At 33.0% G+C, this 144179-nt stretch overlaps 8 protein-coding genes across 8 annotated transcripts; 6 read left to right on the top strand and 2 right to left on the bottom strand.

Annotated features, from left to right (window-relative positions):
- The first annotated feature begins 33801 nt into the window (after nt 1-33801).
- Nucleotides 33802-36666, top strand: LOC143923298 (uncharacterized). The gene is made up of 4 exons (XM_077446908.1): nt 33802-34165; nt 34271-34365; nt 34517-34665; nt 34753-36666. The coding sequence occupies exons 1-4, from the start codon at nt 33987-33989 to the stop codon at nt 35041-35043; spliced, it is 714 nt and encodes a 237-aa protein (XP_077303034.1). The 5' UTR covers nt 33802-33986; the 3' UTR covers nt 35044-36666.
- Nucleotides 36667-39384: 2718 nt separating this feature from the next.
- On the top strand, nt 39385-87166 carry LOC143909526 (putative ATP-dependent RNA helicase DHX35). The gene is made up of 15 exons (XM_077427559.1): nt 39385-39535; nt 41404-41457; nt 41534-41793; nt 82540-82725; nt 82807-82947; nt 83029-83212; nt 83371-83468; nt 83548-83788; nt 83863-84004; nt 84079-84198; nt 84274-84440; nt 84523-84650; nt 85947-86175; nt 86259-86415; nt 86788-87166. The coding sequence occupies exons 2-15, from the start codon at nt 41418-41420 to the stop codon at nt 86900-86902; spliced, it is 2208 nt and encodes a 735-aa protein (XP_077283685.1). The 5' UTR covers nt 39385-39535; nt 41404-41417; the 3' UTR covers nt 86903-87166.
- Nucleotides 76352-80081, top strand: Cpes (Ceramide phosphoethanolamine synthase). Its single transcript, XM_077427572.1, has 2 exons — nt 76352-76598; nt 76686-80081. Exons 1-2 carry the CDS (start codon nt 76403-76405, stop codon nt 77714-77716), a joined length of 1227 nt encoding a protein of 408 aa, XP_077283698.1. The 5' UTR covers nt 76352-76402; the 3' UTR covers nt 77717-80081.
- Nucleotides 86970-97347, bottom strand: LOC143909539 (uncharacterized). The gene is made up of 3 exons (XM_077427577.1): nt 97098-97347; nt 88704-88835; nt 86970-88626 (listed from the first exon to the last, which is right to left on the bottom strand). The coding sequence occupies exons 1-3, from the start codon at nt 97131-97133 to the stop codon at nt 88495-88497; spliced, it is 300 nt and encodes a 99-aa protein (XP_077283703.1). The 5' UTR covers nt 97134-97347; the 3' UTR covers nt 86970-88494.
- A 22399-nt stretch (nt 97348-119746) lies between these two features.
- Nucleotides 119747-120757, top strand: LOC143909579 (vasotab-TY2-like). Its single transcript, XM_077427627.1, has 3 exons — nt 119747-119821; nt 120155-120319; nt 120397-120757. The coding sequence occupies exons 1-3, from the start codon at nt 119794-119796 to the stop codon at nt 120426-120428; spliced, it is 225 nt and encodes a 74-aa protein (XP_077283753.1). The 5' UTR covers nt 119747-119793; the 3' UTR covers nt 120429-120757.
- Nucleotides 120758-125719: 4962 nt separating this feature from the next.
- LOC143909076 (vasotab-TY1-like) lies at nt 125720-127817 on the top strand. The gene is made up of 3 exons (XM_077426974.1): nt 125720-125774; nt 125901-126059; nt 126142-127817. The coding sequence occupies exons 1-3, from the start codon at nt 125747-125749 to the stop codon at nt 126171-126173; spliced, it is 219 nt and encodes a 72-aa protein (XP_077283100.1). The 5' UTR covers nt 125720-125746; the 3' UTR covers nt 126174-127817.
- Nucleotides 127818-128252: 435 nt separating this feature from the next.
- Nucleotides 128253-128980, top strand: LOC143909822 (vasotab-TY1-like). Its single transcript, XM_077428034.1, has 3 exons — nt 128253-128304; nt 128424-128582; nt 128665-128980. Exons 1-3 carry the CDS (start codon nt 128277-128279, stop codon nt 128694-128696), a joined length of 219 nt encoding a protein of 72 aa, XP_077284160.1. The 5' UTR covers nt 128253-128276; the 3' UTR covers nt 128697-128980.
- Nucleotides 128981-136341: 7361 nt separating this feature from the next.
- Nucleotides 136342-139433, bottom strand: LOC143923302 (uncharacterized). Its single transcript, XM_077446916.1, has 3 exons — nt 137471-139433; nt 136964-137261; nt 136342-136910 (listed from the first exon to the last, which is right to left on the bottom strand). The coding sequence occupies exon 1, from the start codon at nt 139237-139239 to the stop codon at nt 137605-137607; it is 1635 nt and encodes a 544-aa protein (XP_077303042.1). The 5' UTR covers nt 139240-139433; the 3' UTR covers nt 136342-136910; nt 136964-137261; nt 137471-137604.
- Nucleotides 139434-144179: the final 4746 nt, after the last annotated feature.

The following is a 144179-nucleotide window of genomic DNA, read 5'->3' on the forward strand; positions in this document are numbered from 1 at the left end:
CATCAGTCTGAATGCTCTGAAGTTCTAGAACTACCTATGTATGTACATAATTTCAGCTCCAGTACAGCTAAAACTAGAGACGAAATATTTTCATCAACAAAATTATGTACCTTCGAATTTGTAGACTATAAATAAATTGCACACGACTTGCTGTAAATGTATCTGCGCATTCGTCTGCAACGATTTCCAATAATGTATTGTCTTGAATATCAATTTGATTATCAAGCAAAAGTACAGTTATAGATTACCATCCTGCAACGTTCCAGCAAATTTTACTCACGTACAGAGTGCCTTCTTCATTTCCTTCAAATTCCAACGGGTACAATAGGTAAATACCGATTATAGTACCAGTTTAGAATATCTTATATATTCGCATACGCATAGGTAGGAATTGAGTAAGAGTGTTTAATGATCTGCTTATGCACATATGTATGTAGATTACAATTGTATCATCAATTGAAGCTATTGACTCACCCAGAAGATGAAAGCTTAAGAGAGCTTCTGAAAGCTTCTGAATAAAAATTTATAGACAGCAATTTGCTGGTTTGACACTTAATATCTCAAAATTGTTACTTTTATACCATGTCTTAGAACGTGACGGTAAATGTATTATATATCTAAATGGTGACCCGACAAAGCCGCGCACTAAATTGCCGCGCCGACAAACACGCGCAGAACAATCCCGTCAATGCTGCACCGACAAACCCGCGCAGAACAAAACTACAAAGTTCTTACTAGGAGAAAAAAAGGTGTATTTGAAATAAAAAAAATTAAAAGAACTAGTACGGAAGATTTGGTATCTTTAAATGTATGTAACCGAATGCAACTATTTTATAAGGACTCAAAATATTGAACAAAGCATCGGACGTACTGAGCTAAAACTACAACTTTAATAAAGCTTTATGACTAAAGGGCGGCTAGTCGAGTTCCTTTTGCAATTAACAATAGACCGTTCCATTAGTGTTCGAAGCAAAAGAGCAAAAAAGCTTGTTTTTTCTAAGGAATTAACAATAGTGACCTGTGCCAAAAGCAAAGGCGTTAGCCGAAATCTATTTATGACGATCTCGGAAAATTTAAATTTTTGCCTTTTGTCGGAATTTACTTTATATTCCGTAATAGTTCGGCGTTTTTGATACTTTTGAAAAAAATATTTTCATTAAAATCGGAAACTTTCACGAAACAAATATTTTTTTATAATTTTGTGAAAAGTAAAAGTCCCCAATTAAGCTCTTGCAAAACTTTTTTTTGTTAATGTTGCGTCCACGTGACTCTGAAGTCTAATTATGATTTAGTTTTTATGTATATAAAATATAATATGTACATACATACATATATAGTATGTACATATTATATTTTATTATGCTATATTTTATTTGATATTTTTACTTTATCTGTTATTATTAAATGCTATTTTTTATGTATGTATGGATGTATTTATGTTTATGTTTAATTGTTATTTTGTTTTTTTTCTTTTTTGTGTTATATTTTTTGACCATTGTGGCGCTTTAGGAATTCCTGTTATGCCACAATGGTCTGTTTAAAATAAATAAATAAATAAATATAGTAATTTACTTCTCTCATGTGCGTATATGTCTGCGCGGCTTTGTCGGGGTGCCATATCTAAATGTTCTTTTACTTTCTTTGAAGTATGAACAACGCTTACAAATCTGAACGCCTCACATGAATCATCTTCATCATAAACGAACTATGAATAGTCCCAAAGGTACAACGTCCAGACCGTCGGCAATCCAATTCAAGTTGGAATCAGTCACATCGTCGAAAATAAAAAAATCGTCTGGACTTATGGAGAATGCGTCGGACGACTGTTGGTTTACCTTTTCGTACTTCCTCTGGACATATGTATCTCGGATGGAATGAATAAATTCGTCGAACAAAAGCAAATCGTCCATAATAAGAGTCTGACCCAAATTTGGAGCATCTATCAATCAAAATCACTCCGATCAGTTACCGTTAAGTGGTATCGTTTAGATTTTGTAGGAAATTGCAGATGTTTATCCGCACTCCATATGGAGCTTGTGCGTTACATTAATATGGCCAAATTGACGCAGGTACCGTAAGTACAAACACAATATAATTAATGAAAGTTGCCTATGGACTTTCCATTATTTTTATAAACCGTCAGATTCAGTTCTCGTGGTTTGGCCTACTGTCGGGCCTGTGATGAAGTGGGGTTCTGATCTAATCACTTTAACAGGCGTCAACAATGGGTCAAATCGATTCTGGAAGATCGACATACTCACTTGCATAATGTAACTCTCTGGTGGGAATCGAATCGAGTTGACCCGTTAATTGTTAATAAAAAGTATAAATTGTTTTATCGATGATGTGACGCCATCACAATTCTCACACTATGTGTATGATTAACTTGTACAGGATGATCTGGAATTTGTCTAACTTTGCTCTACAATTTACATGCTATATATCGTTTTCTAGGCACGAGTAAGCAGATGTTGAGCATGTGTCATGCAATACACATATGGGTACGCATTGAACTATTTTTGACCTTTGTTTATTTTGAATGTACTTTCATCTCGGTTATGATCTCGTCCTACGCATCACACATTCGGCTCTGGGCTTCGTTACAATCTGTCATCTGCTATTTTTTGACGTTGACCAAAAATCACATTGCGTGAATGAGCTCCGGACTATTGTAGACGCGGAATAGAAATAGACTTTGATTTAATGGAAATAGCCAGCAGTCGGCTTTCTCAGAATCGGACTAGAATCTTCGTGCCTGTGTCTTGTATCTAAAACTTAAAGAGTGCCCGTCACTGATCGACACTAGACTAATGCGAGGTTTACAGATCTGAGGCAAAAACATCAAGCAAATCAACCGATGCCAAGCGGTAGAGCTTTTTTGTAAATAATCACAAAGGCAACAAGAACAACAAGCTGTTGGTTTCGAAATAATAAATACGTAAATACACGGGAACGGTTTCAAAGCACATATGAAAATCAGTCAGATATCTTGCTATATATGTACATATGTAACTATAAAAGAGAGGAAGTTACGATCGAATCATAGAAAAGTTTAGCTATAACCAAATTAGGATCATGAGTCATGACATACATCTTTACTGAGAAGTTAGTTAAAGCAGTAATAAGTGAAAGTAAGAAGAGGTTTGTAAAAATAAAGAGTGGAACTTGAAAGATTCCATAGCTAGCATGAGATTATAGAACCCAACCAGTTTTGGAACTTTGATCATATTAAAAATAATGAAGCATCACCTTTACACGTCACTTTATATACAAAAAAAAACGAGCAGAGCTTCTATGTTATGTATAAACAAGGAGCACGAGTCTGAATTTGTGTAGATAAATATGATAATACTAGTCACTCCATGCTAAAATAATACATATAAGTAAATATATATGTCATGTTTGGGGATTTCATTTATCGGTTAAAAGTAAATAATTTTTCCCATTAATGGTTTACTGGTAAATGAAAAAATAAATTAGCTAAAATGGTGACTTTCTCTAAAAATAATATAATAAAAATACATGAAGTCTATTCGCAATAATTAATAAACATTATTGAAATTTATTACGCATTTGTTACGACTTGGTTGGTCTGTGTTGCCAGTCTTAAAGCAAGCATCAGTGTAGCCACTCACTCACAAATGCATCAGTGGTGCTACAAAATAGCTGTCAAACTGACAAAATACTCGCTACTCACTGAGATAACTTATTACATTAACTTATGTTGTTAACTTTGCAATATATCGTATTCGTATAGTCGAAAAAAATGCTGCTTAGACTAAAAATATTGCTAAAAATTTTAGTCATTTTGGACATTTAATATTGAAAATAAACAAATTCCAGACTACCTAATCCACCATACACCATTTGCATCGATTTTATAGGAATAATATGCCCGTAATTTTTATTATTGCAATAATAAACCGGTAATGCAAACCCCATTTGTGATACATCTAGGCAATGATACAGTTAATGAGTAAAACTAACCAAGATTAGGAGTTAACTTCAAGGCCTATGTTAAAGCAAGATTTGCTAATACTAGGCTATTAAGATTAAAGGTCAACATTGAGTTTTTCTGATGAACACTCCCATGCTAATTATAATATTATAAAATAAAATAAATGACCCAGCGTAAGAAATGAAGGTTCAGTAATACCAGACGACCTTAACCTTCTGAATGAAATTATAATATAAAAATATCATAACGTTCAAGGTACATATTGTATTGTGGTGCTTCTTTATATATGTATGTACATATCGTATATTGGGAGACATGCAATCGACTTTGGAACACCGTGTACACGTATTGCATACATATGTATATATACGTGCACATCAAGTGCTTCTCGCTGCACTTTCAGAACAAATCACAATAACAAGAACGACTGTTACGATTAAGCGTAGCGTGTGAAACCAATCGAGAAGTCAAGTGACAAAATGCACATACGAACACCATAACGACATGCATTACACATAAAACTACATAGCATAATTGAAAACGATTGGAGCGATCATTGTTTCACGAGCGACGTCAATAATACGCCATAGATGAACGATATGTGGGTCAATATGATAACTGCCGCACTCGGAAATAATAAACTGTTCGATCAATCGACATGTTCAGCGCCAGGCAGATTCAGAGGCGTCACTTGTTGGAAGCAGTTGAGTATTCTCGACACGAGAATTCGTTAATTGGGAGATTTTCCATACGCAAAAGTGACACAACAACGCGACTCGTTTCGCCATAATTGGTCAAATTGTGTTCCCCCGACTCTGCGATTGGTCAAATAGGAATAGAACGAGATTCGAGCCTAGTATGGGATTCGTAGTGATGATGCAAGTGTAATTGATATTCAAAAGTATATAATCAGCAAGAAGTGACAAATGCTTGGTAGCTAGTCATACATACATACATATGTACTAGATTGATATTTCTCACAATTCGCTTACACCTTGAATTAATACTACATTATGAATTCATTACTGGTGGATAATTTTAACTGTTTTGCCTCAATTTAACACTGATAATTTTAATAATAGATCGATATATTTATGGTAGTTTTTTCTGAATCAACTCGATCTAAAAGAATTAGTAAAACGGTTATTAGTTCTAAGATCGCAATGAAACCAGAAAATAATTCGAAACACACACACGAAACGATTAGTCAAAAGATTTAAGGTCGTAAAAAAATAATAATGAAAGATAAGATATCTAAATATAAGGTGCAATTTTTATTTTGAACGTGTAATTGAAAGAATTTTTTCATAAAAATGGTAAATGAACGTTTATTATTTTATCTATGTATGTATTTGTATAATCAAAACTTAAAAGAGGAGACGAATAAATTGGAAAGGAGAGACTTTGGACGATTGAATGCTGTTTTTAAGTTAAAAAATAGCCTTTTTGATTACTATGCCCAGGGGTTACGATTCTGCATAAATTTCAGTGCACTCAGAGAAACACTGGTTGTGGTTATGATAAAATTAGTTTCTAGAAAACGAAACATATGAGGGTGAGACGTATGACGAAAATAGCAGATCTAGTAGAGAAAGTGAAAAGATTTAAATGGCAATGGATGGGATGAATCACTAGAATATTAGATGGGCAATCTTCTAATGGCACCTAATATATAATTTATTTATTTAAGAATACAGGGTCAACGAGAGGGGGGGGGGGGAGCCGGGGCAAAGTTCCAGGGCCTGGACTAATCGAGGGGGCCCGTGTCGGAATTCGTACTTGTTATATCATACTTTCTTATTCAATTATTTTAACAAATAGCAACCAACATGAACGATATATTTCTAATAGTTCTGATATTTTTTTTGCATATTAAAAATATATGTAAAAGATTTTTTTTTAAGTTTGTCTGAGGGCCCGGGATTCCTGCTTGCAAGGGATTTGTTGATGCATAATGTTATCATATAAGAATATAATAAAATAATAACAAATAAGATAAAAAAAAACAAAAACCGAAAAGAAATAGTAATAACTCAAAATAGAGGAAAATAAACAATAAAAAAAGATGAGAAAATACAAAAAATAAACTGGAAGAAGAACTATAAAACTCATTTATTTTAAGGAAATCAACAAGTTTATTTTTAAAAAGGTTGAAGTTACAAATTCAATTTGACCCGTCAATTTGAAAAGAAGGATTATCATATTATTTTGAAGTAAATATACTTTTGGATTGAGAGAGTATGAGCTCTCATATGAGGGTTATTGTATTGATTTTTATCATAGGGCAAACGACGCTAGAAAAATGTAGCAGTCCACATACCTACATGTACATACATACATATGTAACTTATTGTAAGAAATATCTTACAATAAAGATACAAGTGAACTAATAGCACTTTTCCTTTCGAGAATGCAGTACATGGTGGGTTTGATTGAGCAAAACTACCATTTGTAGTAGAAGAAAACGAGGCAATTCTCAACAGACGGACGTTCCAGATTGAAGTCTCCTACGTTGAATTCTTCCATTTTCACCTACACGTTGTGCCCATGTTGAAATTAATCTGCGGCGGCCAACAGTCTGTGGGTCGTTCGACGGAAATCGAAGTAGCATTTTTAATTGTTTCCAACGCAAAAGGACAAAACAGGTATGCATGTGTTAATAAAAGAGCGACGAAAACGAGCAGGTAGGCGCTTACGGGTCAAACGAGGGGCCGAATATCACTAGCCCATCCATCAAAAAACACTTAAAAAACCCTTGAAGAAATACAGAGAGAGGTAGAGTTTTTTAACCGTTTACATGTTGCAAAATTATTCATCGCACCTTTCGAGCGGGAATTAAAAGAGAAAACCTCGTTATCACTGTTGTAATGGAAGAAAACTTGAGAATCATCGTATGAGAGTGTTTACATTGAACGCTGCAATATAATGAATTTTATTACGTGTTTACTTACGCACTGTCAATGTTGCATCACACGCTCTATAAACTCTTCAAGCGAAGACATAAAGTACCTGAAACGAAATAAAAAACCAATTAATAATTAAATTATTATACGCAAGTTTAATACTACATAAATATAACGTACAGAATGTTGGCACGCGAATAGAATGAAGTTGCAACAACTGGTGTAATTCAATATTTGTCTACAAATGAAGTCGACGTTTCTGGTTTCTAAAGTCGTATTATACATATGTACATATATATAGTTCAAATATAAAAATAGGCATTGCATTGCTTTTAAATATAAAAAAAGACGAATTTAGATTATGTTATAATTAAAACCACGGGAGGTTATCGCATGCGAATAAAGAAATATCAAACACATACTTTTTATCTACATATTTCGAAAAGTGGTTGTTTTAAAGTCAGCTTGGATGAGTAAAAAAATATTTTGTAAGCGATGGTGAATTGAAGGAAGCCAGAGTGTATCTGGATGTTCTCTGAAATTCCTGCGGTTCAGAATATCAATATTTAAACATAGATTATTTTTTTATTTAACGGTCAAGATCAAAAAGAGTACCGAAATAAATATGTACTCAACGTTTTGGATTAAATTCCTAGTTATAGCGATAGATAAAAAGTATCTATATGTAGTAAACAGCGTATCCGCAATAATATTGAAACAAAATTGATTAAAATGGTTAAAATCGTACATATTTTTTTGAATTTTTTATAAAATATGTTACATATACATATTGTAATATAGGCTTACATTCTGGTGGAAAAGTTTCTCATATACATATGTACGTGCAAAGATTCAAATTGCTGTAGTTCTAACTATCAAAACTAGCGAATTTTGCATAACTAAAATACGAGTGAGCTCCGTTCATGTCGGATGGTACTTGCAAATTTCTCATTATTCAAATTATATCTAACTGCCTCTATCATGTACGATCTAAATTTGATTTCTTATTATTATATAATTAATACAATTACGCAAAGTAATTACATCCCTAGTCTTGAATCTACTGCATATTATTAATATGATATATAGATTGAAAACATTGTGACAACCCCTGTCACTCTACTTTTCCACTGTGAATGCCGTTATAGCATTTCCGTCATATGTACATTTTTTCCTTCGCAATTCATCATCAAAACTAAAGAGTTGATAACAGTGCATCTCAATATTGTTACTGCTTCACCCAATTCAACCAGAAAGGTCGACTATCATCAACATAATATCGACATTGTCATCGGCCAGTTATGTAAATATTCCATTGATGACAGCCAAACTGCACTCTGCAGACCTTCTTGCAAAAAATGTTAAGATTATTGATGCAAAATAACAATTGCGAAACACTAAAGATTTTATTAAATCTATTGAATAAACCTTTCACTATCACTTAATTTTAATACGAAAAAACAAATCACAATTCTTAATCGATTTTCAATGTGAATTTTCTTCACAATTTTCGATAATTTTCACAACTCATAATAATATATAATAAGAGTAATATATACTTTTGCATATTCTCAAAGATTAATTCGAAAGATATTGTAACGTAAATTTTAGGTGATTGGTGCCAGTCGACCACTGGTTTACTAGCACTTATCACCTGATTTAGCGTTCGCGCCAAAAAGCCCTCACCGTATGAATAAACCGTATACAACAACCAATTAGATTTCGCGACCGATCGAACAATGATCTATGCTGAGAGTATATATTTAAATGCTGTGTATGAATATTCGGCGGATTTGTTCCGTGCTTCATTCGGAGCTGGCTGGCCGACGGACCAAGAACAATAAATTACCTCTACTACTATTCGCTGCGTCTTTCTCTCCGATCTCGGAAACTATCTACACGTCCAACCTACAATATTATGAAATAATTGCTTCAAGCAGGACCGAAAAAAGTCAAGCACTTGAAAGAGAAAACAAAGAAAACGAAAGGTACAAAGTAAAGACAAGACCACCGCGGAAAACAATCTGCATGTGAGAACGAACCAAAAAAGGAAAAGAAGGGCAAACACGAAGCGAAAGCACATAATCCATCGTGAGGTAAATAAGAGAAGCACAAAATTAAAATAACGACAATGAAACGTTATAACCAAGTGTAAGCCGTCCGGCTCGAGGCATGTTTACGTAAGTCACGTGGCATGAAAACGAGTGAAAAATTGCGGAAATTTCCCCCACAGATCGATAGCAGATTTCTCCCATCACTATAGACATATCTAGAGATAATCAAAACACCGACTCGAATCCAAAAGACCAACATCGAAAGCCAATTCAAATCGGAGATTAGTCGGTGAGCCCTGTCACGTAACATTGTGTGTGGTCCTTACAAATTGAGTTGTGAAACTGCTCACAAGACCTATCTGCTCTCGCGACTGAACTAATCTATCATTTTCGAACAATGCGCACATGCGTTGCGTTAAACGACCATTTGATAAGTCTTGGTATAAAAAATTAGGCGTAACGCTTAATTAATGTTGCCCAAGTCTTACACCTGAGAACGAGACGACCGAGTGAATTGATTATAAGATCGCATAGCCGCAGATGTTTGCAAAAATTGATTCGAAAGGAGCTGAATCGAAGTTTGCAAGAGTGTCACTCAACTATAAACAAGTAAATAAAGCGTGATCGGAATATTTGATTCGGCACCAACGACGTACTGAAAGAGACACTTGACAGCATTAAACTAATGTTAGAATCAAGTAGGGCAAAACGACATATCCAAATACATACACTACCTTTGATGTACTGGGTATATTATCTAGCGCTCGATTGGTGAGGCCTTCTAATGGCTTAAAAACCACACTGATGTAAATATGAAGGATTGAAATGTTTTGTCAAATCTGGTTTGTAGATTATGTCTTTGTATGTGTTAGAAAAAGTGGGAGGCAAACTGTCTAAAACCTAGCTGAGTAGAACCCTAGTATGGGGCCATACCCATGTAGAGCTCATTCGCGACAACTTGAGCTCTTTTCCTGGTAGAAAAACTCGCGAACGAGCTCTAGATTGCTGAACTTGACTGAATGTGTGTATTGTATTTATGAATATCCTTCAAATTCCAAAATTTAGTGTATACTAGTGGAGTTATCAGACCTTACTCGGGCGAGTGGAAATTTGAAAAAAAAAGTTAAAATGAACTTGTGGTTTAAGTTAGAGTACCAAAAGATAGTACATATACCAAATTTCGTGGTCTGAAGTCGAAAACTACCAGAAAAACACACTGGAGGTATTTTTATATGGGAGTCCTTCGCTCCAAAGCTCCGAACTCCTCAAGGTTCTATGTAATTCCTTTGATAGTTACATATGCCTACATAAGTCATAGTCATGCACGATGACATACATATCATCGCATGGGTGTTGGCATATTAAGTTATTAAATAAATAAAAAATTAAAAGAAATGTATCGTCGGTCATGTGTTCGAACCCCACGCGGTCGAATTTTTTTCAAATACCTATTAAATATATTTAATTGTTTGTTTACCGACTCCGACTTCATCTTATGATTCGACTCCGACTCCAACTTGAAACATTTGATGATCTTTCGAAAGCCAACTGACTATACAGACGTGTGACACAATGGATGGACCAATAAGGTTAAATAGTAAAACAGGCTACTGAATGCAAATATGAACAAAAATTTGTGAAATTTAAGATTGAATATGCTAGTTAGGGTTCAGGTAGTGACCCAAGTTGAAAAGAAAAAAAAGGTGTCGAAGGTGGATGCAAAATCGGTCAATTAGCAGTTTTTCGCCTTTGGCGGTGTCAAGACGCTTCGGGAAAAAAAATCATATTTTATTTCACATAAGACTTTTTATAAGACAATTATTTTATTTTAGGTGGTTTTTAAAAAAAAAACTAAAAATCACTTGATATACAATTTTTTTATTATTAAAAACACGTGAACAATTGTAGTATAAACTAGTAACGAACAAAAAAAGGTTTATTAATGAAATAAAATTTAAATAAATACTATAAGTCTTACGTGAAATAAAATATGATTTTTTTCCCGAAACGTATTAACACCGCCAAAGGCGAAAAATTGCTAATTGACCGATATTGCATCCCCCTTCGACCCATTTATTTTTATTTTCAACTTGAGTCACTACTTGAAACCTAACTAGCATATTCATTCTTAAATTTCACAAATTTTTGTTCATATTTGCATTCAGTAGCCTGTCTTACTATTTAACCTTAGTGGTATATCCATTGTGTCACACCTCTGTACAAGCCAAGTATAAGAAAATTAAAGCTTGTGTACGTATTATATGAATATATAACGTCTAAATTTATGTTTTTTACGATATATAAACCTCAATAGATACAAAGATATATGTATATAGATGGGTATTCAGATACCAAAATGAGCAAAAAAAGAGAGTTGTTTTGGCAACTGAAAGGTTCATATTACATATAGCCGTATAAAATTCAATTGTAGTCCTAAAAAGGCGATACGTTCGCTGAAATCGAGGAAAATTCACGTCGCCAGCGAATATGTACACAAAAACATACAGTTATGCAAGTGGTAGTCGTCATCGAGCGTGCAAGGTCGAAAGTGGTGAAAACACGTTCTTATGTTATTGAACGAAAATAAAATAAAAGTAAAGAGACCGAAAATAATCACTCGTTGTAGCGAAACTTCAATGAAACGCGAATACGTGATGAGTGGAGCTACCTACATTATTTACCGGAGTATTTTTTTTTTGCCGAAGCAGCACCTGCAGCAGCAGATTTCTTCTGGGTGCGTATCGATATAGAAAGTGGTATATCTGACTTCTTACATATAATCTTCGATCGAAGTCGAAAGAATAGATTTGAATTGGAAGACAGAAGAAGCCCAACGACACGCTAACAGCATGCTAATTGTCAAAACGAACTTGTCCCTAATAAGGTACAACACCTTAACGACAACATGTCCGGTCGTGTGAACTTGGAGTGGCCATCGGCAACGGTCATCTTTGCGTGTGATGATTACAAAGAAGCGGTTCTCACACGTTCGCTTCCCAGAATGATATCGACTTTGTGTAATCTCCAATTTGAGTTGTCCGCAGAAATTTTAACTATTTAAGAACAATTTCCAAACAAGATTGATAAAACGGCTGACCAAAGACATGACAAAAAAAAGAGAAACAATACAAAAAAGGAAGCTGAATTTACATATGTCGTGACCTCATCTGCAATTGTGACAAATGCTGGTCGAAAAATGAAGGTTTTGCTCGACTAATGTGTTTACTGTAATGAATTTGTATAGCATTTGTTTAATGCCCTAAATAAAAAAGTGCAGAATACATACATAATAAAGGTTAAATAACCTTCAACTCTATACTTTTAACATTTTAATAACGACTTGAAACTATTGTGCAACGCTCAAAGATACAAACATGGTCCAAAAATTATAAGAATCACGTTCATTGTCGCAAAAAAGTAAACAAATTAGTGATTCGTCCCATTTTTGTTTCAACAATAATGACGTGTTTGACCTAATTCTTGGGGAAAAAAATCAGTGAAAGTTACCTTGAAGTATTGAGATGCGTCGTGATTCAAAATAAGTCAGTTAAAAAGATAAGAAGTCAGGAAATATTCAAACAAGCATAGAATTGCATAACGATGAAACTAATTTAGATAACGGTTGTCCATTGCACTTATGTACATACGTAAATATAAACATTAAGAAGACTGCATGCGTCAAATGTGATAAAATGAAAACAATAATAAGCAAATGTGTTCAGCGGAATACGAGATGTCGCACAAAAGATACGTCACCAATATTATCAGAACAAAAAAAAAGGTGTCGAAAGGTATGCTGAACATGATACTTTGATCTAACGAGCGAAATTCGTGCACAAGATAATAAGACTTGACAGCGAGTGTGTCAGGAAAAGCGCACAGTTCGATTACAGTGAATCACACGAAAGCATTGTGGAATCGTGTGAACAACCTAAAGCGAATGCTCACGAGGACTAGACGACAAGTCCATGTTAGACTTACAAAACCCAATTGGTGTCTCGGAGGACAGGAAGCGTCGTTTAATATGCAAGAAGGCGAGTGTACGTGGACATGAATGGATTCGGTGAATGGGTCGTTTTCGACTCTTCAAATTTTAGCCATCTCAGATGATTACACACATGTAGTTATCTAACGGTGTGAAGGACAAACTAAATCGTGGGCAAGTCAACTCGGCGTGGCGAATCTGAAGCTGAAAGTCAATATGTGTGAACAACTGGTTTTGACCGCCCACTGGTTTTACACCCAAAATGGAAAAACTTGACACAGATTACCTGCAAATGGCGGGTGGTGACAGATGACATAAAGAAACGGTAATAAAAAAAACCACATACGTAATTTGAACAATAAAGCAGAAAATAGAAGCAGCTGGGGCAGTTTTGCGTGGGTGACAAAACCCAGAAGAACACCGCGCTAAAAGTGCGCCACCGGGCGTTTGCTATGTATGTATATCTAAAAAACAAACCAGTAAGAATGAACGAGATTCTAATTGGTCCATTTGTGTTTTGGAGTCAGATAGAACTACAAAGCAGATTCCTGAAATGGACAATATTCAACGATCAAGATCAAGACATCGTTGCAAAAAGCGTTTCACTATATGTAGATTGCTTTTTCATGGAACTATCAATAAATCATTAAATTTTACAGTCATTTTACCAGTGAAATGAGTCAGAGATTCAATAAACATATCTATATATCTGTCACAGTGAAATTATAATTTCACTTACGTTTCATTGAAATCATAACAAGTTACATTTTCACTGAGTATAAGTTCAGTGAAATCATGTCCAATTATATTTTCACTGGCCCCTATCAGTGAAATTATAATTTTAGACAGTTGGATGATAGTGCGTCGCCGATACGAATCGCGCCATCCTACATCACAGCCCCACTCCGATGCCGAATTCGCGCTCACACGCCCTCCCCGCAAACCCGATCCTGTCCATTCCCACTCTCCTCATAGTCCACTATCTATTTCCATTTGGATTTTTTTGATGCCGCATGCGTGGAACTGGATGCGGAAGCAAACACATAGTATCTTAGCAGCCAAACACTTATTTATTTAAGGTTAGGTTAAGTTAGGGTTGGTTCTATTTATTTACGATTAGATTGTTAGGGTTGTCAGTACTTTGTAATTCGAATTCCAAATTCACTGACATTGAGAAGTGAATTTGTAATTATATTGTTATATCCGTACTCACTGCTTGAGTCAGTGAAATTATAATTTCACTGACAATAACGGTTTCACTGTAACATACATATATAATCCTTTGTTAAAATCACACAGCAATTTCAATAATTGAGATGATTCCATATAAAATTAGTACAACTATCGAGAATTGCATCACGGAAAATAAATTACGAATGAAGGCGTGTCCCTATAATCTCTGGGTCGTGACCTGTGCTTCTGAAAGTTCGATCAAACGCAGTTTAGCCGACTTTGAACCCGCCGAAATATTCAAATAGAGCAAACTTTTAGAACCAGCATAACCATATGTGTGTTAAAAGTTGTTAAGCCAGTGACAGGGTAATAGCGAGCCGATAAATAATAAGGACCCACGATTAGTACGACGCGAGCACATGACGCTCTCTTCATTTAACACTAATTGACATTGTTTAAAAAGACGTAACTGGACGACAACTGCTCGCGTTATCTGTGGGTTACTCGTCTACACGGAAATGGTAGAAAACATAACGAATTTTGTCACAGTGCTTGGATATGAAACTGGGAACGTAAGGGTCAACGGACAAAAAGAAGTTGCGTTTCACGCTCCGTGAAAGTTTAACTATCCGGATGTGCGTTGCTGAAATTTTCACTTTTCCGACGTCGGAATGTTTGTGGCAGCGACTTTCAAGCAGAACTACTGCCATGGGTAAATTATAGGAACTGAAGTTGAATTACAAATGCTACTTGAAATATAAATGCAAAAATCCACATTAGCATAGTACGTCTATTCGATTTTATTGATTATGCTGTAAAATTCAGTTTATAAAAGCCATTTTGGTGCAAATTAATATGTACGAACAATTAAAACTTTAACGACACCACACGATCCAAAGCGTGTACACAAGACCCGCATTATCGCTCATTTTATTTTTATGTATGCACAGAAGATGTAATTTTGTAACTGGTGCGATACGGTGAACGACTCTATCGTCTACTATGCCACTATTTCTCAAACTTTATCAGAAAATTATTTTGTTCCACCAACTTGCAATATCTCAAGACTCATTTTCCCAACTGTTTTGGTGTATTTCGTCGTCAAGTTTGTACATATATATATACAAAATACTTATACGAAAATGATATACATACATATATGTACTTATTTTACGAGATAAACATTAACTATTAAAGAAATATAGTAAAAATTGACTTTTAAACGATTTTTTAATTGGTTTAAAGGTAGCTGAAAAATCTATGACTTTTCACAACATGTCTCGTATATTAAAGACTTTGATATTTGTGACTACAAGTCGATCGTTTCCTACCAGAGTTTTCCGATTTTTGTTGAAGCGGTTCCCCATCAAAATGTTATACATATGTCACCAATATTTGAATGTTTACAAGTTTAATACAATAGATGTCACTCAGGGGCAAACTGAAAATGGCATCATGGGAAAGTATATGATGGGATCTATCGTCTTTCCCAAATGTTAAATTATATTATATATGATTGGTTTAGTACCCAAACAATTTAAAGAACTTTGAAATATAAGATTAATACGAAAATTTGCTTATAATAAATGAATGAAAAACGATTCCGCTCTATCATACTGTCATGTATCGGCTTTCTGTATACCTGAGTTTTTCCTTCCATTGTCGATTTTGAGAAAATTTGATGGAAATCGGATTTTGAGCTTTTTTCCTATTATTCTGTATACTATAACACTAACATTAAAACACGATAATACTAAAAATAAAAATAATGTGTAATGATTAAACATCTAATAATCGTCGAGGGTATTTCAAATCATAATAGACCGTTCCATCAGCGTTCAAAGAAAAAAGCAAAAATGGTTTTCTTACGAAATTAATAATAGTTAAACCATGTGCTCCGATCCCTAGCACAAGTGTAATTATGATCACTGGATAAGTAGCTTTTAGGAAAATCAGCATTTAAGATGTATTGTGAATTTATATAGGAACAATAAAAATCATTCAAAAATCAAAATCAAATTTTGAGAAGAATGGTTACAATGAAAAATGAAAAACTTACGAAGATCAATTCAAGCTTCCTTTAATTTGTAAGAGGTTCTCTTTAATAGTCTTGCACCTTTGTATACTTAAAAATACTGAATTGGAAGATCTGAATTTTAATAACATCTTGTAAGAAGCTTTAGGAATATGTACTCTCAAAACTCTTTCATTACTGCAATGAAAATATTAAAAAATCAGAATATCATGAGTCCAACGCTCTGCTAATTTATCCATTGACGTTGCTCACATAAAAATATAAACAATCATAATCGAGATTAGAAGCGTGCACCGAAACAAACTGATGAATAAACTTCCGCTGAAAAACAGCGAGCTTTTTCCGGGAAATGACCCACCGATTTTGAGATTTGAGCTGCACCAATTCCGTCTCGAAGATTCATCGCCATCATCCTTCGTCATTTTTCCGAGTCGGTGGCGAAACGAAGTATGAGAAGCATCGCCGGATCTTGGCGAAATGTTTTATTCAGAAGAAAACGACCGTTTGTGTAACGAAGCGCGATAATGACCAAAACAACAGGATGTTAGAGGTGTTGTACCCCACAGCTCGACAAAGCCGGATACCACCATTCTTATTCGAAAAAAATAATATCACGATTGCCTAACGGTACACATCCGAAGTTGGTCACAAACACACACACACACAAATCCATAGGGTCCCGAATCATTTGGGAGAGATACGATGAAGGTCCCGGATATGTCACGTCGAGACGACCACACCCAACGGTGCAAGAATGCAACAGTAGGAAATCTATTGGGCACGATCACTCATATCACTATCGATTTAATCAAATCAACCGCATACTATTATGGACATTGCGTGATTGATATTCCAAATCGAGCTATTGCCATGTCACGATGATATTTATTTCGAGTACTAACTATCTATTGAAAGATCTATACAACTAACTTCTAAAAAATATGGTATAAAAACTCTGATTGGAAACAATCGACTTAGGGTGAAAATACACTGCGATGCACGTGGCACGTGGTTTTTTTTTTTAGATACTTTGAAACACGCGAAAAAAATGGGTGCCTTGCACATATTCATGGAACGCCCAGCACCAAAATGACCCTCTGTATCCTTGTATTTATTCTTGCTTGACAGTGATCGATAACGGTGTATCCCATATTTGAAGAAATGTAGGAGACCACCCACAGCGGAGAGCCATGCACACGATGTGCCGTTCATTGCTGTGTGTTTTCACCCTTAGAGTCACTAATATCCAAGTCTGACCAGCAGCACTGCAAAAATACTCCGAATAAATTCTCTTCAATCGAGGTGAAAGCCAGTGCTTGAGCCCGGGAACCTCTCGGTGGTTAGCATTAACGCTACCACCGAGCTATACTCTGTTTATTATTTTGTGCTATTTATCACTGCCCTCGCGCATCGACCCCTCATTCCATCCCCGTACACTCGTCCGACCGTCCAAATGAGCGTTTGAATATATGTACGTTTATTCGTGTATGAGTGTGTGTTCTTATCAGTGGTCACAGAGCAATCATCTGAGCTGAATTTTAGCATAAATTTGACTGGTTGTAATTATTATTGTTTCAAATCACCACTTTCGCCATATTTAAATTAAAGTATTAATGCTGACAGATTGAATTTATAGCGATTATTTTTTCTATAGCAAAAGTTTTGGCTACGGACCCACAACTCTACCAATTGATAGAGACCAAACGCATATAGCGTTTAACTGCGCATAAAAACATGTATCACAAACGTTGGGGCAACGGACGACACATATTGCACATAAAAGAGGGACGAATTGAATTCGGTGGGTGACATTATGCGACGAGCGAGCATTTTCCGGTTTCCGAAAGCGCAAAATGCACTTTCCGGTCTGTAGGACGCGAGTCACAGTGCGTTCACATAACAAAATGAAGTTTATGATGCACCCACTGCCAACTCGGTCAGATCGCGGAAAAAAAAGTCATCCCAAAGAGAAGGGTCACAAAATAAAAATGCGATGCCTCCACAAAAGTGGAGATCACATCGCCCACGAGACCAGTTCTCGGCCTGTCGCAAATGCATAGACCCACGCCTCGCCCCATGCAAGAAGAAAAAAGTTAAACTTCTCGGCGAAATCGCTATGTGTGGTTATGCCAAATATGAGGAATCGTGTGGGTCGATTAAAACAGTTGGGACAGGCGATCGTTGTTTTGACTGCCTCGTCAATTTGAAATGATACGAGTGAATAATACACGTTTTTACGGTCAAATTTCGTCTTCCTAATCGTGCAGACGTTGTTGGGATTAAATTCCGACGAAATCCACTTAAAATTATGTATATCGTGTCTGTCCAATAAGCGATAGGGATTTAAAGTAATTCGCATAAATCGCACGGCTCAGAATCAGAAATCACTAGATAATGATGCTATTCTTAGTTAGTTGTAGAAAAGAAATTTGTTAAATTTAATCTACAGAAGGAGACAAACACTTATAGGTCAGATAGGATGTGAATTAGAGTACTGTGATAATTTGATAAACTTGCATTGCAATTATCCAATAGATCACAAAGAAAATTGTCCATTGCGTGAATACATAGGGCTGATTTACATAAGTATATACATAGGTATGTAAAGTTGCTTCATTGTCTACATTGGACATTTAATTTTCTAGGGAAATGTTTTCCGGTTGCTTTCTGGGGAGGACTGATTAGAAAATTAGAAAGGAGAAATTTTCGATGGTGCCAATTTTTGTACGAGCCGTTTTGACAATTGAACCATTAACACTTACTACACCATGATGGATAACGAGTGACCAGGACTTTTTTTTTATTTTATTTCTCCAAATATACTGAATGCAGGGTCTTCATACTGTATGTATTCCTCGTCAAAACCTCTATGATTCGAATTATACCATTACGAAATAAAAACATTGATCAATAGCAACAGAAATAATTCCCCGTGTACACGTGCCTCACAGATACGAGAGAAGGGGATTCAATACGCCGCGCTCAACGGCTAGTGTGAGAATGATATCTGCCTTGGAGTGACGGCTCTGCTTCAGCCGATTTTTTTTCTTATTTTATATTATTCGACGTTTAATACATGATAAAATGATTTTTATAGCTAATTACAATAACTAACCTCGCAGATTTTGCACTATTTTTAACTTAAAGCACGCATTTTTAACTGGACGCTTGGCATCCAGCAAAGTGACTGGCGGATTCTAACACAATAGGGCAAATGTTAAGGGAGTTTTGAGATTCCATGAGAGTATTGCGCCACCATCACATTCTTCCCCTCTTATTTAATCGTCCAGAGAGCCGTACATACAGATGTACAGTATGTACATGATTTGTATGCAGTGTTTTTGTTCATGCACACGAATACAAAAACATTTTTCGCACAAATTAGCGCATACATAAAATTTTAAATTGCTAAAAACGAGCTCTAATTGTGATGAATATTAAGCTACTTTATTAGAAAAGCAAAAATCTAAAATAACAGTTACAGTGAACGTCCTTTGTTTTTTTTCCTTCCTCGAAAATTTCAACAAACAGTAGTGAGTTCCTATTCCACGTTTTTCACCAGATCAACTGATAGTATTTAATTAGTAGCACTTTTTTAAGCATTTTTCTTATTTAAACAGTTGCAGCACGGTCCATTGAGCAAGATCTACGCAGAAAAAACGCATTACTTGCTTATCTTATTAAGCGTTGCTAATCCACCTTGATTTTTTTTTCTATTTGATGAATAGTTACCCCATCATTTAACGTTTTGATCAAATCAACAACACGCGTGAAGAAACCAAAGAGGAAAAAAAGGACAAAGTTGTACAGCCACAGGATAGGTGGTCTTTTTGCCGAGCAGACGTGATCAGACAGCCGTTCGACGTCCACTAATCACTTGAAGTGATCGGCGAAGAAATAAGTTTAGAAACGCCTGAAGCCGAGAACGAACGTATTAAATTGTGATTATCTACCAGACGACTGAGGCAAAAAAACTGGATTAATAAAATCCCCTCAGAGTGGTTCATAATCAAAGTCGAAGAACATACGGAACGGGAGTGGAGGATCAGATTTAAAAACGTTTACGACACAAATAGAAGCACGTGACGGGAAGTGTACAAATCTGAAAAAGAAGACCAAAACTTGGCAGAGAAATGCATACTATTCAGAAGGGAGCAAGATGACTGATGATGGCCGAGTCAACACCTGGAGTCTTTCCTAAAAAAATCCAGAAAATAAAAAAAAGCTGCTACACACGAAAAACGAAGATATTGTAAAGACATGTGCAGCGAATCGTTGCACAACGAAATAAAATTATAAAAAAATAAGTATAGAAATTTGGCGGATGTGAAGCAAGCGCGAAATTTTGCAGTTAGACCGGTTATAAACTTGCGATGAAAGCACGCAACGCTACAATTTAGTATAAGATCATAATTGCTTCCAGGAACATGGGCCGAAAAGAATAATAAAGGAAGTGAATATTTTGCGAAAATTTCGCAACTCGACAGACTAAGCTTTTCCAGAAATGCTTCAGAGAGAAGAGGATCGCTTGGGTAGCTCCACAAATTGACGTGAACTCGACCAACAATGGAGTCAAGAACCCAGACCTCCGAGAGCAGAAACCTTGACCACTGTTTCGCAAGGACGACCACCACGTTTCGTGCCATTTTTTTATTAGATACATACATACATCTATTAATTTTCTCGCTCATTGCTTGGGATGCCATCGCGTGACAAGAGAACTCTATAGACATGGTAATCAATGACAAAGCATCGGTCCATTGTTGCGGAACAACCGTTCATTACTCAAGTTCACATATTATAACCAAAATACGATGTCATTTAGTTCGTGCACTAATAGCTCCACTCTCATAAGAACTATGTAGAATAGTTTGGGAAACGCGGTTTCACGGCGATTTGGGATCGACACGAATGACCGCAGAACTCGAGAGAAGATAACTGTCCATTGGCGATGCCGTGAGAAAACAATGACAATTTTTTGGAACTTGAGCAGAAAAAACCATCTGATGTCGTGAGCTATCGTAGTGACTTCCGGTTCATCGTCCATTCATTCGTATCGAGAAAGAAGAAACGTTCGTTCATTCCGATCAGACCTTCATAATGAGAAGTTGGTTCTGTGGATGCGATCCACATTTAGAATCCAGACGTGTTACCAATTATTTGAATATAAACGCGGAACTAGCCGCTGGATCTATTCGCAGACATAGGACCAGAACGCGACACACTTATAATAAACCCTTTAAATGTCATCCAAAATGTGCTCTACTGCAGTTTCGGGTGATTTGTTTGCATTTAAGATGCCAAAGAAACGCCCCCTAACAAAGGACTGATGTGATTTGAAGAAAAAATTTTTTGATTTGAAAAAAGATTTTAAGATATTTCGTAATTCTATTGTCAGATGAAATTAGATAATTCTTCCTAATGTACGTAAAGTGGATATAATTGAATTTGAAACAGCGTACGTAGAGGTTTGTTTTGTTTACAATGCGAAAAACCGGTATTGCTCACGGAACAATACGATTATTGAAAATCGATACTGGGGTAATTCAATACTGCCGAGATATGCTACTTTACTTGTATGTAACACGATCAGGTATTTGTCCTTAGATGGAATTATTCGAGAACCCGCTCCAGAGGTTTCCCAAAGCATATTTATAAGCAAGTTCAGGCACAAAATTTGCTAGAAATTTCTAAGTGTATGGACTTTTAAAAACGTTTTTCGCCCACCGTTCGCATTGAAACGCGGAAAACGAACGATAAACAATGCGGGCTCGAGTCCCACGTATAACGAGCTGGTTCAAATTGGACTTTATCAGGTGTCACAACATTGTAAAGGTTGTATTTATGGGGGGGGCAGGACCTTGATTCAGAACAATCGCTAACGTGCATGTGTTATGCCTGAATTTTGTATGTGTGTTAGCGAAACGAAGGTCGAACATTGAAAGTGGGACAATTTTCGAAGACAATAATTTCAAATCACCTCTAAGTTTCCCGCCAAAAATTTTCACCGAATATATTATATACATATATTGTAGCGTGAACGTGTAGAGGGGTTTCCGAAATTGGAGTGAAAGACACAGCTAGTAGAGTTAGAGGTAGTTTATTGATCTTGATCCGTCGGCCAGTGAGTTTCGAATGAAGCACAGACCAAAACCGACTAATATTTATATCCATCGGGTACTCTCCGTACAAAGATATCATTGGTCGATGGGCTGCGAGACCTTTTTGGCGCGAACGCGATATCAGGCGATTAGCGATGGTAAGACAACGATCCACGAGCACCAATTAAGTAATCTCTACTTCACAATATTTTACATACACAAAAAAATAGTAAAAAATATTTATTTATACTATAATTCGTCGTATTATACATATGTACATATAGGCGAAAGATCTGCTGAATGCTCTCCGCCAAGTTTTGAGTGCACATTTTTTATACAATGAGATCATTTAAGCATACTTTTACGAATGTTTTTGTAGTTGGTCCAACTGAGTCTGCGTCTCTCAAAATAAAACAACTGATATTCGCTAGTCCAATCTAAATGCAAATTGCCATGTTTATTTTACGAATTATATGTATTCTTCGCTCTCTAAATGCGTATAAAATGCCCGTTTTAATGTCTTTTTTCCATATTTGATAAGCTTTCTGCCTACTCTACATCGGTCGGTACATTCAATAAAAAGAAATAGTCTATAATTAATGTCTTATTACGATGTGCGGGCAGGAAATTGTTAATAAAGCACACCCACACTATGATATATACAACACGCCTATATATTTACGTATGTCCACATATTAAATTGAGCTGAAACCATAAGTCCATACTCACGCCGTAGAGTGAAATATTTTTTGACAGTTTTATCCGCGCGCCAGGCGTTGTTCTGTCACACGATAAGATCGCAAGTCTCAAGATATGACTGAACAGAGCAGAAAAACAAATAGAGAACTGTGTATTACAAGTTCATGGTACAAAATAGGGGGAGGTGGAGGGAGTTGGAATCATCATCCGATCCAGCAGAGCGTAGGGTAATCATCCTATTAATCGATGCACGGACAAACCTTAAATATGACATCAGAATATTTTATGACGTCCTCTTTCGATTCAGTTCGTAACATAATATTCTACGTACCTCAAACGTGGACAATAGACCTAGTAATGACAAACGGTAAATATGAAGTGCTTCAACTGGTTACCCAGGGTGGTAGTAAGTAGACGAGAATCTATGTATGTATGTAAAGCCAGCTCAACAACAAGCCTAGGCCCTACAATCAGTCATGATCTTTTTCTGTCCTTTATTTCGCGTTAAACTACATACATACATATACATATTTACGTATGCGATCAAAATATAAAATATCAATATTTGGAATGTACAAATGCAGCATATTCGAATTTAGAATATACGGAGAAAATTCAACGTTCACTTATATACATACATATATCATGGAATAATAACGTCGTATGTAATGTAAGTATGCAAATCAGAAAAAAACAATAACAAAATGATAACTGTAAATGAAAATCAAACAGAACATTGGTCGATAAGTACTCAAGTCCCAGAAAACCAATACAATGAAAGCAGTTGTAGTGAAAACTGACCTCTATGTACGTATGTAGCACGATTACGAGACTAATTTCCCAAGGATGTCGAGATCATTATTCTAAACAATAACCAAATCGTTACATCATCATCATCATATTTTACACCCATTCACCAACCACTGCTGGATGGAGGCCTCTCCAACACGCTACCATTTCTATTTTGCCTACCGTCTCTATTTTGCGCAACTCTCATCCATCTCACCCCACACATTTTCTAATTTCATCCACCGATCATCTCTCAGGTACCATTCCAGCAATTCTTTCGCTCATCTTTAGTCCATTATTCTAGCCATGTGACCTGCCCATTGCCATTTAAATCTCTTTAATTTCTCCATTAAATCAACTACCCTTATCAAACCTCGTTATATCGAGCATACAGCGTTCTATACTTTTTTAAGTGCATTGAACTTTGTGTAACATTTTGACGATTAATGTCTAAGTTCCAAATCCAAACGTTATCAATGGCAAAACACATTAATATAATTTTTTACACATTAATTAGATCTTTTTTTTTAGACAAAGTAGGATTATTAATTTAATGCACTCTCTATCCTAATTTCATACCTCTCTTTATTTCCTCTTCTTTGGTACCGCCCATGTCTATGATTTGCTCTAATTATAATATATATATATATATATATATATATATATATATATATATATATATATATATATATATATATATGTGTGTATATATATATAATTGCTGACAAAGTACTTCTACTGTTTTATAATCTAATGAAATGCTAATATTGCCATAAACCTATGTAATGCATAGGTTTATTATAATTATTTATTTATTTATTTAAAGTTTGGACCGTTGTAGCATTACAGGAATTCCTAATGCGCCACAATGGTCAAAAATATAACAGAAAAGACAAGAAACAAAATAATAAATTAGACATAACAAAAACAAAACATATATATACACAAACAACTAAAAATAATAATTATTATTATTATATATCGTTTATCGTCTTGAATTCATTCTATGTTTACAAGGTTTTTGTATTTCGTAATATTCTTTCTCGATTATGATTTTCAAGTTATGAATTCTACAAGTCCTCACCAGATAGAGTTTCAAAATTTGTCATCCGGACTGACCGAAACCAATCACGACAAGCAAATAATACACCACCACCACGTCGATCTACTCTATCGCGACGATGCAGCCTCCAGGAAGAATCAAAAAGTTCAGCATCAAAAAATGATGAAGTCAACCATGTTTCCGTTAGTGCTACCATATCATCACAAATATGTAGTAGAAACGGCTGAATTATATATCGTTACAATCACTACCGAGCTTCAACAGAAGATGACATCAGAAGATCAATGCTTGGAATACGAAACAATCGAAAATCGCAACAAAAGCATGAAAAGAAGTGGCCGACCTCTTAACACAGAGCGGGGCAAAATAAGAAGAGGAAGAACCGAACAAGAAAAAAATATGTATTACTTCGTCGAGACGTGACGAGTCATATTACGCGATCTTCCGTCAATACGTAACCGCGACCGCCTTGAAGAGCGAAATCGGAAAAAGAAGTAGGACTGGACATTCGACGATGGAGATAAGAAGACGATGCACACAAAATTAATTAGCATTTGCACGGACTGTGAGCGCGAAACCAAAACCACATTAAGCCAAAGATAGATGCATATCCTCAATTAGCGGCCGATATACGGACCGAGATGTACGACCGTGGTTATTGGCGTTCTTCACGCTTTCTATGCCGTGTACTTACACTTCATTTTCTCTAATTGCCTTTTTATTTTATTATTCTTGTGATGTATTTAGTGTTACGTTGCCCATAAACAATGTCGTAACCTGACGGAGGTTGAATCGAGGAATTCACGCATGCCTTACATCACAATATGAATACCTATCCTAAGCGTCATCTCAGTACCTCAGCCTATAAAGACGAGACTAGCTGATACACACACTCGTGGAACATATCAGTTTTCCATACAAAAACAAATCTCCATTGAGGAAAATATGTATATATGTACATATGTATGTCAGTTTCAGTGCCTCGTGAACTGTCCATCAGCACATTTGCATTAGTGGAGCTCAAATAGCAACAACGCTTGGGTTGTGCTCGCAAATGGGTTTTGTTTTTGCCAAAGATGACCCGTCCAATATGCGCGAGCTCATGACGTCATTTGATGGATTAAAATCGAGGAAAACACGTTTTGTACTAGACCCTCTACCTCTACCTCTACCTGACTTGAATAAAGTTGTCGTCGAATTTGTACGTCATCGGACAGTTTAGAATTCTCAAAAGGTTTACAATTTTATGGGTGGGACGACGAAAGATCGAACGTACCAAATTGGATTCTGTTTTCAACAGCTTATCTCCATATGTATGCATGTATGTACTACATATGTACATACATATGCACTCGTTTGAGTTTAAGATTCTACATACATATCGACCACTTACAAAACTTTGCAGGAGGATACTCTTTAATACATGCTTAATTTGATCCAATTAATTGTTGATCAGACAACCCAAAATTAACTTGGTACATTAGATGTGCAGTAAAATAAACGGAATAACAAGAAATTTTGGCTCAATTGGTGTAGAGCTTTAACTTGGAGTGCAATAATGGAACTTCGAAACGTCCCAGAAGAATTACGAAGATTGCGTTTTCAGTGGAGCCAAATTAAGACGAGTCTACTACTCGACGGGGGAGCTTGATTGAGACGTAATGTTAAAATACCGGGATGGCTGAAATAAGTTTTGTAAATAGTTTTAAAGTTATACGTACCTATGTATGTAAGTAAAACTGAACACTAATTGGACTAATTATAGGACAATAAAAACTTTACTGGTTCGTTTATGCCTTCTAACAAATTGTTTGAAAAGGGTCAAACACCAGTTTAAAATTGTATTCGCAGACAAAAAAGGAACATGGGTCTGAGGGAAACTCTACGGTTGAAAATGCACGCATGCACGCTTATTTTACATTCCACGAGCAAACCCGAAGAACATTCAAAAAGAGCAACATGTAAAATTTTACAATTCTCTTCCAAGTGCTATTTATGCTATGGAATTTAAAGGTGACATGCGACCTCCACTAGACATAGTTTTACCTAAAAGAACCTATGTTTGACACCTGTTTATTGTACCATATGTAAACAAACTTGCAAATTTGGTACTACATATGTACATAGTATACAACTTACTATTAACTTTCACTTTATATTGAAAAAATATTGAATTTGGAGTTTGGATCTTTAATGCAAACTAATAATTTAATTCAAATTAGAAAAACAATTGTTATTCGAAGCGAGTTTGTGGCTACGACAATGCGACAAGGTGCACCAAAAAAAAATGTTAGCCGAGTATAATAAATATATGATGTCACTTTTATTATCATGCGCGCCATTTTGATCAAATATGTGGAATAAAACATATTTAAATGGCAAAGAGCGAATGGAAGTCATTTGAATAAGTGACTCTCACACGTGCACAACCAAAATAGACACGTCCTCCCCTTCAGAAGGAGTGAAATCCTTCGGAGCAAAGTCCTGGGTCTTTGTTCGACTCAAATCCGAGCAAATTCCCTTTGTTTCAAGGATAAATTAGTCAAATCCAATGAACTGAAAGGCAGAATCACAATGGACGACACATTTCTGAATCATTCTCCTCTACTGCTCTTCTTCTGCTATCATGTCAGTCTGAAAGCTCCTCTAATTTGAAATTTAATTCATACGTATACTTACATATGTACATACATTACATATATGGGTTATTCGCGAGCGGCGTTCCACTTCACCGAGCAATTTCTTCCTGCATCTCGCGTAATTATTATCGCACAGTACCAAAATGCACCATAAATCAGCTCCCGAGACCGGATTTATTACGTTTGCTCTTAAGACGAAGATGTGCAATTTCATCGCAAACCTGATCGGTGACCCCCAATTTGCCTGCTGCCAGTTCTTCGAACTTCTGAAACTCGTTTATTTTATTTATATTTTACCAAATCAAAAATGCAAGTGAGCTCCGTTCGTGTCGGATGGTACTTGCAAATTTCTCATTATTCAAATTTTATCCAACTGCCTCTTTCATGTACCATCTTAATTTAATCTTGTATTTTTTTATATAATTAATATAATTACCCAAAGTAATTACAGTCCTAGTGTTGAATCTACTGCCGTTGCATAGTCTCAAAGATTAATGCAAAAGATATTGTAACGTAGTGTTCTAGAATCTAGAGATTGGTGCTCGTCGACCACTGGTTTACTAGCGCTGATCACCTGATCTCACGTTCGCGCAACAAAGGCCTCGTAGTATGAATAAGCCGTATACAACAACCAGGGCCCGCCGAGAGGAATCCTGGGCCCTGGGGAAAAAACCGAACCCCATGCCAAACAAAAAAAAACTTGTAGAATCTATAAGATTTTTTTTTAATATATCTATAATTTAGATTTAGATACATTGTTAATATGTGAAAAATCTATCAGAACTATTAAAAAATAATGTTAGTTTTTATTTTTAAGAATAATTAAATAAGGAGCCTATGTCAAACAAAAACAACTTTTAGATATATTTATAATATGCGAAAAATCTATCTAAAATATTAAGAAAAATACCTATGTATATGTTAATCGAATAAGAAAGTATGATATAACCGGTACGATTTCATATGGACACAACGAATGCGTGGATCGAAAAATAATAACATTTAGTATTAAATAAATACATACATGTATTTTTATGAAGAATAATATAAAATATGAATATTGGTCAGTTGGACGTCCTAATTTATCAGAACTATTAGAAAAATATCGATTATGTTGGTTGCTATTTGTTAAAATAATTGAATAAGAAAGTATGATATAACAAGTACGATTTCCGAAACGGGGCCCCTCGACTAGTCCGGGCACTGGAACTTTACCCCGGCTCCCCCCCCCCTCTCATCGTCCCTGACAACAACCAATAAGGTCTCGCGACCTATCGACCAATGATATCTACATATAATATACGTGGTTTTACCCGGTTTCGCTCAGTGTTTGTAATATACACCGCTTAAGCAAATGGCTAATCTAATAGTAAACATTCATTTTTTTTTTATTAAATTTATTTAAATCGAAAAAAAATAATATTCAACGATATCAATATCATCGGCATAGACGTCACGGATTCTACGACCCAAACCTTACAAAGTCTCTTTCGAAATTATATGTATATAAGATGCTGAGAGTACGCACTGTGTATAAACGTTCGACGGATCTGTACCGTGCTTCATTCGGAGCTGTATCGTCGACGAAGTAACAATAAACTATCTCTACGACGACACTCGCTGCGTCTTTCACTCCGATCTCGAAAACTACACGTCTACGCTACAATATTATACAATACAAAAAAGTACATATACATTATATGTATGTATGTACATACATACGTAATGTATGTTTTAAAAATATTTTCCCCAAACGGATGACTTACAATTTTTTTTCGCATAATTTCAATTCAATTCAATCCATCTTAATATCACATTGTCAGTTGAATTATACAATGTACACATTGTCTATATATAACTGGTACTAACTAATTAACAGATAAAACGTTAGCCGTCATGATTATTCAGAATTTCGATATCTGCGAAGATATGATAATTTTACGCATTAAAATTAGATATGATTCCGCACATATTTTTCTTTTTGTAGATTGTTAAAATTATTCCATTTTTGTTATCTATCAAAGTCGAGATCGGTTACAGTAATACACATAATACAATTCTCGGTAAATTTTCGATACAAAGCACGTTGCTTAAATTCAATCTAATCAGCATAATACATCATAATATGCAATAGCATTTTATCAAACGACGAGTAAACATATGCTACTATCGATTGACCCATGTGTGTATATTTGACTATGAACGTTTATTATGGGTAAGTAAGTGCGTTCCAAAAAAAATAAAGAAATTTAACGGTTGTTTATTACATAGGTGGAATTTTTTCACCTAACGATACTTCAAATGGGTGTTGAACTTTTCACAAATCCATTTTCAATGTAAAAGTAGTTCCAATAACGAAATTCTTAAATTGAAAGTTCTTAAATTGTCGGTTTTAAAAAGTTTTGCGATAAGAAGTCCGGATACCAGTTCTACACAGAGGTTGCACCTTGAATACATACTATGTATCTATGTACAATACGTGGTTATCAGAAACAGAGTTAATGAGCAAATATCCACGACCGTATTATTCTTATCTTAATTGAAGATGGTTTGAATAGTTCTAAGCGGGGAATCAACATAAAATTCAAACAACAAATGGCAATTCAGGTACGGTCAATATTTATGCTGATTCACATGTTACACTTTTTCAATATAATAAATAGCTTTAAATATATTTTCAGAAGTGTACGTGGTAAGCACATGTGCCTGATTTTAACGATTTATTATTTTATTTGCTGTTTCAAATGGCGATTTCAGTACAGCAACTTTCAATCTGACACATATTCATATTTTTATTTTTTTCGTATTGTAATTTATTTTTAATCTTGTTACTGATATTATAATAATTTTAGTATTTTTGAATCATCACCATTCACAGCTATTCGCCATCCAATGCTGGATACATGTTTTCATTCATGACTGTTTTGACTAACTCTCATCCATCATTTTTCTGATTTCATCCACCTATCTCCCCTGTGGCCATCCCTTTCATCTTTTACATTCTCTTGGGTACCATTCTTTCGTCTATCTATCGTCCGTTCTTCTAGCCACTATTTAATATATTTTATCACTGTTATTTTATTGTATTTTTGTGATGTTTTGTAAAGAAAGATAAACAAACCCCTGGAGTCCGTCGGTTTTGCCGCCAAATATTTTAAAATAAATAAATCTGGTCATTTTGTCACTTGAAAAATATGTCGCATTATTATATTGAAAGATAAGTACCTAACATGTAACTAATTTAATTTATAATACATTGAAGAGATTGAAGAGTAATTTCCAAGTTTCCAATATTTAGTCTGAAATTTTCAAATTTTGACAAATTTAGGTACTTTTATAATAAAATCCAGAAATAAGGCACAGCCACACTGAATCGTACGGCACGGCATGCCTAGATAGACTCCATCTGTGACGAGCGCATCCCCATGTCATTGTTAATTCGTACAATCTTATTATTTCGACAATTTTCCCCTACATTTCATCAAATATGGGAATCACCGTTATTGATCACTGTCAAACCTGTTTCAATACAAAGATAAAATATCACCAATATCACTCCAGGGGGAAATTTTTGGCCTGGATTGCCATAGCATATGTAGATCAGACGAGCTAGCGTTTTTTTACAAGGCTTTTCTATGTTCCATTTCGCTAACGATTCAGTATCTTAATAGGTTTTTGAGCTCTTTTTCCTATTATGCCGTACATTAACATTAGAATAATATAATACTATGATTACTAACCAAATTAAATTAAAATTGTAAAATAGAAAATGATCAGTAATCGGTAGCTAATAAAATAGATATAAGAAGTATTGTGAACATAATTTCGTAATAATAAAAAGCATTTAAAAATCAAAATCAAATTCAGTATCTACTATTCCTACAGGATTCCGATCGTTTAGAAACTTAGCCATTTTGCGCGGTTTGGTCAACGATGAAAATCGATTCTGATCGTAATAAACACGTCCAAATTTGCGTAATTTTTGAAGACGGTGACATTTAATTTACATCATAAGTCTTTTTTTTAAAAGAAATGCAAACATTCTTCAAAAAATGTTGACTCCGGTGGATTTTTTTTTCTTAATTTCATTCGTTTTAATCCAATCCTCAAGCAAATTTACTAAGGTTTATATCTTCGCGATAATTTGACGATACATTTTTTTCACTGAAAATACAAATACAGTATACCGGTATACAATATTTGAGAGGCGTAGCAGAAAATGTAGATAACAAATAATTTACAAAAGCAAGTTTTTTTTCGAGATAACCTCGACAAACAAGGGTTTTTATCGCAGGTTCGAGCAAACACGGCTCTGGAAACGGGGGGGGGAAAAGACATCCTTGCGAAATGTTTAAGAAACTACGGTAAGTGTACATTCCGTACCAATAAACGAATCGTAAAAGCCTAATTCAACATTCCACTAATGTAAACAAAAGGTGACGCGATCATGCAGCATTCAACAGGTTTAATCATTGAGAAATTGTGCAATACAGGTCCAAATAAGGTGCTAATCTTAGAAACTATTATACATATAAACATATTATACATATAAACATATTATACATATAAACATATTATACATATAAACTATTATACTTCAGCAATATGACGTCAATTTTGTATTGTGCGTGTTCAGGTTAAATATTGACCAATATGGCTAAATTGCTTCAGGTGCGGTTAAAAAATTGCACAATTTATCCATCGCTCTGAGCGATTTTAAACCCTCCATTGTCGATAATGATCCATTCGGGAAACATTTTCAAGATATTGAATGCGAGCTAAAATCTCACGGTCGATAATTTAGCACGATCACACTAATAGAGGAAATACAAAAATAAATCGACAATTTGATTACATGAAATTTAACAATAAAAAATAAAAGTCGTAAATTTTTATGACGAATTATTAGCGTGTTTTTTTTTTCATTAAAACTAAATTCATTCTTTGCATACATAAGTTATGATTGTTATTGTAGAGTATTTATTATATATATAGTATTGGATAATGTAATATTTTCGCGCAATAAAATGATTAGGTGTCGTAAATTTATATAAATTGAAATTGTTTGATTGCACTTAAATCTGTTTCAGACAATAATCATAAAATGTATTATACGTGAAATTATGCCGATATTATTTGTAGAAAATCGAGCTCAATATTATTTATCTGATAATTTATCATATTTTTTTTTTGTGTCTTCTATTTATATAAAACTGATTTTAACACTAAATAAAAATGGTATCTTATCGAAATTTCTTAAATATTTAAGTTTGAATCGAATCACAAAACAATTGAATCGATATAAAATAAATTAATAAATTAAAAAAAATAAAACAATTGAAAACAAGCGTTAAGAATGTAAACGTCAATGGACATTGACGTTAATAGTTTCAGAACGGAAATGCAATTGTCGAACCGTAATAGAAACACGACTGAAATAAACATAAATAAACGACTTACAATCGTGAACCGGAAGTGCACAGGAATCGAGTCTAAATTGCATCCAATGCGGGCATGGGGGTGGGTGGGGTGTAATCGTATGAGTGTGTTGTCTCGCAGTGATGCAGATGCAGATGCACCCGGTGCGCTTAGCGGCTTAGGCAAGGCAGTGCAAGTAATGGTTGCAAAGCACGTTACGAATGAACGGTAGTAATAACAAAACGCACTCGACTTCCGGTTTCAGTCAGGATTACAGCCACAGGTGGACGATTGTTTGTTTACTTTTAGTGTTGTTTATACCCGAGAGCGGGGAGATGTAGCCACACGTAACACACCGACGCGACGAAAGCACGCAGCCAACTGAGTGCGAGTCGTTGATGACAGTCTCAGAGCATCCCCTCCAACGCGCTCTCACATGTTTACACGCCGATGCCATCGCGTGTAAGCATTTACGCCAGTACATTTTATTTTTACAAACCTCCTTTTTTATAAGCTTTTTATAAATTTATCGCTACAGAACTCTTCAATATTAGTTGATAATTAAGACACGTGAATTTGTCTTGTCGTAGAGTTGTATTGTTTAAATCAACATGCAGTTAATTTCCCACTTTCTTCGGTATATGTGAAAAATGTAAAAATTTCCTCTATATAGATATCTAGATAGTAAAAATGCTTACTAAATATTGATGAAACACCATAATCCTTAATTATTTACTTTTATTAATAAAATAAGAAATCTGCAATTCATAGTATTTTTCTGTCTTTAATGATTCTCATGTTTCAGTTTTCACTGCCAACTGATATAAATTTATATATATATATATATATATATATATATATATATATATATATATATATATATTCACTATTTATTGCAGTTAATATATGATTTCAAACGGTCAAAGACTGTAGTAGTATTTCGCCTAATAATTCTAGTTCGAACTTCGTGTAATTTGCTTCGTTATGGCCACAAATGTCAAGTGCATGTCAGTGGGTTTGTTTACGGAAGTCTCGCTAATCGAAGCGGCTTTGGTTTATTCAAGCATTTATGTGTCCCATTGAATAAAATCTTTGTTAATTAAGCCTGAACTATTTATCTCGAAGTGAGTTTTCGTATATGGTTATGGTTCTTCAATCATTCCAATGAGATGATTCGTATCAAAATGGAAAGGCGCATGAAGCGCGAGCGTGCTGAAAATTGGACCGAAGAAGAGCGAGCTCTGCTTCGCAGTCTGGTCACAGATCGTATTGTAGTCATCGAAAATAAATGCACCGACACTACCACTAATATGCAAAAACTAGAGGCATGGAAAGATATTTGGGAAAAGTTTGTCCTCGATGTTATTATTATTTTAAAATATTGGATTCTTGCCTTCTGAAATATTAGCATGGGTCTTACAAATATATTTCTAATACATAGATTACTTTGTAGATTTGTTTTACTTAATCCGAGACCACGGACAGTACAGAAACTTCGAGAACAATGGAAACGAATGAAACTACACACCAAAAATCTAAAGAAAAAAGGTATGAAATTAAATTATATATTTTTATATGAATTTCACATAGATGTTGCATCGTTGCACTATATACATATGTACATATATTAATCCAGATTATTTGAAAAGTGCAATAGATTTTTATATGTACTATTAAATATTTTAGTATCGAATTTCAGGTCTTCAAGATAAAGAAAGTGAGGTACATAATATGTGTGATCAAAGTAATCAGCTAGTTCAACAATGTGGAGAAACTTATATTCCGACTGAAAATGGGACAGCACCCATTGCACAAGCAGAATATAAATATGCTCGTGATTCTATTATGGTATGTTTCTGTTTTATATAATATTAAAGTATGAATATAAATTTTAAATGTTTATGTCATTGACATGAATTGATATTAAATTTCTAGAATCCTCAAAAAACAAAAAATCTCACGTCAAGAGTCTTCCAGTCAAAAAATGGCATAGAATATAAGAGAACGATGTTAGAACTCAATAAAATTGTGAAGGAACAAATAGCAAATTGCGCGATCGAAGAGCACGAATTGAAAATGGAACAAATGAGGGAAGAACACAATTACAAAATGGAGAGAACGAAAGAAATGCATTTATTGCAATGCGAAAATGAACGATTAAAAATTGAATTAGCTAGGTTAGAAATAGAAATTAGGAAAAAACAGCTTAATGATTATGTTATATAAAAATAATTTCATTTGTATTGATATATATGTACATATATTTTTTAATTTACACACTTACGATCATAGTATTTTAAATGAAATTTATCTTTATTAACTAAAACAAGACCTCGAAAAATACTCACAAGCAATGACAATTATTTTAGGTTTTATCGATATTAATGAGAGTGATATAAATAATAGTTAAATAAATACCTATGAGACAGAATTAAGTGGACATCGTTTATGAAATAAAATAAAACGCAGTCTTCCCCAAGATATAATTAACATAAAACTTTATAGTTTTCAAAAATAAATAGCTGGTGATTTTATGATCCTAATATAGAGATTTTGTATCAATGACATGACTATATGTTTGTAGTCATGTCATTGATGTCACCGCACTTATCTCACTTCAAAATTTGGGTTATGCGTTAATACGGAACGAATGTGTTAAGGAAGGTGGATTTTAATTAATATTGATCCAGTTCGTTAATGTTGATCTAGTGTAGTGTCATTATAAATAAAATGTCGGAAAAATGTGAAATTTCTATCCAATGTGGAAAAATAATTTTACCATTGATAGTAAAAATGAAGAACAAATACGATATGAAGTTTCGTTTTGGGAAATGGTTTTGGAGCGACTGTTCCGCATAATATTAATGTTAGCCATAAATTCATTGGGATTTCGAGGTCACAGAGAAAAACTTTTGGATGATTACAATGGAAATTTTTTATCCCAAGTTCAATTGATTGCGAATTTCGATGATGTTATGAAGTAAGTAATAGATATGCCATCCGGATCAGTAATCAGTATTATATCAGTAATCAGATAGAATATTGTTAGGAAATAAGTTGCGAGATAAATTAATCCTTAATATTAATTCATCGCCTTTTTTATGCCATAATGTTGGATACGACCCAAGATATCACCAAAAAAGACCAATTAAGTATGATTATACGACACATTAATATTATTCGGGATGAAAATCAACAACCCAGAAACTTCAATGTTAGTGAAAAACTTTTGGGATTTTTTGAATTAAGCGGTCATTCGAAAACGGTCAAATATGGTGGAGGCTCAATTATGATACAGAGCTGTTTTCATTTAAAAACCCTAAAAAATGTTTTTATTTTTATTTATTTTCTACTTTTTGGGAAAATTTTGATGCTGACACACTGAAAATTGGCTGAAAGTATACCTAATAGACAGCAGCCTGTTATGCAAAGGAATCTCATGAAGTATTGAAAACAAAATTCATTAATATATCTACATATGTCCATTTAATTTTGTCTAACTTCTCACATATCTGTATTTTGCATATTTTAATTAAATACATATATTTTTTCTTTTTTTTTTGTTGATTATTTTAAAACCAAGTATCATGAATATGTACATACATATTACTGTTTTTCTTACATAAAATGTATCATAACAAGAATATGTTATGTATAATTATCTTTTTCTAAGGTGTGCACCTATGTACATAATTCTGTTGAGTTATTGTATCTCTTTTTTTAATATGTATAACATTAATTGAACATATGTACATGTATTATGTATATATGAATACTAAAAAATGTAAATTTACTATAATAAGTGATACCACATTTATGTAGGTGCTCCGAAATACAAATATTTTGTCTAAAAATTGGTTATTAATTATTTTATTATTTGTATAAACAGATTCTTGGCCATTACATATTGTTGCGTAGGGGTGGGTGGAGGATCCAAGTAAGAGGCCAAAGTCCTTTCACAGCATTTATTGGTGATTAAGGAGATACACGCACTGGCAGTGCTCCGTCCAGAATGTCTTGATATCGCCTAAGTACCGCCTTATAACGGATCGGTCACTCAGGGCATCTTCGACGTCCGATTACTTCCCTATTGTTTAGGCATGTACCCGGATATGTATTCCCACGACACTCAGTCCCACGCTATCGGTCACTTCTGAGAAGGGACCAATAGCGGCCAATTCGGTGGCCATTGTTTAGCCTACTTGCACTTAGTCTAGAGATAATCCTTGAAACCAATTATAACGGTCACACAGTCTCTGGGATGCTACTCGGCCTAATCCGATTGCACTTACTCGGCGGTGTACGTAACAATATATTCTCATTACACCGGCTAAAAACTCAAAATGCTTGGAACATATGCCCTTCGTGCACAATTACTGTTTATTTTTTATTTATTTGGTCATCATAGATGTACATAGGGGGACGATTTTGAAAACGTACATACATTTAAATGTATAAAATACATATATCGAACGTCGAATATATCAAAAAGTTCTCAAACTGGCACTTACAAAGATATTATTTATTATGCTGCCTTTTCACATTGGGCCAATACCAACACAAAACTTTGTGCATGATATATGTATGTATATAAGCAAAAACCGACGGGGGTATGAGATCAGCACATTGTGTGTTCACACTCTGGCCGTTGTGTATTCAAGAATGATTTTAATCAATTCATACCGACAAATGCATATACATATTTATTTAAATTAGTGAAAATATTAATATTAAAGAAGGTAAGACGAGCGTGCAAAAAAACTTTTCAAAATTATCACATAGAGATTAACAGACAATTGCACAACTGCCATTGAAGAATGCGCCATTATATAAATCTTGGTTTGTTATTTTTGTTTGTTTCAATAATTTGTTAGGGGCTCGCTATTGCAACGCTGTGAAAAGTATGTTCTAACGATGTGTAAAAAGTATTATTAAACCAACAAAATATACTGCTTTTTTATCCTGAGACATAATTAATTCCTGTTTTTATTCTTCGAAGGAATATCCACAATTTATCCAAAGTTGAGTCTTAGCTTATGAGACTCTCATTTAAACCACAGACGGTTTTGGGAATGGATATCGGCTCGGGGTCAATGGCAACATTTTCCGAAAAAGTTCATTTTTTTTCCTTCAACTCTGATCCATTCGACAAACGCTCAGTTAGTGATAACTGCTTCATTTAATCGGTAACATAATCTTACATTTAAATCATTATGAATAAGTGGCAACAAATTAAATGGTCAGTATTTTAATTAATTTCGGCAAGTATATAAATCAGTTTTCGGACAGTATTTTACCAACAAAATAGTCAGTATTATACTATTAAATGTCAGTATAAATAACAAATGGACAGTATAAAATTAATTGGAAATCTGACATGGTTCGGTGATTACTAGTCAAATGTGAACCGGTCACAGGACAACCGGTCGCTCTAGATCGGTCACACGTGATCATCCGTCACCGGGGTGTGACCAGTTTTCTCGTGACCAGTTTTAGTGTGACCGATCTAGAACGACTGGTTGTCCTGTGACTGGTTCACATATGACTAGTAGTCCGTTTACCATCTGACGTATATATTATTTGCATTCGCCAGAACAATTAGCAATGCCTGTTGGATAGAATTGTTTATCAAGATCATATCCACGTTGATCAAAAAGTAATACTGGCCATTCGTAAAAATAAAACTCAACATTTAACATTAATACTGATCATTTAATATAAATACAGACCTTTCATCTAATATATAATTTCGAAAGAGACTTTATAAGTTTGTATCTTTCGTTGGGACCTGTTGGGAAATTTTCCATGACGATGATTCGATAATTGTTTTTTTCGATTCAAATAAATTCGTCGGGGGGGGGGGGGGGGGGAGGGTCGCCGGATTCTGGTAAAATATATAATACATCTAATATATAATTTCGAAAGAGATTTTGTATCTTTGATTGGGAACCTCATAAGCAAAACAGTTTCTATCACGATTCGTATATTTTTTTCGATTCAAATAAATTTAATAAAAAATCAAATGAAGATTTACTATTAGATTCGCCATGTTTAAGCTGTTTATATTACAAATACTGAGCGAAGCCGGGTAAAACAACTAGTTATTTAAAATGACCACTTGCATATTGAACGATGGATACTGGTCGTTTAACCGCCTAGACGCCCAGCCGACGCTCTGAGCGTATAATAAATACGGCTGTTTGCGCCCTAAGGCGCTTTGGGCAGCTAAGCGGTTAATATAAATACTGGCCATTTCATATAAATATTGATTTTTCATATTTAAATACTGACAAAAAGACACTAAAATATTTACTAGCACAATACAATCCTAAACAAATCAGTGGCGTGACTAAAAAAATTGGGCCTGCATGCAAATGTAGGAAAAAGGCCCCCTTTAGTATTTTCGTCATTAAAATTAAATTGGTAATTAACTCACATAATTTAAATGTTCTTTTTCCTCGCCTTTAAAGTCGCAAATTTTACAATTACATCTTTCAAAGACATTTTATTCTGAAACACGCCTGAAATAAACATAAAGAATGGAGCATGGTCCTGATTTGCGTTGTTATATATGTTTAGTGTCAGTTGGTCGGGTAGCAGCGGCCAGTTTACGAGCTGCGGCGCTCACATGCCAGAGGCTCCTGTGTCGGGCTGCGCCCCTCTTTGCCGACGCCTCCGCCCCCGCCTGCGCCCCCTGCACCAGCCGACTGCCTAACAGGTACGCCACCACAATTCACCGCTCGTTTTCATTCATTATACATACACTGCACCACATTCTATACACACAACCTACTGTATACACTACAATAGAGACTGAACCGTTACACGTTTTCAATGTATCTAGATGTTCTCATTTTATTTATTTTATTTCAGTACAAGTTTTATTTATTCACTATTAATTCTTGCATGAAAACCTGTCTGAATTTCATTTTGAAATTTACCACCTAATGTTTTCTTGTTTGACGTATTAGAATATTTTTGTTTACCTATTGCTATCGAAACGTGTAATAGAAATAGTATATATGTAAGCCTGTTAACAAATACTACCGGTGTATGATTTTAAAGTAGGAAGAAATTGAAGTTATAGTATTATTCGTTGTCACTACCCATTTATCATCAGCAGTTTTTTAGTGTGGAAAAATACATCTTCATAATTAAGTTGTACGTTGAAAATATGACCATCTTGATTGTTACTATATTCATCATTATTAGAGACACGTATTTTGGGCATTTTGCTATTCTTAATTGATGCTAAAATTTGGAATAGATGCTAAATTCGTAAAATATGCGAATAGATGCTAAAATAACAAATAAAAGTGAAATTTGCATAAAATTAATAACATTAGTAGACAATTTAGAAGGGTCTTCCTATCCCTTTTTCCATTTATTATGTGAAGAAATAGAGGGGATAAAACAGAGCTTGCAGTTTACCATAGACGGTGTTTTTCCTGTCGAAACTGTTTTTGTCTACTGCTGTAAACAATGGAAGAAAGTTGGAGCTGTGGATCCAAAAGGCTGCTCAAAAAAAATCGTCTTAAAACTAGACTCGCACTCAAGACTAAATGAGACAAATCTATTCCTCCAAACATTGAGTAAACTATTCAATCCATCTGTGGCAGGTACAAAATCTAATATTAATGTTAAAGGAACAGTTTTGTTTTTTAGAAACCTGCCTTTGTTTAATGTATTAACAGAGGCTCAATGTTTGGAAGGATATCAGCACTTTTTTAGACAATTAATAGAGAATATAAAAAGTGAATCCACGCCGGATATGTTGCTATTATTGATGGCAACAAAATTTAAATATGGTGAGTTTGGTTGTGCAGCTCTAAAATCTATTTGGTGTCCCGTCAATAGTGTGGATGCTGAAAGGTATTTTAGTAAATACATTATAATTCTTACCGATCGTCGCACGAATCTCAAAAAAGAATCTGTAGAAATATGCTCCATGTTGAGTTTTAATAAATTTTAATTGGTATTATATTTTTTGCATAGAAGTACATAGAATGCATAGAATCGCTCTTAGCCTCCAAAAATGCTACAAAAACCCTGCGCGGCAGAGTTTGTTCATTGTTTGCTAAACTTCTCTCTCTTCTGATGTTCCGTCTCTCTCTTCAATGGCTCGCTTTTAGAGGATACTTTTGTTAACAATGACCATTCTATGCATTCTACTTCTATGATTTTTTGTCTTTGTATTTTTATATTCATGTTTTTTGTCTTTGTTTTTGTAATATTAATGTTTTTTTCATTGTAATTTTAAATCCAAAACATTTTTGAATTTCTCTATTATATTTTAATTGTTGTGTTATCTTTAAACTGTATATATGAATATAAATTTTATTAAAATTCATCGAAATGTTTTATTATTTAAAATTAAACTCTTCATAAAAATAGATGCATAAAAAAAATGCAAAATGAAAATGCTAAAATTGACAAAATAGATGCCCAAAATACGGGTCTCTAATCATTATAAATGGCTGCAAAGTAAACATATTATCTATAGTTATAAAAAGAAAAAAAGACACTTTTCTGTTCATTAATAATGATAGTCATTAATTGCCAGTAAAATTTTATTGTCGTTTTCAGATAAAGGCACTGTGATGAATCTTCCAATCGATCGGCCAAGATTTCTAAGACCCGGTAAGTAAGACTACTGTCGTATGTGTGTATCAGTTGAATTTGTATGCGTTTTACCGATTTAAATTGAATTTTACAGCGGATGATCCGACATATTCGACGTCCAGTCACGACTCGAACAGACCCATACTACCGGTGACCGAGAAGAAGATCAACGCTGATCAAGACAGTCACACCAATTTCGTATATAATCGCTTCAACCATCTCTCGGTCGAGGATCAACGCAGGAAACTTCCCATATTCCAGTATAGGAATCACATTTTGTATCTTTTGGAAAAGTTTCAAACACTCGTCCTCGTCGGTGAAACCGGCTCGGGAAAGTCAACACAACTCCCACAGGTATGTTTTAGATTTGCTATTTAATTTTCTATTGAATTTTTATATTTTAAAAATCAAATTCAAACGTGAAAATTTAATAATAATAAATAGAACACCAATTGTATCACATTGAGAGCTTATATTATACTAAAAACGCTAATCGCATCAGCAAACATAGTGTGTTTGCTCTTCTCGTTCTTGTATCGTTACCATCTTTCGTCGCATGTTTTATATCAATTCTTTGATATTTTTTAGTCAATTTTGTGATACTGAAATAAACTTTGATACCATAACAACTCTATAGTCATTTCGAATCGCTGTACGATTTCTCCACACATTGATAGGTCTGTGTTCTTGACCTTAGGAATAAATATCTCCTATCGTAGAGTTCAGTGGTCGGTAGTTGTACACTATGGAATAAATAAGGCATGATAATAATTGTTGATTGTATGAATCATCACACACACAGTCGTCACATCCTTCCTTTCTTTCTTTTTATTGCTAGTTCCTGTTCTGAATTAACGATTGTGACAAGATTTGTACACTTAACGATTGGGTTTTAAGTCGGTTCGATCGATTTGCATGTGACCAAAACTCGGAATTTATAAACTCTTCAGCAGCTCGGTTTTAGAGATAAAAAACATGTAAATAAAAATGTTTAACACATTGCTTATTTTACGAGGTAAACATTAAATGCTTATTTTACGAGGTAAACATTGAATAAAGTATTGAAAATATACATATATAGTAAGAATTGATTTTTAAACGTTTATTAAAATATTTTTAATAGCTTAAAAATCTATGAATGATACCAATATTTTTCGAATATTAACCACTTCAATGCCGGAGGAAAAAAAAATCGAAATTGCTCTCCAGGCCGGAGATGTTTAAGATTTTTTTAGACTTAAATCAGCCCAAAAAAAAAAAATCAATATTTTTTTATCCATAATATAGACTTAAACTTTAATTTTTAGTCATTAGTTCATTAGAAATACGCATATTTGTGTTTTGATAATAGGGCTGCCACAAATTTTTAATTTGAAAAAAAAAATTTTAATATAGAAAGTTGTTCATTATTATAATGTAGTAAATCGTTGGAAATATGTAATGATATAGGGTTGCCACATCAAAAAAAAAAAAAAAAATTTCACAAAAACACTGTTTATTAGAACTACTACAATGCGGTCGAGACGAAGTCGCGAAAGAGACTGAGGGAATGATTTTCTGAAAAATCGTTTACTAAACTCAATCAACCAAATAAATGTTCGAAGTATTATTGTTTTTCAACATTTCATTTCGACTAGTTGGAATATATATTCCATCTAACCTGATACCTAGTACTGTTATAGTTGAATTGTATTTTCAGTTGTAATATATTTTGACTAGTTGGAATATACTCCCTCTAACCCACGTAAGTTAATTCATGAAACCAGCGGCGTGGTCTAGTGGTTAGCGTATTATGCTTTCGAGCAGAGTGGTCATGGGTTCGAGTCCCACTAGCGTCCTGCTGCTGGCCAGACCTTGGTTTGTGACTCCAGGTAGATCGTTTCTTATCAGTTTACCAATTTCATTTAAACGGTTCTTGTAAAATTGGCATTTCCTTTCCTATCTCTCTTTCCAAAGCTATTCAGCGTCTTGAGGTTCATCAATTTGATTATGAAATGCTGCAAAAATTTCTGCATAGATGTCACTAGATGTTTGTATGAATTCGCATTATATAAAATTCTTATGTATATTGATTGTACATATTTTATCTGTTTAAGTGCTTTGGAGTAATCTGTAAAGGCGAGTTTCCATGTTTTATGAAATAAAAAAAAAAAAAATATGGCGTATTACATTCCAACTGGTCAAAATCCATTACAAAATACATTACAACTGAAAAATCATCTCAACTATAAGTTGGTACCAGGTTAGATGGAGAGGTTAAGTTTTCGTGAAAACGTCACTAGACTAGTAAATTGAGTTAGAAGTTACATTTTTTGTTTTGAATACATTCATAGAGTCATCGTAGTACGATACTCTTTACCATAATTCGTAATACCTAGCAAATATTTGCGTATTACTGAACTCTAAAGCATTCGCAAAAACATCAGAATTCTCAAAACACGACTGTTATATTACAACTGGCGCACATTGTTGAAAGTATATTTGCGCTTGTAGATATATCATTTACTAGTTGAATCGTATTCGAATCGTAAGCTCATTGTTTCTACTTCTATCATTTTGCACATTATCTTTGCGAACGTCATTGGAATTAACAATCGTTTAATTTATTATGGTCCTAAACTTCGTCACAATACTGTGTACTGACTAAGTCACCAGGCCAACCTCTGCATTTTTGTTTCAAATCGTCATTCTTGCTCTATTAAATGTATGTATAAGTATGAAATATAATGACGTAAGGGATAATCTCAAATCTATAACGATTTCAATGACGATACTTTCATGTAGCGAATTGTCTAAAATCTGAAGATTTATATTGTCTAATATTTTTACAGAATTGTGTTCATAGCTTATATCCATTACTAGAATGATATGTAGTTAATTTATTTTTGTAGCGAATCTGCTTATACATATTGTAAAGTCATACATACTAATATATTATTGCGCCTACACCTTTTTCAGTTTGTCGTCTACTTCATATTCAAATATAGTTTTATAATGCTCTTCAAACAAACGATGTCTGCGATCTGCTACTCCATTAGTTTTATCTCCAAACTTGTAACATTGAAATTACGCATTTACAAAACCTAATGAGACTTTTCGGCACGATAATACACCTCGTTTACGAAAAATAAAAATGTAAACACTCCTAGATAAGTGTACCGTGTAATTTACTTGTCACATACTATTATTTATTAATGTGTAAACTCTGACAGATCCTCAAATGAATGTAATAACTACTGTGCCATGTGGTCGTCACATAACAAAAAAATACGCCATTTTAATTGAACCAATTATTATCGGACCAACTTTGAAGTGGCAAAACTGTTCTTGTTCGTTGTTTTTTTTTTATTAATGTAAATTTGTCTGCTTCTATTGAAAATTTGAACTTGAAACTAATTTGTAGGACGAATCATATGAGTGTTGCATCAGGTTGTAATACAAGTTGATGTAACACTTATATGTCAGTCACTTTAGAGATTATGTACTGACTAGCCCATTCAAGTAAACACTATGCAAAAAATTGAATTGGATTATAAACATTAAGAACTTTCATAAGATCATTATTATATGTATATTATTTTTACAAATATTACAAATAATAAAATTTGTATTATATATCAAAGCCGTAAAATGGTTGATTCTGAATACGCACGAATAATTAAATGATTTAAATAAGCTTCTATCAAGAATGTTTTAAAAAAATAATGTCTAACGTCATAGAAAAACTGTAATCGTAGAGTCGTGAATAAGAACACTGCTGAGATGAATTTGTGTTCGAAAACGTAATGAACTATTTGAAGTTATTTTACACATCTGTTTAAGCTTAAAACAACTACGAATTCTTACTTACAATAACGTTTTCTATACTTTTATACCTGAACACGTAAACACTACAAGTTATGGAAAACCCAATTTACCGAAATTCTGAAAGGCCTTGTGTAGGTTATTGAAACTACTTTCAATAATATTTTATTGGTTTAAGACCTGGTCTTCGTCCATTTCTAAATCGAAAGCCACCGCTAAGTGCTGTACCTTTTTTTGTTGTTCAAAGAAATATACGCCTATTCCCGAAGAGAGTTTAGATATACACATTTATTTTGATCTTTCATAGAAATTTGGAATTCATAATTGTTAGTTTTGAGGGAAAAACATTAATTAAAGAAAACCTTAAAAAGCCGGTTGATCGAGCCAAAAAAGCCGGTTTTCGTTTTTTTTAAATGGTCAAAAAGCCCGCTTTTCGGTTTCGGTATAAACCTTCGGAATGATAGGGCTTGGAAGCCCTATTATTCATACATTATGTCATTCAATACATTGTCCTATATTTATATCTTTCCATTTAAAGATCTAAGTAGTATGAATCATGTTGTGTGTCTTAGTAAATACATAGAACTTTATTTTTGTTGATTTATTTCATTGTTCCTTTATATGTATGTATGTAAGTAATTATTAGTTATTGCTCATATACGTATATTTTTTACTTTATTGAACTCAATGTCAATTGATGGTTTGATTCGATGAGTCAAATTTAGCAATGACCTTAAATGTTAGATGTAGACATTGAAGAATTCGTCGTCGCACAAGTAGGTTAAATGGGCTAAAAGGTGTAGTTGTGTGTCGAAACGTCTCTTGGCGTAGGTTTGCTCCAGTGCTCTTCGTGACAAGCAGAACATTTTAGAAAACGTGTCCAGCTTCTTAAGTCGTCGCCCTTCACATACATACATACTTCCAAATACACTGAATCATTAAATCATGTAAAATAGTTTTTTTGTATGCACATTCCTAATGACTTAACGGGCTCGTGCCATGTTTACTTCACAAATATGAAACGTACTATATAGAGTCAGCTTTTATTAGTATGTATGTACTGACTAAAACAGCCATAGGGAATAAATTTTGTGAGTGTTGGCTGTGCATATGTATTGTTTTATCAATTTTGAAGTATGACCCCCCGTTGCAACAGTTGTTTTGGTTCAAGGAACTTCAAAAAAGATCTTTCAAAGTTGCTCAATCAGCATCGCTAGTTCTATTTGAACGATTTGATATTGGAATCAATCCAGCTGCAGTTGTTTATTGGAACTTTTATTTTAAATCGTTCAGCTTGACGATGACTTCACATTAGTCTATTTTCTATGCATATGGCGTCATCGCGTTGCACTGACGTTCACCAACTACGAAAACTGCTCTTTCGTCTCACTCTGTCGTATTGCAAAGATTCGGCTGCATCTGAAACTCTTCCACCGGCAAATGGTTTTTGTCTACCAATAAATAGAACCCTACAAAGACTGTAAACCATTATCATCCCGTTGAAAAATTCTACGTCGAAGAGTGTAGGGTCGGAGGCTGCACTCTGCCGCATTGCACCAATATCCAACTTTTGGGTCAAATGTGCAAAACGAGAAAAGCTACCAACACTGCATACGTACTCTCGAAGCGGGTTCTCATTTATTAGTCATTCTCCATATTCGAGAACGGGCAACAGCGATACGACTGCTATCTCTCGAGTTATAATTTTTTACCGGTTTTTTTGCATTCGAGTTTTGCATATTGCATGTTTTGAAAGATAATTTTGTATACAAATTACTGTATGAAAAATTTTTGTGTTAAAATTGAATACATTACATTTTACGACGTATATGTTGAAACTAGTATGTACAAATGAAAGATCTTCGGATCCATTATATTTATATATGTATGTACGTATATGTCTTACAATGACATTATATTGATGACCAAAATGAGCAATATGGCAAAGTATGAAAACGGATAAGAGGCAAAATTTTTCCTGAATTGTAATCGTAAGTGAAACGTAAAGGAGGTATGTAAAAAATAGGAGCTTTTCCTTCTTTGGTTTTGACATGATCATGTTTGGATTAACCCTATTGACGTCTTTTAAGTCGAAAGCCCGCCACGCTGAAAATTTCGCCAACATTTCCAACTGGAATTATTGAGAAATCCAATAGAAAGCAGGTATAAAAATTGTAGCTAATCCATACAAACCCTAGATAACTACCGCCGAGGATTTCGAGTTTTGTAAAGGTGTGTTTAGACTCCCTAATATATCTTGCAACAATATAAAATAAACAAAAGAAGTCTATTAATGAGTTTTTTTTTCCGAAACTAGTTCCATCTTCTTCATTGTTGTTAAAATGTAATGCTCAAAATTTAAAATTACCATCGAGAAACTATGCTATAGTTATAAATTCAGAAATTCCGGTGTAAACCAGTATTTATAAACATTGACACGGATTACACGACCCATGTTCAATGCATTTATTTTTCAATGCTACCTGGAAAAGCTTAGCGGGTAATATTCTTGTTTATTTACATACTCAGAAAACAACGCCTATCGGCGTATTTCAGGCTCATGGACCTGTTGGCAAATAGCCGATCGGCGTTGGTCAGCAATCAAAGGGTTAAAACAGCCTCTATCCGTCTGTGAGAATGTTTACTGTATTATTCAAATGTAATTCACACCTTAATACCACTTTACACTTTTACGACCAGATCGTCGGCGTAAAAACCCCATCTATACGCATTCGCTTAGATAAGTCAAGTAGCACCATCACATTTTAGAATTCGACTCACATAAATAAAGATGCCATAAACTTGAAAGATAACCTCGGTAGTAGATGTGAACTTTTGAGTCTCATTGGTTCTGAAAAACTCCACACGCTTTCCAAACTGTACTTCCATAACTGTCACAACGACGAAAACCAATCATAAAAAGATTTAGCCAGTCAGAAGAAATTCTGTAGATAAAAGTTTTCCCTGAGTGGGTGGGTATGTGTAAGTTTTTCTCTTATCTACTTAACAACTCAAGTTGTCGTACACTAGTTGGAATGCTCTATCTTTCGCTCACACTGAACAACTACTGTGTGGTTAAAACATTGTGCATTTTTTTCGAGTACATTCGCGTCTATTTTTATTATGCGATAGATTCGTGCCACGGAATATCGCATAAAATAGACTCGGCTTACGTAGAAAAAGTAAGGATGCGTTCCATAACATTTAAGAAAAACTAGGGATGCGTTCCAATGTGTGCTGGTCATTTAAATTTGGAAAGAAGGGGATATCGATCAGGAATGCCCAATCTTGGCTGGTTTGGGCCGCATTGTACTTCGCGCTTGTACAGTGCAAAATCACACTGAGTGGTACGTGGTACGTTTTTTTTTTAGATAATTTTAAACATGCGAAAAAAACGCAGCACCCCAAACCATATACATAGTACACAGTCCGAAAAATCACCCCCTGGAGTGTTTTCGGTGATATTTTATCCTTGCTTGACAGTGATTGATAACGGTGAATCCCATATTTGAAGAAATGTAGGAAAAACTTGTCGGTTGCATATGGATGTGCATACACGTGTGACCTCCCAAACATATGCATTCTGCACGTGCAACTACACCCGAATTCGGTTTGGGGAACACTCACTGTTTACAAGCCAGGGACGGTGTCCCATACCACTCAGTGTGTTTTCGCCCTAAAACAACGGTGCAACGTTATGGTAAACAGCGTCCGAAACTATCTTTTTTTGAAAATTTGCATTAAATGTAAACCGCATCAACAAAAAGAGACCCGAGTGTATATTACTTCATTTTTATTTATAACTTTGGACTATTCAGCGTCATAATATTGTAGAGTACATCCATTTATCAACTCTCACTCGGGTAACCGAAAAATGTACGAGTATGACTATTCTATGATGCGAGTGTTGAATATTCTCGACACTATCGGGGAACGAAATATGCTCAGCATTGTATTATATTTAGTAGGTCGGTACATTATATTATATATGTATACTTGCATATACACGTTTTGGCAACCCTCCCTGTGTATGATAGTCGTATATACCTTATTGCCCTCATTGTTCCGCGCTCGTCATTATCCATCGCCATTAATCTATTGTCCCGCTTTTGTATCACCAATTTAAACCCTCGCCAGCGCGAGTTTTTCGATCTCTATCTATCGCCGCCATAAAGTAAATTTAAATTTACAAATTCTACGTAAACCCCACCCCCTCCGGTCGAAAGGGGTATCATTATTGATTTACGGTAAACTTCTGTCTATTTTTGCCGTTTTATATCCACCCCCCCGTCATCGTATTAAAACACGCATACCGACGGATATGTGCATTGTTGAAAGTCCTCGATTAAATATTTAATAGTTGATTGTTCGTACTTTGTTGCGAACGGGGTGAGAATTGCCCGTTGGTGTCGCGTGAGGGTTTGCCCATTCGCTGGTTGTCCAATTGTTGTTTTGATTTTTGCGAGATGACTCGAGTGTGTGGAGCGATTATTATTGCTCTTGGGTGAATTGTGTTTGTTTCTGAGAGCTGACGTAGATGATTCGGAAGTTGAAGATGGTAGGGAAAAAATGGAAGGATGCCAATGTGGATGCGAAATGGAGATTTATGTTTGCGTCAAAATGGTATAAGGTCAAGGTCTACTATGTGCATATGTATATATTGGAAATGAATGAGTGAAAAAATGTTTTGAGAAATTGAAATGAAATTGGTGTGTTCTGGAGTGTATTGAAAAGTGTTTGCTTTCAGGAAAATATTTTGTGCTTTGAATATGAACTTGAAAGAAGGTATAAAAAAAACAACATTTTTTCATTTATTCTATCTATGGGCAGTTCCTCGATTAATAAAACGATTCATCGTTCGAGTTAAGTTTGCCTTTTTGGGTGGTTTAAACTAGATTAATCAGACTTTGATGTGAATTGACGGTCTGTTTTTGCACATATCCAATTAAGGCATTTCTTATTTTTTTTATCCTCGTCTTGACTTAGTTCTAAAAATATACGTTCATATCTTTAATGGTTTGTATCGAGTTTTATGATGCATATATCAGAAGAACTGAACCTGAACCCAAGTATGCAGGGCTGTGGAATCAGTTGAAAAGTTACCAAATTCGACGGCGACTTTTATTTTATGATTCGACTCCGACTCCGATTTGAACGATTTTAGTAAGATTGAATTTTTTTTGCCGATGCATAAAATTGTTAATAATAAAAATAATAGCGTTAAAAAAAAACACTAAAAATGACATGTAACCCAAATTATTGAATTAATAGTGGTGCTACCCGGCTTCGCTCGGTAAATGGAAATGAAATGAAAACCATGAAAAACATCTTCATTTATTTTTTTGTTAAATTAATTTGAATCGAAATTTTTTTATATTATTTAATGACCGACCAATCACAAACGTCTTTGGCCAATCCAGCCAATTAGAAACGACTTTGAAGAAAACCAATCAGAAATGAATTAAAGACGCCGTTACGGTTTTATAGATAAGATTGATAATTAAATAGGTATAAATAAGTTCATTAATAGTATATGTGTGTGAATTTCCTACAAAATAAATCAATGAGAAAAATAAGAATAAAAAAATATGAGACGGAGAAAACAGCCGGTTTTGGCCACAACACATCAAAATACGTGCAATTCAAGCCGACGCTGAAGTCTAGTCATAACCAGAGAGCGGCGGACAAGTTTCTTTTGCCCAAAAAAAAAGGGTTCACTATTGTCAATTACCGTTTCAACCATTTTTTCGCCGATCTCTGGTCATAACCAAGGGGTGGCGGCCACGATGCTTTACGACTAAAAAAATTGTTCACTATTTATTTGTCAACCTTTTTTTTTGCTCCTGCTTTCTTGGACAATGGAAATGTCTATTGTTATTTTATGGCGGTATCTCGGCCGCTGATCTCTGATCATAACTACAAATCGGCGCCAGAGTGCAAAAATGGGCTCACTATTGTCAATTTATATGATCAACCCTTTTTTTTGCTCTCTAGCTTTGTAGTTTGCCCTCTTTCTTGGAAAATAGCACCGTCGCGCCGTCCTTTAGTCATAACCGTAGGGCGGATGGTCATTACTAGAGGTGGGTCCGGAAGCGTGTTTTTTCCAGGAATCAGGTCTTGGGTCTATTTACAAAGCTAGAGTGCAAAAAAAAAGGTTCGTCATAAAAATGAACAAAGCACCGGGAACAGTCTAATTACGTCATTATCAACTTGCTATTTCAGTCTGATTTATCACACACGTTCGCCATAGAGCAGGCCTGATACTGTAATTAACTGTCATCCTATCATAAGGTCAAACGCTTGTAATGTCAATGTTCCTCAGTATGATTATAGCAAGGCTTTGTTTCGTTGTCCTCGATTTAATTGGGGCATATTTTGCACGCGGTCGATCATCGTTTGAAGCACCCCCTTCGTTCGTTATCAGGAAGCTGGCTCGCCAACGCGGATGAATCCGGTATCCACGCAAATAATAATCCAATTAAAACGGAAACGCGACTAGACTACGACACAGATCGAAAGGTACACGTGACACGACCAGCGTCATGCCACGTGAAACCACCTACATCCACCTCGGTACTCGTGCGACCATTACGTCAAACTGGGCACCTCCTACGTGCTCCCGAGTTTGTCTTCGAGCGAGAAATCAACCGTCTTCACTAATCTGGTTACTTTGTGGATGGCTTAGCCCACTGCTAATCCGCCCCTGGCGTGATCCACTACAGCTCTTAGCTCTCGAAGTAGGCCGATTTCCAATGACCCAATATCGTTCCACCTTCGATAAGTAACCTTACGAGGCTTATCTCTGGATGCTTGTATGTTGTAGGTATAGGTAGTGAGTGACTATATCGATCCGGTGAAATCCCTCGTCGGCGTTTTAATACTTTTGTAGAAAATTAAATGGAAAAACCCATATCTGTAATTAGAGTCCGGTCGTTACAAACATACCCTAGAGTCGGATCTATGTATCTACGTAGGTATACCTACTATTCTCATTGTAGATTGGGTGGTGCGATTCGAAATGTTCTTTTCTTTTCTTTCGTCTTGAATGGATATATCACGTGTCGCAAATGGTACGATTTTACTTCAATCTTTTTTTTGGTTATTTAGTGATAGTATCTTACTAGTACGTTGCCCTTCGTGTTCCACAAAGTCCAAAATATCATATGAAAGTCATATGATAGATTGTTTTTTTCGGAAATTTTATCCGCTTACGATTACATGTCTGGTAGTACGCTGCTATTTCTACACTTACGGTGAGTTTTGTACTAATCAGTGAAAATAGTACGATATGACTTGATCGTGAATACCAGAGTAGAATAATGATAATCAAATTAAAATACTATAATATTCTGAATGTAGTGGTAAAATAATCGAAGTGCAAAAGAATAAATAAAGCAGCACAAAGAACTAAGTATGATGATACTAATGAGCGTGATAAGGGCAATGGTAAATAACAATAGACATTTCAACAGAGGTGGAAGCAAGAAAGCAAAAAAAAAGCTTGTATAAAAGGTTTTCGACGAAATTGAAAAAACCTATTTACCCCGATCCCTGTCCGATGTCTAGAAATGCACATTTTTAATGTTTAGCGCCGAGATATTACTGGTTTCGATCCCGTGCCAATCTTTAATACTTCAGGTTTAGACGGATATTTGTGACTAATGGTGGCTACGGACCAAACCAACGACGTCTTCTGGGCCAACTTTTTAAACCAGTAGGATACAAAATATCGAAATAAAAATTAAATTAAAATATCAAAATTAAGCTAAAGAGCGAGATTGAGCTAAAATTAGATCATCGTTGATGTTTTGAATTACAACAATGTTTGGAATTACGACGATACGCATTTACAACCAGAGAGATATTATAATTTCTCTGCTTACGAGCGAAAAATAATCTTGTTATTATTTCTTAAAACTCGTGTATCCTGCCGTCGACATCGAGTAGACAAAAAATCGGCATCGAGTCGAATCGACAAAAAAAAAACGCGCGTCTGTGATTTGCCAAAGGGTTTTTTTTTCTTTTGTCGAAATAAAATTAATAATCACACATTATCCGATAAATTTTACCTCTGAGATGATTTAATTATTTGATTTATTTCGACGAGAGAAACAATTGAAGAATAAAAAAATCCGTTTGATGTAACCGACAAAACCCCGGGTTAGCGACGATCGTTGAATCACCCATACTAATACATGATATATTCTCAGTAACTGTCATTGATGTATAATACACTAGATGGGCCCAGACGTGTTATTTTGGTCGGAGATCTTGTCTTCACTAACTGAGGGGTGCGGGGGGTTTAACTACCGGGGAAGTTGGGTTTTTTTCCCTACGACGCAGCGGTACCTACCTACCTACTAAGATAAACTATGCATGCGCCATGTATTTTGCATGCGCCAAAAGGAAGACAAGTATAACACGTGAGGGCGGATCTAGTATATTCTAGATCTATGGTAACTGTGCCTTACGGGGAATAAAAATAATAATTCTTTGATTTTTTTTCGATCTTAGTGCGTACCTTCGTAAGTCAAAACATCAGTCGACGATTACCTGTATGTGACTGTTGATGATCTAATTTTAGGTCAATCTCGAAAATTTATTTAAATTGCGCATGTTCTGTTTTAACTTTCAATATTTTATTTTAATTTTAATATAATGATTATAATTTTATTTTGATATTTGAATTTAATTTTAATATAATAATAATAGTTTTAATTTTGATATTTAATTTCAATTTTGAAATTTAATTTTTATTTCGATATTTTGTACGCTACTGGTTTAAAAAGTTGGCCCAGAGACCGTTCGTTGGTTTGGTTCGTACGAACCATAATGCTGCGTACGGACCAAACCAACGACGAATTTGGTCCAACGATTTAACCAGCAGGATTAAACCAGTAGCGTACAAAATATCGAAATAAAAATTAAATTTAAAAATTGAAATTAAATATCAAAATTAAAAATATTATTATTATATTAAAATTAAATTCAAATATCAAAATAAAATCATAATCAATATATTAAAATTAAAATAAAATATTGAAAGTTAAAACAGAACATGCCCAATTTAAATAAATTTTCGAGATTGACCTAAAATTAGATCATCAACAATCACATACAGATAATCCTCGACTTTTGTTTGTCGAAGATGCTTTGACTTACGTAGATGCGCACTAAGATCGAAAAAAAAATCAAAGAATTATTATTTTTACTTCCCCGTAATGCGCAGCTACTGAGCATATATTATGTGTAAGTATGGGTGACGTCTTCGATCTCTTCAACCCGAGACGTTGTCGGTTTTATCAAAGGAAATTTTTTTGTCTTCAATTGTTTCTCTCGTCGTAATAAATCAATTAATTAAATCATTTCAGAGGTAAATTTTATCGGATAATGTCTTCAATTGTTTCTCTCGTCGAAATAAATCAAATAATTAAATCCATCTCAGAGGTAAAATTTATCGGATAATGTGTGATTATTAATTTTATTTCGACGAAAGAAAAAAAAACCCTTTGACAAATCACCGACATTTTTTTTGTTATTTTCATCAACATGAAACATGAATATTTCGTCGACGGCGAAACACATTGGTGTATCGTGACGACTTATAAGAAACAATAACAAGGTTTTTTTCGCTCGTAATTATAATATTTCTCTGGTTGTAATGCATAATATAAGCATTTTCTATCAAAATGTACGAGGCCTTAAATCTAAACTGGATGAATTAGGTTCTAACTCGGCTATTCAATGTGCTGACATCCTGGTACTAACGGAAACCTGGCTTGACGACTCTGTGCATGATTCTTTTTAATTTACATTAATGACATCTCAAAAATAATTAAGTATTCAGACTATCTTTTATTCGCCGATGACCTTAAGCTTTTTAAGACAGTTAAGTCTCATAGTGACGCAGCCCTTCTCCAATTGGACTTAGATGCGCTGTCAAGTTGGTCTGTCGATAATAAATTATTTTTTAGCATTCAAAAATGCTGTGTTCTCAATGTGACAAGATCTTCAAATCGCTTGATTTATCCATATCGCCTAAGTGGTGTTGAATTAAAGTTTGTAGATGAATATTGTGATTTGGGGGTCTTGTTCTCGAATAATTTTCAATTTAAACGACACATAGACAATATTTGTTTGCGTGCAACAAAAATGCTGGGATTCTTATTAAGAGTTAGCAAACCTTTCCAGAGTACGTTGGTGCTTAAAATTCTTTATGAATCTTTAGTACGTAGTTTTCTAGAATTTTCTTCTATTATATGGAATCCTACCCATATAACTCATTCATTGAAGATTGAGAGAATCCAAAAACGGTTTCTCAGATATCTTTATTTGAAACAGTGTGGTTATTATCCTTGGCTATATCCTAGTGCATTCCTATTAGGGGCGTTAGGCTTCAACTCATTGGAGTCTCGTCGGAATATGTTACTGGGAAGACACTTTTTTAAGCTGTTGAATGGGATAATACACAATCGTCAGGTTCTAAAGGAATTTAGGTTTAATGCACCTTGTAAATTCAGGGACTTGAGAAATCGTGATTTGTTTGTTCCTCCTGTGGCTCGCACAAATATGTTGTCAACGGCTCCTATATCTAGAGCGATATATCTGCTTAACAGGATTTCTGGTGAAATTGACCTCTTCAATATAAAATATACTAATCTGGTTGAGTGGTTGTTGAGGAATGCCAGTGGTTGATTTTGCTTATTATAAATATTAATGATTGTTATTACTTTATCTATGTTTTTTCTTTTTTTTATGATTTTATGATTTTAATGATGTTGTGTTAGTATTGTTATTATTATAAGTTATTATTACTGTTATCATGTTATTATTACTGAATGACCGGCCACAGCGACGCGTTGGAGATCTCTGTAATGTCACTGTGGCTAATATGTTAAATAAATAAATAAAAAATAAAAAAAATTTCGTCGTAATTCAAAACATTGTTGTAATTCAAAACATCAACGATGATCTAATTTTAGCTCAATCTCGCTCGTTAGCTTAATTTTGATATTTAATTTAAATTTTTTTTATTTCATTTTTATTTCGATATTTTGTACGCTACTGGTTTTAAAAGTTGGCCCAAAATCTTCGTTGGTTAAATATTTCCGAAGGGGGAAACACAGTAGTGTATCGTGACGACTTATAAGAAACAATAACAAGGTTTTTTTCGCTCGTAATTATAATATTTCTCTGGTTGTAATGCGTTTTGTCGTAATTCAAAACATTGTTGTAATTCAAAACATCAACGATGATCTAATTTTAGCTCAATCTCGCTCGTTAGCTTAATTTTGATGTTTAATTTCAATTTTTTTATTTAATTTTTATTTCGATATTTTGTACGCTACTGGTTTTAAAAGTTGGCCCAAAATCGTCGTTGGTTTGGTGCGTACGGACCATAAGTCGATCGTTTCATATCAGAGTTTGCTAATTTATCTGATTTTCATTGTTGAAACGGTTCCTCAAATTGGCAAAAATCATCCTATTCGCTGTCACAAATATCTGAATTTGATTTATGTACAACATGTAAAAAATTATGTACACGTCTTAATCCATAGATGTCTCAATGGATTAATTAATTAATTGTTAATTTCGTGTTCTTCAGCCTTTCGAAATACAGTGATTTATGTAATAAAAAAATGTTGCGATGTTGGTAATTAATTGTCTACAAAGGCGCATTGGGGATTGGTAATTGGATTATTAGTCACATGGCGATCGCCCAAAAGACAATTTTTGCCATGAAAATCGCGAATACGGAATATTTGGCACTCGAGTTCTCGTTAGTTGATTGATAGACTTATGATTGATATATTAAAGTTATCGCTAGCATAATGGACTTTTCGGTTACCAGATGTTCCGTTATACAGATTTTAGTGACTTTTGGGCGAGCGCTTAGTGACCAATAACACTGTTCGACACGAAAAATGGTTCAGAGACATAAAAGGTTCGCTGAACCTTTTTTTTTGGATTCTAGCTTTGTAAATAGAGCCGAACCGCCCCGATTCCTGGAAAAAGCGCGGTCTCTATCCGCGCTCTAGTAATCTGTCTTTTAAAGTTCTTTGTTCATTGTTCGCCGTGCATTGTTCATTTTTATGATGAACTTTTTTTTTGCACTATAGCTTTGCCCTGTTTAGTTTATAGTTTAGTTTATAGTTTAGTATAGTTATAGTTTGCCCTGTTTCCTGGAAAAATAACGCTTCCGGTCCTACCTCTAGTAATCACCGAACCTTGGGGTCTACCTGTCAGGCCTTCCTGTTATATACCCGGTATACGGTTCGGTGATTATTGGTCACAAAGCGCTCCCCCCAAAAGTCACTAAAATCTCTATAAAGGAACATCTGGCAGCCGAAAAGTTCATCAAACTAACCATAACTACATATCATACTAACGAGAACTCGACTACCAAATATTCCGTATTCGCGATTTTCATGGGAAAAATTGTTTTTTGGGCGATCGCAATGTGACTAATAATCCAATTACCCCGGTATACATGTAAAATATTTAGGTCAAAATTTTCACAAAAAGGCTAGAAATGATTTGATTTTTTTCAACTGGCAATTCAAAGTGAGACCACAAAGATAAAGAGGAATCAAATGTACTTGTAATTTTTTTAAATCCTTGTTACTTTTACATCTGTCATTAAGAAATGTACATATGTAGATAGATAGTTCGTTTGTACCATGCAGAACATATTTCATTATAAATGCATCGTTTAATGTACATTAAGTAATTGGAAGTACATACATATGTATAGTGATACCGATCTAACTTACCAGTCGACGAACCTGGCATGCCAACAGCCTCAATTACGATCTCTATTTAATTCATACTGGAACCACAATCCTTCCAAAGTAATGAAAAAACGACAACATTTTTTTCAGTCTTTGGATTTTATATAATTTCATATACACTAGCGAAAGTACCCAGCTTAGCTCGAGCTTAAATTATATTAAGTACATTAGGCGAATTCTGCATACTCCTTTTTTAAACATGTATAGTTGCACCACATTTAACGGTAATGATACGAAAATGTCACTGTATTTTTGATTTGAGATCTTTCATACTATCGATTCTAAATTGTATCTTAGTATCACTTGTTCGCCTTACATAAGTAAACTTTTTGGCAGCTCTGTGCATACTACAAAATCAAAATAAATCGATCGGAACTTTTTTTCAATTCATTACAGCATCTTGGAATTTGCTTATAGCGAGAAATTTTATATATATGTATGTAAATACGGACCATGTATGTACGTATGTGTGTTCGTATGAGTCATGCCATATGACGTTAAACCTTTCTAGGATATTCGTGTACGTCGTTTTCTACACTGAAAAACACACTTTTCTCGGAATTATTCAAGTGTAGTGCAATACTCGAGAATTTTATCCGCGAATTTTTCACGTGTCCCGTTTAAAATTTAACCCATTCACTGTCAAATATTTTATTCACAACATCACGCTTTTTTATACATAGAAAGAGGATCGTACGATATTACGTCAGACGTCTGGTGATACTAAGCGCCATTCCTATTTTTTTTTATTTCTCTATATTTTGAATCACGTTTTGGGTTGATCTGGGTTTCTCAATCTTTTCTTTTTTTAATATATTTCAAACAATTTTTTCACAGCAATATTTTTTCACATTTTTTTTCTATAACGTAGGTTTACATTTTTATCATAATATGTATTTTCCATTTTCTATCAACGTTATTTATCAAATTAAAAGTGTTTTTCAAGGTATATGCACCTGCGTTGTGCAAAGCTATTTTATATATCCATCAGATTAGATTAGGAATCGAACGATATTTATTTTTGATTTATCGATAGTGATACTACTCAATTAAAAATTCCAAGTTTTCCGCTAAATTTTCAAAATCGTCAAACCGGTTTTAGACGGTAAGCCGGTTTTTACCCTTTCCACTTGCAGTTTATTTCAGGTTTTCCAAAAATGAAACAATAATTACAAAGGGTCCAAACATATACCCTCCAAAACACGATTAAAGAAAAACCATCGATTAAATATTTCGTACCAGTGCTTCTCGATTTTTCAAATGGATTATTTTTCTCTAAAATTTATCACAATTTTCATTAATTCTACTGTTATTATTATTGTTGTTTGTCGTTCTGTCTGTAGGCTGAATAAATAAATAAATAATTACATAATAATTTCGGTTGAATTTAACAAAAAAATCGTCTTCATTTAAAAATCTATGTGACCCTGATGTTCAATTATGAGTATGTTTTAATTTTTATTGGATATATAAAATATAATATATATGTATAGGAATTTGTTTTTGTCCTGTGAGGTATTGTCGTACGCGGCTTTGTCGGGGTGCCTGCACGTGCATACATATATGAACAATGCTCATATTTTATTTTAATTCAGTGATTTTTACATGCCGAATTTATGTAAATATCATGTGTTATTATTCATTATTAAAACTTCAGATCGAACTCGCCGAAATTTCCGTCAGATTTTATCGTATTTTGACGATATCTAGATTATGAGTATTCCGGTTTTTAACTGAAGTTTTCAACTTTGGTCTGAAAACTTTTTTTTATTCCATCATTAATTTTGGATTATACATCATCTATTTTGGTACACAATAAACGTTTGACACAAATCGTGTACGTGTTTTTTTTATTTTACCTTAGTTACTGATCGAAACTGGTTTGATTGAATGTCCGATATGGCTTTGCCGAAACCTGATAAAATGTCATATGTTCACTATAGTACAGGAGAAAGCCATTTTTCGCAGAAAAAATTGATTCAGAACTTAACTTCAATCGTCGGTTATATTATTAGAATTAATTAACAGTGTTTGCTGTTATTTAGTTAACGTATCACGTAGTAGTAGTAGAGACTGGGCGTGCCTACTTACTGCATTGTTCACATATTTTCATCAATAATTCAAAGGCACACTTACCAATAATTCCACTGGTCATTACCATTAGAAGTACTCAGGTTCAAAGCCACGACCTAATCTCAAGTCCAATCTAAATGTAATGTATGATTTCTGGTGCCAATTTCAAAGTTCGAATACCGTTACTTTCCGCTGATCACAATCGTATCGTATCGAAAATTGAATAAATTTCGTACGAAACGTACATACGTTCGCACTTCATATTCGTTGCAGTCGAGGAAATTCGCATTTATTTCTGGTTTGTGAATCACTTTGGCCGTTGCACAAGTGAGTCTATCTTTATTCGTGAAATGTTTGAAATTTACATACTGTAAAACGCTTTGAGAAGCGCCGAAAGCTAGCGTAAAACCGCTGTAGATTACACGATAAGAACACTACGAATTTACACCGTAAATATGTATCACCCCTTTCATTTGTACATCGAGTATTAACCTGTGCTGTTGTCGTTTATGGTGATCGAATGTGACCGACCGGCTTGTTATCGCAATTATTCATTAAAAAAAGTATGTATATAATTGCAATTAATTAAATTATTAATTTAAAAATATTAATTTAATAAAAAAAACGCATCGATGGTTCCTTATTGGTCGACGTACTGGAGACTAAAATAAAGTAAAATTTAAAGTACGGTGCTTTTATCTAATGACGGTGTATTTAATATCAAGATTCGCATCAGTAAAACTATTACCAACTATTTTCTTCCATCAAAGAAGTCTCTGTATTTAAATATACTCGATATTTAAGACTAGTGTTGTGCTGTTGATATTTTATCGGGTGGCTGTGGAAAGAAAGTGAAGGCGAAAACACACTGAACCTCACGGCACGGACACGTTCTTTACCTTTCGTGGTGAAAAATCCGCAGGGGCTTTTTTTCGACGAGTTTCTCCTACATTTCTTCAAATATGAGAATCATCGTTATCCATCACTGTCAAACCCATACAATGGTTGCGTTGATACTAAAGCACCGAGAGGTCGCGGGGTTCGATCTCGTGAGCTGATCTCGATTGAAAATAATTTCTTCTAAGTATAATCTAAATGCTACTGGTCAGACTTGAATATTTGTGACTCCAAGTCGATCGTGTCCTATCAGAGTTTGCCAATTCATCTACTTTCATTACTCAAACTTTTTCAGCTGGCGGACCAGTATATATTTTTCAGTAATTCTCACGGACCGGCATCATATTTTAAAATAAAAGGGTTATTATACATATATGTATATGGTTCAAAACTTGTAAACAAATAAAAATAAAATAAAATCTAAGTAGTAAAATTTATTTAATTGAATTCAAAGAAGTACAATAATAATAATAATAAAGAAAGATAAAAAATGAAAATAAAAAAAAACTAATGAGACATACATGTGAGCTTTTTTGTTATTAGATAACTTATCCAGTCGTGGTTTAATCGAAGACAATGCCACATGCAATGGATCATAAATATACACACTATTACCATGTTTTGTTTTAATTATACTTATTGTTGAGAAACCAGTCTCGCAAAGGTAAATTGATGCAAATGGTAAAAGAGTTTTCACTGCAAGTTCTTAAATATATGAGAATTCTAGTTTTAATTTGATCCAAAAGCCTGCAAGTGAAGTTGTGGTTTCAAAACATTTTTTTAATTCTTGATTTGCAGTCAGATCAATTAGTTTATCTTCCAAATTAGGTGATATATCATAATTCCATGGCAAAAATGGATTTCGTATCCATCCTTTTCCCTTTCGTGGATCGTCATCTGGTGGAAAATAGAAATTGAATCGCTCTGATAAATTTGTCAAATGACAACTGATTATATCGCGCAAAGACGTCATATTAAGCTCCTCTCCTACTTCGTAAATAATATCAGCCAAATTGTGAAACATGTCATAGCAATCTTTTGATACACGAATCTTCCACGTTTTTAGTTTTCGTTTCAACCCATCTGTACTGTATTGTTGTGAAACAAGATGACATTCTTCCTTTCATGGATAATATCATTTCGTATACATAGCTATGAATTTATTTGCAATTAAATTAAATTTCATAATTTTCAATTAAAATTACATCTTTATCCAAATCTTGAACTGGTTCCTCCAATCCTGTCTTGCGTTCTGGAAGGCAGGATTGAGATTCTTCAATCCAACTTTGAATAAAAAATCGTCCCACTTATCTTCTGTTTTTCTAGCGTTTATACCATAACCAGCTCAATTTGTTACTTAAAAATATACATACATATATACAAACGGTGAGTTATACAAAATAAAAAATAAATATACCGGAATACAAAAAATATTTGAAATTTTTATCGCGTGATGAAATTTTCATGTAATTTTCCTCAAAATCTGTCTGATGCAATTCACAATAGCGCCACAGGTTTAATATCCATATTTTAATGTATCGCACATTAGGTATCTGAATAATGCTCGCAGATGTTTCCGGGAAGATTATAAAACAATTATGAACACAGGAGATATGAAATTTTACGATGTTTGAGTTTTAGTTGCGTAGTTGAATTTGACGGAAATCGCGAAACCGGAAGTGGTTATAAGCTTTCGCGGATTTAAAAAACTGACTCACGACATATATGTATGTACATATGTATATATGAATCGATGATATGGTTCGAATAACCTTAAACTATGTAAATCCTTGTATATATTATTATGTACATTGCGTTAGGGGTGCTTGTATAGCGTGTGCTTTACGAGTCGTGAGCATGTATGTACATATGTACCACTAATTAGTACTTATTATATGTACCTGTCATAATACAGAAACATTGAAACATTATATCAAATCTAGTACCATTTTCTATCTGATTATTAGAGGTACGATAGTCACAGTGCTATCCATTGTTCCATTGTTGTAAATTCTTTGTAAAAAAGGTTCGGCAAACCTTTAACAATGCATTTACAACCTTTGAACAATACGCGGCACCTTCTGGGTCCGGTGACTACTGATTATACATAGGTCGAGTGTGCGTATTTTAGTTTGACCGTGTACTTAAAGGACACGCTATAGTTTGCAGAGAATATTTTTAGATATTTATCTGGAAAGTTTTTCTATTGGTGTTTATACTTCATAAAGGTGGGCATGCACGTACAGTTTGTCCGCAGATTAGTCTACACTGTTTTTGTTTTACGAAGACATTTTTACTTATTGTATTTGAAATGTTTTAAAATTGTTATTAGTAAGGGAAGGCGATCAGGTCGTTCGACGGTTAAAAAATTGATACAACTTGCCAACAGATTCGAATTTTGCTCACAATACAATTGGTCGTGTGATCCTATTTGAGCTATAATCACATTTTTTTTAATTACATATGTATAAGTACTACTTATGATTTTTGATGAATGGATAATTTATTGAAGACCCGTATTTTAAGCATTTTGCGATAGAGGCTAAAAATTCACGTATGTATGTATGTGCGATTTTTTCTACTTCGTTTATGTAGTTTCTCGTTTTATTTATTCTTAATAATTTTAATTATATAATGTATTTTTTATTTGTAATGCTAGCTTTAAATTGTATGTATTTCATATATTATGTATTCAAATGATCTTTGTTTCGAAAATTATGTCTAAAGGAAATATGTATACGCTAAAGTGAAACATGAAAATGCTGAAATTGTAAAAAAATATGTTAAAAATGGTGACCTGACAGAGCCGCGCAGAATGAAAATGCAAAATCAAATAAAAATAAGTTCTTATTGATTTTATTCGAATTTGCATGAATGCCCATTGATGGAAGTTTACTAGGGCTTCGTTAGTTTTTGATAATTTTATTCCGAGCGGAAAGGGTTCAAGTTTTATATTTTAAGGGTAAATATTGTTTTAAAATTTTATAATCATTAAGTTGACGCCTGTCACTAAATATCACGTGACTCGTGTTTAATTATGAGAATGTTTTAATTTTTATTGGATATAAAATATTATACACTTGTTGTTTTACCCAGCTTCGCTCAGTGCGTAAACATGGCGAATCTAATAGTAAATATTCATTTATTTTTTATTAAATTTATTTGAATCGAAAAAAAATATATATCGAATCGTCATAGAAACTTCGACTTGTTTTCGATTCCCAACCAAAGATACATACATGCTTACATTCATACAAAGTCTCTTTCGAAATTATATATTAGATATGTAGGTATTTCATTTTATCCTGCGCGGCTATGTCGGCGCGGCATTGTCGCGCACGCCTTAGTCAGGCTGTCGCTAAAAATACAGATCTCCAAAAACAAGCTAAGGGCGAAAACAGACAGCAAGGAACGTGGCACGTGGATCGTCAACAAGTTCTCCTATATTTCTTTAAATATGGGAGAGCTTGTTGATTCTTTAAATACACCGTTATCGATCATTGTCAAGCAAGGATAAATACACGGATACAATTTTACCGAAAACACTTCAAGGGGTAATTTTGGAACGGTGCGTGCTAGCGTGCCATGAATCTATGCAAGCACACCACATTTTTTTCACACGTTTTTTCACAAAACTATCTAAAAAAAACCATGTGCCTTGTGTCGTTTTGCCAATATGATTGTTTTGTTCTGAAAAAATTTTCAGATAGGGACTTGGGAGAATGTATCGATATACATACATACATAATATCTTTCATTTTATATATTTGTTGAAAATGTCGTAGACTTGTCTACCGACAAATTTCTACCTTAATTTTTTAAATCAGCTAGAGGTAGAACCGGAAACGTGCTTTTTCCAGGAAACAGAACGTTTTGGGTCTATTTTCCAGGAAACAGGGCAAACTACAAAGCTAGAGCGCATAAAAAAAGGTTCATCATAAAAATGAACAAAGCACAACGAACAATTAAAAATGAACGGCGCAAAGTTGGTCCGCTCTTTAGTCATCACTAGAGGTAGGACCGGAAGCGTGCTTTTTCCAGGAAACAGCGTTTTAGGTCTATTTTCCAGGAAACAGGGCAAACTACAAAGCTAGAGAGCATAAAAAAAAGGTTGAAAATCAACAAAGCACGACGAACAATGAACAATGAACGGCGCAAAGTTGGTCCGCTCTTTAGTCATCACCACTAATTTCACCTGACTTTGTTCAAAATTTAAATGCCTAAAAATAACATAAATCACACACTGCACTACACTTATAGACACTTCCCCATTCAAAACTCGGAAGACAAGTAGGTCAGTACCCTAGCAAGCCGTACTTGCTATGACTATGACATGACACAAATGCATTGTTCTCGTCCTATGTGGGATGTCGTAATGATACAAACGGAAAAATAAAAATAATAAAAAGCTTTTAATAATAACGACTTCCACGTGTCTGCGAGTCGAAGGTCGGCCGTTTAACGGGACATCGACGGGTTAAGTTTATTCATACAAACAGTTTGAGAACCATCGTGCTGGTGGTGTGTTGTTCTTCCTACTCTTTCTCGCTCGCATGTGTCCAATTTCGGGTCAGTTGAACCGCGCGCGCCCACTGGCGCAGAGGCGTCTCGTGTTTTTCCTCTCTGCTTATTAGTAATATTATATTTATAATTTTTCACGTTCAATTTATTTTTACGAAGATGCGACCGAGAATAGCTGCATGACGTGTGTGGACGTCACGCTACCATCCATGTGAATTGTACGGGTGTTTCTCTCTCACTCATTCCCGAATTTTGTATCTAAATTTATTTAAAAAAAATCTTTCTATTAAATGCACTTGTAGTATTAAAGTATTGGCTCAAATATAACGCAACCTATCATATCATATATATAAAATACTAATCCGTTCGTTCGTAGATCGTTTAAAATGCAAAATTTATTAAAAAAATTTCAGTTCACATGTCACTTCCCGTAATAAAAATTCTATAGGTTTCAGTAGATGATTTCAGGCCAAGAGCCAATTGATATACTCCTTTCGTAAATTGTTTATGAATGGTTTATTCATATGAAGCGAATACGTATTTATCTTAAGGGTGGTCGGTGTAAAACTGTAGATGTTGAAGTCAAAAGTTGTGTTGTTTATTTTTAATGCTCTGCTGTAAATATTTTTTTTTACTTAATCTATGTAGGTAGTAACATCAGATGAAGTTTTGTGATCATGTGAAAAATCGAACTCGTCGTTATGCTTTAGTGCAAATATTTTTATTATAAGAGTTTCATTTTAATTTTCTTTTTTGAGTTTAATTTTCAGTTACAAAAGAAAAACACTTTCTGTTTGACTTAATTCGCAAATTGTTATTACTTATTTTAATTCGATATGTCCAAAATCTCGGGAAAGCAGAATAAACGTATTACAGTATTTTTAAATATTGTTAAACGCAAAACATTATATTTAATTTTTTGCGAAAAATTTCTCGAAATGAAGAAAAATGGACTTTTACCATTTTCATATATAACTGCTCACATGTAATCTTGTAGCACTTTTATTTTAAATACTGTCTGATAAAAAATCAGATTTTGATTATGAATGAAAATTTTCACAGACGTTTTATTTTGTTTGTATACTTGTTTTAACTCTATATTGTACAATACATCTTATCATTTTCAAAAAAAATCTTAATAGATGCAAATAAGTATGGAAATTTCTATCAAAAAACATTGATTTCTATTGAAAGCGTTAAATATAATGAATACATCGAAGCCTTATTTGAAATTAAGATTTTGCTACACACGTCTTTCCTGCGATAGTTAAATAGGTGCGCATTTGCGCTTTATATGGTTTCAATGTACATTTGTATGTCGCTTATTCGTCTGTGATCAGTTCGTTGTATTCCATCAGTGTAGTCTTTTTCTCAATCAGTTATTGACTATTGCATTCGTCGGTCTAAACGTCTCTTTAGACAAATATAATTTACGATGATTGTTTGACTTTCATATATTTCATGGGGTCGTAAAATAACTATCGTCTGACTAGAATTGATTACTCCGGTTGGTTCCAACAATCGTCTACGCTCAAATGTATTTACATATTTGCTTTCATCCAATAATTGCTTTTTATCGATTATGTACGTATAATCAAATGACGGGCTGATTTTTGTCTACTAGAAAAAAAAATTAAATCACAAGCTATCGATCGTTGTAACGAACATGGGGTTTGAAATTGTATTCAACCATGTGGGTGATAATCATGCACATAATTTTAAACCATGCAACGTTTTATAACAGCTAGGTGTTTGAACTTTCCTGTTTAGGATATATTACTATTTTTTATGTTTGTACATTTATTTAGCGTGGGATTAAAAATAATAATTGATTAAATTCTAACATTGGCGGAATTGTGTTAACACTGTGGCGTCCTTCATTATCGTAATCGCAGGTTGTCAAACTATTTTTTTCAACAATTAAAGTTTGAGCAAAGTTCGTCTGTAAACAAATTTTGAAGGTCTCATTAATGCATTGTTTACGACATTTGTAGTATTACAATGTCTTGTAAATTTATATTTTCCAAACCTTTTGATAATTGTAGTTTTTGTTTTAAAAAAATCGATTTACATCGATCCTAAATAATTGCCCATGAAGGTCATCATTTTTCATCATTTCTGACCTTCCTGCCCATCGATCATAATCAATAATTATTGATTATTTTCATCTCTTTTGCCAAATGTTGCATGCGACGGTTTCCTATATATGTATATTAATTTATGTTGATTATAATACTAAATGAAAAAAAGTGGAGAAAATGAAAACCAAATGAAATAATGTGATGTAATGAAGAATGATTTAAAATGCAATTAAACGGAATTTTAAAACTCTATGATATATGGCGATTTTTTATTATCATGTTTAGAAGCGATAATCGTTGCTAATTTACAAAAATCGGATGCAGGCTTGTATTTTAAGCTTTTTAGTAAATATTTAAATATGTTTATAATGTACATAATCACATTCTTCGGTCGCTTGGGAGCATATTAAATTACAAAAAAAGAATGGTACAATTTTTGGGAATGGGCTTTAAGGGTTTCGCGAGTCAAAAAAGGTTGAAACTCGCTGCACTACACACTGTAGAAGTAAAACCTTCTTACGCGGTACTACACAGGCTAGGAGTAGTGAATTTTCACTACTCCGTCTGTAAGGAATTTTACTAAGATTTTATTACTATTTATTCAAAATTTCATATTTTATTATGTACAAGGCTTTACATCTAATTAAAATCGGAAAAAAAGAGTGGGGGCGGAAAGTTAAACATACATATGTGGCTACAGGTTAGTGGCAAAGGGTTAAAATCTCTATCGGCGGACAAACCTCGCAAAATGGCAAAGTTTCAAAGCGATCGAAAGAATGTAGGAATATTTTCAGACCGATTGGCGAAGTGAAGCTAATAAAAAACCTAATACGAAGATAATAATAAAAAATAATCCTATTCAATTTTTTTTTTAGAAAATCACTTTATACATTAACATTTTCACTTTGTATTTTTTTACAATCAAAAATTTATATATGCAGTAAAAGATAACACACTAATTATATATGTATATCGCTTTCCGATTCGTGGTCAAAACGTCGGCTTATGTTATTTGTTTTGCTTATATATTTTAAAGAAATTGCGGTTAAGTTTGCGATAATCACATGGCATGTATTGTTATCATAGGCTCGTGTATGTCTGATGCAATGGACAACTGTGTATAATTTCATATCAAGTCTTCTATAATGATGTGTTGAAACGCCCACGAATCATTTTACGAAGTGCATAAAAATATCGTTTATTTACCTCATTGTTTCAAAGTGCAACAAATATTTGAGTGTACGTATAATGTGTGTCGTTTCAGTTACAGTACTTCGTTTCGCATGATAAATGGCTGATATTGGATACGTCTGGTCAGATTATAAGACCATAAACTGCGCAATTGTGAACACAATGGATATAATGCACGTGCCATTAATACCTATTAATAAAATTGATTTTCCTCATGCACATGCGTATGCACTTTTGCAAGTCAAACAGATTAGATATGGTTGAAGTATTGTTTTCTCATCGAGACTCGTTCGGTTCTGGCGAACAACACACCCACTTTTTTCGGTTCGATGCTCGAGTTTTGTAATTTTGAACCACTTTTCACTGCGATGCTCTCCGTCGAGTACTTCATGCATAAGCAAACGGCTCTATGGATCAAATACTCTCAATTTCTCTCGCAACGGTGGTACCCAAAGTATATTTAGAAAATTTTGTTATTTGAGAGTGTAGTTTCGTATATGTACTTATTTTTGAACAGGGCGATTTTAACATGAGAAATTTTTGTTAAATTATACTTTGTGAATCTTGATTATCCGGTTAGGATTGAGATAGTCAGTAGTGTGGTAGGTTACGCACGATAGTAGTAAAACTTTGTATATGTTGTTTTCAATGCGGTGCAAACGATTGACAAGCGCCAGACAGACTGAACCACAAATTAACGACACGTGTACCTTATGCGTGCGCACTGCTCGCACTTACAATCTACCCGAAGTCCCGACATACCTACCCTGTATACGTTCTGTGCTTCTGAATTTTGCCTTATTAAACTCGCCAGAAAGATCCAACTCAATTTTAATAATTACCATTTTAATAATTGCATCTGTGCACATCGAAAGGTTACTCGTCATCTGATGTGCAATCTATCATTCGTGAAGTCGAGAATTGCGTTTAAAGCAGCCATCCAGTTAATCTGTGGTTCAGTCTGTCTGGCGCTTGTCGATCGTTTGCACCAAACCCGTATATGTTTAATTATCGAATTTTGTTTTGTGACTTTTTATATTCCTTAAATACATAGATAAAGTCATAGGTCGGTCACATTATATTTTTTTTATTGTATCGTTTCTCACGATTTCATATGTTAGTATCAATATTTATTGTTAATGGTGTTTCACACGAAAACAAAATATGCTTTTATTTTTATACTGGTGATTAGTTCGGTGAACTATCATCTCATGCGTTATGGAATATGAATTTATTCATTAAAAAAAAATAATTAATAGACGAAATTCTCTATTAAATGAATTTAATTGCAAAATTGTTCAAATAAACTAAACCAGGCACACACAGAATAGCGTTCCTAATGTATATATGTATATACATATATATATAATTCCAACGGTCATCAATAATTCATAACTGGGTTGTTAGTGTTATCTTTTTTCCATCATATTTTTAGTAATTTATTGTGCGTTCATACTATTAACTTTGTAGATGTTTTCGTTGCGTAAACGTACGCCGGTGACAGCGTAAACTTTACGTTTCCGTTCTATTTTCCTCCATTATCCATTATTCGGGGGAATCGATTACCCCAAATATAGAGCGTATTCAGCCGTCAATCACGGATAATTTTTATGAAATTTTTTATTCACACCCTTCCTCTCCTAGAACTATTTATGTCTAATTTCACGTTTGTCTATGACGTACGCACGTACTAGAAGCGAAAACTATCGAATTTTTCCATTTTAAATATTTATAATACTCACACGTTCAGATATAAATCAGCACACACGATCGTTTGTATGTATGTATGTTCGTATGTGTGTGCGTGGTCTAATTTATCATGTTTCCAAAAATTTCCTAAATTACAGCGTCCTTTGTGCTCGGCTTTCCTGGGCAAAGAAATCACGATACGTTCATAAAAAAAGAACTGTGTTTACGTGACTCATAATCGGCTATGGTACTGTTCAGCTGTGGAACTTCAGCTACATGTGTACATAAATTATGTATGGATTTGTGCGTGTAAAATTTTATAAGGGTATTATTTTTATATGTACATATGTATGTATAAGATATAGTCCATTGTTTGAATCTCATTACGATTAGTACATAATATGATGAAATAAAAATGTAATTTTTGAAAATTTTACTGTTTTCGATATCGTACTTTTTTTTTAAATTATGTTAGTATTGATTGAAATATGAAAGTACATATTGTGAATATCACATTAAATAGGCTGTAAATCAACTCATTGTATTCTACACTTATATCTACCTTATATATATACTAGATATACATATGTCTAAACATATGTATATCATATATGTAATATCGCTATTCTGTCTTTCTCGCCCATTTTTGCTCGAATGTTTTTTTTCTCAAAATTTATAATGATTTCAACAAATCATAATGTTATATGATACATAAATTTTTTTCTTGCATTCGTATTGGTTTTATACAAGTTTTTCGAGATGTTCCAAATTTGGAACTCTGGGAATACAATGAAGTAGACGTTATAAAACTAAATTAAGAAATAAAGTTTATTTCAATACAAGCAATCTTATAAAATAGTGTACATAGATAAGTCAAGTTATGTAAATATAATATATAAGCGTAATTTAACGAAAATGAAAGGTTTTAAAACATCCTTCATGTAAATTTACACCACATTTTTCACAACATTTCGTGGCATTTTTTTTACAAAGTGCACATCGATTTTGTTTATCAGCTGGAATCATCCAATGATCTAGCCGATCATATCGAATATTGACAGGCACCCTGCTAGATAATTCTTTTGAAGATTTTTGCCTTCCTCCCCCCTCCACGGGATTTGCGTTAGTTTTTAAGTACAGTTGTACTATATTTCTTCTAAATTGCAAGTAATCTAACTTTTTATTTTCTGGATTGTTTCTATAAAGTTGCCAAGCATTATGAATTGCAGTATCCAAACAAAAGGTAAAAGGTACCCACCACCATTTTTTAGATTTGATGGATACTCGATAGTTATCTATATTTTCATCCATTCGATCTACTCCGCCCATATACTTGTCGTATTTTGATATGACATTTGGTCGGTTGATCGGTAGTTTTCTTTTTTCGGAGGATATCCATCTTTGAGCCTGTCCTATTGGTTCTACTGGATCGCAGGAGCTGACAGTGAGAACTACTTGGTTGTCATTCCAAGCTGTAATAGTAATGCCAGTTTTGGTGTCAGTACAAAATTCATATGTCCCTCTTTCCTGTTTTTCTATCGATTTAGTATTTGATATAGGGCATTTTTCTGTTCTACTAGCCATTATTGTTCCCGTATAGCCACACCCTAGTGTTTGCAAATGATTAGCTAATTTCAATGAAGAAAATAATCTATCTGCATAGATTTTGAAAGGGACATCTTTTGGGAGATTCGTCAACAAATTCACAATGACTGAACCACCAACTCCCAATTCCATATTTTTTCTACAGGTTTGTTTTCCTTGGTATGGATCAAATTGTATGAGATAACCTAAAGGTTCACATAAACACCACATCTTATAACCGTAGCGGATTGGTTTACCATGTATACGTTGTTTAGTGGGATGTCTTCCAAAATATGGCACCATGCTTTCATCTATGCTCAAATTCTCCGGAAACTGAGAGTATTTTAAATACCGGATATTAAGCAGATCAAGAAGTGGCCGAACTTTGGCAAATTTGTCATCTGGTATAAGATTATCATTGTCAGAACAGTGGGCATATTTTTTTATTTGTTCAAACCGATTTCTTCTCATAGCATTAGCAACAGTCGGATTATATGTTTCGGTATCGATTTCCCATAACATTCTCCACCTGGGTATGTCTAAATATCCAGACAATAATAAAATGGCGATAAAGCATTCGAGTTCCTTGACATCTACTTCGAAACTATGATCTCCTTTAGACCTTGCATATTTTATAAACATATTTTGAAGGAATTCGTACACTTCGGTGTCAAAAAATAACTCGAAACATCCCAGTGGATCAGAAGGTATGACTATTTGTGTCTTTGGAGATACGAAAGGTTCAAAATTGCACACAACATCTTTCGATTTTACCCAACAACGCTGAATTTTATTTTGTTTCTTCGGTAACTGCGAAAGTGGACCATCGTCTTCTTCATCGACGTTTTCACCCAAATTAAAAACTCCTGTCGATGAGTAAACTGTAGCAACAGCTCGAGCTTGCAACTGGCGCTCGTTCAGATGATTTATGTCAAAATTTCCATTTTCATCACCGCTGTCCTCTTCAGTCTCAGCGCTGTCTTCGGGAGGTGTTATAAACACATCTACGCATTTTACATCCTTCCAAAAATTTTCGTCTTCAACAATTTCTTCCATCTCTGATGTCGTTAAAAATCTGGGGGTAAAAAAATCAATGTTGGTATGTATACTCCCAGTGTTCCAAATTTGGAACATGGATAATATTGTCAATAAAAAATTTACATATGGAAAAATCAAAAAAAAGTACTACACATAACGAATCTAGAACAATAAGAGATTATAATAAATATGGTCAATATGTAATAAATGTGTTATAAAGATGTGTAAACTTACTCGGAGAAATGTAATATTAATAGAAGTGGCTTTAGGTGTTTTTTTGTTGTCAAGTGACATTCTAAATAATTTTAGCATCGGTCGTATTTGACGCTCGGTGCTCGACGTATTTCCGATAAAAACTTCTCTGTTTGTTTATATTACTCGCAAGATGGGCAAGCATCGGTAAAAATTGCACAATACATTCAAAAACACACAATAAACAACATGGGATACATTTTTATAAGTAAATTGATCCGATTGTATTCCGTGCGTTGTAGCGTATTTATAGAGACGTACCGCGTAAAATTAACAACAATTATCTATTCGTAAGGGCCCTTCTATTCTTATTACATCTCTCTGAACTTACTTGTCAAATGACATTCTCTGTTGAACGTATTTGATGCAAATAAAAAAACACTGCTCACTCCGACAGGTTCTAACCTAAAAAAATACTACACGAAACGATCCCCACACTTGCTAGCTGGAGACTGATGCAATCTAAACTTTTATTGCGTCATGCATAATGGAGTGGGGGTAAAAAAACAAAATATTCCAATATTGGAACACTGGGCAAAAATGGGTTAAAGTATTGATCGTAAACCATTTGTCTAACATGCAGCCTTTCTAGACTTTGTATTGAGATTAATAATTTGGCGCCAGATTTGATCCCGACCGTGAAAGCGAAAAATGCATTTAAGACGATGCTTTCTATACGGGTCTACGTGACGAGCCAGAATGTTAAATTACAGAAAACACAAATATCGGAAGGCAAAGATCGAAAATTGAAAGATCTTAAGTCGAAAAATAAAAAAAAGGTTGCATGGTAAACGGTACATTCTGCGCGCGCACATGAATACGGGAGGAAAAGCCTGTTCCTCTTGTTCCTGTTGTATCCTGCTCGCGCAAATTAAGTGAGTATGTACCGTTTACCATGCACCGTTTTTTTTTGATCTTTCGACTTAAGATCTTTCGATTTTCGATCTTTGCCTTCCGATATTTGCGTTTTCTGTAATTTAACATTCTGGCTCGTCACGGAGACTGTTTCTATACATATACATTTTGTGTCTGACCGCTTGAAAATACTAGTAATAAATTAAATACAAAAATGACTTTAATTCAAGATACACTTGTATTTGTCTTTTACAAATCGAGATCATTTCGTCAAAAAATAACGTATATTGTGTGTATGTGTGTTTGTAAATATGCAAATTATACAAGTCAACAAATAAGGGGGGGGGCAAAAATAAATTCTTGCCCTGGGCAAGATATATATAAATCAATGTTTGTCTGTCTGTCTGTCTGTCTCAAATAGGCTCCTAAACCATTGAACCGATTACGATGTAACTTTCAGGATTTGTTGTATGCATTTCCGGGAAGATTACTGTGTAAAAAAATGGGAAAAAGCCTCTTAATAATAATATTCGTAATTACGATTTTATCGACGCGAAAGTATGAAGCGCCAGCGTGTAGCTAAGGAAATGTGTACGTTGCTAACCAACTTGCGCGCACGCATGCCAACCCTTACATTACGTACCACTCATACCAACCTTGCATTACGTACCACTCATAACAATCCTACATATATATAAAAATCATTGTTTGTCCGTCTGTCACTTATGCGTTCCTATACTTTACTATAATTTAATTTGATTATTAAGAATTAATTTGAAACTGAAACATTCACTTATCGAAACACATCGAGTAACGGGAACGGGAACGGGAATTGCATGTGCTATTATGGCATTGCAACTCATGTGGGGTTCAGCTAGTCTAATATATAATTTTGAAAGAGACTGTCAGTATGTAAGTATTTTTGGTTCGTAAATCCGTGACGTCATCGAACAAATGAATATTCAAATAAATTTGATAAAATGTTTACTATTAGATAGGCCATGTTTAAGCGGTTTATATTACAAATACCGAGCGAAGTCAGGTAAAAACAGTAGTACATAATAAAAGTTCCTTAGAAGTTTTTAATATATTTTCGATAAATAATAATATAATAAAAACTGGTATATACATATGTATAGAGGATGCGTGAGTTTCCTATTTTGTGTATAATTACATTTTTACAAGGCTGTTTTTAGTTTAATTGATATTGAATTTATTAAAAATCATTCACCATGAAGCTGAACTTCTTATATGAATCACACTATGAGCCAGTTTCAGAACAATGCATGTACATAGATTAGGTGTGATCACTGGAGTGATTCGCGTTAGCTTGAAAATGAGCGTTTTACTTGTTGGCCTTACATTTTTGTACCGACTATCATCCATACGTGTGTATAATAGGATCGAAATACGCAAAAAAATGAAAATGTGGGCAAATCCGAAATTACCACGCTTCTATAATGCACAATGTCAGTCGAGTCTGAAGGCTGTTGAGCGTTTTGCATAATTTATTCGTCTTTTTATTATTGGCACCTCATTTCTAACGACTTTTGAATGCTAAGCGTAATCCAAATTTTATTTATTTCTGAAGGAGTAGAAATGGCCTCTTTGTACCAGCCAGTACTCGATTCTTATGAAAATCAACGCACAAAAGAAACTGACAATAAGGAATTATATGTATGCAAAACAGCTACTGTTAAAATCTTTCGACGCTTACATTTTTGAACGAAAACTATATTGATATATGCAAATTCATTCTTCAAAAATGTATGGTCACATTTGAAAGTCTACTTGCGATGATTATTTGACGTTATTTCTATATCTAATATGGTTTTTATTTATTTTGCACTCAAAAAACATATAAAAAGAACAATATTTCTAGTTTATAGGAATACATTCATGATATTATTAGACTTGATATTGCAATTTTAGTGACTAATTATTTTTATTTTCTTCCGCAGCTTCCCTTTCTCACATCATTATCAATATTTGAACAACTCATCTATTTACCCGAATGCATAATGAATGAGCAAAAATCAGACTCAATTAAAAAATTCGAAAATTATCATATAGTAAAAGAATGTTAATATATACTTATACTCTAAAAAAATAGAGGGCTGTTAGTAAGATGAATATCAAAAGAGAGTATTGATCTAGAAGATTTTTTATATCATATAAGCATTCATCATGATTGGTCCATCGTCGCACGTGAGCAAATTCCTGCTCTCGTTGTTCTTCCTCCTGCTTGTCTTCTTCATTTTTATGGACGTCAACATGTACCTCCGTATTCAAAACTATCCAATAGTACGGATCGAATCCAGATTTTCGTCTGAAATGCAGTCGAGCATTCCAGAACACCTCAGCGAGGGGAAGAATTTCTCAAGTTATCCCATAATACACAACACCTTCACGCCGAACGCAAGCAGAAGAGAATACACATCCGATGGCTACAAAAATGCATATCTACCAGTTACAACGATTAACACCAACGGACAGACGTCGACGCTATCAACGCACACTAGATCACAACGGTCGTCGGCCGAACCTGGAAACGAATATCAATATATGACATGGGTACCGTGCAGCATCAATCCGTTGTGCTATCCGACAGTGAAAGCACTCATGCTGGATCACACCAACCAGTACATTTTCGCCCCTCTCGTCGCCATATTAGACATAGGCATCGGCATATCCAAAAACATGCCGTACATCACACCAAATATGATCTCATACTCACACGTAGTCTTAGCCATTATCGCCGGAAAATTAGTGTCTATTGATTCGTTAGCGTATCGAAGACTGGGAGTTGTGTTGTTTCAGTTGAGAACGTTCTTGGATGACCTGGACGGCCACGTGGCCAGATCTAGAAAGCATATACACGGTGAACGTTCCGAAGTGGGAACGCCGGGCTACTTCATCGATGGAATATGTGATTTGTTAGGTTGTATATTTTTAATCGTCGGTATATTTTATTATTTGAAGAACAATCCACCTAGGAGAGGGTATGTGAAAGTGCACACGCTCTTGCCGCACTTCAACGAGCCACAGAACGCTAAGGAACCAGTCGATTCTAACGGAGAGGTCGGCTTCGTATATAAGCCTAAAGTTTCTATGGAGAAGATGGTGCGGAAAATACTCATGTTTTCAGGACAGTTGATGCTGTCGTCGATGGCTTGGAATCGTTATATTGATGTGTATCAAGAGACCTTGGAGAGGGACGACGGTGGTGCAAATGTCGGACAAAAGCAGAGGCAGTTGTTTGTGTTCCGTTCGGGGTTTTTTTTCGCTATCGCTTGGCTTTGGAAAATTGTGAACGTGCACAGCTTGCTGCACTGCATACTGTTCGCGATATTTTGTGACAAGTTGTGGGAGTTTTTTAGATTCATCCAGTTCACGGGGTACGCTCTGCTCGTCGCGTCGGTGTGCTTCACCGAGATGCACGTGATGAAGGTGCAAAACTACGTGTACAAGACTTTCGTGTACGGCGGAGCCCAGTCTTAAGTTGTTGTTGTTTCTTATAAGATTATATGTATTTCGTGTAAGTTACTAATCGTTTGACGGGTATTTGGTATATACGACTGTTACATTTTTTAGCTTAGATTATTTTGTACGAAATTCTGAAGTTACTACGATATTATGAAACTCAGTAATTTCCATGATAATTCTCAGATAATTTTTATATATTATAAAAGCACAAATTTGAACCGCTTCGCATATTTTATAAAACAAACGAAACAGATAAAATGATTCATATTATATTGTATTGAATTTGAAGCATTTTTCTTTTGTTTTCTTTTTTTAAATTCATTTTTGAATTTTTTTATTGGAATATTTGTATTATTATTGCTATTGTGATTATGATAGTGTAACTGCATATATGTAGATAGATGTCAGTTTATTTTAATACGATATATGTATATTATAATATACTTTTGTCTCATGTTGATGTATATTTATATATGTATATATATGTATTAACATATGGTGCTGTTGTTTTCCTTTTTTTAGATATTGAAATCTGCTATGTGTGTACATGCTGAATTTTGATGAATGTGTTATATATATATATTGTGTTAGTATGAGGAAGCTTGGATCTTTTTTTCTGTACGGAAGTTTGTAAACTGATAAAACAATGTGATATAAATAGCAAAATGTTTCATAGTTTTTCATATTAATGCATTAGTGCAGTGGCAGTAATGTTGAAAAATATTGATTTTCACCTGTGAAACCTTCTCGCACTTGGAATTATGTATATGTTTTTATTTTACGGCGGAGTGTTATATGTGGAATTGTAAATTTTATGACTGCGTATTTATAGACAACCGTTGTGTTTAGTGTTTGCATATGATAGTCAAATACTAACTTGTTTTGTTCTTTTTATATGTTTCGTGAGGATTTTTTATGCGTGTATTATCTTGTTATTCATGTCCTGGAAATATTTTGTGGTAGCCAATTTCATTATCTCTCTCTGTACAATTTTTAATAACATTTCCTGTTCTCGTTTATTTTATTTTCCCTCTTTTGTTGTATGTTACTCTTTTTCGGTATCCAAGTGTGTTTAAATATTACATTCCATAGATTTTGTGTTTGCTTGAATTATTTTATTGAACTGTGATACTTCATGGTGGAAATTTCTACTAATTTTGGAAGAATAACGCTTTCAATATAAATTTAAATCATTCACCATTTCAATTTGCCAAGTCTTATTTCAAATACATATTTCAATTATTGTAATAGTAAACAATTACTGTTTTCACTTCCTTGATTATTTTTTTGAGTCACGAAACGAGAATATTTCTTGATTATACTGTCCATATCTTCCAATGCCATCCTTTTATATACTTCCTAATTCACTACATTTTCACATGGTAGATTAAATAAAATTTAAAGATGTTTATGTACATATATATATTTCTTAAAGTCATATTTCTATACATCTTAATTTTTTACTTAAACTATTAATTACATAATAAGTCCGATGTCTATTGAGATTTTATTAGATCATATAATATTATGTTATGTTATATTTACACATATAAAAGGATTAATTTTATTTAGAATTGTATCAAAAAATGGTTCTATATATTTTTCTTGCCATTTAAAAATATTATAAGTTGTGTGTGTCGTGTCACTTTTTTTTCTTTCCTATAATATTGTCAAAATAAAACTGGGACATTTAAGAATTGTACAAATGATAATTTATTCCTGTTAGTATAATATAATTTGATATTACATTTTTAGTATTATTTATTTATTGAATGTTGAATCATTATTTTCTAAATGAACAAAATAACGAATCCCGGTATAATTATTTTCTATGTCGATATCTAGTCTCAGAGCGCGTAATAATAAATGTGCAGCTTTCATTGTGAAATTGCAAATTTGCTATTATTTTTTAACGTGTAAAACAGTAACGTTGCGGTCTGTAATTCGTACTTGTATTAAGCTTTAGACTTATGATTATTATTCCAACTGTATTATTAGCGATTTTAGTGAACGTTTCTCGTATAAGTGACTTTATTACAAAAGAGTGACTTCCGCATGTGCCGGTTTAATCTGATCCATTGAATATTTTTATACATTTAACTAGTGTGGAACTGTAAAATGATTGAATATATTACTACTTGTATGTGTTGTAAAGTATATATTAGAATTGGTTAGGAACGCATAAGTCACTCTAACATACATATGCTACTTTCTCACTTACAATGCACATTACTATTGCATCAGCAGTCACTTGTGCGCAGCCGACCCAACCGTTCCGTTGAACAATCGTTAGTCCACACTCGGCCTAAAATACTTTCATTTTAAGTGGTGATATGTGATTATCAAAATATATATTTTTTAAAAATATACTTTATATTTATTACTGTATTTTGTCTTTTATTATACTACAATATATATACACAACCTTTTCAGGGTATAATTATTTTTAGCTTGAGCTGGTAGTCAAGGCAACATACATATAAAGATTTTACATTACATTATTATTACAAAAAATTGAACATTATTGACATTATTCCAATGATTTATGGTTTTTCGATTCTTTGTACTTATCCCTTTGAGTGCTGACGTCTTTTCTGTTGAAAGTCTGCCACGCTGAAACTTTCGCCAACATTTCCAATTAGAATTATTTAGAAATCCAATAGAAAGCAGGTATAAAAATTGTAGCTAAGCCAAACAAACCCTAGATAACTACCGCCGAGGATTTCGAGTTTTGTAAAGTTGTGTTTAGACTCTCTAATATATCTTGCAACAATATAAAATAAACAGAAGAAGTCTATTAATGAATGTATTTTTCAAAACTAGTTCCATCTTCTTCATTTTTGTTAAAATATAATGCTCACAATCTAAATGTCAAGCCAAAATCTTAAATACTCGGCAGTTAGAGATTTCCATCGAGAAATTATGCTATGGTTATAAATTCAAAAATTCCGGTGTAAACTAGTCTTTATAAACATTGACACGGATTATGGGAGCCATGTTCAATGCATTATTATTCAATGCTACCTGGAAAGGCTTAGTGGGTAGTATTCCTGTTTATTTTTACATACTCAAAATACAATGCAGATCGGCGTATTTCAGACTGATGGACTTGTTGGCAAAACGCCGATCGGCGTTGGTCAGCATTCAAAGGGTTAATCTTAAAAACATATCTTTTAATCTCAATATGGCTATGCCGCTTATATTTGATTCTTTCGGAGTTATCTAAGGCCGTTTATAAGAAACGCATTTATGTATAAGAAAGCTGTTTATAAGAAACCAATACAAATCCACCGTTTATTTTGTAATATTATATTATGGTTAAAATTAGTACATATACGTTCAGTCTTTTTTTCGTATTAACCCTTTGCCCGTGCCAATTTAATTTAGCGAACAAGCCCTGTACGCGGCACCTTTTTCGCGAATTTGGCAATCGAGTTTTAGACCTTAAATACAGTTTTTAATATTTACTCAAGTAACCAAATATGTTAATTAACACAAAGTATTATTTTAAACAATAAAATACATAATATATCTCGTAGTTTTGGCTTAATTGTCAAATAATCATTCTTCATTGAGACGTATCGTCTCAATTGTATGAAAACGTGACGTCACATAAACGAGGTTTCAGTATGGTTCCACAAAAAACTAATTTTGACTGGTATATATTCATTTTAAGCAAATTGAATAGATGGCATTCAACTCTCAGTAATATATTCAACCAATTTTGAAACTTAAAACAGTTGAAATAGGCGCATATAAGCCTCAAAATCCCGTGCAAAGTTCAGAAATTCTATGGAAGACAGCCGCGCTGCAGACTTGTAGCCCAAAGCTTCCATAGAAGACGGCCGCGGGCAAACGGTTAAAACGATAGTCTCAAGCATAATTATCTTGATCAATGGGTGCAGATTAGTATTAACAATTGGAATTCAGATAACAAAGCGATAATCCGTAGTCCAGTATAACTAATTTTTCTTAGCAACTCAAAATTCCACAATACATTGCTTATTGATCAATCATTATTTGTATTATACTTTGAAAGTAATCCAATTTTTCATAGAAATTTTGATTCATCTCTATAAATCAATCAACAAGTATTATGTCTATCATGCGGAATTCGAAAATTTCTTTTGAAACACCTCAACACAATAAGATATTTCAATAAGAAAAAAAACAGCGAGCTTAAATAGATAAATCGCGCAATTTAAAAAACACATATTTCCGAATCTCGAGCTAATCAATATTTTTTATTACCAGATTCGTGTTTACTGGGCATAGATCTACATATAAGAAAAGTCATATCTCGTCTCTGAACCAAAAAAAAAGCCGTCATTTGTCGAACAGTGTTATTTGTGTTTAAAATTCATACACATACACTATTCATGTACTTAATTTTTATTTATACCTATTTCATTACCAATAATTCAATGAATTGGATTACATGTCAATTTTTATAATTTTTTTTAATTCCTTTATTTTTTAAATTTTGAATTTATTACTATTAACGATTTGATACTTTGGTAAAAAAGTCGATCTTACTAACATCGTTCAAGTTGGAGTTGGAGTCTGTAAATTTTGATCCGACTTTTACAGCCCCGGTCATGACACTGAGGCTGCGGCCGCACTGGTAAGGCAACGACAATATAATGAAATATAGTCGCCTTGCCTAGCCAATATGACCAGCTATAGCAATATAGTAGCGATTCACTGGATTATTTCTACTAATGTACAGAAACCAGCGTCGTCTGTCGCCTTACCAGTGCGGTCGCGGCCTGAATCATACCTTAAAACTTATTTGGAGCAAAATTAGCATAACAAACTGTTGTTTATATTCTTTTCAGTATTTACTAGAAGCGGGATATTGTAATAATCATGGACGTATTGTCGTCACAGGACCACGAGTGGCAGCTGCGGTTGCGCTGGCCACTCGGGTCGCCTTCGAACAAGGAACATACTGCGACACCAATGGGACTGTCGGATACGCTGTCAGCTTCGACAATAAATATGGACCTAACACTAAAATAAAAGTAACAAATCGTCCCTCATAATCCACATTGGTATATGTATATGTATATTTAAAGACAATATCGAATCATTTTTTATTTTAGTATGTGACTGAAGGTATTCTGCTGCGTGAAATGTTTTCGGATCCACTACTAACTCAATACAGCTGCATTGTGCTGGATGAAGTTCACGAGAGGAGTCAATTGACTGACATAATCATGGGACTTGTGAAGAAAATAATGAGGGTTATTATATTTTAAACATTTTTGAAAGTCGATGGCTATGTAATATGTGTACAATTATTTTAATACGTGAAAATATTTTAGAAGAGGAAAAACTTAAAAGTGGTAGTTTCCTCGGCGACGATGGATGCCGAATTTTTACGCGATTTTTTTAATCTTCATAAGAGAAAGAAAATTGATCCATCGTCCAATGAGAATGCCACGTCAACGTCTGCCATATTGTCCGTTCAAGGAAGAACTCATCCGGTAGACATTTTTTATGCTAAAGGTACTACTTTTCATAATAATCATATATGTATGTAATATTCAGAAGCTATATCTACTCGAGAACATAATAAATAAATAAAAAATGAGTACATTTGAAATTCATAAGTCATTTCTCAGACATAAATATATTCAAGAATGATAAGAAGTGTATATTTTTAGATCCCGTCCCCGATTATATAAAAGCCACCATTGATGTTGTGATAAAAATTCATGAAAATGAACCTTTTGGTGATATTTTGGCATTTCTAACCGGACAGGTAGTTGATTTTTTTCGCATCTTAATATTTATTGCATTAAATATTTTATTATTCTTTCATATATGTATATTGTATGTAGGATGAGGTTGTGTCAGCTGTGAAAATATTGAGGGATTATGCAGAAGAGAATAATAACAAATTAAATAAATTGACCAGTTCCAAAAGTGTCAAAGTTGAATTGGCCATACTGCCAATGTACGGAAGTTTGCCACACTATGAGCAGCTTAAAGTATTTCAGATTGCTGGAAAAAATTGTAGAAAAGTTGTCATCGCGACAAATATAGCTGAAACTTCCATCACAATACCGGGAATCAATTACGGTATGCAATAGGCATTTTATTATATTTATTTGTGCTATTTCATATAATGTTTGTTTTTGTTTTTACAACTCCAGTTATCGATTGTGGATTCCACAAAGTGAGATACTTTGATTCTTCTGTATTTTTTGATAACCTTGTAGTTTGTCCAATCTCAAAAGCAAACGCAATCCAAAGAACTGGACGAGCCGGAAGAATGGCAAAAGGAAAAAGCTATAGGTAAATAAGAATTGTACTTGTCTGGTTATACATACGTATGATCCAAGATTTTACATTTAATGGTTATCTTTAAGGTTATATTCTGAAGAAGACTTTCAAAATATGACAGCCAACATTTCTCCAGAAATGCAAAGGAGTGATTTATCAGCAATAGTTTTACAATTGAAAGCTTTAGGAATTGATAACATTTTGAGGTATTTTGTGTCTATTTTTTTTTTGACTTGAGAATTTCAGTCGTAAATTTTTTTATTTAATTCATTAATTTTCAGATTTACATTTCCTTCTCCTCCTCCAGCCAAAATAATGTTGTCTGCAATTGAGGTTTTGTACGCTCTTGGAGCGTTGGATAATAAAGGTCAACTTACTAATCCTTTAGGTGTAAATATGGCAGAAATACCTCTACGACCATCTTTAGCTAAAACTCTGTGTATAAGTGGTAAAATTAAAACATTATTCCTAAATTTCTGTTTATACAATAAATTCAGTTTACTTTATTTATATTTTAAACGTGATTTCAGGTGAATTTGGTTGCCTTGAGGAAATATTAACAATTGTTTCTATGATGCAAGTTGAAAACGTCTTCATAAAACCCGGTGGAGGACAAGCAGCTATAAATGCTAAAATTATGAAGAGAAACGGTTTTGAGGTATGCTCATACATACATACATATTCTAATAATAATATTTGTTTTATCTTCACATCTTTCCATATAACATTAACCCATAGATATAGAATAACCTAGATAAGCCATTACGTACACTTTTGGTCGGAGATGTTGTCGCCACCAACTGAGAGGTGCGGGGGGTTTAACTAGCGGGGAAGTGGTGAAAAAAAAGGTCGACGCAGTGGTCGTCAGTGGTCAGCAACCAGTTTATGTACATATGTACATGCACTGAAGTTTTATTTTATTTATAACTTTATTTTATTGGACACTCCGCGTGACAGTAAACCAAACTAATAGAGCCATATTAAGAAAAAAATATATAGCTATACACACTATATTAAACTACAAATTTATTTATTTACATATATACCAGGAAGGCCTTACAGGTAAATCCCAATGCGCCTTCCTGGCCAATTACAAATACAAATGCAGCATTTTATTACAAGTCGTTGAATTGCGAGATACTAAAAAACTCGTTAATTAACGAGACATCTATGAATTGTACATAAATTTTATTGTACATCAATCAAACTTCAAATAGTGGTGACATAGTAAGTAGGAAGGATTTTTAGCCAATTTTTTTTTCCGGGAACCGTTTCAACCTTGAAATCAGAGAAAATTGGCAAACTCTGATAGGAAACGATCAACCTGGAGTCACAAATCCAGGTCTGACCAACGGGAACTCAGGGATTAAACCCGGCACCTTCTTGACGCTAAGCAGAAGCTTAACGACCGAGCTATGCTGCTGGCTGTATGTTACTATAATAAAACCATCATTAACTATTACAATATTTAAATATTAGTAACTTCCACAAAGATCAATTTTAAAGCTGACACTTTAATATTTAGTTCATTGTTCGTAGTTTTAAACTTAATGTCGATTTCTGAATTTCCTTCAGTGCCAACAAGATATACGCGTGCATTTAGGTTGTCGACCGCTGTTTAATCACTGCATACATCGCGCCGATATTTCATTATATGTTAAAATACTACTATAATTGAAGACATTATATATAGGCGGATGGCATCACATATTCTTATGATATGTGATGCCATCCGCCTTTTTATGTTTTCTTGAGTAATTGTATTTCACTGAATACGTTGGCATTTTCGAAAAACGTCAATCGACCTTCCGACTTATGTAGAAGCTAACTAGCTACTGAGAGAGAGTGTGCATGCACTGTACTTTCCTTTGTGTGTGCATGCACCAACAGGGTGATCGGCTTAGAGCGTCAGGGCGTATCTATGCATTAACCTCAATATTATCGCAACTTATAGGTTGCCGAGGGAGATTTAATAACAATGCTAAACGTCTACGACGCATACTTGAAAAACTCGAACGTTTCCAACAACCGTCGTGCGAAAAAACATACCAAAGATTGGTGTCATAAAATGTTCTTAAACGAAAAGGCACTATACAAAGTAACCGAGATACGATCGAGTCTCGAGAAATTAGTCACTAAGAAATTCGGAATTAAAAATGATAACAAGCTGATGATGGACGGAGGTATTATACACACTCTAATATGATACTTCTATCGATTGTTTTTGGGTGCATATTATATTTCATTGTTGTTTTAATGCTTGTAGCTAAAATGGAACAAATTCTGAAGTGTCTCTGCGCTGGAATGTTCATGAACGCGTGTTACCTTCACCATTCCGGCTCGTATAAAACTCTCAGGGGCGATCAGGCGAATCTGTATATCAGTCCCAACAGTTGTTTATACAATGCTCAACAACCCCAATGGTTAGTCATTAATTTAATTATAATGATTGATTTCTATGAGGGGTCATAAACATTTCATCTTATTTACTTTCTTACAAATGAGTCATAAATCTCGTTTTTGCTACGGCAGACTGTATTTTCAAATCATTGTTTACTGAGGATGCTTTATCAGTACGCTTTAATTGCTTATTTTACCTTTGAGTCGTGGAAAACTGCGCAATTAATCTCAATGCTCTTATACTTACATATGTAGTAGTAAATACTTTAAAGATATCCTAGAATTGTTATTAATTTGTTGTTTATTTTTTGCAGTGTTTACAATTCCGTTTTATATTTTCGATGTATTTTTTTTACATTCAATTCTTATGTAAAATATTTATAAATTTGTTTCAGGCTTCTGTTCAGCGACGTTCAAAGCTCTTTGAACAAAACTTATATGAAGGATTTAATAGTCATACAAAGGGAATGGTTAACTGAATTTGCTCCACATTATTATAAAGAATCTTAAAATTTTGTATTATCAATAAAACATTCTAAATTACATATGTGATTGTTTTTGTAATAAAAGACTTTTTCATTTGCATGATGATATTTTCAACATAAAATAGTGTTATGTCACAGCCTTATTTATAGATATAAACAAGAAATATTATAGGTATATATTGTAATATACAGTTTTTTCTGCATTATATAGGAACATACATACAATCATTTTCCATTGAATATTAATTTTAATTATATATTACAAAAAATAAAACGGATTTTTTCTGAGAAAACAATCAAATGGTTTTTTTTTCTCTCAATTGAATATTGTATCATAAAAGATGCTTACATATTTTATTTAAAACAAAATATAGTAATTTATAGTACTTTATAAATACCTGATCGATTTGCTCAATGGAAAAATCATGCTTACATCAAACAAGCAAAATTATATAAAAAAAACACCTTAATCTAAATATACCTGATGGCAACTAAGCTCACATGACAATGGATAAAATATGGTAAATAGACGAAATCAATTTACAATGAACGAAAAAAAGCAACTCAAAAATTGCTATTTGTTATTTCGTTTGTTGATCATCCATATATGTAATATTGTACATACATTAAAATAAAGTAAAACATTGATGAAACACCTTAACGGTGTCTAAAGGAACCATACACCGTCAATTTTTTTTTTTTTTTTATAAATTAATCTTTCTTTTTTCTTTAACACCTGTGCAAAATGGTATATAGAGTTATGATATATTCAGGACCTGCGATTTTTTTTGTTTATTCAAATGTACATACATGGAGAATTTTGACGACTATGCGAATTCTTATAACCAATATGAAAAATAACTCATTAATAATTAAAGTAACAGAAAATCGTTATTAACTTTCATAAGATTCTCCAAATTTCCACGTTAAACTGGATTATGCAATATTTTCATTATTATTCGTATAAATATAGATACGAAATATGAAAAATTTGCAAATTGAATATTAATTAAATGTTCCACAATAAATAAGTTTCGCATTAAGATAGTAAATAATTTCCCTTTTTAAATAAAAAAAAAAAACAGAACATGCGTTTCACATCAAATGGAGGATCTTTGTGTTTGAATAATATTTTATATACTATTTTCTCTGTACATATCTATTTGCTGTAAAACGCTATAAATATGTAAGTCTAAAAAGAAATTATGGCAATGATAAAACATTGCGAATTTAATTTTGAATTCAAGATGATATTTGAAGGATCTATATTTTAGTACGATTAAATGTAGAATATTTAATAATTATATAACTAAAAATTTCAACGGCACATTTTAACATAATGTAATGATTTATGAATATAATTTATGAATACTGTATATTATAATTTATTATTAGGAACGTTCGCAGGAACAACTCACTTCATCGTTATACTTCTCGATCATCGAATATGAAACAGTTATTTAGAATGGAGTTGGCCAACTTAGATGAAGGAAATAACAGAAATAAACAATACATGATAATATGACATTATAAGGTTTACTATGTTGTTATGTTAACGCTATGTTGGATAATGTTAAGTTTATATTTGAGATCTGTTTCTTCGCACTGTGTTTCGAATTACTGTATTCCAAAATAGAGGTAGTCTTTGCACCATTTTACGGCATTATCTTCGTCGGCGCAACACATTGGGTATGCATTCACGGATTTGGTTGCTTTAGCACACCTTTGACATATCTCAAGGAGATCACCCTGTGTTAGAAACAAAATAAAAATTTAGTTGTGTCATATAAAGAGTATTAAGGTATACATTGAATATTGCTACTTACGTCTTCATTACACTGACTGTTTTCTTCGAATTTTTTCAGAAGAGTCTTGGCCGGATGTGCCCAGATTGGGCTTCCGTCGGATTCCGGCAAACTCAACCAAAACATTATAAATATGAGAGCCAACATAGAAATCTGCAAAGAAAATATATATATATTATTATTAAATGATAACTCTCTTGAATTTGTCTGATTCAACGTATTTATTTTATAAGTTATAATTTTTAAGCTTGCAACCTCTCGCACTCGTACTTAATTTATTGAGAGCAAACAATAGTATAGTATTAACAATAAATTGTTACTCGATATTGTATATTGTACAACAGAATGTGATTTTCAATGTACAAAAAATTTGCTCCATTTGTGACTTCCGTTAGGAAGACAATTTTATAACGAACTAATTCATAAAGACATGTATAGGACGGGTTAAAGGTTTCGACCGTTTCCCGGCCTATGGAAACTCAGTTGAGTTTGAAAGAGGATCGTTTATTTTTGTTCAATTGTTACAATGGTTATTGTATGTACGAAGAGGTTGAGCTTCGGAGAAGTGATCTGGTTGAACTTCAGAGGTTCACTCTGGTGTTGTGAGCTGCTGCGTTGCTTTATATACGTTCTGGGTTGGAGCGTGCCGCGTGTAAATGCTTTGTCTTCGTTTCCAGGACACGTGTTGATCTATTTTCGAGGCGCGTGCTCGGTACACGTTTGTTTTATGGGGTCAGCGTCAGGACGTCGTTCGTTTGAGAATGCAAGCGTATGCCACGCGTTAATGACTGCCACGTGTTTGGGTATCCTGATGACATCACTGCTGGGTTTCGTTCGTTTACGATCGAGTGATGAACTCTTTCTTCTGGAATGGTCGAAGGGGTCGTTACCCTTGAGTTATACATGTTTGTACAGGATCGATTATGTGATCACTGGTTTTGATTCGTAATAGCACAAGTTGTGCTAGATTCCTACACATGTTTAATAGTTTAATAATATATATATATATATATATATATATATATATATATATATATATATATATATATATATATATATATATATATATATATATATATATATATATATATATATATATATATATATATATATATATATCGCAATCAGATCAGAGAGCGGAGTAATAATTAGGAATAGAGAAGAAATCATAGACAGAGTTTACACGTTCTATGCAAAACTATACGAGAACGACAACGGCCAATTCCCCGCTCTGGAATCGACACACGGCCAAAGGGTTCCTGCAGTATTGCCTAGCGAAGTAGAGGCCGCGCTAAAAACTGCAAAGAACGGTAAATCCCCAGGGGAAGATAATATTCCCATTGACTTACTAAAATGTGGCGGCCCCCCCCTAATTAATATCTTAGCTAGGCTTTTCAGCAAATGCATCCAGAACCAAGCTATACCAGAAGGATGGAATAACGCAACTATCATTTTAATACACAAAAAAGGCGACAAAAGCGATATCAAGAACTACCGACCCATTAGTCTACTTTCAGCGGTCTACAAGCTCTTCACGAAGGTTATTACAGAAAGGCTGAAGAATATCCTCGACGAGAACCAACCTGTAGAGCAGGCAGGGTTTAGGGCAAATTTCAGCACAATGGACCACCTCCAAGTAGTTGGCGAACTAATCGAGCGCGCCAACGAATATCAACGGCCATTGTGCCTAGGTTTCGTCGATTATGAGAAAGCCTTCGATACAGTTAGTCATAATGCAGTACTTAACGCTCTAAAAACACAGGGAGTGCCGGAACCCTATGTGGGACTGTTAGCTGCAATATATAAGAATGCCACAGCTTCGGTTAAAATTTTTTCAGGTACAGATAGATTTAGCATAGGAAAAGGAGTAAGACAAGGAGATACAATCTCGCCCAAGTTATTCAATGCGGTGCTTGAGGGAGTTTTCAGGAAATTGGATTGGGATACAGCCGGAGTAAGCATCAATGGTCGCTTTTTGAGTCACCTTCGGTTCGCAGACGATATAGTTTTAGTAGCTCGTGATTCAGCTGACCTACTTATCAGACTAACACAGCTGGACAGGGAAAGTAGAAAAGTAGGATTAAAAATTAACGTAGATAAGACTAAACTAATGTTCAATAGTTATTGCATGCCTGATAGCATCCCCTTAGATGATAAACCAGTAGAAGTAGTAAATAATTATTTATATTTAGGTCAAATAATTGACATGTCTGGTAGTAAAAATGAAGAGATAAAGAGACGTATGAAATTAGGGTGGAGTGCATTTGGACGGATGAATGCTGTTTTTAAATCAAAAATGCCACTCTGCCTGAAGAAAAGGATCTTTGATCAATGCGTTTTGCCAGTGATGACGTATGGATGTGAAACTTGGACACTGAACGCCAAGATGCAAAATAAAATCCAATGCACTCAAAGAAGTATGGAACGCTGTATGCTTGGCATAACGAGGAAAGACAGGAAGCGGAACACGTGGGTGAGAAATATGACAAGGGTAGTGGACATAGTGGATAGAGTGAAGAGATTGAAATGGCAATGGGCGGGTCACGTAGCTAGGAGGATGGACGAAAGGTGGACAAAAGAAGTGCTTGAATGGTACCCGAGAGAAGGCAAAAGAGTAAAAGGAAGACCGCAAGGAAGATGGGTGAACGAAATTAGGAAAATGTGCGGAATGAGATGGATGAGTGTTGCGCAAAACAGAGACGAGTGGAAGCGTGTTGGAGAGGCCTTCATCCAGCAGTGGATGGCGAATGGCTGTAAATGATGATGATGATGATATATATATATATATATATATATATATATATATATATATATATATATATATATATATATATATATATATATATATATATATATTATCCGTATATAATTTTCAAAGACGTTTTATTATCCGTATAACGCTAGTAAAAAGACTTGATAAAATGAAACATATTATTTTAAACATACATACATTTCTTTCATTCCGTTTATCGAAATTAACAATGTTGGACCAAATATGTCACTGAGATTATGTGATGCTGCAATCTGTCATTTCTTACAAATAATTTTTTTCCTATAATCTATGCGGTAGGCAGCTATTACCAAATATGTTTTTGTTCCACTTTTAGGCCTATAACGTAATTTGTATAGGCGTTGTGCAAGCTCTTTGATTTTGAGTGAGTACATCATACATATATGCTTTAAAAGGAGTGATAAACGCTTGATTTTTTTATATTTGGGACAAAGTGAATGCTCTATGAACCAACACTATATCTGTACACATTTAAGAGTATTTGTATAAATGTTATTGTTTTGTTTTTATATTCGATAATATTATAAGTAAAATAATGACCCCACTACCCCAATGTCTGATACAAAATTAGACGAAGAAAAATTAAGGTCAAACATTTTGTCGTAAAAAATTAAACAAAAAAAGGACAAAGTCCTATTAAAGTAAACAAATAAAACATTTTTGGATACCAGATGGATCCAAGGCTGCGGCAAGCTGATTTCATGCTATATTATAATAGTTTGATACATTTTTCATAGATAATGTTGGATGATAAATATACCAACGCTGAATCTATCTTCTCTTTTATAAAGCACGCAATTTCGAAATACGATTAAATTACGGAATAGTGCGTGTGATTGTTTATATTTATTTTCTCATTAACAGTATAATAAATAAGGCATGACAGGCAACTTTGACCCATTCAATGATTTACTGCAAATTAATTAATGCGTATAGGCTTTGTATAACTTTTTTTAAATATATGTATAATTTTTTTTTATGAACGTGTCATGGGTTATCACATAAATTACTTTTAAATATGTACTTCAATTTATAACCATAAATACTATAAAAGGTCACCTAAATTAGTATCATTTTTTTTTAATTATATTACACATGTGGATCATTTTTATGTAGGATTTGTTTTAATTTTACCACAATCAAATCTTTTTTATCATTTGCATTGGTTGGATATTTAATTTATATGACTGGAATTTTTATTGTATTTTTAATTTATCTACATATATACAGTACCGGTTATTGAAATCGCATCACTTTCAATTGTTCAATGTTTTCGTTTATTTTAAATACACGTAGCTATACACGAGGTTTTTTCGTTTTATTATTTGATTTCAACTATTTAGCATTTTTTACGATTAAAAAAGATTTTTTATATTTTTAAATTAAGACGAGATACGAATTTTAAAAAAACATGTACAATATGTTTCCAAAATTTTTTCATAGTCTGTAGTCTTCACTGCCTCATGCCGTAATACGAAAAACATCCCCAAATCATTTTGCCCTTCGGTTTTTAACTGTTCTCGTAACACACTGATCACTGAAACGTTCGTTCGGCTTTCTCCTCACCCAGGTTATACCATCGGAGTCCCAAAGATTAAACTTGCTCTCGTCAGTAAAGATTACATTCTCCTAATCATCTTGGGTCCAAATTTTGTGGAATTTTTCCCAATAAAACCGTTTTTTTTTTTTTCGTAGACCTGCCGTTGGAAAGCGCTTTTTCGCTGGTCGTCGTGCACGGAGTCCTGCTTGTCGAAGTAGTCTCCTTATAATTTCGACGATGATGTCTTTTCCAGTCGTTTGTCTGAATTCTCCTCTAATATCCTGGGCAGTTTTTAAACGATCTCTTAAACACGAACGTTTTATCATCCGATTTACTTGGGGGTTTTTTTTTCTTACGCTACGACTAACTGGCTTGTGATTACCGGGTTCGGTTTATCGATTATTTTTGAGGAAACGTGCTTAAATTGTCTTTACTTCTCAACTGCAACGTAATTTTTCGTGTGGATATCCTCTTGAAGATAGCGAAATTATTTGCCAATTTTTCGCCACGTTAAGTTTCACACAATTCGCCATGTTTCGCACAAATCGTAGATACTCACTCGAAATTCGCACAAGAACTTAATACAATACATGATAATTTATAAAAATATGTTTGTTCAAACCCCTTGGGCCTATCGGCTTTGCCGCCTCCCCCAAGTATATTAAATTAAATAAATACCTCAAAATGTTCGAAATACTACCCTTTTGAATAAAAAAAGAGTATTTTAGAAAGTAGGGTACCTTCTACCGAGAAATTCCGAGAATTCAAAATATTTAGAGGTGATGCCATTTCAATTACCGGTACTGTATATGTAGTATATGTATACAAAATATCAATATATGAAATTACTTAAATTAAAAGTTATATTTATTAATTATAATTATAGTTTTTAGCTTTTTATTTTTTGAGGTAAATTATTACAAAACGGCTAAAAAACCAAAGGGCAAGTATAATTTCCATTAACTAATATTTATTATATATATCAAATTTAACAAACATATTTCATTAAATTATTTTAAAGAGAAAATATTTACTTTTAATATAGATAATTCGATCAATTAGTTACATAAATATAAAAACAAACTTTCTAATCTATATATTATGCAATTTATAGTTATAAAGTGCAATCGATAAACTTATTTTCAACAATATATCGCATATTTGTCAGAATTCAGTGCACATTGTGTTATTACTACATTTCATGCGTAGATCTATTTTTAAACCATTTATTTACACACGTATGTGCATTATACTATCAATGTTTAATTATTATGAAATTCCACCGTCTGTTATTAACAGATTTTATAGTTCAAGGATAACAAAGTATTATAGTATATTTTCCACAAAACCTTGAAAATTTTCTACATTGATGAGTCTTTAGATAACGCTTGCCTATAATATACTCGTCATATATGTACAATAAATACAGAAACTGATACCCATATCAAAAGTTTACGCCGAAGAACCTTAGTTATGTGAATTTCAATGCTATCATTAATCAATTGCTTGATAGACGGGCGAGGAGCATTACTTGCCTGTTTGCATTATTCGGAAATCAATACAGGTTTATTTTTCATTCGAATATTCTTATGTATTTACATGTTTTTTAATTCATTTAATTCAGACAGACTATGCAATACACTTTTAATTCGGTAAAATGTTTATTGTTTATCGTTAAAAATTTGAACCTCTTGGTCCAAAGTATGTAAAATGTTTTATATTTTCTATAAAATCATAATAAAATTCTCATCTTACTTACCCTCGTAACCTGTCTCTCCCACACAGAAACTTTGGTGTCTGAAACTTGTTTAGCCCTTTGATCCTGATTGTATTAAATTTATTTTTTTATATATTATATGTATATAACTAATGAAAAATTCTCAAGAATAAACTTTTGAAAAATATAAGTAATATGAGAATTTTCAAACAATTTTGTGAAAAATATAAATCATTAGCTCAGTATATACAGATCCTGTTACAGTACAATTCCGATCATTACATACACATATTAATCTATCCATGAGTTTATCGCAGTTTCATTTACGAATTTAATCGTTTTAGTAAAATCATATATAAATTTATCGTTTAACACATTCAGCCCAGCGCATGATTTCATACATATGCCCATGTGGCGGCACTGTCACGCGTATCGGCACCCAATTACGCGTGACGACATTAAATCACTTTATATAATGAGTTGTCCCTTAATCTTTAGAATTTTATAGGAATTTTAGTGTTGGGGTGCTCAATGAAGTGGAACCGTAAAATTATAGTCTGCTATAGCACTATCCGCGTGGCCACCGGTGGTACACGCCGGGTTGAACGTATTAAGAGGGCTGTACACCCGAAACCTTAATTTTATTGCCGTTCCTTTCTTCGATATATATGTACATATATATTGAGTGAATGCAACAATATATATCAATATATATATTGAGTGAATGCGACAGTTGCGCTTCGACCAGGTAATACGTATTTTAAATCGACAAAATTGAGGTTTCGTATTCTCCAATTTTCTCCTCCGAAACTGGACTAATTTTTAAAAAAATTTCATCATCGATATGAGAAAGATATTTTCTGTGCACCTGTGCGCGTATTTTTTAAATCGACCGTTAAATAAGCACGCTGGACTCTTTTCGTGGGTGTAAAAAAGAGGCGATTTATAGATATTTGGCGGCTCCTAGCTCCTATAAAAAATAACTAATCAAAAAAATAAAAGCACAAATACATGCCAATGGTGGATATCCATAGCATATTAAAAAATAATTTCTCTAGTGCCATAATTGAGGAAGGGAGAAGTGTAATTCGTTTGTATGGACAAGGCGCTGCTGTCCAGCCCTCTTAATAATTACAGAGATATATTTCATGAATATCTAGCCAAACTTACGATTTGCGATATGTGTAATAAATATTTAGTCATCAACAAATGTAAGCAGGATATTGTATTATATAAATACTAGTGGCCTATGTGCACATAATTGTGCACTCCATTTGATCGCCAGAAATAAATAAAACAATTAATTAAAAATACTATTTAATTTTCAAAAAAAATTATTAAATTTTGAATATTATGATTATTATATGCCGCGTACATGACGAAAATTCACGCGCAGCACGTAGGAACGCATTGTGTTATTATTATATACGATGGATAACTATTTTTTTTTCAACCAATATGTATTATATTATATCTTAGGAATAGCAAATATACTTGACGTCACCCGAGTATATAACAATCCACTTCGAAAACCAAAAATATACATATGTAAATAAATAGTGGCCACCATCCAAATTTTTTATCTCAGTAACGCAAGGTTTATAAGCTAGTTGCTACAGCCAAACAAAAAACTTTAATATTGCCCATCGATGAAATTAAATTATTATATAGGAAGTATATATGTATGTACATACAAACGTTATCAATCACGTTTCTGAAATGATATATTATACATATGTATGTATGTACATATGTATATGTATATAATATATCAGACTGCAGGTAAAGTACCACAGGTTTTACTCAGAATAGACAAAAACTCTTTTAATTGTATGTATGTATGTATGCATATTCAAATACATTTGTACCAATTTTAGTAAATTAAATTTATATCAGACTAGCTGAACCCGGCATGCTTTGTAATGCCACAATAACGCATGCGATTCCCGTTCCCGTTCCTGTTTTCGTTCGCATTCCCGTTCCCGTATGTCGGAAAAACGCAGGCAGCGAACAAATTTGAAATTATTTAATTGTTTGTTTATTTTACCCCAAGAAAGCAGGTCGCGACGCGAAAACCTTTGAAATTATTGCGTTGCATTGCCACTCATTCCCGTTTCCGTTCCCGTTTTTGGGCGATTTTTTTCACAGTAAGCTACACGGACATGCATACAACAAATCCTGATAGTTCCATCGTAATCGGTTGAGTGATTTAGGAGCCAAACAGACATTCATTCTTATATATGTATATAGATTTCAAATCAGATTTTAAGCATAGACGTAGACATATTATACGAAATAAAGAAATAAGCTACAAGAAGCGAAGGTTGGTTCATACATTTCACACTAAATCTAGTTGAAATTTCTCACCGTTGGTATACGCCAACATCTCGTCCTTGCTGCCATTTTAAATCACAAACACAAATAGGCACAATGTAATATATTTGAGTGGGTTTCAAAATGCACTAGTGTGAGGAGGACGCTTTTGAATATAATTTTTAATGGGACACTGGCGAACAAGTGATCACGTTGCGACTACGTAGAGCGAACCGTTGGCAACAGTGACAGCGGCGCGGCAAAACCACAATCTGAACGGGAGACTGCGCACCGCACCTTATATGAGACGAATAGACAGATAACCGACGACCCCAACTAGCCAGGGTTAGCGCGACACTGCCGTTAACCGTTAATTACTCAATTAACAAGCTTTTTGGCTTATTTTCGAATATATTATTTAATTATTGCAGAAATTTTATTTTATTTAAAAACTAAGTTTCTATTGTTTTCTCGTTTCTTTTATGCATTGAATACAAAGATCTCTTATATTTGCATAAATTTTTTTGCTAATACAAGTAAATATACTTTTTCCCAGATGTATTCATATGTATTTTAGTTAAAAAACAAATTTCAAGTTTAAAAATAAGTACATATTGAATTATTAGTTTCTACTAGATGGAAAGTGTTGAGATATGTTTGGATTTCAAATTGTTGTTACAACCGTCTTTCTTTCACGCATGTACCTATACATGGTAATTGGATTATTAGTCACATTGCGATCGCCTAAAAGACAATTTTTGGGATGCGGTGCATCCGCTCTAAAATCGCCAGACAAATTGAACGACAGATTAACGGACGGCTGCTTTAAATGCAATTCTCATCTTCTCGAGTGATAGATTGCACATCAGATGACGGGTAACCTTTCGATGTGCACAGATGCAATTATTAAAATTGAGTTGGATCTTTCAGGCGAGTTTAATAAGGCAAGATTCGATAAGTTCCGAATCCTGCCTTAAACTCGCCAGAAAGATCCAACTCAATTTTAATAATTGCATCTGTGCACATCGAAAGGTGACTCGTCATCTGATGTGCAATATATCATTCGAGAAAACTAGAATTACGTTTAAAGCTGCCGTTCTGTTAATCTGGCGATTTTAGAGCGGATGCACCAAACCCCAATTTTTGCTATGAAAATCCCGAATACATAGCCATAAAATAGCCAGCAGCATAGCTCGGTCGTTAAGCTTCTACTTGACGTCGAGAAGCGCCGGGTTCGATCCCTGGGCCCGGGCCTCGAGTGAAAATGAATTTTTCAGAGTATGCTGTTGGTCAGACCTGGATTTGTGACTCCAGGTTGATCGTTTCCTATCAGAGTTCGCCAATTTTCTCTAATATCATTGTTGAAATGGTTACCGGAAAAAAAATTGGCTAAAAAATCCCTCCTATACGATATGTCACCTATAATTTGTTATTAATTAATGTTAAATAAATAAGTTTGTTTGTACACTAATAGATAGTTTGTAATAAAATAAATAAGTTTGATAGATGTCTCATTAATTTGCGAGTTTTACGGTGTCTCGTAATTCAGTGATTTATATAAAAATGCTGAATTGTAATTTGTAATTGGCCAGGAAGGCGCATTGGGGTTTACCTGTAAGACCTTTCTGGTATATATGTAAAATAAAAATTAAATAAATTAAATTTGGCACTCGAGTTTTCGTTAGTTATCGTTATTGATAGACTTATGATTGATATATGATAGTTATCGTTAATATGATGGACTTTTCGGCTGCCAAATGTTCCGTTATAGAGATTTTAGTGACTTTTGGGCGAGCGCTTTGTGACCAATCATCACCGAACCTTGGGGTCTACCTGTCAGGCCTCCCTGATATATACCCGGTATACGGTTCGGTGACAAAAGACAATTTTTGACATGAAAATCGCGAATACGGAATATTTGGCACTCTAGTTCTCGTTAGTATGATAGTTATCGTTAGTATGATGGACTTTTCGGCTGCCAGATTTTAGTGGCTTTTGGTCGAGCGCTTAGTCACCGAACTCTTATACATATGTATGTCACGGTTCGGTGATTATTCCGCAAAAATTTTTTTAGTATTTTTAAGCGTCTATTTACTGAAAAGAATTTTATCTGAGGCGTTGGATAAAAATGAAAATTTGTAAATTTGATTTTTTTTAATATATACTATTTTTTTTAATTTACGGATAGCCCCGTTGCCCCTCCCTCGCTTGTACCGGCGTGATGTATGTTTATTTATTAGCAGACGTTTTATATAAACCGCTTAAACATGGCTAATCTAATAGTAAACATCGAACGTCATGGATTCTACGAACCAAACAAACAAACATACATGCATACATACAAAGTCTTTTTCGAAATTATATATTTGATGAATGTTTATTTTTTTGTTCCCCTATGCAAATCTGCAATTTCACTTCAGAACCGGTACTTAAACCGTTCTTACGGTACTGCTTTGGTACTTAAGCCGTAAGCTACAAAATGTTTTGAAAAAAGTCTTTTTACAAGCTTTTTATTATTTACTATTTTTTTCCAAGTTTCACTCGTAAAAGTAAAACCAGGCAATTTGACTTGTTAACAATTTAAAATACGTATTAATAAATGTCATAAATTTTACAGGTTTTTGTTTTATCTTTACACACCATTAACTGAAATTCAAGATGGACTTTTCGGCTGCTAGATGTTCCGTTACAGAGATTTTAGTGACTTTTGGGTGAGCGCTTTGTAACCAATAATCACCGAACCCCTTATATATGTATGTATGTATATATATACAAATAACAATAGACTGCTCCAATAGTGATCAAAGCAAGAGAGCAAAAAAGCAAGGGTTTTCTTAGAAATTAACAATAGTGAACCATTTTTGTGCGAAAAGCAACTGCGCTTAGCCTAAGTCTGGTAATGTGTTACCTAACATGATGCAATTTTTTTTACTATCATTAAACCCATCATGTGCCTTAGCCTAGCTACAGGAAAAATTTGCATTTGCAGAATTGTCACGCATTAGAAAATGACAGACAATAATTTTCTATCACTATTTTATCATACAATATTTATCTTTTCACGTCGTCCCCCTTTTGCTTTTGAGGTTATTTTGGGTTAATTGTGTTGTTTTCAACAGATATCAAATAGTCTGACTCAATACATTTATTTTATTTACTTATATTTAATTGTTTACTAATTTATATCAATTTCATTTTAATTGAGAGACCATTGTTTTATTTTTGTGCTTGGCAAAAGGGGGCAGTTATTTCTTTTAAAATTTTGTGCTAGATTCACAAATCTTTTGTTTATTTTACAATAGTCAAAAAATATGACAGCCCTAATCGATGTTTTTACTTTCGCAATTTTTTGGTATGTAGGTATTAAAAAAATCTCACATTTTCAATGAATTCCACTATGGCTATTTTTAGTAATATCTTTTTTATGAAAAAAGATCGGATAACCCAAAACTTGCTAGACTTGTTAAAAACCTTAAACTTAAAACACAAATACGATAAAAAATAATGATTTTGAACATTATTTGACTACTAGTCAAAAATAATTTGAATGTTTAGCAACAAACTCAAATAATAAATAATTAAATCATTAGTTTATTACAACGTAATTTGGGGTAACTTGAGCACAATTTTAAAACTTTTTATGCTCTTGACGTTGGGCCAACTTTGTGCAAAAAAGATAAAAAGATCCGCGTGGGAATAAGGTGCACATGGTTTGGTGATTACCGCCGCTATGAAAATCGCGTGCGCGGATCTTCGATAATTTGGAGTACAATTAATGGTGTGACAGCGTTGGTTAACAAGAGGCCTTGGCAGGGACTTCATTTATGGGGGGGGGGGCATGGGAGGGGGAACTTGCCCCCCTAAATTTAGGAATAGTGTGAATTTAATGATTAATGAAATACTGTGGATGTATGAATACTAGGTTTATTTCTTATGTTACTTTTGGGTAGCTTAGTGGCCAATAAAATAATCGCTGCAATTAGCTTTCTTGAAACAAAAGGTTTTAAAATTTCGAAGCAAGCATATTTTGTTTTTTGAATGGTATGCCTTGGGTAAAATGCTTAGAAATTGTTCTTCCCATGGAGCGAATTATTAAAAGGTCCGTTTTACTTTATTTTATCTCCGAAAAAGATTTTATGTAACTTATATTTTTCCGAAAGTTCCTATTTATTGTTTTATAGGGCGGGTAATGGGTTTCGACCGATTCCCGAAATAGTGGAAGAAAAATTGAATAAGAGTAAACTGCCACTTCCGGTTAACGAGTGTTCACGAGATTTTATATATAACTTGGCATTACGCTTATAATTCTGGATATGAAATTTCAGTTCAATACGCCGAAAGGTTTCCGAGAAAAACATAAAAAACCTCAATCTTCTAGAGTAAAAGTACTATTTCCGGATGAGGTAAAAATATTGTTCCGTAGGGGTGGGTGGAGGATCCAAATAAAAGGCCAAAGTCGCTTCACAGCATTTATTGGGTGATTAAGGAGATCCACGCACTGCCAGTGCTCCGTCCAGAATTCCTTCATATGGCCTAAGTACCTGTTTATAAAGGGCAGGTCGCTCAGTGCATCTTCCTCGAGACGTTTGCTTACCTATTGTTATAGTCACGTACCAGATATGCAGTCCCATGGTCTCGGCATGCAGTCCCACGGTCTCGCGCTGTCAGTTCTGAGCGACAAGTGCCGTTACCGACCACTAAGTCCATTCGGGGGTCTCCATTATTAGCCGACAGCACTTAAGCCTGGAGATAATCCTCGAAAACCAATTATAACGGCGGCTCCTTTTAGAAAATGCTAAAATATTATGGTATAAAATCAGTGGCGGCTCGTGATAATTTTTAGTGGCGGGGCTGCACTGAAAAGATGTCTAAAAAATGTCACCATAATTATTCTATCATGTCATAACAGGACAAAATAAGCACAATTTTTGGCGTACGACCACTTACTTATGTACATGTGGATTTAAGTATTATTGAAAAAAAAACTAGCAAAATTCACCACCCATTAAAGGGGTGCGTCCAAACGCGATAAAGATTTCGAAAAATACGCTGGTACTCCAGTAAGATTGCTAAAAAAAATTCGTGCTTGCTGGTTTCGCGACGCGGATTAAAAAAACCCCAAAACCTTTCAAAAACTTAACCCCCTAATTCGTAACGAAAAACATTAACCTGTTGACAATGCATCGATACATCGGTTGTTTCATCTGCCATAACAGCTAGATAAGTTGCTTTTTTTTATTTCAGCACTTATTTGTTCCCTACACACGTTCAAAATACAATCTAAAAGTTCATTTTGAATAGTTTTTGATGTCCCTTTAAAAACCGAAGAAGTTTGAAGATGTTTTTTTAAAGAATCGTCGAAATTTTGTGAATATTCTAGAAGCCCCCGAAAAACTCCTGGATTTTTTGAATTATCTGTTTCATTGGCATTTCAAATTAATCGCAAAATTTAACGCAATCAATAATTTTAAATAAAACATCCTGATTTTTTTTTGACGTTTTCGTTATGCTTATCTATTTCCCGCCGACAAGCTTCGCTTAAATGGGTTTTTATGTTAGCCGATCCCAAAGTCGTGAGATTACACACATTTTTCGTGTGTAATCTCACGACACGTCTGTAAGTGTTCGACAAGTGTTTTTTAATTTTATCGTTTAAATGTTTTAAGTCAATAACTCCTGTTTTCGTCCAAGATGCTTCGCCTGGCGACTCGCCTCCAAACAAAAGACACGGATAACAAAATAACGCGTTTTTTTCTGTACATCCCGTTAACCAATTGTATTTTTTATAAATGTCTGGATTAAATTTTCGCGAGTAACTAAAAGATCTACTAGTTGCAGGCTGTGAAATAATTAAATTGGGCGTGAGGCAGCCTAATGCTTTTATAGCGACTTTTTCGGTAAGTTCTAGTCGCGAAAAGTGCAAATTTTGTAAATATTTTACTGAATTCTTTTTTTCTTCCATTTTTAAAAGAAAAAAAATCTTAATATATTTAAATAAAAATTACGAGAAAAAGTTAAACAGATTTGAAAAAAGTTTGCTGTTATCAAAATGAAAACGACTCACCGAAGTTTTGATGAGGGATCGTACACAATTAAGAGTAACGAAAACGAATAAAGCTGTGATCGTGCGATTCAACTAATCAAATGTAAGATCAAGCGCGCGAAATCTTACACAAACTGACAGATGAATGTCGTTTAACAGGCGAAGGCTGCCGACTATCCAGCCCAAAACGGCAGAGTGAGTGAAAGAGAAAGAGCTATCTGCAGTTGCAAATAGCACTTTCTCTTTCTCGTTCCGAAACTCCGGGCTGCGTGGCGGTCAGGGCGGCGCTGTAAAACTTTACAGCCAGTACAGCAACATTTTAATTCATCTGTCACCATACAAGTTAGTGGGGTCTTCGAAACGGTCAACATTACTTACAATATCACCCTTTTGGATATGGGTGATATTGTAAGTAATATTTACTCTGTCGAAGGCCCCAATAGTTCGTCCATCCAACTAATAAAAAAAAATATCATTAATAAATAAAATATTAAATGTATAATTAAACATATATTTTAGAATTTTATAGGAGGGGCTGCAGCCCGGCAGCCCATTAGGACGAGCCGCCACTGTATAAAATGTATAATTTATAATATATAAAAAAAAATGTCTGATTTGGTTAGCAGTTTGGGAGATAATTGAATTCAAAAACTTAAAAAAAGGGGACATCTATAACGGGAGGTACCATTTCCGGTCAACTTAAAAAATTACGTGGTATCGATAAGAACTTCAGTAACGGATACTAAGATTCAGTTCGATAGCACGAATGGTGTTCAAAATATCCTCAAAATACACTGACATACAGCCACACAAACATATCAATTAATATCCACAGAGACATCTATGGTCAAACTTGTAAATTTTGCAGCATTTTAAACAATTCAGCGAAATTCGAGATTGTTGAATTGTTGAAAACTCGAGATTTTGCGAGAAAATGGGTAAAGTTACCCATTTGTTCGAACCGTTTCAATGAAAATCAGATAAATTGGCAAACTCTGGTAAGAAATGATCGACCTGGAGATCGACCTGGCCAGACCTTGGATTTGTGACCATTTGTGACCATTGTGACCATTTCTGCTGGCCAGACTGGCCAATAGGGTTTGAAACAATGACCACTCTGTTCAAAGCATTACATATATGTTAGCCACTAGTCTAACTAGTCTATTCTGCTGAAATGAGTAGTATAAATATAAAGTAAACGAATAATATAAAATGTCAAAGGTTGTACGTTGTTCGGGGTTACCCGACCTTCCCCTGCACAGATTGACAGACGTCTCGGGTTGTTTTCGCGTTATTATCGCATTATAAGACTTCCTTAAAGATTTCTAATTAATTAAAAATACATATGTATATGCAGTGTAAATAAGCTAATTCCACCTTGACCCTAACCTAAAACTCCCAGTCATTTTTTTCACACAAGTGTACACTTTTGTAATAACAGAATAGTCATTTTGGCCTTGAACTTAGAAACATATTATCAGATTTCTTTATAATTTAATATTGCGTCTTTTCTTATTATACCTACGGAGACACATGTTTACATATTATGAAAACATAATATAGTTCACAATAGTTTATTGAAAAAATTATATTCTGGGCATTTTAAAATCTATGATAAATTTACATCCGTCTCCGTGACGAGCCAGAATGTTAAATTACAGAAAACACAAATATCGGAAGGCAAAGATCAAAAATCGAAATATCTTAAGTCGAAAGATAAAAAAAGGGTGCATGGTAAACGGTACATACTCACGTACATACTCACTTAATGTGCGCGAGCAGGATACAACAGGAAAAAGAGGAACAGGCTTTTCCTCCCGTATTAATGTGCGCGCTCAGAATACGGGAGGAAAAGCCTGTTCCTCTTGTTCCTGTTGTATCCTGCTCGCGCAAATTAAGTGAGTATGTACCGTTTACCATGCACCTTTTTTTATCTTTCGACTTAAGATCCTTCGATTTTCGATCTTTGCCTTCCGATATTTGCGTTTTTGGGCGTTTCAAATACGGTCCGTGAGGTAGACCCGTTTACATTGTAATCCATTTAATTTTAGAGGTTTAATTAAACTTTTGGTTTTCCTCTTAAATTCCAATATTATAATACATACATATATGCACGTATGCATATGTATTATATACATACATTCAAATATGTAGATAAACCCCGCACCAAGACCTCGCGGCACTAATTGCTCTTAATGGCATAATTAACCGATTTTGATATGAATTATTGTTCACAATTGAGGAATAGGTACTTAATTAACAATAATGATGATGTGTGTACATATCTATATATGTATATCTTCATACATATTTGGCTGTCGTCGAGGGCCGAATTTTTTGAATTATTAATTAAATGAGACGTTAAAAGGAAATTATTACTGATTGCGAAGAAAATAACACACCTATTTTTATTATGCGTGTTTTGAACTACGGCACGTCCCGTATACATGTTGCTGTAATCATTGGTGAAAAGTATACATAAATATGTATATCAATATTTTCATATTAGGTCAATCGATTTATAGCCGTATTTTCTCTCGTTTATGCTGATAAGTTTGAAGGCCAAAGCACAAATATCTTGCATAGGTGATTTAGTTTATAACAGGAAGATGTACAAATTAAATACATAAAATTACCAAATATACTTTATTACTATAAAGATAAGAGATATAAAAAATTACCACTTACACGAAAACCATGTGAACTGTATAAGAGGTTAGTAAAAAGTATGCTAAATTACATACATATGTTGCGTGGACGGTTAAAGGGATTTATAGATCGGAATATATGTAAGTCGCATTGAGGAGAATACAATTCACTTTTAACTATAAAATTTAAGTGACTTGTCACTAGAAATTGGTCAGTTATTATTTACTTGGTTACTGTCGGTCTCAGTCGTTACTTATCAGTCATTACTAGACACCGGATAGTCACAGTGCTATCCACTGTTCCATTATTGTAAATCCTTTGTAAAAAAGGTTCGGCAAACCTTTAACAATGCATTTACAACCTTTGAACAATATGTGGCACCTTCTGGGTCCGGTGACTAGTCATTACTCAGATATTTGTTACAATTGTAGAGCAGAGAAGGAAACAAAATTCCAAAATTATCTTGAAAATTAATATCTAATAGGAAAACAGAAATAATAAACATAGAAGACAAACAGATGTACTTGAAAATTTAAATTAAAGAATTACTTGAAACAGATCACCAGGTCAGGTGATTACACACTGAAAAACTCATCCAAGACAAAGAAGAACATTATAAGGCTAAAGGCTCTTAAGGAAAAATACCTTAAATATTAGATTTGACCTATAAACTATGCCTTTGTATGTACACTTTGTACAATTGAATAAAATGTGTATACTGTTGCAAGTCGACCCTGTATTCTAAACATTATTAATGAGTTAAATTAGAGATGAAAGAAGAGGAAACTAGTGAAGAAATTTGATTTAGACATCAAAACAAGATTATTTTCCAAAATTAACAAGTTATATACACAGTTATGTGGCAGATATAAGTAGTTGAACAGACCTCGTGTCGACCCCGAGATAAATCGCTCGCCAAACTTTAGCTGTCAAAAAAATTATACGTGTTCTCTAACTTAGATCGATACTCGGTCCCTAAATTGAGAACAATACCCTGTCAAATTCTACTCAATGACACTATTACAAATGAGCTTCAACAATGACAAAGTTTCCCTTTAGAATTCTGTGGAATAGATACATTCAAAAACTAAATATTTACATATGTACATATGTACATATGTATGTACATATGTATGTACATATATTATTTAGATTTCTCTACCTACACATATTTGCCTTGTTTATCTATGTTTTTATTTAAATCAACGAAAAATTGATTTTTTTTCACAATCAATCCAATTAAAACTGTTTACTTTTAATAGGACTTTGGGCTGTTTTTGCACAAAATTGATTAATAATAATCGAAATATCAACAGGAATAAGAGTATTTTGTACAGAGTGGGGCGGAAGGAATTAGACGATTAGTTACTTGAAAATGAACACTTTAACTGGAAATTATAGATAATAAGTCACATGCGAATTATAGATAATTGTTAATTAAATATTCACAAGCTAATGGTAGCTACAAAAAATCGTAGGTAAAATAAATTACTAGTTAATAAATTACTAGTGTTGTATCCGATGATATATCATCGCATGGGTGTTGGCATATTAAGTTATTAAATAAAAAATAAATAAAAGAAATGGGTCAGTCCTGTGTTCGATCCGCATGCGGTCGATTTTTTACAAACCTCCTTTTATTTCAAATACCTTTTAATCCTACTTAATTTAATATTTATATTCAATTGTTTAATATGAAAAAAATGATGGCGCTAAATGCTCAGAGACTTAGCGCCGTCTATAAGCCTAGGGGAAACATTGGTAGCAAAGAGTATATATATAAGTTTTTTCTTTTGTTATTATATTGTACGTTTTGTTGGCAGTGTTTTAGCTGTGACGTACATATGTATGTCGAATCGAAACGACTATTATAGTACGGCGAGCGTTATCTTACACAGGCACACAGACACATAATAGCGATATTATATGTATTTGTCGTCTTCGGTACGTCTCGCTCCCATATCTATGTACATATGTCGCTGGCTCAGGGGTTCCCCAAGGCTCTAACCTTGACCCCTTGTTCTTCAATTTATTTGTCAATGATATTGGCAAACACTTGGTCAATTGCCGTTTCTCACTATATGCAGATGATCTAAAGGTCTATTTGAGTATAGATTCTGAACGCTTTCTCGTGAGCTTTTACAAGAGAATTTAAATGCTTTCCATGCTTGGTCGTTAATCAACCGTTTGCCTCTTAATGTCTCTAAGTGTAAGATAATGTGTTACTCCTATATGTATGTTAATCTAGCTGATAGCTCTGTCATGAACTGGGTTGATTCTACTGTTGATCTGGGAGTTGCATTTCAGAGTGACCTAAGGTTATCTGATCACATCGACTCTGTGTGTTACTCTGCTTCAAGAATGCTAGAGTTTGTTTTTTGTAATTCCCGACACTTCCATAATCCCACTGTTCTGAGGCTGCTGTACAATGCTCTGGTTAGGAGTATCTTGGAATACGTCTTTACGATCTGGAGTCCTTCAACCTCAACCCTATCTATCTATCAAACTCAAACTTATCCGAAGACGTTTTCTTCGGCTGCTTTATAAGGAGCAATATGGATTTTACCCATATTTATTTCCTTTACGTTATTTCCTTTTATACATATATCTTCTGAATTAAATTTAAAACGGTTTATTTTTTTTAGTGCGAGTTTGTATTATTTATATTATTAATAATTTTTAGAATAAATATAATTTATATTTTATTGGGGTGAGATGGGTTAGGTTTAGTTTCATTCTGCTTATCTATTTATATATTTAGTTTTATTCATTCTGTTTGATCTGATTCCACAGCCCTGATTTTTTGTTTCGTAAAATTAATGCACAAAACTTACATTTTAAAATATAGCGCAACATCCCTACATGCATATTTATGAACTCCATTGATCGAAAGCTTTACCAAATGAATAAATTTGTGTCAATAGGTAATAAGTTATTATTATTGCTAATGACAATAGATTTGCAGCACTTTTCAGAATTATTGCACGCAAACTTTAATGGTAGATTTTCATAATTATCCATAATTTATATCGAATAGCATTGACTAAGATACACAATACGCATACATACGTACATATATGCAGTGTACTCAATGTCAAAGGTTCTAGCGATATTAGCAATGTTTGCAATAAGGGAATATCAAGAAATGTGATATATTATATGCAGATGTGCCTTAACGTTGGACTTTGACTTGGCGCCAAAGTGCATAACTGTTTGTTTATTTTACTATATTATATTATAAATTAATGCATTTTGGCCCCAATGTCATGGTTTCAGTTGAATATAAATTACTTTTTTCATAAAAAATACAACTTCATACTTGTATGTATGTATGCACATAATTGATCATCATTGAGATAGAGACTCACTTCAAAGCCCCGATGATGAATCATTTGCTTGTTAACGATATCCTCCATATAAAAATGAAACACGAAATAATTACATCCATAAAACGAATGCCATCTGTTTAGAGATCACAACGTTGATGCAACTGCATACCTAAATTAAATCATATTTAATGCGCTACTAATACGGATTCATATTGTTGATCAAGACGAATCCTAATATGTTATTGCGAAACATTATTTATATTGCCGCATAAACAGCTATTATTTACATATAAACGCAATATATAATACATAATTAGTTGGAAGGTTTACAGCGACAGACTAAACAATGTCTGTGAATTTTTGAACAGCAAACAATTGCAGTCTAGGAAAATGATAAAACTTAATCATTTGTTGGGTACTGACGGAGAGATAAGTTTGTAGACATATCGGCAGACACATCTCTAGCAATTTTTCTGTCGTCAATTTATCTGTGTCGTTTAAGATCAATAGATATACGAAATTCAATAAATGTCAGCACATTTTATATAAAAATTGATTTGCATAAATATAAAAACAATTTTAAATTGTCATTGCTAAGAGGAATAAAATAAAATAGAATAAAATAATAATAAAATAAATTTCGCACGTTATTATAATAGATTTCTATCATTTAGCTAGTTCGCGGCTTGTACTTGTATGTAGGTATTATACGTTGTATATGATAATAATTTTCTAACAACTAATAATATTAACTAATTTGGATTATATTTTTGTACTCTACGTCGCTTTACGAGTTCAAACTAAATTTTAAGAGGCTTAAAACAAAATTTTAACAGTAAACACGCTGACAGTGACAGTTCACGTGCATGCGCAGAAGACTTTGCACCTGTCGCAGATATAGTACCTGCAAATAACCAATAATTCGCAAATATAGTACCTGCAAATAGCCAATAGTTTGCAGATATAGTACCTGCAAATAGCCACAACCATTAACCCTTTGACTGCTACAACAACGATAAATCGTTGTTTTGAAATCGGCGAAGATTGCTACGACGATCGTTGTTGACGTCATTAATTGTCGTATTTCAATACTTTCTTTGAGCCACCAGCGCATCAGTGGCACGAAACATTTTTTTTATATACGTATTTATATTTATTTTTCAATCAAGCTTTATAAATATTTATCAATTTTTTAAATAAAAGCTCTTCAATTTCGGGTTCATCATCAAAGTAAATTTCGGGTTCGTTGTCAATGTCATATAAGGAGTTATTACTTGGGAATTGATTATTATCGATAAATTCATTTTCAGAATCAGTAGAGCTGCTGATTTGTCGAGTTCCTCGGCGAGGAGCTATTATTTCGCTTTCATCACTTTCACTGTCCGATATCATTTTGCAGAGTTAAAATAAATGGCAAAAAACAATAGAAATCCGCTTTCAATTATATAGGTCACGAGACGTCATGAATTCATGCAATCAATCAAATGCAACTGAAATGCATACAAAATGTTTATGATACATGTTGAAAAATTATTTGATTATTAGAAACTTCGCATCCTTGTGTGTCTCGCTCATACGTACACAATTAAAACCAAGAAAGAAAGAGAGAGAGACCGCTACCTGTTTCGAATATATCGCATGTTGTAAGGATACATCGATATCTAAAAATAGATTATTGAAAAGAATAAAGCCTCGGAAAACAATCGTCAAAACTTATTTAGTGTATATATGTAGGTATCTCTTTCGCACGCACACATGTAAAAGCAAGACAGAAAGAGAGAGCACGAGTTCACGACTGCTTCTTAAAAATGTATATAAAGTATTATAAAAATTACGAGTGTTCGGCGAAGTAAGTATGTAAAAAAAAATATTATATTTATTTTTTTTCAAAATAATTACAAATGTTAGCATTTTTCGCTTGGACATTGAAAAACCTCGTAGCAGCCAAAGGGTTAAATAAATTATATTATAATAGTACCTACAACGTTTTTATTGTTTCTTAGTATGGCGGTACAATCGATTTTTATGTATAACATATAGATACATATTTTACCTCAATTATTTATCCGAATATGATAATGGTGTGATACCGAGGTTGACCAGCCTCGCCGAAATAAATATTTACGTTGAAATATATGAAAAATTTTGCATATTTTCATTAGATACCATTTATTTTTCAGAATCCGGAAATACAAATAATTTCTCTCACCATAATAAAGCTTGCGGTCAAGGTTGCATCGATAAACTCAAAACTATGTAATTAATTAATACGCACACGCGTGACGGCATTTTCAAATATACGTACACATACAGTGAGATCCTGGAAATTTAATTGTATGTGGTTTTTATAATTTAAAATTAAAATCAAACTACTATTTTTATTTCTTTTCATGTCCAACAACAAAATTTTATATAGTTGAGATAAATACATTTTTTCATGTTAATATACACTTCAGCAAGGCACCTCGCAATTAACCCGTATGTTTATTATTGAATATAATATTATACATCTATCTAGACTAGACTTTAGTAAGCAATTAACAGATGCATTCTATAAAAGCATGATCGCTGTATGAAAGTCAAGATCAAAACGATCGCATTTGCAAATCAGCATTTTTATTTATTTTATTAAAGGGCAAAGTGTATAAGGGTTAATATGCATGTACATATGTATGTACATACATACATACCAGTGAAGAATTAAAGATAATGTTTTATCTATTCTCAGAAGTATAAATCAGTTTGCCTTGGTCTAGCATTTGTTTCTGGATTAAGAGAAATCATTTTTTTTTATGAGTAGGTACTGTTTTTTTTATTTTATTACAAAATTTTGTTTGAAAGTGAACTGCAATTACTTTTGTACGATATTATGCAATCGAACATATTATCTTGCAATTTTAAATACCAAAATATGTATATATGTGAAGTCATTACGCCATACCTATAGTACACTACATATATCAGCGGTTTCCAAAATTTGTGCTACTACGCCTCCCTAAAAAAAATTTTTTTCCGCACCTCCTTACCTTTTATTTTTTAATAGATATAATAATTTAGACACGTTTTAAATAATAAACCTTTATTTAAAAAAAAATACTGAACACTACAATAGACAGACGGACTATTGCCAGCCTTCCCTGGCAATAGTCCGCGCATCCCAGTTTGGAAACCACTGCACTATATTCAAAAAGAACTAAAATAAAATGAATAGTAGATTATATTTAAAACTATGTGGACAGACAATGCTTACCTTATCAGGGGATGGGTCTGGTCTTACTTCCATGTTATTATAAATTACTGGTTTTACCCGTCTTACCGCTTAAAACATGGCCAATCTAATAGTAAACATTTTATTAAATTTATTTGAATAGTTTTATTTTATTTAAATTTATTAGAATATTCATTTGTTTTTCTACGATCCAACAATAGTTACAAAGTCTCTTTCGAAATTATATATTAGACAAAAATTTAACAAATAAGAAACAAAATGGTGACAAATTTTTAAGATAAATCCCCAACCTCCTTGGCTCCTATGATTGTTAGGTATTATTATTTTTATTTAACAATTTTATTAATAATATTTTATATTAAAATTTTAATTTAATAATATTTTAGCAAATACCATATGTAAATAGTAATAAAATATTGTTATGTTACTATTATGTTACACTATTGAAACTTGCAAAATATGAAAATAATTTTCATAATTATTTCAGAAAATAAAATAATTATTGAGAATATTTGTTTTATGAGTCATTTATATTTTATGACATTTGGGTATTTATATTTATATATGCATGTACTGCATACATATGTCGGTTTTTTTGATCATTCCCACATTTAACTTAATCGTTATCTCAAAGGAAAAAAAACCGCGAAACAGTTCGAAATTATAATATGCTTCCCAATCTTTTATATAAATATTTTCCATAAGTATTTTTTTGGGTATATATTTTCGGTGCGGCAATATTTTTGTTTTTTTTTCAAACTAGTATTTTATTTTATAAACATACATACAGTATTATACTAATTTATATATTATATAATAGCAATATTATCTTAATACCAAACTCCGTGACACCCATGTCATTAGTTATCACTGCCAATATTATAAATACAATGTTTACTGGTTAAAAGTGGGCTATCTCTTTATAGCTTAACTCACACATTCTTAACGCGTGATATGAATGTATACATCCAACGTTGTTATTGTTTTTATTTATGTATTTTTAATATTTTCATTGTCATCTGCTGATCTAACTTATTTTTCATCGAACAACTGGCAACGGGGAAGTCTTCTTTGATTATAAAGAGTAAACTAAAAAAAATATATAAATGAATTTCATTAATAACACGACTAATATCACCAGAGTCTGAAAAAATTAGATAACATCACATTTGAATTAAATGGTTGAGGCTTATGTGATGAAAATGTCTCTTATTTTTTTTTTTAATAAACAATAAATAATCTTATTAAAATCAAGCTATAAAATAATTAAATGTTTGTACATGGTGATCCAAAACCATACACCCACATAAAATAAATTATTGGAACAACATTTAACATACATACATATCATTACACTAAATTGTAAATTTAATTTCGTTCAAAAACAGTAATTGTTATATTTTACAGTAGCGTCGCTAGGCCCGTGCCAGGAGTGCGGTCTGCATCGGGTGACACCACATTGTTCAAATTGACATATTCGTTGCATGACGGTCCTCGAGCGGCTACATATACGCTTCATTGCAATTTCTGTATATATACAGCATTCCGTATTTATACAGCTACCGCGGAATCCGTCTGGTGCAGGTACATACATACATATATATGTTTAATTGCATCAAATATGAGCCATAATTGTTTTTTGTTCAAATTCATGAGAAATCAGTGTATGTACCTAAAGGTAATTGATCAGACGGAGATAACAATAAGTAAATATTATATTAATAATTAGTAAAAAATATTTTTTAGGTGACATCACCTCTAGCGACGCTACTGTCTTTTATACCTATTATAAATCCACTTATATGTACAAATTTACATCTATTTACAGCTACATATGTAGCCCTAAAAACAAGGTCAAAAAGCACGATGAAATTGATACAATAATAGTCGATAAAATAATTTTCATTCTTTCCAAAACTAATTGGAGTTACGTAAGGCTAAGAAGTTAGTGTCGTGATATGTAAATTTTAAGATTACAAATGAAAAATATCATACTATGGGGATATGCAGAATTATATTCAAACCATGTGTATTAATATTCCTATCTATGATCGATTTCTTATTTGTATGTACGGGACGAAATTACACATATTGATAAATGACGCCTCGTGCAAGGTTTTCCTTTTCGCCCCTCCCCCCTTCCCTCTCTCGCATTTGTCGACTTATAAAATTTGTTAAAAGACAAACCCATATTATATACGTTATTATATGACGAAATGATCTCGATTTGTTACACTCAAGTATGTGTATCTTAAAAAAAATACAGTAAATTGCAAGAATTTCTGTATTTTATTAATTCTTTATACATATTTTTAAGCATTCAGACTCAAAATCAGTGCTGGCCTTACACCCTATGGCGCCCTTGGACAATTTTTTCTAAGCGCCACCAGAAAAAATATTAAAAAATGGGTTGCCATCCTCCTTTTTCCATGCTTGAGACCGACAGAAAAGTGGTTAACAAGGTTTCCCAACACCACTGGTGGAGTTAAAAATAAATAAACAAAGAAATAAAATTATATTTCAGAAGTGAACTTTCGAAGCCATTTTTTCAGCAAAATCTTTAATTAAAGCTAAAAAATCAAGATTTTCAGCGATCATATTCAATAGATTGAGTTCCCAAACTGGAAAGTCTATTTTGTGACCCCGTAGAACAGGGATTTGGACCAGGAAGCGCCTTTGGCCCATAAAGTGGCGCCTTAACTTACTCGGCGCCCTCGAGCGCCGCCCGACCCAGCCCCCCCCTAAAACCGGCACTGCTCAAAATATATACATATGTAAAGAAAGCATCGTCTTAAAAGCCTTTAAAACAAATCACATTCGGTCTCAAATCTGGCGCCTTTTCAAAGCCGCATGTTTCGACCGAAGGATTATGAAAAACACTCGTAAACTTAATGTTTTAGGCGAATTTTCGTCGCCTGCTCAATTGTATTTTTCAAAGTGAACCAAATTTCTACAACATATGACAAAGCCAATAAATAAAAACTTTTAAAAATATATTTGCCTTGGTGGTGCCCTCAGAACTCATTTGTCTTACAATGAAACTTAAAAGCAAACCTATTATAATATTTGTGAAACACTGTACTTTGATCAGACTTGTATTATTATTATTATTTTTAATGAATTAATCTTTCTATGATGTAACATTGCATGAAGTACGAAATTAAACTAAAACATCCGTATTTGCGTCACAAAGTCTGTTGCTGGGCAAAACTTCTATTATAATTAATAATTGAAACAATTTTAAAAGAAAATAGCACAAAGAATTAAATTTGGTATACATAAAAATCATCGACGAATCGAAAAAGAGATACGTGTATCTTCATTTACGTAGATATGGCCATTGTTTTCATTAAAATTAATTAATTAATTATTTATTTATTTTTGGGAAATATCAACATATATAATAACTTATAATTAATTCCAGTATACAGTCAAGCGATGCGATAATTTATCTTTCAAGTAGCCGGTTAAAATCCTAATTAAGATACGACAAATCTGTACAAACTTACCGTTATTTATGTTGTTTTATGTACGTAACTAAAAAAAATATAATAGGTCAAACGTTATCTAAACAATTATGAACACTTTCAGATAATAATCAATACCTTTATATTATACATACAAGTAGGTATATAAAGCCTGAGAGCAAACAAATCTAACAATTCTGAAATAAACGTAGAAGCACATATATAAAAACAGCTGATATCAATGTAAAATAATAATATTGTTATATGCATTTCTTAGATAAATGAGTTCAAGTATATTTATACGTAAAGATAATTAAAATACTATATATGTGTTTGATTAGATTAATTGAAAATGCATATATTAAATTTATCACATATGTACAATATTCAATATGCTATTTAGGAAGTGATGTGTACGTTTGTATGTATAAAACTCAAAATTTTTCCCATCAAAAAGAAATAACCGAATCATACGATAGCCAAATTGTAAACATATCCATTAAGGAGCCAGATAGCTTCTTGACACTTTTCGGCCAAAAATCTGTGGAAATTGACGGGTCGCGTCCGCATCCACAGGTCAAATTCGGAGACTCCGAAGCTGTGTATCTGCATTCGACGAAAGTAAAATTTGCGATATTGAATTACGTCCAGTCTCCGATGACCCTCAAGGGGGGCCAAGTCTAGCACGTGTAATTGTGTTAAGTGCTCATGCACTCAACTGTAAGAAATCACCAATTCCAGCTTGCCAAATTTGATTTTGTATGCATTGACACACTTGTGATGGAATTTCGTGATAACGTTTTATACATAAATCATTGCTTATTACAGCGAAACTTTAGCTAAATAAGCACGATTTGAACGTCTCATTTCAAACTATTTTTATAATCAATAATTAAATTTATAATCATTATATGTACATATATACAATTTCGCATTTTATGACATCTACCTAATATTAGTAAACTATTATTGATTATGTTTTATATATATGTAAATAAATATACATAAAGTGCTGAATTGTATACTACATATTGCATTAAATAGTTACAATAATGCGTAAAAAGATGTCGCTAATTCATAAAGCGTTTTCACAAGTGTGTGTTTATTTTAACAAGAGGTGAATAATAATCGTGAAGCAATTGTATGCTTGTAATTCAAGGATGTAATTAACACAACATATAATACATTATTTGAATAGTACATAACAGCATTTCCTAAGCTGGGGCTCGCAGCAGCTCGACTGTTCCACTGAAAATTAGATTTTCATATTTTCTTACCCTTTTGTAGATAGTGGTAATTTTTTTGATTTGCAGATATTTATATAAAAATCAGAAAACTGTTATATAACACTTCTCTGATGAAAAAAGTCTAAAATTATTGTTTAAACAAATGAATAAATTTTATAACTCAGATTTCTAAATTTTTTTTCAAGTGATTGATCGTTTGATTATTTGTAAAGTGTGAAATTTGGAAAGCTGACGTGTTTTCATTATTCAATGATTGTCTAATATATTAAATAAATAGCATTTTGGGAATATTCACACTTGGGTTTTTCTTTATTGATATTATAAATCAACAAATATAATGTTTTTTTTTAATAGCCTGTCGTTATTCAGAAAATCTCCTTGACATCACACTTCTTATTTGCACAATTAATGTACACAAGAATATTCATTACTACTATTTCTTTCATGGCTGATCTGCACATCGAATAAAATAAATTAAGCCGTACTTAAGTTGAAATTCATTTTATGAGCATTTATAAGAATTGTAAATAGGTTTTTGAGCTCTTTTTCCTATTACACTGTACATATTAACATTATAATAATATAATACTATGATTACTAACAAAATTACATTAAAATTGTAAAATAGAAAATGATCAGTAGATCAGTAGCTATTAAATAAATATAAGATGTATTGTGAACATAATTTAGTAATAATAAAAAGCATTTAAAAATCAAAAAAAAAATTATTTTATTTATTTATCAAATTGCTAATTGTAACAGACAATAAAAAAATAACAAACTTAAATTAATAACTACATATTGATGGCTTGGTGCACTGATATTGTATGTTCATTGTTGAATTTATATCGAATTTTAAGTTTGTTTTTCCTTTCATGGTAATTTATGTACCTACATATATATCACATCAATTACCTTATTATTTACTTGAACTTAAAATTCGATATAAATTCAAATATGGACAAATAGTATCCATGCACTCATTGGAACTATCAATCTTAATTTATAGATACGTATGTATATAGGCTTATATAATTTATTGAAAAATGCCAAATAACTAGAAAAATTTCGTAAAAAGTTTATCAACTGTTCCAAGTATTCAACTATACATATGCATAGTTATACTTTAATATTTACTTAACATTCTGTAATATTTAGACGACTAATGAAACTGGTTTTTCAATTATTTTTTATATAAAATACACACAATGAAATTATAATGGCACATACATAATATTTACCGTGTACTCGGAGTTTATTTACATTGTATAGTCAATTTATAATTTGAAATAACCTATTCCAATATGTATATGCACACACACACACAAACTTCTCAAGTACATACAATATCTATTGTACATAAAATATGTAACGGTTTGTTATTCTGTGATGCGTTACAATTGTTCGTTTCTAGTCATTACTAGTGTTTTACCCGATGAAATATCATCGCATGGGTGTTGGTATATTAAGTTATTAAATATTTTTTTTCAAATACCTTATAAAATATATTTAATTTAATATTTATATTTAATGTTTTGTATGAATAAATAATTTTTGTCAATGTTACGCGGTACGTCTCTATAAATACGCTACATCGCACGGAATACAATCGGATCAATTCACTTATAAAAATGTATCCCATGTTGTTTATTGTGTGTTTTTGAATGCATTGTGCAATTTTTACCGATGCTTGTCCATCTTTTGAGTAATATAAATAAACAGATAAGTTTTTATCGGACATACATACGTCGAGCACCAAGCATTAAATACGACTGATGCTAAAATTATTTAGGATTGTCTGTGGACAATAGTCACTTGACAACAGCCTAAAGCCACTTCTATTCATATAACATTTCTCTACATTGGTAGCAACAGTATATATGTATATATAGAAGTTTTTTTCTTTTGTTATTATATTCGTATACGCTTTGTTGGCAGTGGTTTAGCTGTGACGTATGTCAAATCGAAACAACTATTATAGTAAGGCAAGCGTTATCTCAGACATACATGTAGACAGACAGACACACAGAACAGCGATATTATATGGGTCTACGTGACGAGACAGAATGTTAAATTACAGAAAACGCAAATATCGGAAGGCAAAGATCGAAAATCGAAAGATCTTACGTCGAAAGATAAAAAAAAATGGTGCATGGTAAACGGTACATACTCACTTAATTTGCGCGAGCAGGATACAACAGGAACAAGAGGAACATGCTTTTACTCCCGTATTCTGCGGGCGCACATTATTACGGGAGGAAAAGCCTGTTCCTCTTGTTCCTGTTGTATCCTGCTCGCGCAAATTAAGTGAGTATGTGCCGTTTACCATGCACCATTTTTTTTTGATCTTTCGACTTAAGATCTTTCGATTTTTGATCTTTGCCTTCCGATATTTGCGTTTTCTGTAATTTAACATTCTGTCTCGTCACGGAGACCGATATTATATATATGATGTTTAAAAATAATTCAGAAGTCTGATGTACACAATTGACAAATTGTGTTGTTAGTTTTATTCATGGCCCCAAAACAAAAATATAAAAAGATGGGGTATAAAATTTCATCCAAAAATGAATTTTGAGTAGGTAATGGGTGTAATTCTACTCGACGATGATTTTAGAAAATAATTCCAAAGTGGATTTTTGTGATGATTCAAGTTGACTTTGTGAAAAAAAAACTGTATTTTTGTAAAAAGTGCTAATCAACAGTGCGTATATAAAAGGTAGTGTTCATTAGCTCGATGATTCAGTCTCCAGGTATCGACATAGCGTTGATCACAGCACTCCACAATGAGGGTCACAGTTACAATTTTATTTTGTATGTAAATATTTAAAATACACTATCATCTTCTTACATATTTAAGTATTATTGTTTCTGTCAATATTTTAATGATTAATTTTTATATTAAATTGTATTATTTTACATGGCATGACATGCCGTTTTAATGCTATCTAAATGAAATAATTTCGTATTGAATTAAGATTGTCAGATTTAAAAACAATAGCAATTACTAATTCTATATATATGTACATATGTATCTGATTAAAAAAATGTATGCACATATATAAAAATTTTATATCAATATATAATTGAAACTTTTATTAATAACTTGTTTACGAAGAATTAATTATTCAATGCTTATTTTCACAGTGGCTTTCTTCGTGTCAGCTTACGTGATGGCTGAAGACGATGATTGCCCGAAGGTTTGTCCATTCTTATATTCTCCAGTATGCGGAGTCGATACAAAAGGTGTACAACGGAAATTCGCAAATGAATGTGAATTGAAGATCACAAACTGCCGGGATAAGGAAACAAGTAAGCTTTTACATGATTTATAATTTGATTTAAACATAAAATGTACTTCATATACTTTATTGGTTTAATTTTTTTAGCTTTCAAAAAGATCAAAGATGGTGACTGTTGACCGATGACAACTAAAATCGAAGAAGAAAATTCGACTCACTGTGGTTACTATTTTTTATAAATTCAAATGTTATTTATATATATGTGCAAATGTATATGTATGTGTGTGTAATATTTAAATTTAACAGATAATAAAAGACAATAAATATTTTTAATGTTTAACTAGCAATTGTTAATTTTTTCACAAATTTTCTGTTTATGTATTTGACCTTATAAATGTGTTATTAAATAAAAATAATTCATTTTCATTTGTGTTTTTCAATTTTGTGAATTAAATTGAATCAAAGGGGTAACTAAATTCAATAAAAACATAATAGAGAAATATTAATTTAAATATCTAAAAGATAGTGCTCAAAATCAAGAAGCTCTGCAATAATTTAAATTGAAGAATTTAAAGTCAGAAAAAAATAAAGCAATTTTGACTTTCTGTGGATAGATTTCAACAATAATCCTAATCGGTAACCACTTAAAGTGTTGCGATATTTCTGATAATGATAAAAACACATACAGTTCCAATCAATAAAAAATTATACATATACATATATATTTATTATTATGTAATGTCAATATCAAGCTCCAATCAATTTAATATAAAAAAATAATTTCAGAACGAGTTTGCAAATCATATATTCATACCAGGCTTTTATGAAATATAATAATAAGTAAATTCCAATTCCATATAAAACGTGGTTTATTTAATAATACATATATACAAATATCTGTTAAGAAGGCTGTACACCCGAAACCTTAATTTTGTTGCCGTTCCTTTCTTCGATATATATATTGAGTGAATGTATATATTGAGTGAGTGCGACAGTTGCGCTTCGACCAGGTAATACGTATTTTAAATCGACCAAATCAAGGTTTTGTATTCTCCAATTTTCTCCTCCGAAACTGGTCCAAATTTAAAAAAAATTTCATCATCGGTATGAGAAAGATATTTTCTGTGCACCTGTGCGCGTATTTTTTTTTTAAATCGACCTTTAAATAAGCACACTGGACTCTTTTCGTGGGTGTAAAAAAGAGGCGATTTTATAGATATTTGGCGGCTCCTAGCTCCTATAAAAAATAACTAATCAAAAAAATAAAAGTACAGATGCATGCCAATGGTGAATATCCATAGGATATTAAAAAATTCGGGTGTGACCAACCCATGACTTTATCTATATATTTGAGGAATATAAGAAGGATAAAAAACAAAATTAGATATTGAACTAATAACTATGATAGCAATACAAAATGAGCGCAAATATATGCAAATCCTTGCACAAGACAAAAGTTCTTTTTTATTATTTAAAATTTTTTTTATTATTTAAAATCAGTATCATTATAACACACATTAAATATCAAGAGGATAAAAATAATTTAAAAGGTTAAAATAAAATAATGACATATTGTTTAAAAAAAAATACTACTTCCGGTTTACAAATTCTGACCAAAACGTTACCAAATCTAAGTTAGTACATAAAGAATACAAATATAATTTTTCAGCTTAATACGTTCAGGGGTGTGGACAGGATCCAGGGGACAACATTTTTGACCTTTCTACGAGGAGAAAAACCCACTTCCGGTTGATTAAATTTGGTGATTTTATTTTTTATTTTTACTTTAAATCACTATCTTTATTATACACAATAAATATCAAGACGCTTAAAACAATTTAAAAGGTCAAAATAAATCGAGTACTAAAGAATTTTAGTACTCGATACCAAGCTTTGGTTCGATAGGACTAACGGTGTTCAAAAAATCCCCAAACACACACAGACACACAGACACACAGACACACACACACACACACACATTTTTTCTAGATCATGAAAACGTGATCAGTAATCGATTCTGAGTTCGAATCAGTCAAAATCTCGAGTTCGAATTTTCGCATGATCACAAAACTTCATCTATTGTTACTACGTACATAGATAAAGTAAAAATAATTTATCTAGTGCAATAATTGAGGAAGGAAGAAGTGTAATACGTTTGTATGGACAAGGCGCTGGTGTCCAGCCCTCTTAAGCAACGTTTCCAAATATTTTCAACAATATAGAAAATATTTTGAATTCAGTGTATAAGATACTATATATACTATAATTTTTTTTGTCGAAAATTTGTGTAGGTACAAAAGTTGTAAAGGGAATAATAAATTTTACATACATTCAGACAAGTACAAGTGGAACAGAATCAATCTAGTGTATTTTGTGTTAACCTATGAATTCAGCATCAGCAACCAGTTTATCTATCTTCAACCTTCTCGCTATGGCATATAAAAATATTCTACACATCAGTAAATAAGAGTAGATAAATAGCATATGTATGTATGTACATATGTACAAAGCATTGAATGCATATAAATTAGAAATATTGTTTTAGAAAAACCCCTTGGGTACTTTGGATATTCCACATATCCCAAGTATATTTTATTTTAAACTAGTTTTACCCGGCATCACAGTTAATTGCTAATACTAATACAAATCTCACAGTTAATTGCTAATACTGCCCAAGTTAAAAGTGGTATGTTAGTCAATTATTATTTTTTTGTTTTTCTAATGTTTATTTAATCAAATAAAAACCAATACAACCATCGGTGTCAACAGAAAAAATAATAGAGGCACCATAAGTTTTCAAAAATTTGTCAAGTAGGAAAACTGCGATATTTTTTTTTGTACACCACCTTTGAAAACCTTTTTAAAAACATGCCTGTTTATTGCTCTTTATATTAAGATATCACTCATGCAGATGTCTTGCCAATTATCAGAATTAAGGCGTAAAACCTAATCGAGGAAGCGCGCTGAACAGAGGCCGTCATTCACAAGCGACTTTAAGAGGGTTGGACACCAGCGCCTTGTCCATACAAACGTATTACACTTCTTCCTTCCTCAATTATGGCACTAGATAATTTATTTTTTAATATGCTATGCATATCCACTATTGGTATGCATCTGTGCTTTTATTTTTTTGATTAGTTATTTTTTATAGGAGCTAGGAGCCGCCAAACATCTATAAAATCGCCTCTTTTTTACACCCACGAAAAGAGTACAGCGTGCTTATTTAACGGTTGATTTAAAAAAAAATACGCGCACAGTTGCATAGAAAATATCATTCTCATACGGATCATGATTTTTTTTTAAAAATTGGTCCAGCTTCGGAGGAGAAAATTGGAGAATACGAAACCTCGATTTTGTCGATTTAAAATACGTATTATCTGGTCGAAGCGCGACTGTCGCATTCACTCAATTATTTTGGCAATTATTTATTTATATATATATATATATATATATATATATATATATATATATATATATATATATATATATATATATATATATATATATATATATATATATATATATATATATATATATATATATATATCTTCGGATCTTCAGTTTTGCAGTATGCGCAAAACTAAAGATCCGAAGTGACAAATCCAAACATCCAAAATCAAAGTTTCACGAATCATCATTTATTCACAAAGCATATTACCAGGTTATTTGTGAAGATATTTCTAATTAGAAACTCATTCCCCAAATGATAAGCAAATTCTAAAGGGTCAAGAATATGAAATAAATAAATAGATATTACAAAATTTCTTCAATAAATAATTCCAAAAAACTGTCACATAGCCCTATATGCAGATGATACAGCTTGCTTCACAAGTAGCAAAAAACCAGACACTATTCTTAAAAATCTTGAATTTGCAATTAAAACAATGACTGAACACTTCACTAAGTGGAAAATTCAAATTAATCAAACCAAAACAGACGTCATATTCTTTAGTGTTAGAAAGCATAAGCCAAGTTCAGATCTGAAAATCCCCTCTGGAGAAAGTCTGAAATGGCAGTCAGTAATAAAATATTTAGAAGTAACGTTTGATAAAAGAATGAGATGGGCACCTCACATTGAGGCAGCGAAATGCAAGGCGATGCGGGGTATATCCTCAATATATCCAATATTTAATCGCCATAGTTCTTTATCAACGCTAAATAAAATAAAATTATATCGCGCGCTCATATTACCATTATTAACCTATGCTTCACCTGTATGGAATAACGCCTCGAATACTAACCTTTCCAAGCTCCAAGTAATACAAAATAAATCCCTAAAAATAATTTATAATACACCCATATATACTAACCTGAAAAAACTGCATGCCATATATAATATTCCGTTTGTTACAGACATTACTAACAAACTAACCAGTAGATTCTATGACAGAATCACTAATAACCATACTAACATACTTGTGAAGAGTCTCGGTGATTACAACAAAATGTCTATACCCTTCAGGTATAAACACAGATTGCCTAAACACAATCAGCTTTAGGTCATCGACTTTAGAGAGTCTTTAATTAATATTATTTATTAGATGTATTATGAACATTTATAAGGATTGTAAATAGGTTTTTGAGCTCTTTTTATCATTATGCTTTAGATTAACATTAGAATAATATAATACTGTGATTACTAACCAAATTAAATTAAATTGTAAAATAGAAAATGATCAGTAGATCAGAAGCTATTAAAATAGATATAAGATGTATTGTGAACATAATTTCGTAATAATAAAAAGCATTTAAAAATCAAAATCAAAATAAAAATAATGATTTTTTTTTATAAATATAAATACAAAAACGACTTTCTGACGCTAATAATCGATTTTTGTTCCTAATCAGATAAGAGTATAAAGCATATCAACGTGTAAGATAATGTATATATGTATGTAGTTTTACACATTCTATGTACAATCGTATGTCATATGTACATATGCTACATATAATATGTAGATAGAATTATGTATTTTAAAAACCACAAAATATTCTATTGTTTTGCGCTTTAATATATTTTTAATAATTTTACGTTTTTGAAATTATTCAAAGAATTTCATTTAATTTGCAAAAAAAATATTTGTATTCATTTAACCCCATTCCCGATCCCCCAAGATAAAATAGCATGTTTGGAAATCAAAACAATTTAAAAATTCCTTATATACCTACATATGTATGTTATGTGTGTACATTCATAGATTGGGTATAGTAAGGTCACTTAGATATTGTTAGATATTGCTCAGCTAAAACTTGATTTGATTTCTCAATTCTAAAAAATATAGCAACACATGCGATGTAAAAATACATAAAATAATATACATTTTCATCACTAAATTTTGTAAATACATATAGCGTGTATTTAAAAAAACAAGAGGCTACAAGGATATAAAATATTGATTTTCATATATTTACAGATAAACAATCGTCATAGATTACCAGTATATAAGCAACTTCACAGAACATTGTTAATCAGTACCGTTCTATACGCTGCATCAAAATGAAGGCAACATTCACATTCTTTTTCTGTAAGAACTTAATTATTTATAAAAAATGTGTATTTCCGATAATGTGCAAAAAAAATTAACCTCATGTTTTTATTAAACAACATTTAATTTAACAGCCTTGATTATCAAAGTATTTTCCAATTTCAGGCATTTTCTTGGTGTCAACCTGCGTCATGGCCGAGACAAATTGTCCAGCCATCTGCCCGTTGAACTATCAACCAATATGCGGAATCAGTCCTGGAGGTGAAACCAAAACTTTCGCAAACCAATGTGATATGGATGCGACAAATTGTAGAGAGAGATCAAGTAAAATAAACATATATTTAAATCAAAAAATACATTCGTTGTGTTTAAGTGTAAATTATAATCAAAATATTTTTTTTTATAGGCTTTACGATGAAATCAGAAGGCGCTTGCTAAAGATGGAATAATACGACGCTGGATTTTGACATTGCTTTTGATTACTGAATAAATTTACGAGAAACATCTGCATATACATATGTTCATATGTATATGTAATTTTAATTAATACTTTTGTATACAGAATTTTTATAATGAGTTGAAATTAATATTTAATTTAATAGCATTAAAATTTTGTCTTATTTTGTTTATTCTATAAATCAAACAGTCCGAAAATTAAAATCAATTTAATTCAATATGTAAAAATGATGGATTACTTATTGTGGAAAAAATTGCATTTAACTAACCGTCAAATTATCTCGGCATCGCATTAAAAGTTCATTTAACTATTAAATATTACATACATACATACATATGTATGTATGTAAAGGATTTTCGGCAATCGGTATAGGATTTGAATTGCAAAACTTTTTCCACTTTTTTTGATTTTTATTAATATTTTGACAGCTATATTTAGTGGATCTATAGAAAAATTCAATTTTATTGTTTTATCATCTTTAATAATGGACTGCGCTTAAGAGCCATACTGGTGTTATGGCTGGAGCGGATTATAGGAATGAAATTCGACGTCATTCTTTGGAGTCATGTTAAAAGGAAAGTCGGTGTCAATAATCTACAGGCAATTCAAACTTTATTGCTGTCAATGTTGAAGATACTTTTGCTCGACTTTCTTGCATATTTATGAATCGTTGCGTGGAAAGACTCGTTGTCACAACATTTTTAACTGTTCTAAGAGGAAAAATCCCGCTTCTGGTTTATTATATTTCTTCTTCTTCTTCTTTTTTATTCCTCTCCTCGTAGGAGGTTGGATATCATGACATATATCTTCTCTCTATCCATGGTTGCCCTGAAAAGTGTTGTGGAGTCACATTGGTACCATCCACGGAGATTGCCCATCCATGAGATGCGTCTTCTACCAACGCTTCTTTTTCCATGTACTTTCCCCTTCAATATGAGCTGTATGATTTCATATTTCGGATTTCTCATCACATGACCCACGTATTCGAGTTTTCTGTGCTTCACGACGCTTAATAACTCTCGTTTTATTTTCATTCATTTAAACATTTATTATATTTAGTGATTTTTTTTTATTTTCATCAGATTGATACAACAATTATACTTGATTCTTTACGTGAAGAGTACACATGTTAAAGTGGTCGAAAAAAATAGTGGAAGAAAAAATTGAACAAGAGTAAACTGCCACACAAATTACATATATACACAGTTAACATTCATAAATTAAAAGTAATCAATAAAAATAAATATTGGTTATATCAGATTTAAATTTTTCAAATTCTCTCATAATATCCTTAACATACATACATATCTATATTTAAATAACACGCTCGTTGATTTTCAATAATCCTAAATATTCGCAATTTGAACGCTCCAAACTACATATATGTTATAAATACTCTTATTTTATTATAAAAATCAAAAAGAGAGCATTTTGAGCATATTTGTCAAAAGAGAGAGAACAAAAGAACGTTGTCAAAAAATAGGGAATGTTCTCTGGAAAAGAAACCTGTTAGAAATCCTACCATATAGGCAAAACTACATGGAAATACATATTGTATTAACATTAAACAAGCATGTATTATACGTATTTAATTTCATAACAATAAAAATAAAACTATAGACATCTATCTAACTCTGGAAAAACTTGTACTACAATATTGAATATGAATGCGTATTTTCGTTTTTTCCCGTCCAATTTTATCCGATCCGATTTTTCAAAATATTTTTAACTGTTTCTTGTATTCATTAATAATAAATTAATTAAGCTTCTAATAACTATGTGCACTGTAATTTAAAATTATTTCTCAATTTAAGGCATCTTCGCGTCGACCTGTACATTGTATGTACATACAATATAACACGTCACGACTTTTTCTTAAATAAACTGTGTTTTGCTCGTTGCATTATTTTATTTTATCAATTAATATGAACACTCGCCTAACAGACGTGTAATTGTTCTACACAGTGGAGTTCCACCAAGATTATACTGATATATTTACAGATAAACAATCGTCATAGATTACCAGTATATAAGCAACTTCACAGAACATTGTTAATCAGTACCGTTCTATACGCTGCATCAAAATGAAGGCAACATTCACATTCTTTTTCTGTAAGAACTTATTTTAAAATGAGTATTTCCGATAACGTGCAAAAAAAATTAACCTCATGTTTTTATTAAACTACATTTAATTTAACAGAATTGATTATCAAAGTATTTTACAATTTCAGTCCTTTTCTTGGTGTTAACCAGCGTCAAGGCCGTGACAAATTGCTATGGCATCTGCCCGTTGATCTTCCAACCAATATGCGGAATCGGTCCTGGAGGTGAAACCAAAACTTTCGCAAACCAATGTGATATGGATGCGACAAATTGTAGAGAGAGATCAAGTAAACTAAACATATATTTAAATCAAAAAATACATTCGTTGTGTTTAAGTGTAAATTATAATCAAAATATTTTTATTTATAGGCTTTACGATGAAATCAGAAGGCGCTTGCTAAAGATGGAATAATACGACGCTGGATTTTGACATTGCTTTTGATTACTGAATAAATTTACGAGAAACATCTGCATATACATATGTTCATATGTATATGTAATTTTAATTAATACTTTTGTATACTGAATTTTTATAATGAGTTGAAAATAATATTTAATTTAATAGCATTAAAATTTTGTCTTATTTTGTTTATTCTATAAATCAAACAGTCCGAAAATTAAAATCAATTTAATTCAATATGTAAAAATGATGGATAAATATAAAAATAAATATTGGTTATATCAGATTTAAATTTTTCAAATTCCCTCATAATATCCTTAACATACATACATACATATCTATATTTAAATAACACGCTCGTTAATTTTCAATAATCCTAAATATTCGCAATTTGAACGCTCCAAACTACATATATGTTATAAATACTCTTATTTTATTATAAAAATCAAAAAGAGAGCATTTTGAGCATATTTGTCAAAAGAGAGACAACAAAAGAACGTTGTCAAAAAATAGGGAATGTTCTCTGGAAAAGAAACCTGTTAGAAATCCTACCATATAGGCAAAACTACATGGAAATACATATTGTATTAACATTAAACAAGCATGTATTATACGTATTTAATTTCATAACAATAAAAATAAAACTATAGACATCTATCTAACTCTGGAAAAACTTGTACTACAATATTGAATATGAATGCGTATTTTCGTTTTTTCCCGTCCAATTTTATCCGATCCGATTTTTCAAAATATTTTTAACTGTTTCTTGTATTCATTAATAATAAATTAATTAAGCTTCTAATAACTATGTGCACTGTAATTTAAAATTATTTCTCAATTTAAGGCATCTTCGCGTCGACCTACATTGTATGTACATACATACAGTGGCGGACTGGCCATACAAGCGAACATGCCCGATGGCATGTGGGCCCCACTATCTGTTGGGCCCTCAGTAAAATTAAATAACTTTTTAATTATTTCACGTGTGTAAAAATTTATAGGATATTGCACTTTGGGACCTAAAGTTTGGGCATTTCAACAAAACAAATTTCTTACGATATACACAAACAACTAATACCGGCTTTAATAGCCCGAGGATCGGTTAACTTTTTTTTATTAGGCTCGAAATGTAAGTTTCAACATTTGCGTGGGCCCTTTTGCCGGGCTTATTTCCAACCTCAAGATTATGCATATACCAATACCTATGTAATAACTACCTACTGAAATAAACAAATTTCCGTGAATAATATAAACTGAATTGCTTAAAACAATTTTGATAGGACGATTCATCATCAACCAGCGATTTAAATTTACTTCATACTTTCAAAATAACATTTGAATATGCTTCGACGATATAGTAAGATTTAAATACACAATTTTAAACAGTTTCCGAATATAAAATCTATTCCTAATCTAGATACATCCATGTATATAGAAATATAGGATAGGGGCCCCCTCCCCAAAATCCCGATTTTCGATTAACATTAATTGAAAATATTATGCATTTTTTTCAGGGACGTAATTTGGGGGGAGGCATATGGGGGCACTCGCCCCCCTAAATTAAGGAATAGTGTGAATATTATGAATTCAATTATTAATGAGATACTATGGATCTACGTTTATTTCTTAGAAAATAAAATTCAAAACAAGTATGTATATTTTGGTTTTTAAGTGCGCCTTGGATAAAATTCTTAGAAATTGTTCATCCTTTAGAGCGAATCGTAAGAAAGGTCCCCTTTATTTTATTTTGTCTCAAAAATAGATGTGTAACGTTTATTTTTCTGAAAGTTCGTATATTAACGTGATCAGTGATCGGTTCTGGTTCAAATTTTCGCATGATCACAAAACTTTATCTATTGTTATTACATACATATATATGTACATAGATAAAGTGAAAAGATATTCGGTAGAAATTAAGATAGTTTTTTAGTGACTCAGTTAGATGGTCGATTTTTGTTGATCATGTGAAGATTTTTGGAAAAAAATTTTCGCCTGCGGCGCTTTTTTCGCTTTCTACATAATATTTTTTTAAAAATAAGCTTATTTTTTTCATATTTTATAACTCAATAAGGTGTATGGAAAGAATATTTTCCATTTTTATTCCGATATAAAAAATATTTTTTGAAAAAAAATTCAATTTGACCAATCTTTGCCTGCCCCCCAAGAAAAAGCTGAAATGACGTCCCTGAGTGTTTTCTACCGAAAGTAAAAGCCGCTTTTATGCCGCATTCTTTTATGATGCATTCTATTTACCTAGGACAAGAGTTAAAACGAAATATACAATGTAATTTATGGACCTATTTTGCTTTTGCCATTTTTCTTGTACCTAAATTTGTTTATTCCCATTTTTGAAAAGAAAATTTTGTTATATGGGGGGGGGGGACAAATTTTTTTAACCCTGGGTGGGCCCCCTTTGACTCCTGGCATGCACTAATTTCAGTCCCAGTCCGCCACTGCATACATATGTACATACAATATAATACGTCACGACTTTTTCTTAAATAAACTGTGTTTTGTTCGTTGCATTATTTTATTTTATCAATTAATATGAACACTCGCCTAACAGATTGCTTCAAAGCGACGAGTGAACTATACAGATTACGAACATAAGAAAAAATACATGTATTTAATAATACATGAAAAATACAAGAAAAAATAATTAAATAGAAAAAGAAAAAAATATATACATGACATAAAAATTCTACAAGAAATAAGAGTTTAAAAGCCAAGTCGGCAAGTTATTAGACATTAATTACTAACTTATTTAGGCTGCAATAAGCCTCCAGCCTGAACAAATCATCTTGCAGGTCTAAAGCATAATTACTAGTGAGCAGACCCATAGCACGCCGTTCATTCTTCAATTGTTCGCATTGCTTTGTTAAAGGTTCACCGAACCTTTTTTTTGCACTCTAGCTTTATAAATTTATTATTTTGTTCTTGTCTTTTCTGTTATATTTTTGACCATTGTGGCGCATTAGGAATACCTGTAATGCTACAACGGTCCAAACTTTAAATAAATAAATATTATACATAATAAATATTATACATATTATACATAAATAGGGCCAAACCGCCCCGATTCCTGGAAAAAGCACGCTCCCTATCCGCCCTTTAATCATTACGGCTGTCTATTCTCTTGAATATATTCATGTCGTCAGCAAATAATAGTATATTTGAACTTTGAAAACATTTTTCAATATCAAAAACGAACATGTTCAATAACAGAGGTCCAAAGAGCCTTGGAAGCCTTGCGTATTTCTGTAGGAGCCTTGCGGAACATCAGAAGGAATATCCATCCATCTCGATGTATGTAAATCCATTTAATAAGACAGCCTGTGATCGACGTGTAATGTATGAGGCGAACCATCTATAGCAGCGGTTTCTAAACTAGGAGGCGCGCCTCCCTGGGGAGGCGCGGGCTATTGCCAGGGGAGGCGCCAAAACTTTTTAATAAAAAAATAATTTTCATACCATAATATCTACAAATAAATAAAACTTCATATCGTAGCTTAGCAGTAAAAATTCAATGCATGAATGTTTATTTTTATTTTTCTTTAATTTTTATATACACATTTAATGAGCAACCCTTCAAGAAGAAAACCAACATGAAGAGGCACATTTGTGGACGAAAGATAATTTTATTGTTAATCTTGCCTATTTGGTTGAAATTTTTGGAAAATTGAGCGGTTTAAATAAATCAATGCAGGGATCACAAATACATCCACTTGTTCAAAAAGACAAAGTAAAAGCTTTCATTAAAAAGTTGAAGTTATGGAAATCAAATTTACAAAAGAATGAGTTGGATATGCTTTCACTTTTCAAAGATTTCTGGGCCACAGCCAATATTAAAGAAGGTAAAAATCGTTTTATTGACCACTTGGATGGTTTAGTGCTGCATTTTTCCAATTATTTCAAAGACCTTGATTTCTCAAAGTTTTTGTGGATACAGATTCCATTTAACTACAATGAAGAAGACGAATTCGAGCTGACAACCATCGAAAAAGAAAAATTGATAGAATTATTATGCGATAGCCCACTAAAACAAAAGTTTCAAAATGAAACCATAATTAAATTTTGGATGAATCTTAGTGGAGAGTATGAATCTTTGTATTGCAAAGCAATGCAAGTGCTTCTACCGTTTGTAACGTCTTATTTAAGCGAAACGGGCTTTTCGGCACTAGCTGCAATGAAAACCAAATATCGAGCCAGGTTAATATCCGAAAAGGAGTTACGAGTGGCACTCTCCATATTGCCCCCAAGATTTGATAAACTTTGTGCCAATAAACAACAACATCCTTCACATTAAATTTTGATGTGTTAGATGTAGTTTAATTAGTAATTTAATATAAAAATAAATATACGTGTTCGTATAAATTTATGTTATAGCAAAACCTTTTTATTATTCTGTCTATTGAAGTGTTCAGTATTTTTTTTTAAATAAAGGTTTATTATTTAAAACGGGTCTATATTATTATATCTATTAAAAATAAAAGGTAGGGAGGCGCGGAAAAAAAATTTTTTTTTAGGGAGGCGTAGTAGCATAAAGTTTGGAAACCGCTGATCTATAGAGATCATCATGAATACCGATCTGTAGGAGTTTTTCAAGGAGAATATTGTGATTAATCCTGTCAAATGCCTTACTATAATCTGTATAGATAGTATCAACCTGAGATGGAAATTTAAATGTTGACAATCTCTGAAGTTTGCTAATCTCTACTCAAATATAAGAAAATCAATGTATATTTTATATACATACATAAAGCCAATTGCTTTTTATTTATATTTTACTGCATATATGTATATCATTTTTACATTACATTAGGTCGGAGTGAATATTTTCAAAATTTGGATTTTCCACAATGAACGTAGTGGAAGATCATTAAATAAAATTAATTTTCGATTTTCAGAATGTTTCTGTATTTCCCACCACTCGAATTTTTACGAAAAAAACAAAACATTCAATTAATTGCACTGTTTTGTCTGTGATGTTTTCCATGCGCTATTTTGTTGGAACATCATTATAAAGTGTGCATTTCTCCCGTGTGCAACATTGAGGAAAAAAACTGTGTTACACATTAAAAAAAAAAAACTAACCAAAACTAAAAATATGTAGTTCCTATTTTTGTTTTTCGTTGTGAACTTACCAACGATACACCCAGTGTTTCTAATTACGGAATGTTTTTTTCAGAACCGAGATTATGGTGATGGAAATTTTCAATCCCGGGATCCCAGTGCTGGCACAGTACACCTGAATGTATAAAACAAAATGATAGTTCTAACGCACATTTTCAATTTTATTTTCAAAAATATCAGTCTACAAAAATGGACTGTGAAAATTTGAAATAAAACATTTTAGTTTTCCCATTAAATTCGATCAAAGAGCTGATTTAATTCAACAAAAGAATAATAGAGAAATATTAATTTAAATATGTTAAAGATAGTGCGCAAAATCAAGAAACCCCACAATAATATAAATTGAAGAGTTAAATGTAAGAAAAAAATAAAGCAATTTTGACATTCTGTCGATACATTTCAATAACAATCCTAATCGGTAACCACTTAAACTTTAAAGTGTTGCGATATTTCTGATAATGATAATACCACATACAGTTTCAATCAATAAAAAAATTATACATATTTATTTATTATTATTTAATGTCAATATCTAGGTTGTATCAATATAATATAAAAAATAATTTTACAGTGAGTTTCCAAATCACATTTTCAGATCAAGCTTTTTTGAGTTGTAATAATAAATCAATTCCAATTCCATATAAAACGTGGTATATTTTATTAACTTATTAACAATGTTATTACGTAAAAAAATCTGTTCAACAAGGTTTTCCAAATATTTTCAAAAATATAGAAAATATTTTGAATTCAGTATATAGGAGAAAATCTAATATTTAATTTCGAAAGAGACTTTGCATATATGTATGTATGTATGTATGTAACATTGGTTGGTTGGGTGGGTTGGAACACAAAATTCAATTTATTTTTTTTTCGATTCATAGGCGCCGATTCGATTTTTTTTTCGATTTAAAGGATTCGAAGTCCACGCAGGGGGCGCCACCAGGAAAAATATTTAAAAATATATTTTTATACAAAAAAATATATTTTTATTTCACTAATAACACTGAGCAACAAAAAATCATGTTTTTGAGTTACCAGAGCGGAGACTAGCCAATCTTTACTAAGTTTGACCCACTGAATTCGAATATGTTTTTGATTTTTGTTGGTGGGTGCTTGTTTACGAGATATGAGCGTTTATAAAAATGCACGATTTTTACAGTTTTTTGGCTTTTGCGGTCTTTAACTCAAAATTTAAGATTGTTACGCTCAAAGTGAGTATTGGAATCAATAGACAGATATTTTTTCTTTTAATTTTTATATTTCATTGCTTTAATATACCTCTAATTAATTGTCTAGCGAATTTTAAAAGTCAAAAATATATTTTTTTTTACGGATTTTTTTTCCGTCCTATTTTTCATTTATTTGGCAAATTTTTTATTTCACCACGTTTATAAGGTTGGTTTTCTATCTCAATATTTTTTTTTTATCTAAACGTACTAACACAAGCGGTAATTGAAATTTAAATGCTTTCGTTGTGTATATGGTTGTAGCGCGTAATATTTTGGGTGCAAGCGAGATGGCATGTAGTCCGACCGCTGTACTCTGAGGTGGATTACATGCCATCTCGCTTGCACCCAATATATATATATATATATATATATATATATATATATATATATATATATATATATATATATATATATATATATATATTTATATATATATATATATATATATATATATATATATATATATATATATATATATATATATATATATTTATATATATATAAATATATATATATATACATATATATAAATATATATATATATATATATATATATATATATATATATATATATATATATATATATATATATATATATATATATATATATATATATATATATATATATATATATATATATATATATATATATATATATATATATATATATATATATATATATATATATATATATATATATAGAATATATATATATATATATATATATATATATATATATATATATATATATATATATATATATATATATATATATATATATATACATGTAATATGCACATGTAATTTCTACATGTGCATATTAGGCCGGAGTGGAAAAGGTATCATCCTGTTATGGATGATGTGGAAGATGTAGTGTATCAAAAATAAATTAACGATCTCGAGTCCCGTCTCGTGTCCTGGGAATTGAAAAATACCGGAAAATCAGAAATTTGCTTTTTTTTGCTTTGACCTTAATGTACATAAATGCAGTGAAATAAAAATAAAAAGTATATATATATATATATATATATATAGTAAAACATAAATATAAAAACAAAAAATAAAAAAAGCAGTAAAACATAAATAACGCAATTGATTTTATGGATATAAAATATACATTGATTTTCTTATGTTTCCAGAAATATATATTTATATATATATATATATATATATATATATATATATATATATATATATATATATATATATATATATATATATATATATATATATATATATATATAGGATCCGGATGTGAAGGATTCCAAGTGAAACGCGCAGATTAAGTCAGAACTATTTATTGTACACGCTCTTCGGGCTTGTCCTCCAACAAGTGACCATAACAACACGCATCCGGTCTTTCCCAGGCATACCACACACACTCTATCTCGGCTCGTTTAAAAATCAATTCTACATTCGGTCATTCCTGACTGTCATTCGCCCTCGGATGACATTCTTCGTCTTTTATATTTTTACAGCATTTCATCTCACATTCTTTTACATTTCATCTTCTACTCTATACAATGTATCATCTTACATTCTTTTAAAACATTTCCTCTATCATCCTCAACAATGTTTCATCTCACATTCTTTTACATTTCATTTTCCACTCTATACAATGTATCATCTTACATTCTTTTAAAACATTTCCTCTATCATCCTCAACAATGTTTAATCTTCCATTCCATAAAATCATCTTATATTCTTCTAAACATGCTTTCAATTGTCACAATTACAATTTAAATCACAATTACAATCATCATCACAACTACATTTCAATACACTTATACATCAATCATTTTACAATTTATATAACAATTACAATTATAACAAATTAATCGTTACACATTTCACTACAAATCAATTTTTACATTTCAACACAATTCAATCTTCAATAAAGTTACACATCACAATCATCACAATTAAAATTTAAAATTATTTCAAGCAATACAAAACAGAAAGGTCAATACCTTTACAATGACAAGTTAAATCTTTACATTGGAAACAATCACATTTTAAAACATTACTAGAATTAGCAATAAAACATTAAAATCAATACCTTTACAATGACAGGTTAAATCTTTACATCGGAAACAATCACATTTTAAAACATTACTAGAATTAGCAATAAAACATTAAAATCAATACCTTTACAATGACAGGTTAAATCTTTACATCGGAAACAATCACATTTTAAAACATTACTAGAATTAGCAATGAAACATTAAAATCAATACCTTTACAATGACAGGTTAAATCTTTACATCGGAAACAATCACATTTTAAAACATTACTAGAATTAGCAATAAAACATTAAAATCAATACCTTTACAATGACAGGTTAAATCTTTACACCAGAAACAATCACATTTTAAAACATGATTCAATGTACCAAGCACTTCCCAAAAAATACTAGAATAAGCAATAAAACATTACACTTTTCAATCATCAAATTACAAGTAAGGCTTAACTAAAAACCCTCCAGGTCTTTCACTTATTCTCTAATTCACAAACGCACACTTAACTTCCATCGGTACAACTTAAATACTATCCAATGCCCGTGGCGATTCTCCTTGAGCATCCGATGAATCTGCCGTCACCCCACAGATTTTCTGCTAGTAATTTACCATAAATGAAGTCAACACATATTGGTTCTGGCTCACTGATACATCCAGTAAGTCTTTTCTCAATCCATGGTTCCATTTTCTTTTCCATTGAATTAACATCAATCCGACTACGACCAAGCTTGAAAGTGAATACAGTGTCTTTTGGTGTTGAAATTTTGACTGGGTCCCTTAATCCTTCTTGTGATTTAGCCATATCTTTCTCTTTGTCTTTATGTTTTTCCTTTTCTTTATTCTCATCTTCAGAATTCTTCAAATGACTATAATCCTTAGATCCTTTTCCAAATTGATCATCGGGTGGTTCATCCGTATTTGAAAACGGTATGTCTCCGTAGTCCCAAAGTCTTCTTCTTTGCAATCCATCACCGTCCATACTTCCATCAGCCATGTTCGCATCGTCCTCTTCATCATTGGAAACAATGAGTTCTCTTTGAGCAGACATCTCTCGTGAAGCCCGTTGCTGCAAAGGTCTTTTTCTGTGCAAACCATCACTGTTCACACTTACATCAGCCAGGTTCACACCTCCATCAGCCATGTTTGCATCGTCCTCTTCATCATTGGAAACAATGAGTTCTCTTTGAGCAGACATCTCTCGTGAAGCCCGTTGCTGCAAAGGTCTTTTTCTGTGCAAACCATCACTGTTCACACTTACATCGGCCATGTTTACATCTCCATCGGCCATGTTCGCCTCGTCCTCTTGTGTTGGAATACTGACTGGTTCTCTTATTTCTTCTTGTATTGGAATACTGACTGGTTCTCTTATTTCTTCTTGTATTGGAATACTGACTGGTTCTCTTATTTCTTCTTGTATTGTCAAGACAGTCTTTGTTTTGGTGCTGTTACATTGAGCTGATATGTGCCCAAACTCGTTGCAATTGAAGCAACGAGTTCCTCTCGTCTTAAACCTACAGTCGGCTGCTAAATGACCACGTTCACCACAATTGTAGCATCGTGAACTCAGTCTTTCTCGGTTTTCACGGTTTCTCACGGATCCCGTCACCCTGGGTTCGTCGTCTGGTGTTTCACCGGCCCCACTTGAATCGGAGTCAATGGGCCCTGCTTGTGCAAGCATTTCTCGTTCTTCAAAGACGAGCTCTTCGTCATCCCACTGGAACTCTTCTATCAGTTTCTGCTTAAGGATAGTCCATGATGTAATTATCCCTTCTGAATCCAGGAACATTCTCGCTGTTCCTACGCAATATATTCTCCCGTAGACCAGTTGCTCCAGGGGCGTCCAGTGGAAGAACTTCGCAAATTCTTCCATGCGCACAATCCACTGGCTGATTGGCACACCGCCGATCCCCTTAAACCGTGGCGCGTATGTCTCGAATTTGTCTCTGTCAAAATATGGCACTTCGTCTTCTTCTTCCTCTTCATCGTCGTCGTCATCATCTTCGTCTAAGTCCGCGAACCTCTGCATCTCCACGACAGTTAGCCGACGTAAAACTGACGCTGACATTGGCGCTATCGTCTTGGATATCATCATCGTCGTGTGGCGTGTTCGCTGACGTGACGTCACCGACGTCACGGGCTTCCGGGGCTTCCGCATTCTCGTCATCGCGCGCGCGTCCTAACCTCAACTGTCAAAACTCCGCGTCGTCGTCTGACCGCTTCTGGCTGTCACTCGAAATGTCTTCAGGCATCCCGGACAAAGCCCCCAAATATAGGATCCGGATGTGAAGGATTCCAAGTGAAACGCAGATTAAGTCAGAACTATGTATTTATTAACACATCTTCGGGCTTGCTCTCCAACAAGTGACCATAACAACACGCATCCGGTCTTTCCCAGGCATACCACACACACTCTATCTCGGCTCGTTTAAAAATCAATTCTACATATATATATATATATATATATATATATATATATATATATATTTATATATATATATACTATATATATATATATATATATATATATATATATATATATATATATATATATATATATATATATAAATATATATATATACATATATATAAATATATATTTCATATATATTTCAATATATATTTCATAAAATCAATTGCGTTTTATTTATGTTTTACTGCATACATAAATAATATGTAATTTCTACATGTGCATATTAGGCCGGAGTGGAAAAGGTGAATTTTGATTTTTCCGAGGTAGACATAGTAGAAGGCTTGCGAAGGAGACCATTTGCATGGCTATCATCCTGTTATGGATGATGTGGAAGATGTAGTGTATCAAAAATAAATTAACGATCTCGAGTCCCGTCTCGTGTCCTGGGAATTGAAAAATACCGGAAAATCAGAAATTTGCTTTTTTTTGCTTTGACCTTAATGTACATAAATGCAGTGAAATAAAAATAAAAAGTATATATATATATATATATATATATATATATATATATATATATATATATATATATATATATATATATATATATAAATATATATATATATATACATATATATAATATATATATATATATATATATATATATATATATATATATATATATATATATATATATATATATATATATATATATATATATATATATATATATATATATATATATATATATATATATATATATATATATATATATATATATATATATATATATATATATATATATATATATATCATCATCATCATCATTTACAGCCATTCGCCATCCACTGCTGGATGAAGGCCTCTCCAACACGCTTCCACTCGTCTCTGTTTTGCGCAACACTCATCCATCTCATTCCGCACATTTTCCTAATTTCGTTCACCCATCTTCCTTGCGGTCTTCCTTTTACTCTTTTGCCTTCTCTCGGGTACCATTCAAGCACTTCTTTTGTCCACCTTTCGTCCATCCTCCTAGCTACGTGACCCGCCCATTGCCATTTCAATCTCTTCACTCTATCCACTATGTCCACTACCCTTGTCATATTTCTCACCCATGTGTTCCGCTTCCTGTCTTTCCTCGTTATGCCAAGCATACAGCGTTCCATACTTCTTTGAGTGCATTGGATTTTATTTTGCATCTTGGCGTTCAGTGTCCAAGTTTCACATCCATACGTCATCACTGGCAAAACGCATTGATCAAAGATCCTTTTCTTCAGGCAGAGTGGCATTTTTGATTTAAAAACAGCATTCATCCGTCCAAATGCACTCCACCCTAATTTCATACGTCTCTTTATCTCTTCATTTTTACTACCAGACATGTCAATTATTTGACCTAAATATAAATAATTATTTACTACTTCTACTGGTTTATCATCTAAGGGGATGCTATCAGGCATGCAATAACTATTGAACATTAGTTTAGTCTTATCTACGTTAATTTTTAATCCTACTTTTCTACTTTCCCTGTCCAGCTGTGTTAGTCTGATAAGTAGGTCAGCTGAATCACGAGCTACTAAAACTATATCGTCTGCGAACCGAAGGTGACTCAAAAAGCGACCATTGATGCTTACTCCGGCTGTATCCCAATCCAATTTCCTGAAAACTCCCTCAAGCACCGCATTGAATAACTTGGGCGAGATTGTATCTCCTTGTATTACTCCTTTTCCTATGCTAAATCTATCTGTACCTGAAAAAATTTTAACCGAAGCTGTGGCATTCTTATATATTGCAGCTAACAGTCCCACATAGGGTTCCGGCACTCCCTGTGTTTTTAGAGCGTTAAGTACTGCATTATGACTAACTGTATCGAAGGCTTTCTCATAATCGACGAAACCTAGGCACAATGGCCGTTGATATTCGTTGGCGCGCTCGATTAGTTCGCCAACTACTTGGAGGTGGTCCATTGTGCTGAAATTTGCCCTAAACCCTGCCTGCTCTATAGGTTGGTTCTCGTCGAGGATATTTTTCAGCCTTTCTGTAATAACCTTCGTGAAGAGCTTGTAGACCGCTGAAAGTAGACTAATGGGTCGGTAGTTCTTGATATCGCTTTTGTCGCCTTTTTTGTGTATTAAAATGATAGTTGCGTTATTCCATCCTTCTGGTATAGCTTGGTTCTGGATGCATTTGCTGAAAAGCCTAGCTAAGATATTAATTAGGGGGGGGCCGCCACATTTTAGTAAGTCAATGGGAATATTATCTTCCCCTGGGGTTTTACCGTTCTTTGCAGTTTTTAGCGCGGCCTCTACTTCGCTAGGCAATACTGCAGGAACCCTTTGGCCGTGTGTCGATTCCAGAGCGGGGAATTGGCCGTTGTCGTTCTCGTATAGTTTTGCATAGAACGTGTAAACTCTGTCTATGATTTCTTCTCTATTCCTAATTATTACTCCGCTCTCTGATCTGATTGCGATCATTTGGTTTTTGCCTAAGAAAAGATCCTGTTTGCACTTTTTCAGGCTACGGTTATTCTTAATGGTATTTTCTATTAGCTTGCTGTTAAAATCCCTGACATCCCTGACTATTCTCTTTTTAATTTCCTTATTTACTAGATTGTATTCTTGCTTATTATTATCCCTATCTAAATTCCTTTTATGCTTAATTAGGTTTTTTGTTTCCGCTGAAATTTTGCTTAATTTAATCTGTTTCCTGAATCCACCTAATTTCTTACCTGTTGAGGTTAGAACCGAACTAATTACAGTGTTCAATTCCTCGATGTCTGCTTCTGGGTTTAATTTCCCGTATCGATTTCCAAGTTCGAGTTCGAATTCCTTTTTCCTAGACCTTAGTTGAGCGAAATCTGGAGAGTTACTGCATCCTTTTATTAATTTCCTTCGTTCGCAATTTATATTAATGGCCATCTTGGCACGGACTAATCTGTGATCGCTACCTATATCTACTTTACTTAAAACACTAACGTCTTTAACGGAGTGCAGGGCATTTGTTAGGATGAAATCGATCTCGTTTCTGTCTCCTTTAGGACTCTCCCAAGTCCACTTATTGTTGGTGTTTTTCCTGAAAAATGAATTAGTGATAAAGAGCCTGTTGTGTTCTGCGAATTCTATGAGGCGATCGCCTCTGTCGTTTCTTTGGCCGGTACCAAAATTGCCTACTGCTCTTTCTGTATTTGCCTTTTGTCCTATTTTTGCGTTAAAGTCGCCCATGATTATTTTAAAGTGGTGACGGCTATTATCGTATGCGTCCTGTATTTTTTCGTAGAAGTCTTCTATTTCCTCGTCTGGGTGGCTAGATGTGGGGGCGTACACTTGGAAGATTTGACAAGTGTACCTGCTCGAGATTCTTAATACTATATAGCATATACGTTCCGATATGTCGCTTATTTCTATAATATTTCTTTCTATTCTCTTATTGATAAGAAACCCTACTCCTCCTATTCTACCATTTGGTAGCCCTCTCCAGTAGAGACAGTTACCACTTTTTAGGATTATTTGGTTTTGCTGTTTTCGTCTTACTTCACTAAGTCCTACTATATCCCATTTGATATTTTCTAATTCATTCTCTAATGCAAGCACACTTCCTTCACTCGATAACGTTCTTACATTGTACGTGGCTAAATACAGGTTTCTATTAGCTAAGCTATCATCCATCGTCACTCTTACCTTGTTGGAGGTTTGGATATTATTTTTCTCGCATTTATCCAAGATGTGTTGAGAAAAAGGCGGTACCTGAGAGAGATTTCCATTCAAGGAGTGAGTTCTTACCGCCATAGACTCTTCTCTGTGGTCAGCTTTGACAGATAGTCATCCTAGGTATCACTTGGATCACTTATGAATTATTACATGCCATTTAACAGGGTTACTTTGTAAGTGAAAGTAGTTAGTTATGATAATAATAGATTAGCAATTGTTATACTACTTTTTTATAGATCTTTATCGTGAGACGCCTCTTTGGAGACAACGGATTTATATATGTGAGTGCGGTTTGCAATTTAATATTTTAATAATAACTTTAGTAAAGAATATAAAATTACACGAATTACTTTAATATAATTTAAATATAAAAAAGAACTGATAGACAGTTGGGAAACACCGTTTCTGTTTGCTATTATTCTATTAAGTAAAGTTCGTTAAAGATTTTTGGCTGGAAGCAATTATGTGGAAGATTTATTGCTTCTGTGGGACCGACTGAAGGACCCTTTTTTTGTATTCAGGTAAGGAGATGTATCTCGTTCGTATATTTTTTTGCTCAGATTTGACACAAAAATTAGCACAAAATTTTTCGAAATAACTGATATAAAACCGCTTTTTACGACCGATTTGCTGTTTATTTTTACACTTAAATTATACTAGGATGCAATTAGTAGAATAAGTGATTAGATGGTTAAGTTTTTAGATTAAATTTCGTGCAATAGCCGGGTTTAAGCGAGTAATAGCGGGAAGAACGCAGAAGCACGTCTTCCCCGCATGACACGAAAGACCGAACTCTATATATATATATATATATATATATATATATATATATATATATATATATATATATATATATATATATTTCTGGAAACATAAGAAAATCAATGTATATTTTATATCCATAAAATCAATTGCGTTTTATTTATGTTTTACTGCATACATAAATAATATGTAATTTCTACATGTGCATATTAGGCCGGAGTGGAAAAGGTG

This window comes from Arctopsyche grandis, chromosome 3 (assembly GCF_051622035.1).
Source record: "Arctopsyche grandis isolate Sample6627 chromosome 3, ASM5162203v2, whole genome shotgun sequence".
Lineage (NCBI taxonomy): Eukaryota > Metazoa > Arthropoda > Insecta > Trichoptera > Hydropsychidae > Arctopsyche > Arctopsyche grandis.

Coding starts and splice junctions, on each gene's coding strand:
- LOC143909539 (XM_077427577.1), bottom strand. CDS start 97,133: ATGGCAGCAAGGACGAGATGTTGGCGTATACCAACG. Junction 88,836..97,097: donor GATGTTGGCGTATACCAACG/GTGAGAAATTTC, acceptor TTTTCTTTGCAG/ATTTCTATGTTGGCTCTCAT. Junction 88,627..88,703: donor ACAGTCAGTGTAATGAAGAC/GTAAGTAGCAAT, acceptor TTTCTAACACAG/GGTGATCTCCTTGAGATATG.
- LOC143923302 (XM_077446916.1), bottom strand. CDS start 139,239: ATGACGAGAATGCGGAAGCCCCGGAAGCCCGTGACGTCGGTGACGTCA.
- LOC143909822 (XM_077428034.1), top strand. CDS start 128,277: ATGAAGGCAACATTCACATTCTTTTTCT. Junction 128,305..128,423: donor AACATTCACATTCTTTTTCT/GTAAGAACTTAT, acceptor TTACAATTTCAG/TCCTTTTCTTGGTGTTAACC. Junction 128,583..128,664: donor AAATTGTAGAGAGAGATCAA/GTAAACTAAACA, acceptor TTTTATTTATAG/GCTTTACGATGAAATCAGAA.
- LOC143909526 (XM_077427559.1), top strand. CDS start 41,418: ATGAATCTTCCAATCGATCGGCCAAGATTTCTAAGACCCG. Junction 84,651..85,946: donor TGAAGAGAAACGGTTTTGAG/GTATGCTCATAC, acceptor CGCAACTTATAG/GTTGCCGAGGGAGATTTAAT. Junction 86,176..86,258: donor CAAGCTGATGATGGACGGAG/GTATTATACACA, acceptor TAATGCTTGTAG/CTAAAATGGAACAAATTCTG.
- Cpes (XM_077427572.1), top strand. CDS start 76,403: ATGATTGGTCCATCGTCGCACGTGAGCAAATTCCTGCTCTCGTTGTTC. Junction 76,599..76,685: donor CGAGGGGAAGAATTTCTCAA/GTTATCCCATAA, acceptor CATATCTACCAG/TTACAACGATTAACACCAAC.
- LOC143909076 (XM_077426974.1), top strand. CDS start 125,747: ATGAAGGCAACATTCACATTCTTTTTCT. Junction 125,775..125,900: donor AACATTCACATTCTTTTTCT/GTAAGAACTTAA, acceptor TTCCAATTTCAG/GCATTTTCTTGGTGTCAACC. Junction 126,060..126,141: donor AAATTGTAGAGAGAGATCAA/GTAAAATAAACA, acceptor TTTTTTTTATAG/GCTTTACGATGAAATCAGAA.
- LOC143923298 (XM_077446908.1), top strand. CDS start 33,987: ATGATTCGTATCAAAATGGAAAGGCGCATGAAGCGCGAGCGTGCTGAA. Junction 34,366..34,516: donor CAAAAATCTAAAGAAAAAAG/GTATGAAATTAA, acceptor ATCGAATTTCAG/GTCTTCAAGATAAAGAAAGT. Junction 34,666..34,752: donor ATGCTCGTGATTCTATTATG/GTATGTTTCTGT, acceptor TTAAATTTCTAG/AATCCTCAAAAAACAAAAAA.
- LOC143909579 (XM_077427627.1), top strand. CDS start 119,794: ATGAGGGTCACAGTTACAATTTTATTTT. Junction 119,822..120,154: donor CACAGTTACAATTTTATTTT/GTATGTAAATAT, acceptor TTATTTTCACAG/TGGCTTTCTTCGTGTCAGCT. Junction 120,320..120,396: donor CTGCCGGGATAAGGAAACAA/GTAAGCTTTTAC, acceptor TAATTTTTTTAG/CTTTCAAAAAGATCAAAGAT.